At 39.2% G+C, this 116,971-nt stretch overlaps 5 protein-coding genes and 2 pseudogenes across 6 annotated transcripts; 4 read left to right on the forward strand and 3 right to left on the reverse strand.

Moving 5' to 3' along the window:
* The first annotated feature begins 4,259 nt into the window (after positions 1-4,259).
* LOC128740383 (thymus-specific serine protease-like) lies at positions 4,260-11,158 on the forward strand. The gene is made up of 3 exons (XM_053835924.1): positions 4,260-4,402; positions 9,461-9,898; positions 9,961-11,158. Exons 1-3 carry the CDS (start codon positions 4,260-4,262, stop codon positions 11,156-11,158), a joined length of 1,779 nt encoding a protein of 592 aa, XP_053691899.1.
* Positions 11,159-28,000: 16,842 nt separating this feature from the next.
* Positions 28,001-66,371, reverse strand: LOC128741841 (activating transcription factor of chaperone). 2 transcript variants are annotated; one of them, XM_053837932.1, is made up of 4 exons: positions 66,227-66,371; positions 64,418-64,690; positions 64,235-64,357; positions 28,001-29,934 (listed from the first exon to the last, which is right to left on the reverse strand). In XM_053837932.1, exons 2-4 carry the CDS (start codon positions 64,530-64,532, stop codon positions 28,976-28,978), a joined length of 1,197 nt encoding a protein of 398 aa, XP_053693907.1. In that variant the 5' UTR covers positions 64,533-64,690; positions 66,227-66,371; the 3' UTR covers positions 28,001-28,975. The 2 variants fall into 2 exon arrangements, with proteins under 2 accessions (XP_053693907.1, XP_053693908.1); XM_053837933.1 differs by lacking the exons at positions 64,235-64,357; positions 64,418-64,690; positions 66,227-66,371 and adding an exon at positions 45,162-46,281.
* A 6,866-nt stretch (positions 66,372-73,237) lies between these two features.
* LOC128741143 (60S ribosomal protein L7) lies at positions 73,238-76,765 on the forward strand. Its single transcript, XM_053836743.1, has 4 exons — positions 73,238-73,313; positions 73,391-73,728; positions 73,955-74,147; positions 76,449-76,765. The coding sequence occupies exons 2-4, from the start codon at positions 73,391-73,393 to the stop codon at positions 76,713-76,715; spliced, it is 798 nt and encodes a 265-aa protein (XP_053692718.1). The 5' UTR covers positions 73,238-73,313; the 3' UTR covers positions 76,716-76,765.
* An 8,551-nt stretch (positions 76,766-85,316) lies between these two features.
* Positions 85,317-97,452, reverse strand: LOC128744555 (DNA topoisomerase 2). Its single transcript, XM_053841642.1, has 6 exons — positions 97,098-97,452; positions 88,268-90,824; positions 86,761-88,202; positions 86,584-86,697; positions 86,186-86,497; positions 85,317-86,126 (listed from the first exon to the last, which is right to left on the reverse strand). Exons 1-6 carry the CDS (start codon positions 97,110-97,112, stop codon positions 86,046-86,048), a joined length of 4,521 nt encoding a protein of 1,506 aa, XP_053697617.1. The 5' UTR covers positions 97,113-97,452; the 3' UTR covers positions 85,317-86,045.
* A 3,469-nt stretch (positions 97,453-100,921) lies between these two features.
* On the forward strand, positions 100,922-102,832 carry LOC128740384 (uncharacterized; annotated as a pseudogene).
* Positions 102,833-104,400: 1,568 nt separating this feature from the next.
* Positions 104,401-105,771, reverse strand: LOC128740391 (uncharacterized; annotated as a pseudogene).
* Positions 105,772-108,921: 3,150 nt separating this feature from the next.
* LOC128743064 (putative uncharacterized protein DDB_G0291608) lies at positions 108,922-110,959 on the forward strand. Its single transcript, XM_053839581.1, has 3 exons — positions 108,922-109,369; positions 109,535-109,796; positions 110,275-110,959. The coding sequence occupies exons 1-3, from the start codon at positions 109,353-109,355 to the stop codon at positions 110,422-110,424; spliced, it is 429 nt and encodes a 142-aa protein (XP_053695556.1). The 5' UTR covers positions 108,922-109,352; the 3' UTR covers positions 110,425-110,959.
* The last annotated feature ends 6,012 nt before the right edge of the window (positions 110,960-116,971 follow it).

The following is a 116,971-nucleotide window of genomic DNA, read 5'->3' on the forward strand; positions in this document are numbered from 1 at the left end:
ATTTCCGAAGAATTGTCTGAAACTTCATTTGAGAAACATTCAATAATTTTTATATCAACTTTAGTAAAGACTGAAATAGTTAAAAGTTTCCAATAATAAATATGTGCATGTGTACCGCCCAATACATAACAACGGGGTCCCCAGCACGACCAACGGTTCAATGCTATTGATTATCGGAGCCCGACACAGATTACAAAAAGGGGGAAGCCGTTTTTGTAGTTTCCTAACCACACCGCTCCCACGCACTTTACACTTGATTTTGCAACATCTGTGTCAGCCAGCATCGGCCGGTCGGAGCTTTGGATGTAGCACAACAAAAGGCGAGCATCCAGAGACGTTAGCATCGTGTTTCCTCACCCCAATTTATGCTCCTCTCGATGGCAAATCTGTACAAGTGTTCGTTTATATCCGATCGCAACCGTGCGTACACGTTCGGAGCTGTGAACGAGACATTCCCGCCCCCTAGTCGGCCTCGTCGGTGAGGCGCCAAACTGTCGGTTCATTATCTTCAATGATGTTGAATTATAATTTGTAAGCGGCACTTTATACTCTCGCCTATAAAAATAATACAGTGTTGATGTTTTAGATCTTGCATAACAGAGCCAGCGGAACCGGCATGGCATGTATCATGCGCTCAGAGATAAAATAAATAGGATGGCAACCTTGAGCGTCTGGCCACACCATAGACACACTGTGAGAGATTAAGGGACATTGACAATGTTTCTGCCATTGCAGTATCTTCCGTCACTGGAAACCTCAAAAACTCAAACAAAAATATCAGCTGTTTCTAACAGCCAGTTAAATCGAAAAAAGGCAATTCAATTGCAAGCCACAAATGCAGAAGTACCTACTTCATCAAACGGAAAATTGCATCAGGCAGATGCAGCTGGGTGCAGCCATTTCTGTCAATCTAGTTGCATTTACTGACATCGTTCCGATAAACATGCGAATTTAGATTCATCGAAAACAGGTGCCTGTGTGCAAATTGAATCCAGCAGAGGGAAACAATAACTTGATTATAACTTTCTGTTTTTTTTACAATTTAATTCCAATTGCAAGTACAATGCAATATTATCAACAATATTATAACATGTAATAGCTTTAGTCAAAACTAAATATTCACATCACAAATTAAATTGCTTTATCATCTTACAATAAACTGTTCGATTCTATGCTTTCTTGCAAAATGAACTTAAGAAGACAAACAACTTAAGGAAACCATAAAAGGCTTAATTGCCCAAAGGGTAGCTGTTTGTCGATCTTTTCCCGCTGGGCAGGCACAGAAAGTTGAAACGTCACAGCTCCTACTACAGCTTCAGAGACTCCACCAACACCTACCGACCAACCACCTGCTTGCCGGCTTGATGACGGGCCAAGCAAAACAATAGACTAATTTGTATCCACAACAAACTGATAAACTATACATCAACAAACAATCGTTCTTCGATCCGGCGGCAGCAGCAGCAGCACACTCTTGACGGGCTTCCGAGTCTCACATTTATAGGGAAATTAACGAGCTGATAATTAGTTGACTGGGGGAAACTGATAGACAATCGAGAGTGGAAATTGATAATTATGAGCACACTTTTCATCTGTTGGCAGCTGTACCACCGAAACGTGAATTTCCAACACCGGTATTCGGTGTCCAGAGCAATGGTTTGGGGTTATACTATTTAAGCCATTGAAAAGAAGGACTATCGATATCAGATTCGTGACGAAATAAATTGATTTCCATGAGTTCAAGTGGTAAGTTAATTAAGGTCATGGAACACTCGAACAACAAAATTCAATACCTATTGAGTATATTAATCTGTAACCGATACTATTTATGGCTTCGTTGTTTCAATGTGACTTGTTGGTGTTGTCACTGAACTGATTTACAATCACTGATATTTGCTGATGACTCTTGCATCGTTTCTTTATCTTTATCTCGTTTGATTTTAACATTGTTCGAATCCACGAAAAGATGGAAAGATTTTAAGGTTCTACCTCCACTAAACGTCGCGTATTTAGAAGAATATGTTGCACTGAAGACTATACGAGACAGAAAATGTGCAAAAGTCAACTTTCAAACTAAAAGTTTCAAAAATTTGTTGAGCACTTAATTTTTAGTTGGACTTATTCTGCTTGTTCTCCTCCACCTTACAAATAAAATCCACGGTTGAGTTCAATCAATTCTAGGTGATCATAGGCCACTCAAATTTTACTGTGTTTATTGAATAGGGTAGAGGATCCATATTTCGCCAGGAGCAATACTTCGCCAGTTTGATGAATCCAAAGCCTTTTCGCATATTTTTGGTAGACTTAAAAGAAATTATTTGACGAATTGATAAAATTGAGGACATCTTAATTTCTTTTAAGTCTACCAAAACTATGCAAAAAGGCTTTGGATTCATCAAACTGGCGAAATATGGCTCCTGGCGAAATATGGATCCTCTACCCTACTTAATATTTTTTAAAACGGTTTCAAAAAATCTTGATAAATATGTATGAGCGCATTTCAAGGTCAAGACTAAAAACTCGAGGTTGGTATCAAATACTGTTTATGGAAATAATTAATGTGAAAGACGTCAAACAAATTCAGAATAAAATTAATTATTTATATGATTAGTACCACACAACGAGGGCTCAAATGCCCCTGGCAATGATTTACAATCGAATTTCACATGTGTGTCGTCATTCATTATTATGTACTTTGAATACCCACAAACATCGTATCATACAGCTTTCGCATTCTGGGCCTGATCGATGCTTCTCGTTTTGGGGTTTATTATGGCTGCTTCTGTTTCTTATAGATTCGAAGATTCAACCATTTACCAGTGTCGCACTCCAAGCCTAACTGAGAGGCTATGATGGCCAGCTCACTTCTTCATTAGGCAATAAGAAATTAATCATCATCGCATTTTTGAATTTAATACTTTTGTAGACGAATGTATTGTCGGTAGTCAATCGGATTGTAGCACTAGTCCCGCAATTGTCCTGTACTCCAAATTTGTCTGCGAAATCTGTCGATTAAAAACAGAAAGTTAAGTTCCGAAAGCAGAATGTAGCACTATGGCTTTGGTTTGCATTGTTAGTAAATAAAAATAGTCGAAAAAATGTCGATAATTACAGCCCGTTAGAAATGAACGCTAGCTGTAGCCCCAGCTGTAGTTGTATTTCCATTCATGGTGTTGCGCAATACCAAGATATTGAGTCAAAAACTACTCCTAGCTGGCTATAAAACTATAATAAAACTGTTTATAAATCAAATTTATTGCGAATGGTTATATTACCATGATAAAACTACAGGGGTTAGACAAAATTATGGGAATAGGGAAAATTTTGACGACATTCAAATGGTCATAACTTCTAGCTTTCTAAAATATTTTAAGATTCACAGTAGCCAGTGCCTACTGTAGCTATACCGTTTAGCGTCGCTAACTGTTAATCCGCTAACCCGCTAAATGAAAAAGTTAGCTCAATAATCGCTAAACGCTAATCGATAAACTCAGGTTAGCGAAAGTTTCGCTGAACGCTAAATCTAAATTAACCAAAAATCACCACAGTCGTAATTAAACATAAATATATACATATACCATGTAGCACAAATAATTGTCGACAATTGTTAAGTTTTGTAGATAACATAGATGCATAAAAAATGAACTGATTTGTCATGCGGCCAACAGCCAACTGGTGATGTTTACCGCCAACCCTAGTGAACCAATTGTGTACATGAATAATTTGATAGCCCTATTGTGTACAGGAATGATTTGCAGCAGTTATGACGAAAACAGTCAAGCAACTACACTCGATGCTTTGTTCGTACTGCCAGCTGCAGCCCGGAGTGGGGAAGTTGGACATCATGGATATAGTCGATCTGGCACTCACAAAGTCTTCTCCTTTCTGGAAAAAGGTTAAGTGCAGCAGAAACTGAAAAGGGACACCAAGAGCATGATGCCCTCTGTTTTCCCGCCTTGTGAAGGTCGGAGCCAAACGGGAAAGAAGTACATCGCCAAAATGTATATTTTTTGTGGAAGCGCTAGTCGATGTCAGCCATATCTGATCAGCAGGCAATCACAGCTGAAGGTGCTAATTAAAAACAACCAAGCGATGGCGTCAAATATCTCCCACAATAAATTCCCAAAGAAGATCCTTCTGTAACTGATGATCAGTAAGAAAGAAATATCCAAGCCGCTGTTCTTTCCTTTGGGGTTTGCGGTGAACGGGGAGATGTGCAGCATGAAGTGCTTTCTGCAAGTTGCCGCCTTTGTTAAGAAATGTCACGCGAGGAAGGATGTGGGCTTTTGGCCGACCTGGCTTTGGCCTATTATGTCGAAGGATCACTGGAAGAGATGGACCGACTAAAAATAATCGTTGTACTGAACACCGACATCCCTCCCAACGTCTCCCAGCTGCAAAGGTAGAATATTTTTGGGGGAACCTCACACGGAAGATCTCAAATAATTTCGTTGCCAAAACGGTAAAGCAGCTGATCGCCAAGGGCACGAAAGAGCTGAATAACATGCATCGTTTCATCGGTCATGGCTTCGGCCAACTGCAGTAAGTCCGCCCGGCGGGGTGTCGAACCAGTTTTTAAAGAAGGATTAATAGACGTAGCAAATGTTTTGACAACCGAAAGAGTATGGCTTGGTGTCCCATTCAGTAATTGAAAAACACAATATCGTTTTGGCCCCACATCGAAGTTTCGCAATATCATTCAGTCTACCATTCTTCCTCACCAAACGCTCCTCCATCTTTAATAAAAAAATGATTTACGTTGGACCGCGACAGAGTTAAAGACAAGTAAAACCGGAAAAATAATAAATCGTTCAAAAAACGTAACCATACAACACAGAGCTAATGCGTACTTTATTTTTTGGAAAAATCATGTTTATGAACTTTTTGACACAATAATTTGTCTTATATCGAGGTATCCCCGTAATCACCATAGGATCAAAGGTTACAGTACATTCCGAAACCAGAAATTTCAATGGTGTCTACTATGTATCATTATGGTTCAATGTTCAATCATTATCATTACGTTAATCATGTCCTTCCCGAGAGGTAAGATACTTCATAATATTATCATATATTAATATTAGGTAAATATATTGGTATTATTTTATCTTGCCATTATATTAAAGCCCTATAAATGTATATGTTTAAAGGGCTTTGGGTTATATTATGGGGGAACGGTATAAATCAGCGGTTCCCAACCTTTTTTGTGTATATGCGAATCGAGGGGCAAGACACTTCATAATATTATCATATATTAATATATTACGCCCTATTAAAGCCCTATAAATGTATAACTTTATAGGGCTTTAGGTTATATTATGGGTGGGAAAGGCAAATATATTAAGGTTGAAAAAATATTTCCATAGGGATAAAAAATATATTTCAACAGTGTCTTGCCCCTCGATTCTTCCCTTCAAAAATATGTACGGAAAACTACTCGTTTTCGTAATAACAACCATAACTCATATACCTGATATTATATCAGGCAACAGTTTTGATACGGTGCGACACCATTACACAAATGGTTCTAGATTGGAAGATAGGTAACAATATTTATGGTTCCAATTGATGCGGGTGGAAGGCAGTTTTATATCGGTCGTCAGAAGGTTCTAGTAGAGCTCATAGTTTTATTAGCGGTTTTATAAAATTGATTGAGAAAACCGCGACAGAAAAGTAATAAAACTTACGGCGTACGCCCAAGAACAACCCTCCTAATACGAGCAATATTGTACCATCGCCAAGCGGAACATGTAGAAGACAAAAAAACTGTTGGAAGCGAGAAGCAGGCCAACTGGCGTTCTGTGGTGAAAAAAGTGGCCGAGATGGCGGTCCAGAATCTATTGATAGGAGGTAAAAGAAAGGCCCGGCAATCCGGATTTAGTCAACCAAAAGTTGTGCCGATTTTTTTTTAAATTTGAAAACAAAAACAATTTAATTTTTTAATAGAAAATTTAATTAATTTACACGCATTCTTGTTTGACCAATTTAATGCAACGCCTTTTATTCAAATTAAAGAATTAAAGAAAAGTCGAAACATTTTTCACGACGCACGAAAAGTTCCGATTTTTCTTCCCCTTAATTTTCGTATTCTACTGAGCCCCTTATAAAAAAAACTTTAGTTACTTTTTAAATAAAACTTTTTCAAAAGTTTGAGGCCATTATAAAACCCCTTTGTTTTGTTGACGAATATCAATGTTCACCTTGCAACAGACAGATTTCGAAATTCAACTTACAGATTCTCCAACTGTTTATAGACTGGAAGGCAGCGTACGATTCAGTAAATCGAATTGAGTTATGACGTATCATGATTGACATTATTTGCCAACCAAACAGGGACATGAATCGTGCCAAATGAATGAAAATATCGTTTGAGCTGGGCATGTAGTGAGAACACCGGATTAATGACCAATAATGACAATATTCATAAGAAGACTCGAAAGATACTGGCAACTTCGAAGCAGACCTTGCATCCATTGGATGTGTGTTGTCGATGAGGAGTAAAATAAACATATATTGTCAGCAAGACACCCGCGCACAATACTTGTAACACCTACTTGCGAATAACCCCCACAATGTTAAAGTGAACGTCAAAGTTAGCGTTTGAGAAAATATTATACGCCTTGCTATTGAATAAACAAGCACTGCATGTGCAATTTTACAAATGAATCACTCTTAAATAACTCTTAAATACCTTTGGACACTTTACTTTTTGTTCTTACAAAGTTTAAAAAATTACCTTCTCTACAAAGCTTGGTCTGTAAGGTGGCAACACGAGGGATCAGATACATTAAGAATAAATAACATTAAAAAAAAAAATTACCTTCTTGCCGACCGGTTTAGGGTAAGTAGTTACCCATCTACAGGGCCGAGTCCAACTAATTATGTTGATGAGAGCAGCTACAGACTTAACTTTGTTAAGCCGAAGAGCGGCGATACTATTGGAGCATCATCCTCGTTCTTCAGTAGCCGCTCAGCTGTGAGGATGTGTAATGACTCCCACGCAAATCGGGAATTTATCAAATCGAGTGTCAAGATTGCAATATATATTGGCAATATATATTGGCCAAACTCGGGGGGGTTTTAGAAGATACGCCATCTTTAATCAATCTGTCGCTAATATTTAATCGAATGAAATGTCTCACTTGAACGTATGATTTATGATGCGGCGCCAATCGTGATCCTGCTCCTGATATCACAAACCTTCAAGAACATAAATAATAACTGTTGTAGTACATAGTATTCACACGTAGAGGCAATTGCTATTACGATTCAAATACAAACCGCGGGCGGACTCATGTAGTCTAGCGATCAAATCTCTCGATAACCACATCGATCTAGCGTGGGTAAGCAATCTAATTTGAAGGTGGGAAAATCCTGCTGTGAACACTCGCACTTAGTATTGTTCTGCTACTGATCAAGTGCACTTAAAACGTTTATTACCATTTTTTTTAAAGCAAAATGGAAAATCTTACGCCATAAAAAACGACAAGATAATAGAGATAGTACGCTCCATCACAAATGCAAAATACTACTAGTATTACCGCAGCGATTTAAGGGTACTGTCAATCTTCCATCGAATGGTTTGATTTTCATACAAATTAAATCACGGTTTCGTACTCATTGTGTTGGTAACTTTATATCTTTGGAACATCTGTTTATTTTTGTGGACATAATCCAGTATAGACCCAATACTAGTTGCGAATAATTTATGGCGTGCCGCTGATCGTAATACTGATAAAGCGAATCAACGCTAGACTGGCGCTAGACCGGACATTGGCAAACCAAAACAATCACGTTAACCAGCGATACTAGCAAAGCAGAGAAGGTAAATGTCTACAATCGGGAAGTCACATCTCGTGATAGCAGCACATGCGATTACTAGAGTGACGTAATTTCAATTCGAGGAATTTCCCACCATGAATGAGTGTACTCTGAGCTAAGCAGGGCCGAATATCAACTCAACGATATTTCTATACTGCTTACTTTTTTTGTTTAGGAAATTTCAGTTTGTTTGTTAGTTATTTGTAAAAGATCATATTGTGAAGATTATAGAGGAGTTTAACAAGCCGTTTTAGGGACATTATTTCCTGAAAGAAAATATTTAAACTAGAAAGTTTGGAGCCATTTCTGTTTACTTCTACAACAACTTAAAGTGATCTTACAGATACGCGTATTTGACCCATTCCAGCGTTACGGGGCACTATCCCTGCTATGCAGATCGGTTCCTGTCTCATCAAATCCCTGGCATTCTAGTGAAAAATAAAGTACTTTTTAAACAAATATTTTACAATGTATTTGCCAAAAAATTGGTGAAACAGGAGGCGATTCATACAGTAACAATTGATGCTAATTATGTCCCGTAACGCTGGAATGTGTCATTTGGGTTACAACCTGTAATCTGCTACAGTGTGGAAAGTGATGGGCTGAACATAAATGAAAATTGTTCCTAATTTACTAGCTGATTGGGAAATCTTTCCACTAAGACACATAAATAATTTAAAATTATTTCGATTTTGTACATGTTTCTGAATTTGCACATTCTCATTTGCTTACTGATATTTATTCCTGCGTCTTCATCGTTTATTCAAGCGAAAACTGTTCAAGTAAGGAGTGAGCGTATTTTAACCATCATCTGCATCTTGAGCGATTCTGTAGAACTAAATCAGTGATAATTAACCAACTTTATTAACGCCTTTTTCGTATAAACCTTCGGAACAAATTTATAATTCATACATACGTTCAGTTGCCAAAACCGGAATAGGATTCGTGTACGTGTAAATTTTTACTTTTACGAGTGTTATATGTAGTATAATGGCGTGCTCAGACTTTGATAGAAGATGCATTTTTACAACATAACTAATTTTAATTTAATTTTGACGGATTTTGTTTTTTTTAGTTTTGACTAAAATTGGTGATTTTTTTAATTTGCCTCAATTAAAGCTTATTGTTAGTCGAAATTACTTTGCTTCCTTTGGCAATTAAGCTAATCTAACTTTTCTATTCAACTTTTCCAGTTGTTTCGGTTTTACAAATAATAATAAATAATAATAATATTATATTTCATTTTATTCACACTTCTCAATTCTATTGTTTTAATTTGAAGTTCATTTTGATCTTTTAATATCCCACTTTTATGTCAAAACCTCACCTTATTTGACGATACTTTTCTCACATTTATCTTCATCTAATCATATTTTGTCGCATTTTGATGTAAAATTTGTCCAAATATTGCATTAAAAATGACTGGCTTCAATAATTATGTTGGTGAGAAACGTTCCCCAGTATGTTCCATCCTAAACACGCCAGTGAGTATAATACGGACGTGGTGATATGTGGTCATTTCCTACCGATTTACAAGGCCTAATAATCAAACTTATCTACAGCCGCTTAATATGACCGTAATCAATACCTGCTTGATAAGCTTTTCTTTTTGGTAGCATATTTTTATATAAACTCACAGCTTGAGGGCGCTCAGTAAACAGTTGACCGTTACTGGTCCTAACGCAATGTTGACAAAGTTAATAATATTTATCGCGGCTGCGGTAGCTTTGGCTTCCGCTGCGATTCAGTTGAATTCCAACAGGCCACTGCTTTTTGGAACCCAACGAATCATTCCTCAGGCACCTGCTAATGGGGTGGATAGTGTTGCGGAATGGAATGAATTTCCGGCGCGTCAAAGCTATTCGTTTGCGCAAGATCAGGAAGAATTTTCGATTCGATATGTTTCGAATGATCAGTACTACGTGCCGGGTGGGCCTATCTTTATATTCCTTGGAGGACCATGGCCACTAGAGGAACATTTTGTCGAGCAAGGACACTTTGTTGACATAGCTGCAAGTATGAGAGCTTTCCTAGTGGCAAACGAATTGCGCTATTATGGAGAAAGTATTCCAACAGAGTAAGTACAGCAGTTTGGGTCTCTTGACATCATAATGTTAAAAACGTTTTCCCAATATTCAGAGATGCTTCTGGAGAAAATCTGCGCTTCTTGAGCATGGATCAAATTCTGCCAGATATTGCCAGCCTCATCACTCATATAAAATATGACGTTGTTCGAAATCCCGGAGCCAGAGTTATTCTCGCCGGTGTTGGATTTGCCGGTTCTATCGCCATCTGGACGCGCAAGCGTTATCCACATCTAGTGCAGGGCGTCTGGTCCGCCGGTGGCATGGTTGAGGCCAGTGAAAATTTCGGAATTTTTTCCATCGAAGTTGGTGAAAATATACGTCGTTTCGGAGGTGACGACTGTTACAATGCTATTTGGCAAGGTTTCGGCGTTGCCGAGAATCTTATTGACGCTGGTCTTTCGTCCACTGTTGATCGACTATTCAACGTGTGCACTCCGATTGTGGCAGATGATGCACTAGATGTTTCAGCCTTCTTTAATGGAATCTTCAATGAAATCTCGATGCAGGCAGTCAATGTAAATCTTCTTGAAAACATTCAGAATATGTGCCAAACGCTGACGGATCCTGATCAGCCCAACGGAATTACTGCTCTGTCTGAATGGTTGACCAGTAGTTTCCCAGAAGCCGAATGCCTTACCATGGATTTTGAAAGCATCTTGAATGCTTACCAAGCGACTAACTGGGAAGATGAAATGCTTCGTAACGGTGAGCGCCAGTGGCTTTTCCAAAGATGTACAACGCTTGGATGGCCTCTAACCGGTGGCTCTCCATACCAACCGTTCGGCACTCGAATCACGCCCGATTTATTCCTACAGCTCTGTGAGCGTCTATTTGGTGACTGGCTTTCCCCCGAACTGTTTAGGTCACTAATAAGGGACACCAATGTTTTCTTCGGAGGCAGCCGCCCAGAGGTGCAACGCATCGTGAACACGTATGGTTCGTTAGACCCATGGCGTTATGCCGGTGTCAGATACGCTTACGGAGATGCGTACATCAGGGTCATTCAGAATGCAACTCACGGTGAAGAGTTGGCTTCCATTTCAGAGGAGGATTCATACCCGCTGCGAATGGCAAAAGAACGTGTTGCTGATTATATACGTCGGTGGCTGTACTCTGGCCCTCCCGGTCCACCTGGACCACCTGGACCGCCAGGACCACCCGGACCCCCCGAGCCACCTGGACCTCCTGGACCCCCCGGACCTTTGGATCCCTCTGACCAACTTGAACCACAAAATACTTTAGATATTTAAAGTATATTACCGAAATCAACATTAACAGTGTTTAATGCGCTTTCTCATGGTGTTCCGGAATGGAAGAATCAATATACCAGCTCTACTTGAATTTGTGAAGCCTTCAAAAACTGGATTTATAAAATTTTTCTAAATGACATATGACTATTATTACCTATGGCTGATGGCAGACTCGATTTAGAGATAAATTTGACAGTGCGTTTCATATTACATAATACACAAAACATTACAATGGAATCAATAATATCAACAAAATACTTATTGTAAAACGCTGCACAGATGATCATGTCAAAGCACAGCATAAGACGATTACACTCAGCAAAACAGCGAATTGCAGTTGATGTGGTAGGTAGTACCTACCAAGTAATGTGACTCGCTCAATCAATTTCATTCATAGGTGGGCGCGATTAACTTGTACCTACTTCTTATTTAAATCGTTCCTGGTTGCACAAGCTATTTATTCCTCACAGTATGCTCCTCGTGATACGTTTCAAATGACGTCAAACTGTGGGATTCGTAGCTGTTTCCCCGTTACTTGTCACGCAGCTTCTCTCCACCCATCCATGATTGGGGTAGACTTACCTAATGCGCTTTAGTTCACTTGCTTCATACTATTCTTACAACTTTAAAGCTACTGTACTACGCAAAGTAATTGATAGTTTTCATTCGGAGAGGAAGGCTACATGCAATATTTGAATTCCTGTAAATCGATTTCAAGGATTTGTCAAATTCTAACATGATTTTTGCAGAAAATTCGAGCAAATGAACATCAATACACAAATTAATTTTTTAATGCAAAATCGGTGGTATTTAAATTTTTTAAAGAGTACTCCTAAATAATTGCGGACGTGTCCAGATTGGGACATGCTGGTGCACGTTTGAGAGGATTCTATTTATTCAAAATTTTCTATTTTCTAATTAAGGTGTTACAGAATGGAATGGAATCAATGGGTGGAATGGTCAAAAATTGAACAAACATGATTATGTGTACACTGCTTATGTATCATATAAATCAGCATATCAAGAATAAATATACATAGTAGAATTGAATTGGAAAGTTTTCTTTTTAATTTAATTTCAGGTTTCGTATTCTAACGGGTGGCAACTAAAATTTTGTAATTTTTTCGCGGCCCCTATACCCAACAACAAACGAGCTCAGAAAGAAGTGAGAGTATGTATGTGTTAGCTCCCTCTTTCTTCTTTTTGTCGATATTTTTTTATTTGTTTATGCTTACCCAGTTTTGCTTAAAATGCATAGCATAGCATAGCATAGTTTGACCGCTCGTGAGTTGCCCGCGATTGATCTAGATCAGCTGAGATTGCACAAAGAACCATCAGAATGATGCTTGGGAATAGCAGATCATTCTCAGTGTGTATTTTCAGGTGATCTAATTCTATATGATGATCAATAGAAAGCTAGCCACGCCCATGCAGGTCAATTTGGGAGGGAAAGGAATGTTAGTCCGACACTTGCTGCTACTAGAGACCGAGGAATCCTCTGCATCATCCACAACTATCAAAGGAAGGAGTTGTTGTTAGTAGAAAGGAATTGATCTGGATCCACCGAGGTAGGGTGTGCGATCACTATCATTCAAGCTCGCGTAGGATTTGAGGGCGTTTATGTTCACGTGGCCATTGCGAAACAGGTAGTGGAGATCCGACATACTGATATAAGCAAAAACTATGAGCAATCAGTTTACCGCACCGAAAGTGCACAAAGAAAGATAGCACATAATCAACATATTCGATTCGTTCGAAATCACGCGCGGTCAGTTATTAAATACCGATTGACATTTGTTGCTATGCACGAAAGCTGTCCTGAGACAAACGTGTCTATTTGGCAATTCATCAAAAACATTGACTGCACGAAATACTTTTGACTTCCTTTGATCATAGAACTTGCTTAAAAACTCTGACTAAGTGACTACTTTATTAGGGAGCTGTATAAAAGCTATTAAGCTTTTGATATTTGATAAGCATATAATAGAAATAACGTGCGATTTTCCTAGGTAACCGATTTCACGATTAAAATGCACGTTTATAGGATTTCAGTAAAAGTTCCGGTTAGTAAGCACACCATTGCTAAATGTGCTCAAATGAATTCAAAATGGCCGCTGTCGGAAAACTGCATCGAGCGAGACACGAAAGCAAACAATGCTAATTACCATACGAAACGATTCTCAGTATGTAAGCACCGGTTGTATGAGACTAACCGCGATATTCGGAAATTTTCAGTATAATTAGGAAAATTAAGATCAAGAATACACCTTTTTTATAAATAAAATATAATGTTAATGGTACTACGTAATGAACCATAGTTTGAAAAATTTATATCAAGAAATATTATGCACATGCGGGGTTTACGGTGGCTCGAAAACCTCCTGACAAACTTAAATTTATTATTCAGGTAAATTAAAAAATCAGGCACAATAAAGCTAGTGAGCAAGTTTGCACAACAAATTTTTCTCCACTCTATGCGCACATTGACGCTGCATCAGAAAGTGATCCTGCTAAACACGTTCATCACTTCAAAAATCTGGTATGTGTCTGCAATATTATCTCCTTACACTGTACATGTAGGTAAACTGACAGCAACAATGGGCACCTTCCTCTGGCGGGGTTTACCAGCCCGTGTACCGATGCAGCAATTGGCGCACAACTGGGAGAAGGGTGGAATAAAGCTCCAGCTTCCAGCTCTCAAATGCAAATCCCTGCTGAATAATAGACACCTCCAAGAAATTGATAGTATTCCGTTTTACCAATCTTTCTACGAGGGCAGCAGATTAAATCCACCTGGTGACTGCCCATGCCCGAAAGTAGTTATCCAGAATTACAGTCGTTTGTCTGTTGAAATCCAGCAAAACCTAACAGCTGATCAAATTCACCGCTTCTTTGTAAATCAAACAGAGATCCCCAAAGTAGAGCGAAATGATCCCACAGCAAACTGCCCAAAAATATGGAGAAATATCTCGTCGAAAAAAATCAATTCTGTCGCCCGTAGCGGCCTGTTTCGGCTAATCAACAGAAAAACTGAACACAGACAACTAATGGACATCATCGGTAGAGCAGATAACAACAACTGTCTGCACTGTGGGTCGATAGTCGAAACTATTGAACATAAATATGCTGAATGTCCGCGCGTTGCAGCAGCCTGGGCATACTTCCGCCAAAGGAGTGCTCCAATCTTCAACAGATGGCGAAGAATCGAATTCACTGAGATTATGCAGCCAACCTTCCAGCACATAAGGACAAACAGACGCAATATACTACTAATGATGATTATCAGTTACATAAGTTGCATATATTTAAATCAGGGAACAATAAATCTAAATGAACTAGATTTTCATATTACAATTGAAACTAATGGCACCATGTAAATAATTTTTAACACGGACAAATAAAATGATATTAAAAAATATATAGTCCCTAAGTTGATAAGCATTTCCTCCTATCAACACTAATATGCAGAGATATAGCGCCCCGTACGCGTGCTTACCCAGTTTAGCTTAAAATGGTGTCGAATCATGTCGGGAGTGCGTTGTACACTTCTAGGAACTGCCACAGAAATCTTGTCAAAAAGTATACGATACAACATTTAAAAAGCGAATATGTTGCGCCTTTGACTGTTTACCATATCCTAAAACAACTATTCGCAAGCAAGGTAGTGAAAGACCAGCCAAAATTATGGACGCAGAAGGTCATCGTTCTCTTTCGCATTCCTTCAACAACAAGCCCTCTGGTTTAGCTATCTATTAAGTGTGCACCAGACGAATGTTTGAAGTAAATTTTGATCCCGTTTCTACAAAAACATCATGTAGATGAACAATACATCTTTTAGCCGGATAGAGCAACATCGCATGACGCCAAAAAACACAATTGTTCCTGAATACCCATTCGATCCCTTTTGTACCCAAAAACCACGACCCGAAAAATCTGTTTTAGTGCGCCCAATCGGAGATTTCATCGGGATTTTGAGTTCCTTGGTGTACAAAAATAACTGAAGAGCCACGAATTGTAAACAGGTGATTGGTAGGATAAAGAGATGCATTCGCAAAGTTGACATGACGGCCGTACAACGCTCCTGTTCCGACATCAAACGAAAGCTTCGCCGAACAGCCGATTATGGACCGTTTTCAAATGTACACTAATTTTTTTCAACAATGGACAATGTATCTTCAATTTCGGTAAATCAGATCTTCTTCATGTATCTTTGTCTTTTTTTGACAGCTTGAGAAAAAAATTCCAAAATTTTAGTTGCCACCCGTTACTAAAACGCTCCAAAAACTTCAGTCTGATAAAATGGATAGGACTACGTTTAAAGACGCTACTCTTCCTCACTGTAGCATCATTCCAGTAGGTAGCGGTTCCGGTCTCCTTCTGATGCTAATTTTCTGGTGGTCGTCAGATGTTCCTCAAACTTTTTAATAATGTATGTCGTACTACTTTAGCAGCCGAGAACCGGGGTGGCTCTTGCCGTATCAAGAATTCCTCTCCATTGTACTCGGTCGTGAGCTACTCGTCGCCAATTCGTTGCGCGCCTCGGCATACGCAAGTCGGCTTCAACCTGGTCGAGCCATCTAACACGTTGGACCCCTCTATTCCTGGTGCCGGTGGGGTTCTTGAAGAGAACGGATTTCACTGCACAATCGTCCGGCATCCTTGCGACGTGGCTTCCGCTAGGTGAACGATGGGAATCTCTCCAAGCAGTGCCTGTAGCTCGTGATTCACACGCCGTTTGTACTTTGTCAAAAATAGTCCGCAACACCTTTCGTTCAAATACGGCTAGTGCACGTAAGTCCTCCGTAAGCAAAGTTACTGTCTCAAGTCCGTACACACTTAATCGGTTCGGTAAAATTTTACCGAAATTTTACCGAAATTTTACCGAAACATTATTAATGATCTGTAAACGTCGATTGGCACCATCGAAATTTTTACCGAACGTTCAGCTGTTTAGATTTCGGTAAAATTTTACCGAATTCGGTGCTTTTTGTTAAGTGTGTAGAGAACTACCGGTCTGATTAGCGTGTTATACATTGTCAGCTTTGTTCGACGGCGCATGCTCCCAGATCGAAGCATCTTGCGGAGGGAAAAGTAGGCTCGATTTTCGGCTTGAATGCGTCGTTGGATCTCCTTACTCGTATTATTGTCGGCGGTGACCAGAGATCCTAAATATACAAACTTATCATCCACTTTCAACTCATCAATAGTCACTGTCCGTGGGAGGCAAACATTGCTTTCTTTGAAGCCTCTTCCTACCATATTTTTGGTTTTTGATGCATTGATTTGCAACCCAATCCTGCTAGCCTTCGTTTTAAGTCTGGCGTAACGTCCGCCGTTCCAAGGTTTCTAGTAATGATGTCGAGGTCGTCTGCGAAGGCTAGGAGTTGGCTACTCTTGCTGAAGATCGTTCCTCTCGTTTCGATGCCCGCTCGCCGGATCACACCATCAATAGCGATATTGAACAACATACAGGACAGTCCATCCCCTTACTGTAACCCTCTGCGCGATTCGAATGGACTCTAGACTGTCCCCGAAACGCGCACCTAGCACATCACGCGCTCCAAAGTAGCTTTGATCAACCGCGTCATTTTGTCCGGAAAACCGTACTCGTGCATTATCTGTTCTCATTCAACTGTACCGTATGCTGCCCGAAAATCCACGGAAATATGATGCGTGGGCACGTTGTTCCTTCGACATAGCTTAAACTCGAAAAAATCAATAAATACAACGGAAACAACACGTTGTCAAATTACCAAAAAAAAAGTTGACGTAATGCCCAATTGGGCGGGGTCAGTTCCTTGATAAAAATCGACCAATTCATAAACTTTTTAACGCAAATTTCCTTTTTTTTCCCTGGAGTACAACTTATCAGCTACTCACCAATTATTTTTTTGCTTATTTATTCCAAGAAATAAGCAATTTACAACAATTTGAATTTCACTCTGCAAAGCAAAATAATTTTTTCCTCAGTTTTCTGGCATTTTTCAAGTTTCGCACGAAATATCTGTTTCAAATTAACGTAATAAAACAAACAAACCACTCGAATAGTTAGATTAGACTATAATGAGAAGGTATGGGTGGATATCAACATAAAACGAATAAGCATAGTAGATTTATAACGATTTACCTGAAGCCCGCCAATTGGCAGGGTTGGGAACTAGAGGGTTATAGCCCCGATGACGATCTCGATATCCCGTCGTGAGCAGCTGCCGTACGTTGCCTCCTGCTGCGCATAGAACGCTTTCTTCTCGTCTTCGGGTCTACCTTCGTGTGGACAATGCACGTTTATGATGGTGTAGAAACGGCTTTTTATCCTCAATACGCACATCCTTTCATTGGTCGCTTTCCAGTCCATTACGCGATTCTGCATTTTGCCCAACACTAGGAAGCCCGGTCCCAGCTCGTTGATCGCTCCACCACTCTGGAAAAATTGGGCTTTGCCGCCACGGATCCTCCACACCTTCTCACCTTTGCGACAGGTCTCCTGCAGTGCCACGATGCCAAACATTCGGAGTTCCCTGAAGTAATACCGATAAGGTGGTGCCAGGGGGGATTGAGGCTGGAGACTCGAGTAGGGTTTTAGTGGGTCTGGATCCTCACGCCCCAGTAGGGGGGTTGGGATACCAAACCCCACTCCCTGAGTTGTCTTCTCAGGTGTCTGATAGCAGATTTCCCTACTCGTTAAAACATTCGGAGTATCTAACTGATCGAGCAGCATCCTGTCACCACCAACGAAATTTAGCGATCTGCAGTTCCAGGTACCTAGTTTCCATTCCATGTCCTTATTTCGTCGCCTTAGTCCATGCTGAATGTTCTGAGTAAGATTTTCTTGACTCGCTTTACCTTTTAGGGTTTAGGTAGGTAGGCCGTACCAAGGCCTACGCTACCGAGTCTCGTGATGGGGCTGCCATCTTACAGTGTCCTGATCTCCACTAAGGTTGCTCGTATTCCGGCTGGTAGGGGAATTGTGTATAACGTGCCCCCCCTGGCCAATGTGCCCCCCCCCCCTTCGTTTTTCGCCAAACAAGCGAAATCAAAATGCAAAACCACCCAGAAACCATAGTATTTGATGGAACTAGCCTACTGTGCAAGTATGACAGTTGTCACATACTGTAAAAACAAAACAAAAATAAATTTGTTTTTGAGCAGCTTCCGATGTAACTTTTGGCGTCATTTCCATAAGCTATTTTCTTGTCAAAATCTGTAAATAACCGGTTGTTGCGATTCGATTGCGTAAAGTGAACTTCAAAAAGACATCCCTGCCAAAAATAACGGTATGAAACGCTTGATTTGCTTTAGCATTTATTATTTTTTCAAATAAGTAAAAGCAGGCCAATATGCCCCACTTGCGGTGGTGCAATTTGCCCCCCTTGCAAATGTGGCTACAAACATAGGTAAACAGTGGTGGGAATAATTTATTACCAACGTCCAAATTCTAGGTAATTCAACTACCCGGTACAAAACGCCACAGCTGCAGTATAATGTGCCCCATGCAGAAAAGAAAAAGTGCACCAGAAGGCCGAAACTAGGTTTATTTTACATAAAATAATGATATTTTGCAAAACAAAGCAAATAGTTTTACTTTCTACAAAATAGAGTTGGTCTGTCACTGGTAGAAATACTCAAATTACCGCATTGGGCATATTATACCGCAGGTGGGGCATTATACCCCGCGCAGACGAGAAACACAACATTTAGGTGCTTTTATTAAATAATTCCTAGCATGTTTATTCCACAATACTAAATGAAATAAACAATTGCAATTGGTTGTCAGCTTAAATACCAACATATACACGTAGTTGTAACGTTAATTTGGGGAAGTATAATGAAGATATATCCATTTATTCTTAGGGGGGGGGGGGACATTATACACATTTCCCCTACAACGAGCAGGTAGGGGTAAGAGTTGCTAGATAAGAGGGTAAGGGCCACTATGGGGTCTGTTTTATGCATTATCCAACCATTTACCAACCATCAATGGATGTCGTAGTCATATTGGCCATTTTCAGCAATTTCACTAAGTTGGCGTTAATATAAAGGATTTTACGATCAAAGCTTAGTCGACTTAAACTCAATGCATTTCTTTAAAAACTTGGAACACTTCTCTTCTCTATCAAAATGTTGCTCGCGCAACGCAAACATTCGGGTCATAAACAAACTCGGCTTGTTAACGTTTACAATCGTCCATCAAGATCACCACGACTGTTGACTTATATGAACTCAAAATCGCAACGATTCTGGAGGTTGTATACGACCATGCTGACAAAATTCGATTGCATGGTGATGGACGACGAAACCTGCAAGGAGTATTACACGGTAACCAGAAGCAGACAGATAGCAGACATTTTCAAGCATACAAAACTATCGAATTGCATTAACATAGGTATATCTGTTTTGACAGGCAATCTGTACATGTGGCTTGAAAAGTGATATCACCCGATCGTTCCATGCTGTTTCGGCTGTGTGTGGCATTCAGTTATTATGGAACAAAGACTGGAGTGGTATGTCACCAACAATGTGTACATGGTGCCTAAGCACAAGATCCTTCCTAACATAGCCAGTGCCAGAGCGGTTAATTTGATTCCTCCAATTCTTGACCGTTCTTTCAATTGACTCAAGGGAGGCATTATCAGGTTGGAGAAAGTCTTAAAAATAGGTTTTCTGATCAGTAAACTAGCTGTAAGAAGCGTCATCGAGGGAATATAGAATTCAGCACGAAGGAAGAGTATGAGAATAAACCCATGCTTATTGTCACTTGACATTGAAATACCTTGGTTACACTAAGATTCAAACCCACGATCATTCGCTTCCGTTTATCAAACTAGATTCTGCAACCTTGTGGCTACGGAGCACCCAAACCCTTACCGTTGTAATTATGTCTTGCCTATCTATAGCAAAGGGATATTGATCAGACGTTACATTGAGCATAGTTCAATACTCTGCTAATGATTATGAACTCTGGTTAAACTACCAGCTAAAAGCTACGCTAAAATGTGCTTGGTACCTACTGCCATAGTAGACACTTAGAAACTCCTTCGTTGATTCGTGTTATGCCTATCCGTTTCGAACGAAAAATCAGCCAGCGGTAAGCAACAGTTTTTATTCAGTCTTCATAGACGAGACGCAGTTCTGCTAATGAACTTCTCAAAAATATTCGAAAAAAATGCTTGTGCGTAGATCGTCCCGATGGGACAACGGCGACAGTATAGCGACAGTTTCGAATGAACGTGGCCGATATTTTTTTAGTACTCGCGTGCCCCGGTGGGGGTAGCTTACAGCATGAGCAGTCAATGACGAGCATCACATTTCAAATTAGGATAAATTGACTTCTCGCAGCAGGATATCTGGCATGGCTGCAACTGTGCGTCAGATAATGTCGTTGTTTTATTGCAATCGGGCCTCGTTTCGACGCGTAAAATGAAACGCTTTTTTAATAGCTGAAACTTTTTCAGCGCGAGCAGTACTCTCTCGTTCAGTAGTAAAGTTGTTTTATAACGTGTATTAATTAAGTGGGACAAGAATAAAGCGTATTATTTCAAATCTTAAAATTGCGGTTCTCAATTCAATTTAATATGACAACAGAAAATTCAAAAATAATTTGTTCAGGGACCTCTATATTACATTGCATCAACTGTATTGACTAAAGCGAATCACGATAGTTTTACAAAATGTTCCGAATTATCAGGATTGCACTTTAAATGTCTATATTTGTTTGGTTATTCCAAATTGATTTAGAGTTTGTATGTCGTCAGAATGTGACCAAACTGTTTGTTCCTTTACAAACTATGTTAATGGAGTTCTTTTTGGGTCCTTTTGGTTTGTCCTTTTCGGTTTTAAAGCTTTACCGATATAAATATCAAACAATTGAACAGAAAATGTTCGGTAGTATACTTTATTTTTATTAGGTCCCACTCTGTCCCCAGGTGATCTGAAGTGCCGCCTTCATTTCGACCCATATAATTAATGCGGTCTGTCAAATTATTCAACTAGTTTCCGTGTGTAACTTGTTATAATTATGTTTACCTACTGTCAGAAAAACATATAGTTTTATGAAAGCCTGCGACCAATATATCATTTATAGAAAGGGGCCGTGCACTAATTACGTAAGGCATAATGGGGGGAGGGGGAGTTCGGCAAAAACTATCAAAATCTTATTTGCGGGGAGGGGGGTTTAATCATTTCTAACGTAAGATTTTCATACACGAAAAAATTATGAAAAATTTACATTTATTAATAGCAACTCATGATACCTATTACAAATTTTTTTAAATTGATGAGTTAAGTTGTGAAATGTCGAAATCCTTCATGCTGCAAGGTAATGCGTAGCAACCTGTTTAGTATTTTAACCTTGCCCATCATTGGCGTAGCTAAAGGGGGTGCCTGGGGTACCAGGCCCCCTCCAGAAATTTTCCCTATTGTAATTTAAAAACCGGAAAAAATTAATGTATATGTTCCCGCTGCATAGATATTTTATTTTTCACTAGACGTCGCAAATACGTAGTTGTCGTCGTCGTCGTCAGCAGCCTGTTAGTCATCGCGGCTCATGCTGTTTCATGCAGTCGTCTCCATTCAACTGCATCTTGGGCCACTCGTCGCTAATTTGCCGGTCTCAGAAGTAGCAAATCACTTTCGACCTGGTTGAGCCATCTTGCACGTTGAGCTTCCTTATTCCTGATGCTAGTGCAGTCGTTAAAGAGAACTTTTTTCGTCGCACTGTAGCCTACTGACTTTTACCAGATGACGATGGCAATCTCTCCAAACAGTGCTTGTAGCTCATGATTCATAGGTCTCCGTTACTCGCCGCTTTCAGTTTGCACTCCGCCAAATATCGAATGTTTAGCCCACTTCTCCTAGACTATGTCTTCGTCGGATTACACTGTCAAGTGCGATGTTGAATAGCATGCAAAATAAGCCGTAATCTTGTCTCAAACCTCGCCGCGTCCCAAAGGAAGTCGAAAATGTACCCGAGATGCACACGAAACACATCACTCGATCCAATGTAGCTTTGATCAGTGGCATTAGTTTATCCGGAAAACCGTATTCGTGCATTATCTGCCATAGCTGGTCTCGATCGACTGTATCGTATGTTGCTTTGAAATCAAAAAGATGTGGTGCGTGGACACGTACTCCCGACATTTCAGCAAGATCTATCGGATTGTAAACATCTGGTCCGTAGTTGCGTGACGCTCATGACACTCACCTGGTATTTCCCTACAAAACCCTACCCTATCGGTGACAGCCGGAGTAACAAGATCATAATAAAACATTTTTTGGAAGGCACCCCCTAGGCCCCCTCCAGGGAAAATTCGTAGCTATGTCAATGTTGCCAGGGAAATAGCAGTTAGCCTACTTGTTCCAGAGCTATCTGATGTCATCGGTTTACACTCAAGTCTTTTTTACACGGTTTGTTTTTTTCGATTACTCGAAAACGGTGCAGCTAAGGAACTATTTACAATCTACGTGAGGAATGTCGAGCTACTCCCAAATGTATTGAGAAATAAATGAATGGTCTCTAAGTTACCCCGTTCTTAATACTCAAAAAACTAAACCGTGTAAAAAAAGTACTTGAGTGTATGCTATTATTCCAACATATTTCGTTGCAATTGCCTATCTCAATCCCGCTATAGCGCCTATAGGCAGTCGCAAAATCCCTTATAATATCACGAGAAACATTTTTGTTTAAAAGTAACTTATTCACTTAATGTATAGCTGTACCAATGGAACAAGCGCTTGATAAGCTACTGTACAACAAAAATTCTTCTTGAAATGTATTGTGACCAGAGTGAGGTCAGTATTTTGCTTTAAGGGGACATAAGCAACTAAATTTTTTGAAAGAGTCATAAATTTTTTATTCCAGATTTTGATTCTGCAGACTTTTCCGCTTATTTTGATACTAATTTTATAATAATCCAACTACGGGAAGTGGCCGAAAAACGATCATACACATAAGCATTCCAGTGCGACGTGGAACAACGGAATAAAACGTCGCTCCTGAAAAACCACGATTTTCAAACTTTATGTACCTTTTTCTCAGAAACTACACAACGTATTGTAACAAACTTTTTTGTGTTTTGTTGGTAGTAACTTGGCAAAGACTTTTATAAGTTTGAGGTTTGTAAACGAAACACAGCTTGAGAAAAAAGAAAAAGAAGAAAAAAAGATGGATGAAAAAATTAAAATTTGTCTTCTTTTTACTTTTTCTCTGGCTGTGTTTCGTTTACAAACCTCAAACCAACATCTATTGACAACCTCAATGCTGAAATACGTTCTGTTCGTGAGTGGGCTGTGAAAAGATTTACAACAGATAATTGATTATGTTTGTTTTTATGAATTTGTTTGAACTTTGGTTTTTATGGACTGGTTTGAACTTTGTTGACTGTTTCAATATTCTTTCAATGTCTAACTTTTCAAATAAAACTTGAATTTTGATGTTACTAAGATTCTACTAGGGGGAGGGGGATTGGCCAAAATCTTATATAGGGGTGAGGGAGGGTTCAAAAATGAGGAAAAAGACCTTATGTAATTAGTGCCCGGTCTCAAAGGCGCATCCAACCAACGATCCAACTTACAACACAAATTGTAAATGACGTTCAAGTTTAAAGCACAATTTTGGTGTTTGGAGTGCCAATTATAAATAATCTACGATATTATTGTATTCGTTGGAGTTGTATCTTTCATTTTTAGAAAGGTTCAGTTGGAGAACATAAGGTTGAATCGAGTTATGAGCTCCGTTCTAACTTATCCCGTATTCCCACTTGCCCCGGGGTATCTTAATTGAATCGTTTGTTTGAGAACCCCCACATGTCTTTTTACTCAATTGCAGGAAAACAACAAAAAACTGATGTTCTCGAAATATTTTCAAGTTGGTTTGTGGAACTAACCTTTTTCTAGAATTTGAAAGAAAATGTAAGAACCTCCGAGCATTCTACTTACTTACTTGGGAGGCTTGCCGTCCTAAGACAAAGCCTGTTGAACAAAGTTTCTCCATGTAACTCGATTGAGCGCTACCGCTCTCCAATTCCTCGGACACCGAGTACTCTCCGCCAGATCTCACTCCACCAGGTCTAACCATCTTGCTCGCTGCGCCCCTGGTCGTCTTGTTCCTACCGGATTTGAGGCGAACACCATCTTTGCAGGGAAGTTGTCTGGCATTCTTGCAACATGCTCTGCTCATCGTATCCGTCCAGCTTTAGCCACCTTCTGGATACTAGGTTCACCATAGAGCTGTGCGAGTTCATGGTTCATCCTCCGCCTCCATACTCCGTTCTCCTGTACGCCGCCGAAGATCGTTCTCAGCACTCGTCGTTCGAAAACTCCGAGCACTCGCAGGTCCTCCTCGAGCATTGCCCATGTTTCATGCCCGTAGAGAACAACCGGTCTAATAAGCGTCTTGTACAGGGTGCACGTTGTACGGGGACTTAGTCTGCTCGACCGCAATTGCTTGTGGAGCCCATAGTAAGCACGACTTCCGCTGATAATACGCCTCCGAAACTCTCGGCTGGTATCATTGTCCGCCGTTACCAATGAGCCAAGGTAGACAAATTCATCGACTACCGTCGAACTAGCGGGTTTTCAATACGTCGGAGAGCACTCGAGTGCTCCCTTGGAAGTTGAGAGATCGGCAGTTGCACGTCCCGAGTTTCCAATCCATAGTCCTTTTTCGTCGCGTGGGTCTATTCCGATTGTTCCAGTAAGAATTTATTTGTTCTTCGTTCCGTGCTTTAGTATTTTTCGTGGTGACGGCTTGCAAAGCCTGCTACACCAACCCTGTGTTTCCCTCCTTTCCTGTCAGCATACGACCTTGGCTTCCACCGGGGTTGGTTACCCGATCTCCACCAAAGTTGCTCGTATCCCGGCTGGTACCACGAGGAGGTAGGAATAGGAGTTGCTGAATAAGAGGCTATGAACCACTGTAGGGTCTATTTTATGCCTACACGTGCACAAGGCACCGACGATACGCATTATTCAGCCGTTTACCGAGGATTCAAAACTATCAAAAACTCATGAAAATTCACGTCACGTGGCGCTTGTGGGGTTTCTCAAACAAACGATCCAATTGCGTATAAATATTTTAAAGTAGTTGAAATGAACAGAAAAAATCTTGTTTACCCACTATCGTTACTCGAGCGTCATTTTTGTGATAACAACCGTGTAGTAAGCTGAATAAAATTATAAAAATTTAGCCCTTTAAAACAAGAGCTGAATCTTGACGATGTAACAGAACGTCGTTTTTGTTGCGCTACATTCAGCTTGCAACAAAACAACACACAGTAGTCAGTACATCTGCATTCCGATTAAGTGACATAAGCTTAATTTGAAGCTTTTGTATTAGAATGTGTCAGCTAGCCAAGTGGCTATGATAGGCTTCTAGAATGAATTGTGAAAGTGATAAGAAAAAAAAATCGATGCAAAGATTTTGGGATCTTATTTTACACTGCAAAAAGAAATAAATTATTAGAAAGCAAAATAAATAGAAAACATCGGCAGCTTAAATTTAACAACTGGCCAAACATATAGCGATGTGGTAGTTGTTGAAATGATAAGTTGTCCCAACCTATCCGTATCGATAGATTAAAGGGCATAGATGTAGTGTTTTACATTTGTACAAACAGTATTAATTAACATTCTAGTGTGCTGTAAACATTTATTTCAACGTTAAAGTGTTATTATGTTGTTTTTACTGTACTAAGTTAATCCTTGAGAACCTAAGTTTTGTATAGTACGTAATAGAAAAAAATATGATCAATTATCTGAAGTCACCGTCGCAAAAAGATTGCACCGAGCTTCAGTCAGTAGCATCCGCTCCAAACACAATTCTGGATATCCTCGATGAAGATTGTTTACTTGAAGTGGTTTCTTACCTTAGCTTCGAGGAACTTCTGCTGGTGTCACAAGTATGTACAAAGTTCTTAGAGTTAACGAGACGTCGTTTTCGGCGGATACGGCACTTCGAAATGAACTATCGCGCCTTGGTGGAAAGAAGCGACGATCAAGTATTGCACATCAGGGATGTGTTTAATAATTTGGGGCCACATTTGAATGCTTTCAAATTCTCAGGAGGATTTATTATGAATGAAATACTGAAAAGCAGCATTATCAAAAATGCCAGCTTGAACTGTGATAGTTTGCAGCATATATGTTTAAACTATATCGAACTAAATGCCGAACACTTGTCTACCTTGAAACAATTGCTACCACAACTGAAAGGCTTGGATCTAGGGCGTTGCTCGTTGAAGGATGAAACTTTCGGCTCGTTCATCGAAGCAGGTTCCGAGTTGATTTTACTGGCCATCCCTGGAAATGCTGAACTAAGCGGAAGTTTTTTCGACAAATGGTACAACTGCGCTCGCTTGGAACTACTGGATGTAAGCTACTGCTATTCGTTGAATGTCGGCTCAATGAAATCGTTTCTGTCGCGAGCTGTGAACGTACGCGGCGTAGACGTGACGGCTTGTCAATGGCTACAAAAGGACAAAGGAATTTTTAACTCCTGTAGGGGAGGTTTTGAACTATCTGTACAACCACCAGAGTTTAACTACTACAAAAATGCATAAATACTTGTGTAACATAAGCACTTTGAAATTGTATTTACTTGATGTTTAGAAAGATATATTTATTTTATACACAAATAAATTGTTTTCAAAATATATATAAAAATAATTTTTGAAGAAGATTCAAGCGGTCGTTCAGAAATTAAACTTCGAAAAGCTATTTCAGATATAAAAATTCTTGTACCAATATATTCAGTTAAAATTCAAATTTCCAAAAAAAATATAGGGTGGCTCGCACGCTGAAACAAGAAAAATCAAAATATGTCTGCCAATAAAGGACATCGACCGCCTCAAATAGAAAAAAGGAAACAATTCAGTATCCGAAATCGTTTTACGTAACTTTTGTTCATATTTACTTAATGTCCAAAATTCTAGCTCGCGTATTACCTTTCTATTACAAAGTTTTTTGTCATTATCGGACAAATCGGGAAGGGGGGGAGGGGGTGCTCCAGCTACAGCAGCGTCCAAAACAATACTCTTTTTAACTGTATAAACTTTTTGGCAATTAACTTGAAATTTTTGAGGGAGACTTTCTCTTACAAGGCGGAGGAAGGTTCGAATGGGTAAAGATAAAGAAGTGCGATTCTCTTGCATTTGGAACGATAGCAGTTGTACAAGTGGCTGCATTTTTGAAAGGGGGAATAGGGTGGTCATTAACAAGGGAGAGGTTCAAAAACGTAAAAAGTCTGTGTCGATTCATAAAGATTACCGAGAAGAAGACAAATTTACAAGTGACTGGAGGAAAACAGGAGGGGAACTGATAAAGAGACGAGATACATTGAAATGAAGAAAAAGCGTTTTGTTTCTTACATTATGAGAGTTTTCGTTACCAATACATATTTTGTGACTTTCAATTTAATGATTTAATGGAACTTAATAGAGCAGTCGGTGAGAAGGGAAGAAGGGTGTTTTCATATGAAAACACAAGGTTTATGTTCATCTAAAATGATGTTCAGATAAAACCTTAATCAATTCATCATCGCGTTGTCGAACAAATTGAAATGAGTCAAAAACATATTAAATTTTTTAAAAAGAACTTATGAGTTACAGTATAGTTTTAGAGTTGGATCTCGGCTGGAAAAACTGCCAATGGATGTAGCCCTAGCCGTCATATACCAAGAATAAACCATTAATTCTATCCATATGAGAAACCGTGCTAAGAAAGATTTTACTTTTGCTGCAACTGCAGGTTAAATTTTTAAATTTTCCGATGCTGAGCTTTTCGGAATAATACCTCAATTCAATCTCAAGGATACGTTCGGATAAATATAAATGAAATATCAAATCTTCTTAACCCTTTTAATTAGACGATAAAAACGCATGGATCCAAGCTGTGGACCGCTTAAACATGCCGAATCGCTTGGCGATGGGTTCATTTGTACAGCATTATTGAAACATGTCTTCACTTTTTATCCAGTAAATCTATATCGCGTAATTCTGATTACATCTTTATGATCTTATAGATGGTAAATTTTCTTAACTTCGGATGTAGCAGTATCGAAATTTGAAAAAATACCAAACCACCAAACATTCTTTGTTGAATCGTGTCCGAGTCACTGTGATTGGCAGGGCAAGTCAATGAAATAAAACGGTTTTGAAAAGAAGTGTAAATTTATCAATTGTTTGCAAGTTAAGAAAATTATTTTCGAAAGTTAAGAAGAATAACTTTTCTAAAAAAAACAAACTTGTCAAAGAATTTGGTATTCCTTTCATAACAGAAAGAATTCAAAATTGAAGATCGATATTATTATCCCGATACCTGCCAACACAGTTTCGCGAGAGCCAGGGCGAAACCGGAAACGACAGCAAACCTTCGGTCACGTCGAAAAACGGACGTCATACGCTGTAATCTCAACTTTCGAAAGGACTCTCAGTGAAGAACAAAGAATAGTTTCACGGTAAGTCTGATTGGTATGTTTAAAAAAGCACATTCGTCGTCTTTCAATATGGTTTTAATGAAAATAAACTGCATGCGATCGAACGATAGTTCACTAAAGTCTACGAATATCTGCAATGTTTACCTTTAGTGTTGCGTCTGAATTATCTATCAACTATGACATATATGCTAAGGGCTAATAAGATTCTTAAACAAACGACACTGCTTAAGTTAATAGATTTTGAATGAAGAATCAAAGCAACAAATCTTACCATCTAAGAGTTCACTTAAGAATCTACTTGTTTTACAATGGAGTGGTTTATTTAAAAAAATGTATCAATAAAATTTAAGGTACAATAAGTATCTGAAAACAAAGTTTCTGAAAAACAATTAAATGAGGCCTTTTGCTTTGCAAACCTCCCGCATTAAACTTTTGAGATAGCGAATTTCTCGCGCAATGTCGGCAGATTTGTCCTTTAATTCTTCATTCTTATCTCTCAGTTTGCGCTCTTCAATAAGGATCTCTTCGATTTCGGCTTTTTTCTTCTGGCGATAGCGAGTAGCAGCATTCTTGTTTTGCTCCTTCTTACGTGATTTTTTGTCTTCAATACCACGTCCATATGGGCGGGTGCGCTTTTTACTCACGCCTGCATTGTCCGAAATTTTGCTGATGGATTTCTTCTTACCATTGATCGACGGGCTCCACTCGTCATCCTGATCGCGTGAGTAAGCAGAACCGCAATAGGATGAGCTAGAGTCGCTCATTGGGCACGAGCTGGACACAGAGCCATCTTCGGAAAAGGAGCACGAATCGTCGTCATCGTTACAATCAGGAAGATCTTTCGAACGAGAGCGAACAATCTCATCGACCAGTTCCAGATTACGAGCAATATCTGCAACTTCATCCACTGGTTGAAAACCAAAACTATCTGCCAACTGATATTCGGCAGCAACCTGCTGAGACGGCTGGTTGATAGTTTGTACTGAGTGTACTAGTAGACCCTCCATGGGGGTATCAAATCCGTAGTACTCATTAGATGTTGGTAGATCCGGTTGAAGTTGCTGCCCCGAAGGAGACGACGACAGCGGCAGAAAGAGCTGCTGCTGCTGTTCGATCAGCGCACTACATTTCACCTCCTGAGGGGGAGTTTGCGGTGGTGTTAAATGAGTTAACTCGACATTCTCGTACACGTAATCGAATTCCATGAGCAGTTGTTCGGTGTTCTGAACTTTCTCCGGCTTTTGCTGATGGGATAACGGGCCGATTTCAGGAATGATTGCCACTGTCGGCGAGACATAGCTTCCGGCCGTTAGATAGGGCAATTTAAGCTTCTCATCAAGCCATTGATCTGGAAAAGTGAAAAAAAGAAAGTTTTATTTTGGTTGCTGTTTTCGAAACGTGGTAAATTATGTTTAATAAATTTGTATCTTAAATCAAATTTCACGTCAAGATATTCTTTACAATATATCGTCTATTAACGTGAAGGACAGCCCTCACGTTTTTTAAAAGTACACCGCCTTGATTTTCCCTAATTTTTTTCATATTTCGTTTTAAATCTGAATGGTCGATTATACAGCGAAAAATGTATTTAAATTCGAATAAAGATTTTTTTACATAACGTATCTAACATTCAATGCTTTTTTGTCTTTTTAGTTATTTTCCAAAAAAAGTTTCGATGAGTAATTCTCGGTGAAACGGGGCCACTACTACTGACACGAGGTTTTCAAATATTGGAATTGGACTGGCTTATTAGACCAGCGTCGTACCTCGAGGCCAACTGGGAGGGAGATTTTCGCTTTAAACCACCTGGCTGAGAAAAAATGCTACAAGAAACATTCATAAAATTAGGTGTGCAATGACACTAACTGACAGGCTTCATGTTCGGTTTTTTGCTCAGTAGATGCTCAATGGACTACAGCGTCAGTGAAACATAATTCGAAAACGTAGTGTAAAAGACAATTGTAGAGTTAATTATCATCTACAATATTGTTGAAGAAAGTATAGTTTTAACTTTTGTATTTTCGGCGTTATGGGACTGCTACCCCGTTGGTAGCAAAAAGAGCGCTCATTTGGTTACCAACGATGTAGCAGCCCCATACATAGCGCAGTAATTACAAAAGATAAAACTATGCTTTGTTCAACAATATCTACATTATTGTTAATGTAATGTAATGTTAACTCTACGATTGCCCTTTAAACTACTTTCTCGAATTCTGTTTCGCTGAGGCACTGTAGTCAATTGAGTATCTACTGAGCAAAAAACCGAATGAAGCCTGACCTGACTGAATAAAACAATCAGTTATCTGCAGCAAGGTTCACAATTTTTATATAATTACTGTGATAGCTCCAAAATTTGCTATGAAACAAACTACAAACGACACAGTTTTGTAAAAAGGAGAGATATGCTTATAAAAGAAGTGAAATAAAATTGGCGGCCATCTTGGATTTGACCGCCATGTTGGAGCCGTTTTCGCCATGATCCCCCCCAAACCGATTTTAATTTTAGGACCACCATCGCAAAGCTAAGAAAAATACTACAAAAACATTCATCAAATTAGATATGTAGTGGCATTAACTAAACGAAACAATTAATTATCTGTATCAAGGTTGACAATTCTCATATAATGGTATATCTGGCTATAAACGCTGTCCGTTTTTGCGAAAATTGGACAAATTGGCGTCATTCGAAAAGCAACGTCGCGATCATTCTGCGCAAGCACCTGGAAAATCCTCAACTCTCTCATCGCGATATCAGATAACAACTCGGAATCGTGCAATCAATGGTGAGTCGTGTGATTAAAATCTGAGCATCGAACGAAAGGAGAAATGCGGTCAGAATGGATGTTCTATGAGTGATCAGGATCACAAGCGTGTCGTGAAAGCGTTTAAGTGGAATCCCAATGCTTCGGTCAGAGATGTGGCCAAAAAATTGAATCTGTCCAAGCTTTTCGTTCAGAGCATCAAGGACCGGGAGGGACTCCTATGTAGAAAGTGCAGAAGGCCCCAAACCGTGACGAACGGTAAAATACGGTGGAAAAGTCACGGGTCCGGAAACTGTACACCCAAATGCTGATGAAGCCTTGTTGTCTCATCATGAAAGATGAGACTTACGTCAAGGTGGACTTCCGGCAGCTTACGAGAATAGTATTCTTCACCGCCTAGCACACAAGTCTGATGCTCGCGATGAAGTGAGGAAGGAAAAGCTTTTAAAGTTTGCCAAGAAATACATGATTTGGCAAGCGATCTGCTCATGTGGCAAATGGAGTGCGCCGTTCGTGATTACCGGGACTGCAAACGGGCAGATCTACCTCAAGGAGTGTCTACAGAAGTGTCTGCTTCTTCTGTTGAAACAACACGAGGACCCTATGATCTTCTGGCCGGATCTAACTATGTGCCACTATTCGAAGGGTGTCCTGGAGTGATACGAAGCCAACGGGGTCACTTTTGTACCCAAGGACATGAGCACCCCCATGAGAGTGCTTTGACATGAGCAAAGTTATAACAATATTTTTTTTTCGAGCTTTAGGCGCTTTTATTAACTGTACGCTACAAACTTAATTGCCTGGTATTTTCGTTAGGAAGCATGAATCGATTTCATGATGATATTAGTTGTCTTTTGCTTGCCGTCAATATTTTCTCCCGCGTTCATCGACTGATATTCCGCAAGTTTTCGAGCAAAAGATTCAGAAGTTTACATCGAGATTTATGCCCACTTGGTTTCGACGAACCGAAAATGAGTTACTTGTCATTTCTTTAGTCAGTTTCTTTAGTATTAACATTCTGTTGCTTCTCAATGAGTAGCACAATGTGCGGTTGCTCATACAACCGCCTTCAGCAAGAAAGAGAAAATTCAAAACGAAACGGAGAAGACTAAATCGCATTGAAGACTGAGCATAGTTTGAATTTTTTTCTTCTGTTTTTTCCCCTGAGGGGAGGAATCATCCCTGCATATTGGTATGGTTTTGGGCATGTTTTAAATCATTTACAGGGCTGATTCCACTGAAATGGCCGTATCTCGACGGATCTACATTCTCTTTTTACCAATCGACTGGAAATGATAGCTAGTTCTGGGACAAAATACGAGCATTATTAAAATTCCATGTTAGAAAAAGATACAAGCGATGAAAAAAATGAGTTTTTGGCATACTCCCGGACTAAAATGCCGCGGAATATCTCCGGTATCCACTGATCACTGAGAATCTTGAAATATTTTAGAAAAACTAGAAAAATTTCCCCGTAGAATGCAATTGGTTTCAGCTAAAAATTACTTATTTGTAGAAGTTTGGCTTTTGTCAAAATTTTGTCTGTCTCGATCATTTTGTCTAACCCCTGTATGTCCTGTGATCATGGGTTCGTTACAACTGTCTCTGTCAAAAGTACGTGTGTTCAATAAATTCAACACGAAGTGTTTTACCACGCTTCTACTGCTGTTTTGAAAATTGACTCGATCAGACAGTTTTATAATGTCAGTGGAGTATTTTGAGTAAAAACGAAATATTTTTTTTTAATTGTATGAATTCGAAAACTCGGGTATAAGCTTTAGCAGCTGGAATGAAATAGTATGAAACTAATTGAATGATTCAGAAAACTATGCTGTGATTAGGCGGGATTTAAAAAATCTAAGTTATACGCTCAGGTTAAACGGTCCATTGTGAAACAGGTTTTAAATTGTACCATCTGCCGAAGATCAAGGCCAATTTGTAAAAAAAAGGAACGGAATCTACCAGTTTGTAAGGAATTATTTCGTAACATTTTGCATACCAACTCCAATATTACTGGAACTAAAATGAACAAAGCTTTGAATCAATCTCCCATGGGCAAACTAAAATTATTGAAATTCAACATGACATACTAATGGGACATGACAAAATCATTGTGAATTTGAAGTTTTTTGCAAAATACTGGTGGAAATCCGGAAAATTGAGCTATAAATATGGTGGCTAATACGCAGTCCAGATCTAGACTCAGTGGGAACATCTGAGAATCATTATACGATGGATCTATACCAAGAAGAAGCAATATAACAGCATTGATGTGCTGAAAGTGGCAATTTCGTAAACGTGGGAGGATCTTGAAATGCAAATTTTAAAGATCTTGTTTGGAAATATGCCTGAAACGATTTTTCAGGATGGCTAACCGATTATTAAAATGCATGTAGTGCAAATGATATTTGAAGTAATATTTATCACAATTTCTACAATCTTATACCTGGTTCACAAGTCAGGTCAGAAATGTGTCACAATAGTCATTTGCAAATAAAACAAAGCGTGTTCGGCCCTTTCAGATTTGTCCTAAAAATCTCAAAAAATAACTTTCATACATCCGTTAAAAATTGCTCCGTGAAAACACTGCTTAGAAAAAAAATAACTCAGCCTCCAGACACCATTATGTAATTTCGTCTTAGCTATACTGCATAAGTATTAGTGAGGGAATTGAAATCCACCTAAGCCAACTTTAAACAGCAGTGGCACGTGTGGCACGCGGGCATCTTGTTTTATTTTGCTACAAGTTTCCTGCTGAAGGTAACTCGAAAATTACGCAACTCAACACATCTAGAGCAGACTGAATATAAACAAACTCGATTCAGTTTCAGAAACTTTCTCTTAGATTTCTGGTGTCAACCCAAGGCAGGCAGGTGCATTGAATTTTTTTACGCGATCCTTTACTGTTTGGGATGTTCGCATCATGTTTACCTAAATCCATAAATTCCTCATCACACATTTCCGCTAGTGACGTGAAGGGTCAAACTTTTCCGCTGCTGACGCGATCGGGCACGCGAGTGATTTCGCTTCTCCTGCACGGCACCACCTCTTCTGCTGCTTAGCAACCGGTTGATTCGTATCTTCATTGACACCAATCTTATCGCTGCTCGAAGACTAGTCCCGATATATAAGGGTAAATTGAAACCAATAAACTGAGTTGATTTTTTTTACACTAGACCGCACAGTAGAATAACTCTCCCCACAACGGCCATCGGTTCATGACTACTGCAAACACGGTGGACCAATGGTCTTCGGGAGCTACCGCAGCAAGCGATAAGCCATGTATGATCTTGAACCTTTTTGCACAAACATGACCATTTCAAAAAACCTTCAATTTTGCCCATCGTGTTCTGCAAACAGGCACAATGTGTTTTCCATTCGTTCCATGGTAGCGCACTCTCCGGGTTCGACTGTATCGCCTTATCAGTGAGATTGGCGCCGATAATTTCGCGGCTCTCGCGAGTCAAATCGTGTTCGCTTTTCGAAATAGCACTGCTATAATCAAAGTAACAAGGCCAAAGTTACTTTCATATGATGTGCAATGATCTGTACACTGACCCGTACGCCAAACGACAGTCAAAGGATGATAGACAGCGAACGACATCGGCAATGTAAGGCGGATTTAACTGCAGGCCAGCTACTCTGAATGCCCAGAGCTCGGTTTACCTTGAGCCAGAATCATTCACATCTACCGTGTGGTGGTGCAGGAACAACACTGGCGGCCGCGATATTGCCTTGAAATGATTGACTGTAATGGTTCTTTATTTGGCGAATTTCCTAACCTGTTGGCAATGAATTAAAATTAAATTTGTCAATTCCGCACTACGGCATATCAAATTTTGGCTTATGCCTCCAAAATGAGTTTGATTTTTAGTGCCAGAAGGAGACATTGTTGGATTTTATATTTGCAGTAGATAGTTTTGCTGACCTCTCCAAACATCGGAACTTTTTGCCTGATAGACGCATTATCACGCGTGGAAGAGAATGGAGTATTATCAGCAAACATTCATTGTACCAGTATGGCTTCCAAAGTAGGACGACCTCGCCACACAAAAACGCCTGCGCACATCCACTGCCGCGGTGCGGTGGTGCGGTTGCCTACCCGTAATAGGTATTGGTCTGAACTTTGCCCGGTTCGGGCCGTAAACACCGGCTAGCTAGAATAGACTTGCACCAGTTTTTCGGTCTAATCTCGACCGCATTGCGTTAGCATGCACAATTATCGATGGCCCCGATTTCCGTTGATCCTTAGGTCGCTCCCTTCAAGAACTAGGCTAGTTTCAAGTAAACAATCGCTGAGCAGGCGCAAAAGTGCAACTATTCGCCCTTCGACATAAAACTGTCTATTCAATCTTTACATAATAATCAAAACATAATAAAAATCTACCCATGATGAGCCTATGAAATGGTTTGCAGGGTTCTGGTTGAGATGTTTAAGTAATGAAAAATTGGTTGTACTCCCCAGCAAAATTTGGAACTCTGGACGATGTATAGTTGTATTTCATTTTTAACTTAAATAGGATAAACGTGCTGCCATGGCCGAACAAACAAGAAGAATTGAAAACTTTTCCCTTGTCGACTAAATGAGAAACGAAGGATCTCGTTTGTGATAAAAATATTTGCATAAACAAAGGCACAACCGCCTTTGCATTCCAGCAACACCTGCGCTTTCAGGTAAATTTACACTATCATTAGATCGATCAGTGCAGTTCGATCATTTAAATAATTTAGCAAAATTTCACAATTAAAAATATAGAAGACAGCTGTGTAAAGCTTCGCCTTCACTTCAACACCGTTCATCCGGACGTCATCGGATCGTGTGAATGCTGAATGTTTGCGGATAAACGATTGAATAACAGCTTGTTCCGATCTCACGCCATCATCGATAAGATTAGATTTGCTGAACGACTCTGGACTCTGATTTCATTCACTTTATAAAACTCAACAATGCAAGCTCCGCCGGTTAACCCTTGATCGCATTTCTTCGTAAATGCTGTACAAAAACATTTGTCGTTCGATAGCATCAAATTAGAGATAGAGGACCAATTATTTCGTTCGAAATGGTCGATAGTTCTTTTTAAATTGTTGTACAAGAATGTAAAACCTATGACAATTGTCAGATACGAACAGTATATTTATTCTATAGCTACTTTTTTCCCGCAAAACAATATAATCGTACTATAGAAGTCTTGACAACTTTCAAGTATAAAAACAAAAAATTGCCGATTTTTGATATTTTTGGCGCCTGTTTAGGTATTTTATAAATTTTCGGCAATTCTTGTACAAATTTCTTTTTATCGGTTTATCACGAGTAAAGAGAAATCATAACCTAAACTGCTTCTAAACCATTGAACTGCTTCATAACTTTTTTACAATTGTATAAATCAGCAGCGATTAAATTTAATTAAATTAAATTCAATCATTCTGAAAAATTCCTGTCGTTCAGATAGGTAAATTCAATCCGATTGGGGCATTCCAGAGATAAATTCCACCACTGTCCCAAGGTGACTGGATCTACCAGCAGAGTGTTACGCGTGCAGTTAAGAAATCAGCCTAGTTTCCGCACAAGGTGTTTCCGAGTTAACACGCCTCGCAGTAGTCTGACTTCGTAGGAATAATTAATTCCAAAAAGCCGAGCACGCGGTATGGACGGTATACATATCTCCAATCAAAGTGCGCAACACTAACAGCATTTAATATCCATAATTGATTTGATTTGTATTTATATAGTGTCCAAGCATTCCAACGTACTCAAGTTCGCCTCAACTTGTTTCACTGTAAATGGCTGTCTGAGTCGAAGAATTTGCTTCGAAGTATTTACCAGCAACCAATTTTGCAGCGTAAGCCAAACATTTTGGAAAACAAAATTTCAAGCATGCATTTGAAGTAAACCGGGAAGGTGGATCAATTTCTCATATCTCACTCTATATTGGGGGAATATTTATTGCATTAAATTTAAACAGCGAAAAATGCACAATCTTTTTTGAATTCACGTTTCACGAAAGCGTGACTGGCGCAAAGATGTGCTCTCCTCCAGTGACAGCACCTTTCAGAAACTTTACAATGGTGCAACCACAAGAAAATTCTGTTTCCATGTATTATTGCCATCTCTTTTGACGTTTAAGCACTCCACAAGAAAGACGAACTCCTGTTGATAACCAATTGGGAAAGAGGTCGCTGCCGAGGCGTCTGTTTCTGACGGTGGAAACGCGTAAGCAAACAGAGTAACAGCAAAAGGATTCTACTACGACTCCGCGATCCGCGAAATAATTGGATTTCAAAAGTGAAGCTACCCTACGAGCAGAACGTGTGCAATTGACAGGCGTGCCATTTGCAACAGCACTTTCTGAATACGCTGATTTTGTTTGAATATGAATGCAAGCAGGTAAGTACTCCCCTTATGGTTGTATGGCTTTATTTAAAATGCAAGTACTTCTATTCGTTATAAATACCAGCTTCATTTAGAAATACCTAAAATATAAAATTTTAAAAATATCATTCATAAAAAGTATTGCACTTCACTATTCGTTACCGAGGGGCATTTGAACATGAACTATACATATTGGCAAAACAAATTAAAAACATAAAAGCAAAAATCGCACGTCTAAAATAAACAGGAGTCGCCAGCAACATCAATGATGAGATTAAGATTTGTACCCTTAAAAATAATCAGTAATCAATAGCTAGCATCCACTACTTGTTGAAATCCGCTCGTTATAAATGAAGAAAATATATTTGATTTTGGAAATCGACCTTCTTGACTGTCATGACTGTCATATGTCACTTGACAAAATGTCAAGTCCGAATTCTAATCCAAAATCTTGAGTTCAATTTGATTTCAAATCCAAGTTTCACGGTTGGGTCCAGACTCGAACATATTCCATCTCTTCTATAAAATTTAATGTAAAAAAATCCTAACAGTGGAACTCTGTAGTTGTAACCATAATCGACCGGAATATTTGCCATAACAAAATTAATTACGTAGAAAACATCCGCTATTCTACGATTGTTTGGTAATTTTCTGTCCAAAACTTGCTGTTGAAAGGTCGGTGCACCACCTTCTTTTTAGGTCTGGGAACATCAGTATGGAATGGAGAGGTATTGTACATTGCCACAACTGAGGTCATATAATTATTTTTGACCAATATCCCCTTAATAACAACAACTAAAAGTTTTGAAAAACTGGAAAGAAATGGATTGAAAGTGATAATACACATAAATATTCCAGTGCCGCATGGAACAAATTCGTCGTAATCAAACGCCGCTCTTTTAAAAACAGGATTTTCAAACTGTGTTCTCGGAAACTAATTAACGTATTGGAACAACCTTTTTTTGTTTTGTTGGTAGACGCATGGAAAAGACTTATAACTTTTAAGCTTTTGCAAACGAAACACAGATTGAGAAAAAAGAAAAAGAAGAAAAAAGATTGTTGTATTTTTTTTTGTTTTCTATGGCTGGTAAATAGCTGGATGACGCGTACACATGAAATACACCACGCAGTGGTCTTCAATCCTACTTCCTTGTGCCTACCAGTCCTTACTTCCTTGTGGTACGAACCGGAATACGAGCGCCTGTCCTCAGGTTGGGGGCGGCGCTTGACGGTGATTCCACTGCACGGTGAATCGTCGTTCCCTTACCAGGTACCCGGCTGTATCCTAGGTTAGGGGCGGCGTACAACAGCGACTAATCTGTAGCAGGCGGCTGACTTATGAAACACTATGCCTCGTCAACTATACCCAAGACGGCAGACCTGTCTGCGAAATTAGGCATCGCAACTTATACTGTTGAGCAGGGATGGTTAGATCACTTTGGCTCAATTTTGATTAATTTGACAGTACCGTCTCAGCATTTACCGAGGTATTACTCTCCTCAGGTAACCTCCCAAATTCTGGGCAGACTTCAACTTGGGCAGACTTCAAGGCGGCGTATCATTCAGTTAAACGAAATGGGCTGTGGCGAACTATGCTTGAACATGGTTTTCCAACAAAGCTGATTAGGCTACCCTTGATGGTTCAAAATCAAGCGTCAGAATACCGGGTGTCATTAGATGAATAGAACGTTGTCACCCTTCGAATGTTGGAACTGCGGTGGTGATAGACGGAGATACTTTTGAAGTGGTCGACGAATTTGTTTACCTTGGTACGGTAGTTACATGTGACAACGATGTGAACCGTGAAGTAAAAAGGTGGATAGCGAGCCAACTGAGGTCCCATAGCTTGCAACTCTGTACGAAACACGCACTCTATAAGATACTAATTCTCCCAGTAGTACTCTACGGCCACGAAGCACGGACGTTGAAAGTAAGCGACCGACGAGCTCTTGGTGTTTTTGAGTGTAAGATTCTGCGATCCATACTTGTCGGCATATTATGAATGTGGCGCAGGTGCATGAACCACGAAATTTACCAAATATTGTACTGCCCAAAAAAGCATAACTGTTCCATATGCAAAAACGTGTAGTGTGCGAAAATGAGATTGAAAGTGACTGATTTATATGTCGTGTGTCATTATACAAGAATTATTTTCACACAATTACAATCGTGATTAACCCCTCTAATGTCTACATCATTTTTAGCACCGCAAAATTTACTAAAATGGCAATAACTTTTTTATTTTTCACTATTTTTTCACCACATTTGGGAATTTTGCCGAAAATATTTTCTATTTTCATAATATCTATAGATAATGGCCTTATGTCATCTGGTCCCGGAGTTATTCCGGAGTTCCTTGGGGGACCGAGATATGGCCGGGACATTTCAGCGTCAGTAAAGCATGTCGTTTCGCATATCAAAAAACATCAGCATTCGACAAAATAGCGATTGGTGATCATCTCATGTCTGTCAGAGGTCGTATGACCGGTTCCGGGTCCGGGGAGGGTATCTTTTCTGATTCAAGCACGGAACGGATTTCAGAGGAACTTGTCCGGGACCTGGAATCGGTCATATGGCCTCTGAGAAACATGAGATGATCACCAATCGCTATTTTGTCGAATGCTGATGTTTTTTGATATGCGACACGACATGCTTTACTGATGCTGAAATGTTCCGTTACGGGAACCGGTTCCGGATTTATAGTGTCCCCCCGGATCCGGATGGCGCGCACCAGTGCTCCTAACTGCGGCAAAGTAACTGATATGTCCACAGTCGATGATATGTTTACAAAAAACAACAGATTTCAAACAAATTTTAGATATTTGGCAACTTTATCTAAAAAAGCCATATCTCGGTCCCCGAAGGAACTCCGGAATAACTCCGGGACCATATGACATATGCCCATTATCTATAGATATTATGAAAATTGAAAATATTTTCGGCAAAATTCCCAAATTTGGTGAAAAAATATTGAAAGATAAAAAAGTTACGGCCCTTTTAGTGAATTTTGCGGTGCTAAAAATGATGTAGACCTTAGAGGGGTTAAAGAAGGCAAGAAAGCCGTCGCAGTCTGGGACATAGAGTCGTCGGTATTTTTCGAACCAGTGTTGCTGGCTTCGTAATATACAATTTATAATTCCAAACCAAGGCTATATCTCGAAGATATTCGAAAGATAATATTCAAAAAGGGTAGTTTCGCTGCTTTTATGGGCTGGTTTTTGTTAGTGACGGCATGTCGTGTTCTATTTCCGCTGCTGTCTACTCACTTGTGTCATTGGATAACCACCATCCAACCAGATCTTAATTGTTATATCGAAAATAATGTGCATCCCGCTTCATTCAACTATAAGAAGATCGACTCTTCTGCGTTGACACAGAGCCTGGCAGTATTTGATTGATCTTTTGAGTGCACTGATGTTGACGACTCAGTCTGTCGATTCAACTTGATTCTAAACAATTTACAGGCTGCTTGCACCTCTGCCAAAGTCAAGTGGCAAGCTACGTAATTTGGAAGCGTTCTTTTGCGCTTCGAAGATATTCGCGGTCACGGTGTCGTTAATTGAAGCTACAATACGGTATTGCATACTACGCTTTTCGTACATACAATCGTCAAAGATACGTTGCCTATGTTAGGAAAACATAGGAACATGGCTAGCGTATCTTTTTGCGGTGCAATCTAAAAATATTCTGGTGGTTTGTAAAATCAAAACATAAGCAGAATGGATAGCCATCGACTGTTTTACTCCAAAATTCAACAGACTCGACTAATACACTCAAGTCGCTTTTTACGCGCAGGATACGTCCCGCGTAAATCAAAACCGCGTAAAAAAACCGCGTAAATTCCGAAAACCGCGTAAAAAACAAAATTTCGCGTAAAAAAATTATGTGGATTTCAACACTACGCGATAAAATAGACGTTTTGAGCGCATCCGCGAAAATTCTGAAAACCGCGTAAATTCCGAAAACCGCGTAAAAATAGTCGCGTAAAAAGCGACTTCAGTGTACTGCTATGCGGTATTTTTTGCGCATCATTTCGGATCAGTTTTCGGCGTTGCTTATCCTAACAACCCTCCCAGGGACTTTCTCTACGCTATTCCATCCGATCTGGTGGATATCGACTGTTTCTCTTTTACCAAAGGATAAGTTGCTTAGGGCAGCACGCAGGTTCAAACAGTGTTGCGATATTTCGACAACGTTAAATATCGCATATGTAATTGGCAGTTTTTTGTACTTTTCGAATGTGTAATCTTTCTTTTTGAAGATGCAAACCACATGGAAATATTTCTGTCGAAATTTTACACTTATTTTTACACTACAGTAATGACCCGATTTTGTCACCCCCATGATGAATTTAGGGGTGACAAAAACGGAACAGTGACAAAATCGGGTATTTTTTCAATTTCTATTTTTTTGCAGATAACTTAGAACGAACTACATATATTTCATTCTGATCACTTTTAGGACATTTCGCACTTCCATCTACCTCTCTGTGGACATTTGTCACCTGTTCACAGTAGTCCCTCAGGTATGAAAACACGCGTTTTTTAATTGCGCCGAAATGGTTGATTATAGTGGTTAACTATGCTCATAGAAATTTCATAGCGTAAAAAACTCTTTCTTTTAGTATGAACGATTCTTTGATTAACCCCCCTAAAAGTAAGATAGAAAATTTATTTTTCAAGCAGTAAGAGATAGAGCAAAACAATGTTCTACAAAATTTTTGAGAAGATGATTATAAAGAACTTTGTCAAAGAAAGTGACCTTCTAGCTATTATAGTTGTGGAGATAAGAAACAACTTTTGTGAAAACTCCACGATAATCAACACAGTTCTTTTCACAGTGTTTCAACACATTTGACATGTTTCAAAATGATTTTCAAACTAAGCTTTTGATAAATCAAAAACGTGACAAAATCGGGTAAAAAACGTGACAAAATCGGGTCAAAAACGTGACAAAATCGGGGAGACAAAATCGGGGAGTGATAAAATCGGGGAGTGATAAAATCGGGGAGTGACAAAATCGGGTTACCACTGTATTCCTTTCAACTACATTGGTAAGAATGTACGTCATTTGCAGAAGTGAAACGCTTTTGTTCATAAAAATCACTTTCATTTGGTGAAAATTTAGAATTTGTGTTAAATATTCTACCTTTTACGATCATTACCAATACAGTAGGGTTGGGCATAAGTGCGACGTTTGAAGTTGTCATCAATTTTCATGTGATATAAAGAAGCACAACAGTAAAATATATTTCATATTGATGCAATAACTCAATATCTTCACATTCAACTATAAATCATCTGGGGTAATAGTGTTATGCAAAATAAATTCTTCATTTTTCTGATCAAGTGCCGAATCGCACTTTTACGGCACTAGCGGGGCAAAAGGGCGAAGCTTAAATCTACGAAATTGGCACAACAGTAGCTTACAAAATCATAATATCTCCAATCTGCGACAAGTTTCAAAAAGGAATATTCTCAATTTGCACCTTTTTTATTTTCCGCTGGTGTACTGCAGCCTCCGCCAGATCGAAACTTTACCAAACGTTTATTTTTTGTATCACCAGCGGATGACACTGTTTTGCTTCGGCCAGCATCTGAAGAGCACACAGTATCCTGCAGATCTTCCATTTCTAGTATCTATAATAGTTCCTACGCCGGTATATAATTACCTATGCATTTTGGCTTCGTCCATGAATCGCACTTTTGCCCCGCCCGTGAATCGCACTTTTGCCCCGTTAGACGCTTGGCGGGATTTGAGCAAATTATGGACAAAACGAAAGATATTTTGTACAATGTTCTCACAACATTTTAAAAAGAAATATGTGAGCGATGTAAAACGCTGCTACAATTTTTCGACAAGTTATATCCTCTTGTTGATATCGTATTTGCCGTATAAGGAAATATTACATCAAAACCGCTCTAAAATAACATTTACCCATAACTCAGAAACTATGCTTCTTAAACAACAAATGTTGACGATCGATTCAAGCTATCAAAGTGGGGGGCTCCGTAGCCGCAAGGTTATCGAGTCTGCTTTGACAAGCGAGCGGTCGTGGGTTCGAATCTTAGTAAAATCAAGCCATTCCTTGTCAAGTGACTTTAGCATTGGTTCATTCTCAGGCCCCTCATTTACCCTTCCTTCATGCTGAATGCTATATTTACCCTCTGAAGCCTCTTGACAGTGCAAATGTCTCTTCTATAGTCAAGTGTACTGGTCAGAGGTACGAATGAGTCCTCGCCAGGGACGGCTATAATATGGGATAGTACTGGCAGCGAGTAATAAATGGATAAAGTAGATCAAGCTTTGAAGGAAGGGTAAACCCCAATACACACAAGCACGCATAAAATTTAATAATAGCGATTATAGCAAAAAGATATGCAGTGCAGGTTATACAGCAAACACCCGGGCGATATCAAAATAGATCAACTATACTGGTCGCAGTGATGAGTCCACACATGAAAAAAAGCTATCAAAGTAGTCACTCATCCTTGCCAATGTAGTCAATTTAAGTGGAATCTGCACCGATAAATTATTGAATCCCACTTTTACCCCTTCTTACTCTAATGGAAGTAGAAGCCAACTGAGAAATAGAAAGTAAAGGGACGAAAAATAACTAGCAAACAAAAGAAACATACCAAAACTGCGACTTAAACTAAATTGATTACCGCAATTGTAGTAAGGTGGTCGGTCAAATTGCTATGGTGGCTGTAAACATTATTCGATGTTGGCAATTTCATACACCATTTTCCCACTCTAACGTAGCTCTCTAGAGATTTTTCAAATTCTGATAGTTTCCAAAAAATATTTAACAAAAAAATCTATTAATAATACGCCTCTTTTATGTTTCGAATAGGTAGCAATGAAATTTTTGTTAAACCCAATTGAAGTAACAAATAAATAAATAAATAAAACAGCAGATTACAGTAGGCTTGTAACGTAGCAAGGATGCCGGATGAGAGATAAACGCAAACAATATTCAGCAGAGAACCCGACAGAGACCGCCGACTTCGGGGCAGACCTGTTGGATGAGCGCTGTTGACGAGGGTGCTAGAACAGCGGGTGTTAGGAGCGATTGGAGAGTGGCAGCCTAAGACCGACAAGTGTTGCCAAAAAAGTAAAGTAAGTAAGTAATTTTCATCCAATTCCGCTTTCTTCATTTAATGCAAGCAACTCGCTGTTATCAACAACCGTAGATCTGCTGTGCTATGCCATTGAACTCAAATTAATATTCTCCGTAATCCTTGAGGCATCGATCAACAAGTTGACATTTTAAATTGTTCAATGACAAATGAATAGAGTTTGCGACGCATGACTGTCTTTAGAATGTATGAAGTAAAAAAATGTTAACGTAGTCCAAATTTGTTTAAGAAAGGTTTTCAACTTCCCCAAAAAGTAAACCCCGAAGCTACGGCACACCTGAAACATAATACATATACTAACCGTAAGCATTCATTGTGCAGGTTACGACAGTTGTTGCTCTTGCGCTGGGAGTATTTTCTGTTGCGAGCTCGGTTTTCTGCTGCGTAGTGCTTGTTACTTATTCGTTAAATTATTTATTAGCTTGAGCTCACCGATACACGAACAGAAGTCTGTTTCAGCTATACAAGAGTTTGCTTTTAGTGTATTGGCTGTGAATCTACTGCTATTACTCGCGCGGTTACAGTCGCCTAGCACATTAAAGCCTTATTGTTGTATAAAAATTTTTAGGCCTGACGTCAGGGAAATGAAATAACACTTATAATAATATGATAGTCTGTAAAAATTCGAATTATGGCAATCGACAGTCGATTTTCCTAAACCACTATTAGCATGAGCGACTCCAACATTCACTAATATTTGTTATTTTTTCAGAAGTCCTTTCGATACGTGTAGTAATATAGTTCGTAGAATGTAATATTTGCAATAAAAATATAACAATATATAAAGAGAGAGAGAGTATCGACAGGCTGAAACTATTCGCGCGCAATGCTATTTCGAGTTACTTTTTAAAAACATTACGCATTAAAATTTACTGAATAACAGAACTCTTCTTGGTATAACACAGCAATTTCAAATCACAGATTAAATTTAAATTCTCTCAGATTTTATCTGAAGCCAAAATGGAATTCAGTGTTGCTTAATCCTCTCTCTGGTACGTCAAGCAGTAAATCAATTCCGTATGGATTTTTCTTATCCAACGATGTCCTTACTCCCAACTTTGCCGAAGTATCCACAGCTGCAATATTCTCCTGAAGAAAATACTCCACAGCTATCAAGCAGCAACTTTTGGCCGTCTTTTAACCAGCTTTTGTGAGTTGAAGACAATCTCGCGATTCCAGGTGTAACGATAAGCAAATGCGACGATCATGCTCACAGGTAGCATTCACACCAATTGAATGAAATTCACATCAAGAGTCCTACGATGAGACCTTGACAGGGCCCAAATATCATAACACTCCTTCGATAGCGCTTCGCAGTTGTACGCTTCAGCAACAGGCACTATCACACAAGTCAACACTGCGTTGCTAGCTTAACCGAAAAGACACGTTTGCCACGACACGAAGTTGTAGACTGAGGAAACCTTTTTCACAAGCCCGGTTTCAAGCTCTTCGTAAGACGAAAAAGCTACAACTTATTCACCAAGACAAGTTCCGCCAGCGAACGCGGTTTACTAGTCGACCGTCACTAATTCATAGCTTATTAATAATAAATATCAAGAGCAGTCTAGCAGCCAGACCACTTGTTTGCGCAGACAAAAACCATTAAGCTCTACGTTCATCACTAACACTGGCAGGTCCAGTTCGACAGTCGCGAGCCGGTTTAATCATTTGCTTATCATCGATTGTATGCGTGTATGCCCGTTCCCAATCGCAGGGGGATGTTCAAAAAGAATACTTCATCAGAGGCAGGGCAGGGACCCACGGATGAATCAGCGTAGTGAACTTAGCGGACAGTTAAATGGTGACGAGTTTCCTTAGAGCGAAATCCTAATAGTTTTTACGTATTCTAATTTCTATGTGCAAATTAGATATTGAAATTAGACGAATTTTTTTCAATTAGCTTAGCCTAGCTTAGGTAGACAATCCGTATTTGCACTTCGGTTCGACTATTTTTTTTTTCAATTAAACTATAAATAGCACTCATTTCATCTATTTGCTCTAGTCGAGCTAACTTTTATCGTGTCATCAACGAGCAACAACAAGCAAAATTTCCGTCGATTCATAAACGATCAATTATGTTTCCGGGTTTTAAGAAAAGGCGACCGAGGCAGTATAACCAGTCTCTAAGCAATCGGATATTGCAGTCAACACAGCACTGTGCGGGTTCAAATTAAATATTAGCGTGATACTTGCTCATGCCCAGTTGATCCTTTAACACCAGTCTGCTCTATTTCGCATGTAAAATGGTCTTGTCGTTCTTTACATATATTTACGAGCGGTTCTCGTTCGAACAGAGCATTGCAGAATCTACAGAAATTTTTCTGTATTCCAATAAATTTTCAAAATTGTTGAGATAAATATCCATTTTAAATTACCTGTTATTCGATTTCATAATACTAAAAGAAAATTTGATAAATTCAATCCAGTAGCTACATATGTACTACAAACTCCACATTTGGTTTAGAATCATTAGAAAAAGGCGGGTCATATAGCTACGGGTAACCATTAGTTGACTGGTGTTTTTTATTCTAAAATTTTAGCTGCTTTGTTAGCCATCCCACTACTAGGACTAAGCCGGGATTTGGAACATAGGCTAGTTTGCCAAGTCACATTTGACGCTTTGTCGTCACATTAGTGCGACCGGAGTGTATTATATGTACCTACTCGACACATGCTGTGCTACAACTGGAAAGTGAAACGAGGTCGAGTCACTAAGAAAAACATTTCCATTGCGGTCAACTATTAATCAATGAGCTACGGTCATATTCTGATAGCGACCGCTACAAACAGGCAGCTTCGCTCATACAGGATTTTTCGCTAGTGAACTACGGAAATTTCTTCATGCTTTGTTTTGCATACTTAGGCTCATACGACGCAAGTTAGCTGTTATACCTAGCTTGTTGGAATTAACCACCGGGCATACCCGAAGAACCGGTTTTAAAGAAAACTAACAGTTTTGTTATCATTTATTTATTTAACGCAAATAGGTTTATTTACAGTTGATTAACATTCGCGTTCTTTGTTGTGCGAAAAGCTTGTAACGAGAACGGAAAATTTCAGTATCGATACGGTTGTCAACCTTGACCTTACTGAATTTTTAAGCTTGGGTATACAATCACTCGGAAGTGAATGGCCGCATTTTCCTCATAGAACAGTTAATTTTTAACAACCCATTGCAGAGGCGGTATCGTGACCATCAAAAATCGATTAAAAATGAAATTATTATCTGCCAGTGATTTATTATAGAAATAGATTTAGTAAAGGATGGATAAAATTTAAAAATTGGAACTTTTTTTTTTGTAATATTCAGAAATAATATTTCAGAAGCTTTTTTTGTATTTTCTTGAAGAATAAGTAAAATTTTAAAATTCATAACTATCAAAAACTTACGTCACACCTCCAAATGAGGCATTTTCTACTCGATCTCACTTTATCGTTATCTCTTATCAATATCACGCACTCTGATTGGCTTAGCGGAAAAATACAGTTGCGTCGAATCTGGTCAAAACCGGTCAGAGGTATGATATTGACCATCAATCATTCAGATTTATGGACGGTTTCCTCCCTAGCTCAAACTATACATGACACTAGATCCTGTAAATCCAAATCCAAGCGTCCCAGCTTAAAATACTGACTATATTTGATTGGAATAAAATTCTGCTGATATGTTGAATACCACACAAGTATTCATTTTTCTATATACATAATTTTTTTCGTCAAGAGTAGCTTTTTGAAAGTGCGTATTTAAAAATGACACCTGTTTTTCAAAAAGTCTTAAAAACCACTTATTTGATCAAAATAATGGTAAACGGCTTGGTAATGCGTACCATCGGTGCCTTGTGCACTGGGCATAAAATTGACCCCACAGCCTCTTACCTAGCAACTCCTACCCCTAGCTCCTCGTGGTACCAGCCGGGATACGAGCAATCTCGGTGGAGATCGGGTAACCAACCCCGGTGGAAACCAAGGTCGTATGCTGACAGGGGAGAAGGGCTCCTTCGAGCTACGTTGACCCTCCGGCGATACTGTGGGGTTGGTTGCGGGCTTTGCAAGCCTGAACCACTAAAAAATCAAAGCAATGGACTCCGTAAGTAATAATAATAACTCTAATCGGAACAATCGGCAAAGACCCAGGCGACGAAAACGGACTAACGATTGGAAATTACGAACATGGAACTGTCGGTCTCTAAATTTCCTCGGAAGTACCCACGTGGTTTCTAAAGAAATGAGGAGCCGCAAGTTCGACATCGTAGCGCTGCAGGAGGTATGCTGGAACGATGGTACGTACGTATAGAGATGGTCATACCATCTACCAGAGCTGCGGCAATACACACGAGCTGGGCACAGCTTTTATAGTGATGGGCGAGATGCAGAAGCGGGGGATCGGATGGTGGCCGATCAACCCCCGAATGTGCAGATTAAGAATCAAGGGCCGATTCTTCAATATAAGCATAATTAACGTGCACACCCAAGAAACAAACCAATAGCAAATTGGTCTTATTCATTTCTTATAGTAGTTTTATCAGAGCATTGCGAAATCTATCAGATTTTATGATGTTTTTCCTCAAGTGAATGTTATCTTATTTGATTACCATTCCTGAAGTATGATTGAAGGAGACTTGAAGAAACACCCATAAAACTGAAATATCAAAAAGTGTAATTCATCTCATAAACGGTTTTAAAGGATACTTGATTCCTGCTCAAAAACGACGCTCCTTAAAACTTAGCAATAGTTTTGACAAAAATTTATAACCTTCTTAGGCAAGATTGGTTTATCTTACCAATACTGCCATAAAGCCCTCTTAAAATCGTATATTCTTGAAAGAGAAATCATACTCTTAAGAAAGAACATTCTGGCGTAAACAACTAATCTGTCAAAATGGGCGTCTGAACTTGGATAAAATTGAACAAATATGGATCTTTTACACGAAAATTAAGCAAAAATCTGTCCAGTATTTTGAAAACTCTTTTATATAAACAATCTGCGAAGTTACGAAACAATGAAGATTTCCAATTGAACAGGGGAAGGGCAGTGCCGGTGATGATACATCAATGGTAGATTTGCATGTAATTAGAAAAATTTGGTTCGATTGTGTTTTGCCGGAGGCGGTACGGGTTTCCTCTAGAGTTGTTCGTATTTTTTAAACTGAATATAGAGGTCATTAGGTCGGTATCTTTGTTTGGAAAATGTTCGAAAGGGTTGAAGCAGTTGAAGCATATTTTTTTAAAAACGGCAATAACGACAAAGTATATAAAAATTTTATAGATTAAACTTTACGCATGGAACTGTCGTGCAGTCCTCTTTAAATTTTTAAAATCAATTTATATTGGTAATCAACATGACTGCTGTACTTTGAAAATATTAAACTGGAAGTATGGTAGCATATGAACCTCCAGCACAAACAACATCTTACATCGACACTTACACTTTGTTGACGTTTTCTTTGTTTATACTAGAATGATAATCTTGCAAAAAATTTGGTGCCCTTAAATAATTCAAACAATTCTTATTCAAGCACAACTTGTCTGCTTCAAGAATACAATAAGTATAGATGAACTTATCGACCTCTTGGAAAAATTTTCTTAGTCTTGTGCAAAAAATGTTAGTCTAATCGGTGCTTTCTGGTTGATTTAGATAAAACCATTGAAAAATGGCGAACAAGACTGTTTTATTAACTTTGGAAATTGTAACCAAATCCATAAGGGCGTTTCGAAATATGTTGTTATGCAATACCATAAGTGATTTTATCTTTTCAAATAAATGTTCGGACATATAAAAGACTTCTTTCCGCAATTTGTTATAAATCTGGTGTTTATCAGCTTCTTCAAGAAATTATTGAATATTTTTTATTAATTAAATTTTTCAATAATCTAACGAAAATAACCAGCGCGTTAAAATTTTCTAACTGTCATGTCAAAAAACATCGACAAACTGAGCGTGACATGAAAAATTTCTAATTTATGGGCAACAAAGTAGCTGCTTTTATTACCATTATCCTTTTATTATCCATTTTGGAAAAGCAATATCTGTGAATGCTTTTTTCTCTAACAGCTTTTAGTCGATTTAACCCTTTATAAGGCCGTGGCAATTATTTTGCCACCAACGAAAAATATTTGTTTTGTGTCTATAATGACACCAATATAATTATAGAAGCAAAATAAAAACCTGAATTAATCCACCTAGCGGCGTGCTAGCCTTTCTACTGCCACAATAATCATTATTTAATTTCTCAGGAACTTAATTGTAGATGTATAGATGTTATATTAGACTATATTTTTAATTATCCGTTCCGTATTCCTCAAAATCCTTATTTGCCAGTAAAATTCACAACGTATTGTGTAGAATAATTATATTTTCTTTCCTTGGGTGCGTAAATACATGTAAGCGTCATTTATGTTACTTGATGAACACCTTATTTAGTTTTATAATATTTATAGAAAAATAATGTAAACACAAAAGATAATTTTTACAGACTTGAATGAATATGTATAGAAAATTAGAAATTAACCCGCTAACGGGTCTACAGACGGCCTTAACTTTCGGGCTTCAGAGCCCCATACGAAACTTGTTTTGAATTGACAATATGAAGTATTTGTTCATAGCAGATTTTTTGATATTAATACCATGCATTCAAAAGTTAGCATCTTTGAAAAACAAGAGTTCAGAAAAATTATTATTATATTTCGCTTTTGAAGAAAAAGGATATCTACAACAAAATGATTGATCTCAAAATTTTACTATCGGTTTGCTTGGCTTCAATTTTGCAATATATCTGAATTAGAAAAAAATTACTGAATAGAGCATTAGATATGAAAACGAGAAATGGAACTATTTCTTAGCTAGCGCTCCTTCAGATAATTATTTTTGCATGAAAATCAAAACTTAAGCTTCTTTGTAATGTACTTTCATGAAAAGATAGCCATTAGCTTGATCGCATCGTTTTTACAATGTTAGAGGGTTAGGAAAACAAGATGAGGTCGAAAAATAGTGCCAAAGCTGCGCCATAAACATGCTTGAGAATGGGAAATACGATCGATATGATTCCCAGTGCTTGTCTTTTTTTGATTTATTTATTAAAACATGATACATGACATAAGACATCTGTCCTTTAAAATATCACTAACGAAAACAAATCTTACAAAATTTCTACCGTGCAACGTTTACTTCCTATTTTTCATATAACATTTCTAAGCTCTAGTATCTATTGATTGAAAAGAGCATCTATTGATGCGCAGAATTTGTTTGGAATTTGTACAAATTTATTTGGAAAAATCAACTCACTAGTATTTTTGATTCTATACACCACTATACCTACATGCTTAAATTAACTGCTATTCTTCGCTTTTTGCTTTTCTTGTACAATTGTGAGTAACAGCAAGTGAAGAAAATGACAATTGAAATCTGAAATCAAAGAAAAGAAAAAACTTTTCGATTGAATCCCACTATTTAATATTTATTTGCAACAGATACATAGTTCACCTACGACGTGCAGGCTTCATCAGTGTCTTATTTCAAAGCGTATACGTATCTGTCGCGAATAAATATTAAATACCGCCATCCGGGGTGACATTGGGCCACGGGGGTGAGATTGTGCCAAAAACCAAAAATGTTTATTTGTGAAAATTTATTATATCTGTAGAAACTGGTGACTTAAATTCAAAATGATGATGAACATAACATATTTATTCATAACTTAGAAGGGAACACAGATAATATTAGCAAACTATTTAGCCTAAACAGGGTTTCAAAATTCGCGATCAAAAATACGTGGAAATAACGCTTGTAAAAAATGTCCCGCATAAACCAACCCAAACAAGAAATCGCATCAACTTGCTATCTTGAAGGTATATAAACTAATCATTTACAATGTTTTGAAAGGTTATTATGCGTTGGATAAGTTTTGATTACGAAAATAATATTTTTCGAAACTTTGTACTTTTCGAGCTTCACGGGGGTGAGATTGTGCCAAGCCATAATGATCGATCCAATTTGTGGATTTCACATACACAACAAAAATACGTCAGTATACACCAGCACACTCACATTCTTTACTATTGAGCACAATATTTTGACAGATTAGATGGCATCATCCATTTTGGAGCAAACTGCATCATATGTCTGCTGAATAATTTAAACTAATTTTTACTTTTTCTCTAGAAATTTCAGATACTTTGAATAAACACTCTAATATAAGACGAATATATTATACCGTGTATAAACTGCAAGTTTTAAGGAGGGGGAAGGGGGGTAGGATAGGCCACAAGTTCTGCGGCCGCGGGTTCTTGAACGAAGTAATGGTTACTTTTGTTAAATAATCAAATAGGTATGCTTCCTTAGGATACATCCCTTCATATATCTCCCCCTTGTTAACCCTAGAAACGCTACTGGCTATATAAAGGCTCTCCATTGACTACGAACTCATTTTTAGTTATTTCAGACCACTCCGGGTTATTTTCGTTCATATTTTTTGTATGATGCATTGTTTTTGGCCGGCCCCCTGCCCCTAATAGTCCACTTAGTTCATGGACGACCCCATGTGAACTACTTTATACTGATCTTCATGTGTATTGTTTATAAACATGCTAATGTTCACTGTTTAGGTTTTTAGCCTAACTTTATGTTTTTGGCACAATGTCACCCCCTAGAAGGGGTGAGATTGTGCCAAAGTTGATGCACTTCCAGTAAAATTAGGTTTCATTGTAACTAGACCATATCTACGGTAGTTGTTAATTGAACAATTTAGTATATATTGACAGCTTCGAAATCAACTTAGTTCCTAAATTGTGTGTATACTGAGCTAAAGAACAAAAATATATACTTTTTTGGCACAATCTCGCCCCGGATGACGGTAGTGGAATTTAGTCGGTAAAAGTTTTTTCTTTTCTTTAATTTCAGAGTTCGTATTCCACTAAGAGGCTTCAAAAACTTCAGACAATTGACATGTTTCTCACTTTTCTTGAATTTCATTGCAAATTTTAAAATTGCAAATTGTCATCACATACATACATACATACATACACACATACATACATACATACATACATACATACATACATACATACATACATACATACATATATACATACATACATACATACATACATACATACATACATACATACATACATACATACATACATACATACATACATACATACATACATACATACATACATACATACATACATACATACATACATACATACATACATACATACATACATACATACATACATACATACATACACACATACATCACACACATCTCATACATTGAATACAATCAACATTTGATTGATATGTTTTGATTTCACACGTTTTAACGGTTTAATATACGGTGCTTAAGTGTTAAAGTTTGAATAACTTTTGAATGAAGCGTCCGATTTTAAATAACTCGGTTTCGTTTGATAGATCTCAGCAGTAATTTTCAAATAATCATAAAATGTGTGATGTTTTTCATTAAATTAATGCTTATATGTTACATAAATATGTTTTAAATACTATTTTTTCACATTTCTTTATGTAACTTTCAAACTTCAAGTCCAATCGTCATGAAATTTGGAAGTTAAGGGTTTGCAAGGCTCCTCTTTCATATGCAATCAATTTTGTTCAAATCGGTTAAGGGACCTATGAGATAATGAAGTCCCATATTTTTCGTATTTTTATACATAACTTTTGAACTAAAAGTCCGATCAGTATGAAATTCAATAGCGACCAATGGGACACCTAGACCTTTCATTTGACACTAAGAACATTAAAATCGGTCCAGCCATCTCCGAGAAAAGTGAGTGAGATTAAAAGCGTCACATACACACACACACACATACACACACACACACACACACACACACACACACACACACACACACACACACACACATACATACACACACACAGAAAATGCTCAGTTTTCGAAACTGAGTCGAATGGTATATAACATTCGGCCCGCAGGACCTTCTTTCCATTTCCGGTTTTCCAAGTGATTTCTATACCTTTATACTATATATTTATATAGTAGAAAGGCAAAAATGTTTGTTGGTGGCAATATAGTTGCCACTGCCTTATAAAGGGTTAAAAAATTAAAGCTGTAAAAAGCGGTTGTCTTGCAAGTGTTCTTTGAGAAGACAACCATAAAATTATCAACATTTGTGGTGGTTTTCTTTTAGTTTCAACCGACTCTTGGAAGTCACTATAAATACACATCGATAAGAAATACAAGTTTTAACAAAGTCTTTGGAAATATTCTTGCGAACCGTCTTTAGTGTGGGCCTCCCCAGTTTTAAAAGGGTTTTATGACTGTTTTATCGCAGATTTGTAGAATTACAAGTTTTATGTTCGGTTTTAAGAGGCAAATGCTGGAAACCTCTTCAAGTGCACCTTAAAATTGAATTTGTTACTTGGGCAGCCCTCACCTCGGAAGTACCGATGATGACAAAGGCGAATTCTACGCGCAGTTGGAGCCTGAATACGACCGCTGCCCAAGACATGATGCCAAATTATCATCGGGGACTGTAATGCTCAGGTTGGTCAAGAGGAGGAATTCAAATCGGTGATTGGACGGTTCAGCGCTCACCCGCAAACGAACGAAAACGGCCTAAGACTTGTCAACTTCGCCGCCTCCAAGAACATGGCCATACGTAGTCCCTTCTTCCAGCATAACCTCTACCATCGGTACACCTGGAGATCACCCAACCAGACAGAATCACAAATCGACCTGATAGATGGTCGGCACTTTTCAGACATTATCGACATCAGAACCTATCCAGGCGTTAACATTGATTCGGATCACTACCTAGTGATGGTAAGGATACGTCAAAAACTATCTGTTGTAAACAACATACGATACCGGCGTCCGCCACGGTATAATCTAGCGCGACTGAAGCAACCGAAGGTCGCCGAATACAACGCGTTATCTCTCGAAACCGCGCTGCCGCAAGTGGGTGAGCTGGATGAAACCCCTCTTGAGGACTGTTGGAATGCCGTGAAAACAGCCATTATCAGCGTAGCGGAGGACGTCGTAACGAATGGTTTGACGAGGAATGCCAGCAGATATTGGCTGAGAAGAACGCAGCGCGTGTACAAATGCTACGTAGAGTCACCCGTCAGAATGTGGAACGATACAAACAGAAGCGGAGGCAGCAAACCCGACTCTGCAAGGAGAAGAAGCACCGCCAAGAGGAGAAGGAGTGCGAAGAACTCGAACAGCTGTACCGCTTTCACGACACACGAAAGTTCTATCAGAGACTCAACGGATCTCGCAACAGCTTCGTGCCGCGGGCCGAAATGTGCAGAGATAAAGATGGAGGTATCTTGACTGACGACCGTGCGGTGATCGAAAGGAAGAAGCAGCACTACGATGAACTCCTGAATGGCGTGCAGGCGGAAGACCATAATAGCGGAGGAAGTGACCACGTTGGTGTAGCAAGCAACGAAGATGTGCCACCCTCATCGATAAGGGAAGTTAAAGAAGCCATCCAGCGACTGAAGTACAACAAAGCAACGGGAAAGGATGGCATTGGAGCGGAACTTATTAAAATGGGCCCGGACAAGTTGGCCGGCTGTCTGCATCAACTGATTGTCAAGATTTGGGATACGGAACTACTACCGGAGGAGTGGAAAGACGGGGTTATCTGCCCTATCTACAAGAAAGGTACTAAGCTAGATTACGAGAACTACCGAGCAATCACTATCCTGAATGCCGCCTACAAAGTGCTGTCCCAAGTTATCTTTCATCGCCTATCGCCAATAGCCAATAGATTTGTGGGAAGTTACCAGGCCGGCTTCATGGAGGGTCGGTCTACAACGGACCAAATCTTCACCCTGCGACAGATTCTCCAGAAGTGCCGCGAATTCCAAGTCCCCACGCACCACCTGTTCATCGATTTCAAAGCCGCATATGATAGCGTAAACCAACAAGAGCTATGAAAAATTTTGGACGAAAACGGCTTTCCGGGTAAGCTTACTAGACTTATCATGGCTACGATGGATGGGATCCAGTGCTGTGTGAAGAATGAATCACGAGCTCGCGCGTCTCTGCGGCGAACCCAGTATTCAGAAAGTGGTAAAATTTGGACGGATTCGTTGGGCAGGACATGTCGGACGCGAACGAGCGAAGTGGCAAAAGTGGCGAGCACTGGGTGCCCGCGGAACTGGAGACCAACTGCCATCGTTCCGTGGCAGATCAGGATAGAGAATTTATGCTACGCAGGCCTTGTCATAAGACGTTAGGGTTAGTCATACTGATCGGGACAGGCAAAATTTTGAATAAATTCAAACGACCATAACTTCTACAAAATAGGACATGTTTAGATGAAATCAATTGCACTCGACGGGGAATTTTACCAGTTTTATTCAAAATATTTCGCGATTCGCAGTAGCCAGTGTACACCGGAGATATTCCTGGTTGCCCGGGGGTATATCAAAAACTGATTTTTTCATCGCTTGTATCTTTTTCTGTCATGAAAATTTAATAATATTCATATTTGCTTCTATGGTGGTTCGAGTACATAATATAAATTATTTATTTTTAAAACCGTTTCCAAATGCGATTTGGAATTATATTCATTAGCTTTTAAATCTGATTATTTCGACTAATACATTTTTAAATAGGCCCTCAACACATGTTGCTCGAATTGACGAATTTGAATGATATATTTGTATTAGACAGAACTTTCTAAAAAATATGTACAGCAAAGATTCGCTAATTGGTGGTTTTGTTTACTTACTCCAATTTTAAACTTAACCTGGTTTTCAATATTCCGATTTCCGAGTAACGAAAGTTTTCAAAATCAGAGACAAAAATAATTGGCGTACCCCTCAGGAAACTGTCAGTCAGCCCAATTAACCAACACGACTCGATAGTCGTGCCCCAGTTAACGAGTTCTGGCTGTATTTGCCAAATATATACAACTCAATGTAACCTCTAGAGGGTATGCTATAGAAAGATTTTTGCACAGATATTTTTCCTCGCTGTACAGATGGCCAGATTTTTCCAACAAAAACACAGAATTATATGTGGCATCCCTGACTATGGGATATAACTCTTGGTGAATAATAGATTTAAGGAAAGGTGGACCAAAAACTCACCTATTAATACAGGGTGTCGATTATCTAGCGAAAATAAAATTCCCTGACTTTTCCAGGTTTTTCCAGGTGTATTTCGAAAAATTCCAGACGCAAAATATCTCCTTAATTTCACGTATCAAAGGGTTTGTTTGGTTTAATTGGTTGTTTACTCTTGAATTATCATTTCCTAATGAATTCAATTTTTCTTTTTAATTCAAATTCACCTTTTTTGCAAAATTTCTATGTGCAAAATTAAAATTGATTCGAATTCGAATTGATTGATTGATTGATTGAACGCACATCGAAATTAAAGAATCAAGCTAAATAACATTTGCAAGATATCTTTTCGAAAAAAAAGAAATAGTCTGCTGGTTTATCTGGTTTGGCTGGTTGCCAAAGGGATGTGGGAGAGCCGTCTTGCCTGTTAGATTACATGTAATGAATGGGTATATATCCGCTTCAAACATTTAAATATGCAAAACAATAAACATAAAGGTTGGTCTTTAGTTTAGAAAATAATTTGAAGATATTTTCTGACACAAAGTCCGATTTGTCTGAGCAGCTATTTCGATTTGTTATCAAAATTTGAGGAACAGGAAACACTTCGTCATAAATATAAAAACTTTCGAGGCCAAACGACTCATCGAACATCGCAGCATCATCGTATTATTTAGAACCTGACCTTCGATCTTTTATTCGACCTACTTCCAGCCAGCTTCTGATATTCAGGAAAACTTCGGGTTTGCGACTCTATCGATCCTCTGCTCGCAGTGGAATTTCGAAGATATGACTGATTTGTTAGACTAAATCAGAATTTTGAAGCTGATATGGTCTTTCATTCGAATACGCATTAAGCGTAGGTTTTCACTAATGATCGACATGAGAATAAAAACTAAAGGCCGGGTTCTGACCCGTTCAGGTTGAACAACGTAGTAAATTTTCAAAAGCTGATCTTGGTTCAGTTTGATTAGTCCTCGTTCCAGTAACAGTCCGATCTCGGTGCGGAAGTCTTGAATTATCTAGACGCAAAATTTGCTGGTATGGCCTTTTTATGCCACTTTCCGTACAAAATAAGCAAATTTTCTATCCAGAATTTTTCACGCAGAATAATCCACACGTCCTTTCCATATGAAAAATCACGTAAATTTCTCTACAGGGAGTTACGTGACTTTCAGTTGAACATTATAGGAAAATACAATAACATCTATCTGATTTCCACGTAAATGCACGCATACTAATGCAAACTAAATTAAATTCACGTAAATAGTACGGGAAAAGTAGGGTGGAAAAAATTCACATAACTTTTCCCGTAATTTCAACGTGAAAATTATTTTGAGTGTTGATCTAAATATCCAATTACAGGGCTAGAAGCGACCTGGCCAACTAAAAATAGTGACTTTAGTGACCAAAATTTGAATAATAATGACCAAAAAGTGACTTAAAAATTTAGAAAAAATAACTTATATTAGGTTATTCACGAAATATACAATGATAAAAACAACTGAAAATAGTCAGTTTGCGCTTTATAAATTTTATTAGCTCTTTTTTTTTAACAAATTTGCGCCCAGTTAGCTTTAAGATATGATGCTGGTTTAACAAGCAAGTCGTCGAATGTTCGAATCTCAGCTAGGCAGTGCTGCTAGATAGTTAGCAGGAATTTTGCACTAGCTCCGTAACTGTCCTGTACTCTAACAGCTGGCCGCGAACAACAGTCTAACAGCTGTTCATAGCGGTCAAATCGGTGCAGCCACCTTCGAAAAACAGGCGATAGAAAATTAGCTGCACACACACACATACACATATACACACATACATACACACACAGACATTGCTCAGTTCGTCGAACTCTATCGATTGGTATATGTGATTCGGCCCTCCGGGCCTCGGATCGATTTCGTGTTTTTCGACCAATTTCTAAACCTTTGTTATATAGTATAACAAAGGTAAAAAAAATAATGATTTAAAAAAAATTTAGCCCCCTTAATACAGCAAATACTGCTATTTTTAAAACTTTCGAGTTAAAAAAATGTTGGTGTTCTCTTGTAAATGCAAGACTTTATTTTTCAAGTTATAACTTTCAGATTGCAGCTTAGCAAAGCTGAATTCAAACTATGCTTCCAGAACGGATTTTATTGGAAAAACTTCCAGCAATTGATAAAGTTCTTTTCGCTTCCATCGAAATTTGATGAATGGTTCCAAGTTGGTTAAACATTATGGTCAAGCATTTTTCTTCTATCCCTTCTTAAAAAGAAAAATTCACTTTTGATTGTTTTCAAAGTTCCTGGTGTTTTCACTGAATTCAATGTTAGGAGAATGAGTACATGAGTATGAGTACGCAGTCTTCTCGAGTTCTTCGATCATCGGCAGGCTGAATCAATAATACCGTCATCTTCTTCGTCATTCGCAGGTACCGGAACTTTTCAGTTATCAATCCCACTAGTGTAAGGCGCATTTCGTCAACTTGTTTGTTTTTAAAGTAACTCTCGAAGAGTTGAAAAATATTTCAAAGTCCTTACTTACAGATCCTTTGAAGGCACAATTGATGCAGAAAACCAAAAGGTCCTCGTATTTCGATTGTTTCCCCACAATTCGTTCATTGACAGCTTTGAATAATTCGACAACGATAATTGAATATCAAGTTGTTCCAACATGGATTGAAGCATTATGTCCACCTCATACAATGAGGCAAATTTCCAGCGAAGATGCTTCAGAGCAGCCTAAACAAATTCAAATGCTACAATTATTTGATTGACCGCTTCAAACTTTTCATCGCTCAATTCAATTTTAAAAATCTTTTCAGCACTAATTGCAAACTGTTTTTCAATGTCAGTTATTTTCTGACATTGGAGCCGACATATTTTTGAAGCGAATTTTTAATGAAATACCCGAAAGAAGAAAAATACAAATTTTTTGCCCTTTTACAACCGGTATATTGGTATTCAAAAAAAATTGGCCAGTATTACCGGTTTCGGTACTTGCGGTTAGACCGCACTAGTCCATATCCATTTTGGGAAATTTTTAACATGCGCTACGCGTACGAGATACAGATTTATTTATGCAAAATTCAGTATGTTTTGTTCAAACATGCGTCATTGATTTTTGATATTTCAAAAATAATTTTTATGCTCAAAATAAAAGATTTATTGACAACAAATTGTTAATTTCTTAGCACCGCAGATGACTTCAATATTATAGCCAGAAACTGCGCAACGGCGGATTATTTCTACGTAAAGCTAAAAGTGGAGGCAATGAGGATTGGGCTGGAAATAAATGCGCCAAAGACCAAATACATAAATGGTAGAGACTCAAAGAAGATGAACGTGCGCTTTTCACGGACCTCCACCAGACCTCCAAGTGGTAGATGAGTTCGTGTATCTAGGATCGCTTCTGGTCGCGGATAATAACATTAGTAAGCAGATCCAGCGCATTCAAGCAGGAAATCGAGCCTTCGCAAAACGCTGCGATCAACAGGCACAAGCCGCGTACGAAGCTAACAACGTACAAAACCCTCATTAGACCGGTAGATTTTATGGATTTGGGATACAACAACCCCACCGGCACCCAGAACAGAGGAGTCCTACGTGTGATATAGCTCGACCAGGTCTAAATTCACTTGCGACATCTCTGAGACGCCTGGCGACCTGAGAAATTGGGGACGAGTAACTCAAGATCGAGTTGAACGATGACGACTGTTTGAAACAGCACGAACCACCCCGGCTCTATGCTGTTGACGACGACGATCGCCCCGTAAATTTACTCTTGCTATAATCAGCTGGCTGTGAAATTTCGAGCATGTAAGTGTAGACCAAATTTTCTTCTGCTGGGGGGTTGGATTAAGAATAGGTTTTCTGCTGGATGGAATTATGCATTGGCGGTACTTGAGTGGTACATTCAGAAATATTATGTTGGCGTGATTAAAGAAAAAAGTCGATTTTATCGATTTTTTCTAGCTTGTAAAGCTGGATTACAACGTGATCTTCAATCTTCATATTTTCAAATCCAAACATTTTTAGCAGTTTTATTTAGCAGTAGTGAAAATGGGATTATTCGCCCTATTCCATAAGTTACATCCAGCAACTAGACTCGTTTCTGTCGAGTGTCGAGTATAGGAGAACGGACAGCATAGCGATGCGATAAACAACCTAAGCGAAGCAAGCTCAGCGGTTATTAGTTTTGTAGCGATCGACTCGGTTGAGTTACTCCACAAAATGGTGTCGCGTGAGATTTACAAGATACCAAAAGTGAATTATTCAAGCAGTGACACTCGACGTGACTTTAATAGTGACTTTAGTGACTTTTTGATGGCAAAAAGTGACTTTAGTGACTTTTTGATGGCAAAAAGTGACTTTAGTGACTTTTTGGTCAAAAAAGTGACTTTTAAGAGACCAGCTTGAAAAAAGTGACCAAGTCACTAAAAAGTGACCAACTTCCAGCCCTGCAATTAATATCAAAGAATCCTAAAGATATTGATAATGATCGATTAGGTTGTGAGCACTTCCCTTTGAAACCAGAATCGATCAAATCGGTTCAACCGTTGTTGAGGTTTAAACCAGGTCGCACATTCATGAAATTCGAAATTTCGAAACTCGCAAATTTGAACACAGCACGTGAGTAGAAATAACGTCTCGTATTATATTTGATTAAGATATACGCGAAGGCCTTGAGTGAAAAGGTGCCAGATATTTAGTACCTAAATGTTATTCTTGCGAAGTCTTAACTTTTCCGGTATATTTTCTTCCCATGTCAAAAATCCCTGACTTCAAATGAAATTCCCTGACATTCCCTGACTTTTCCAGGTTGAAACGAATTTCCCTGACATTTCCAGGTTTTCCCTGATTTTCCAGGTAATCGACACCCTGTAATATCAAATTATAATTACTGAAGCAGACTGATAAAATATAGTCCTGCGTTACCCCGCTGTTGTTTGCGATTTGTTTGAAATTTTTGAGATATTCATATCAATCGATAAAAAATTTCTTTATGAACCACCCCATCGACATCTCTATATCGAGCTGCAGTAAACGTCAGCGACAGTATGTCCGGGGCTCAAAATTTGACAGCGGGCCCAAATCAGACTACTGGCAGTTGAGTGAAACGCAGTGCTGACATGCTATCTCATTTTCGCACACACGAGATGTTGGCGGCGAAAACATGGTTGCCTGCCGATGGGCTGTTATGAACTGATCAATAATACACTGAAGTCGCTTTTTACGCGGTGTTTTTACGCGACTATTTTTACGCGGTTTTCAGAATTTACGTGGTTTTCGGAATTTACGCGGTTTTCAGAATTTACGCGGTTTTTTTACGCAGTTTTCGGAATTTGCGCGGTTTTTTACGCAGTTTTCGGAATTTACGCAGTTTTTTTTTACGCGGTTTTCGAAATTTACGGGGTTTTTTTACGCGGTTTTCGGAATTTACGCGGTTTTTTTACGTGGTTTTCGGAATTTACGCGGATGTGCTCAAAACGTCCATTTTTTCGCGTAGTGTTGAAATCCACAAAGTTTTTTTTACGAGAAATTTTGGTTTTTTTACGCGGTTTTCGGAATTTACGCGGTTTTCAGAATTTACCCGTTTTTTTACGCGCTTTTCGGAATTTACGCGGTTTTCGGAATTTACGCGGTTTGGATTTACGCGGGACGTATCCTCCGCGTAAAAAGCAACTTGAGTGTATATGAAAAAAACACATGTTTGGGAAATGAGCCATATTTCAAAACAAATGTGTAATTTGGTCAATAAACTTGCATCCACATGACGTCCTGAAAGTAAACCGTTTGAGAACCATGCTCCTGACTGACCGATAATATCGACATGCTATTCTTACCGTCAGATTGGTAATGGGACCTCAGCCAAAAAATTAGTGTGGTCCAAACTAAATGGAATAAAGCTATTTGATTCTATGAACTTTACACAAAAAAGACGCATTACAAAAATTTTATAAAGTATTCTTTTATGTATATTGTCCATTTTCGCATGTTATTTTCATGCTATACCCGGGTAACCAATAAGCATTAGTATAGGCAGTAAATCAATCGTTTATTAGCATCCCTGGCGTTTTATACTGAAGGTTGCTGTTTATCAGCCTTTTTTTTGACTGCATAACTGTAGTAAATTGGCATCCACAATCCTATTTAAATTCTTCTTGTCGGTAACTAGCTGCAAATAACAGCGGGGTGGTGTGGCTGTCAAACTACATACATTGTACATGTCCCACTCATTGGTTTTGGTACTTTTGGTTTTGGTGCAATAATAGTACCGTATAATGATAGTAAAATGTGAATAAAACGTTAGAGAAAAATTTTCGCACTAACCTTTTTTGACTTTCTCTACCGGGGGCTTAGAAATAATTAAGGATGAATCCACCATTAAGTCCGATGTTATGACAGGTTTAGTATCCATAATAATATCGAAGAGAGCGTTACTGAAGAGGCCTTCTATAAAGGTAGAAAAAATATTACTATGGAGGCTTCTTAGTTCCCTGCGTTCAATCCTACCATTGCAGAAATCGTAGTCTTCAGAGATTAGCTCCTCAACGCAGGAGGAGTCCTGGGAGAATGGAGATGTTGGCTCCATTTTGCCCTCCCAGTCCAGAAATTGACAGGACTCCATCGCAGTTTTCGATCGATGTCACGGTTTTGGAATCAAAAAACGACGATGGTAAAGATTGTGTAAATTTAAATGTAGGAGACAATGATGATGTTTGGAATTTAAAACTCGGGTCTGTCGCTGGGGACGCCATTTTGCTTGTGTAAGATGCCATTTCGGCTCTGCGAATAAATAAAATAATATAATGAATATTCTAATTGCTATTTGTAACAGATATATTATATCAGAAAGCATTCTAAGAGAAAATAATATTGAACGACATGACCCACGTTACATTACATTGAAAACTTTCTTTCTGTTAAAAATTATAATACCGCGCGTTTTAACCCATGGGTTTGTTACGGTCACGGTCAATTAAACATAAGCATTACAAAACACTTCGAAAACGTCCAGTTCGAAAAATACTTGGCTTGATCAGGAATGAAATCTGATGATCCGTGAGAGCTAAACAACCGGTAACGGTAACCACAGAGCCAGAAGAGCCCGGTAGCTACACGGTTACCGAGTCTGCTTTGACAAGCGGGGGGTCGTCGATCCGAATCTTAGTAGAACCGGGCCATTTGATGGCAAGTGACTTTTAGCGCAGGTTTTTTTAGGAAAATTATAAAACTAGTCTTCGCACGCATTCAAATTAAGCAAAAATTTCCTCATAACTTTAGAACCAATCAAGCAAATGAACCTAAAAATCAAAAAAAAAAAAAATAAGAAAACTTATCCAATTTAATTCTACTATGTGTCTATTGGATAAGTTTTCTTATTTTTACCTTTGTTATACTATAACAAAGGTTTTTTTTTATTTTTAGGTTTCGTATTCTACTAAGACGCTCCAAAAACTTCAGTCAAGCAAATGAAACCAAATTTTGGCATGTGAGGAATTTTGTAGGCAGGATTTCTTTCTATGGCGTTTTATCACCTCTCCTACCCCTCTAAGGGGAGGGTGGGGTGGCTTCCAATTTTTGTAAACACACAAGGAGTATGCATTCAGTTTAAAAAATATTTTTTTGATTCTAAAATTGAATTTAACAGAAGCTGTTTCTAACAAAAAACAAAAAACGAAGAAAAATATTGAATTTCATACACAATGAATAAAAAAATGCTGAAGCATATTTATACCGAGATGAATTGTCAAAAAGAACTTAAAATAGCAAAAAACCAAATAACTTGATTCGGGACAAAAGTTGAAAATCCAGTAAAAAAGTAAATAAATAAATAGCTCAATGCATAATTTGAGCACACGCAAATGCTAACAAGAACTTATTTCTCTGGTATTCTCAAAATACCCAGGGTAAACGCAAGGCGTATATTGAAAACAACAGAATCAGGTTTTTATCCTTCTCCCATTTTTAGAGCAGGTAGGTGCCTATTTTGATATTTTAGCCACATCCGCTATATTGCTGACGTCGAAAGGTGAGTTCTGCAACAGAAAACACCGATTACGTCATTTTTTAATTGAACCCTAATTTCTCCACCGAATATGTTGAATTCAATTGCAAATTAGATAAACCTAAATTTTTATTTTGTTTACAGCTAAATCAACACAAAGAATAAATTATTGATATCCTCGAACGCAGCGTTGACATTATCATATTGTCAATATGCCTAAAAGCTTTCTCCTTTCTGTAAATGGCGTCGCATTGATCATTGGAGCTGTATTATTTTTACATTTTTACGCCTGATAGACGCAAATTATTACTCACATCATGTTAATCCACTAAATTTCGTTCGGTTGTACTTGGGCACCGCAGTGCGCTGCTAGCTGCTTTCAACTAGTACTCCATTTTCACCTTTTAATAAAATCGAATAAAACTTTCAACACACTATTTTCAAGTAACATTGGGAAATGAGAATGAATCATATTATTTGACATTCGTGTTCAAAGTAAATTGATATATACCAGGTATATGACAATGCGAGCTGTCATATACACTTTGCACTAACACATCTACACTAGTTCTGAGATTTCGAGCATTTTGTATGGAAAATTAGTTAATTTTTTAAAAAAATCGTTGGATACGCAAGATTTGTCTTTTTTTTTCTTACAGCTTTTATGTTTATGCTTAGAACATTATTTCTAGTATGTATTTTCATGAATACAATGAAGTACAACATTCCAAATTGCAAGCGGAAATTTTTTCGTCAAAGCGGTATCAAGATATCTCAAAGAAATGTCCTTATATCGCTTTCCTACAAGTAGTAAAACAAAAAAGAAATTCTTTAAAATGCTCGGACATGATTGTTCAATAAGCAGCATGAGCAACATTGTAATCCGCCCGCGATATTTTTCGTCTGATTTCTGGTAAGCTTTTAAAGTGTTAATTATCATCTAAGACTGTTTTGTAGCAATCTAAGATTGCTTTTTATGGTTTTCTACGTAGTGTTGAGACAAGAGCATATATATCAAACAACGTGAGCGGGCAAATTTATGATAAAAAGGTATCATCTTGGAATAGTGACTTCAACTTAAGGATTTTCAAGCAGTAGCACAAGCATCTATTCGAATAAAACTATTTTTTAAAAGAAGACATCAGAGGCAGATATTCAAGAGCATCATGCAAGCAAAATGTTGGACGGAACGTGTTTTAATTTAAGCAACCGTATACCGTATTGATCGTGAAGTATTAGAAACATTAATTCATTTTTCAATTGTACATCGAAATAGTTAGTCACCTATGTTCTCAAATTTTTTACGCATAATTAGAGAAGGCTACAAGTGCAAATGACTTAAAAATATATTCCTTACATTTCATTGTAAATGTTCAAATATTTCTCTGGAATAATATAGCTGCATTCATTAATTACAATTAATTTAGTTTTAATTTTCATGCAAGTTCCACCATATTTCAGAACTATTTCTTCTTCTTTCTACACACACTAATGCAACCCTCGATGGTCACATACCTGGTATATATCAATTTACTTTGGACACACAGTTCGTTACACGATTTTGTATGAGTGCGAGCAGACCATAAAATCTTTTTTATCCATATCCCTTTTGTAATTTTGTCGATAAACTCTACACAACACAGAATTGCCAGCATTTCGCGACCAAAATGTCGACCAACATTTCAAAAGGGCGGATAAAGTTGGAATCACACGGACCATCAGCGAACATCATCGGCAACGTACACTGAGAAAACTTTTCGTATAGTTTCTATGTGTCCCACATATAGATTTTTGCAATGTGCCCAGTAAATGATCTTTATGTGCCAAACAGTTATCATTTATGTGCAAGCGAAAAATTGACACATACTATTCATATGCGTATAATTTTTATGTGTATAATTGCACATACTGTTCATACGCGTATAATTTTTATGTGTATTTCTGGGAGGATTGTGTTTATATGCGGCTCATGATAATCATATGGGATTTCATATGGAAATTTACTATTAGTTATGTGCAGAATATTCTGAGTGTATCGTAACGGAACGTCAGTGATGGTCGCTTGCATATTTTCAATTCGCAATGACGGCACCGCACGACCTCTTTTCAACTTACAGAACTGCCCATAGCTGAATGCGTGAAAATTATTTCCGACATGTTTCTGTCCTTTGCACTCTTTAACAAATCGCTATTCTGCTTCACGCATACTCGAAACTAATGTAGGTGTCTCCACTGCGGCGCCGTCATAGCGAATGAGTCCAGAACGTCACATCACGGAACGTCAAGGCCCTCGTGTGAATGCGCAGTATAATCAATATATATAGAATGCCAGTGTCGCTGGTGTTTCATGGATATTTTGGTGGCAAATATGTTGCTGGTTCGTGTCTTGGATACGGGAACTACATTGTCAAATTGCAAAATAGAAAATTTTCCTGCCGACAAAATACCCCAAAACGACCAAATCGGGTGATTTATCCTACGGAAAAGCAGAAGGATTTTTTATTGGGTTGCCTTTTTAGTTTGACAATCAGATTCCCGTTTCGAATCGATCACTCACACATAAGCGCATACAGTGTAAATACGTAATTTTCAAATGTGTGATGTTTACCACGAGCACTGCAGCGACACTGGTATTCTATATATATTGATTCTACTGAATGCGCTCATTGAAAATGCATGCAACCATCACTGACGTTCCGTTACGATAGTAGAATCAATATATATACACTCAAAATAATCCGCACATAACTAATGGAAAATTTCCATATGAAAATCCTTATGATTATTATGTACCACATATAAACACAATCCGCCCAGAAGTAAACATGAAAATTATATGCATATGAATAGTATGTGCAAATTTTAAAGGTAAATTTTAAAAACACATAAATGGTAACTGTTTGGCACATAAAGTTCATTTACTGGGCACATGGAAAAAATCTATGTGTGAAACACATAGAAACTATACGAAAAGTTTTCTCAGTGTAGAATGCCAGTGTCGCTGTTTTTCTACAGGACTCATTGTGGTAAACATGATGCTAACAATCTGTATCAAGTCCACAGAGAACAGACATCCAAGCGAAAGGTCCCCACTTGGATAAAACTTATGTCAAATTAGTTGGGAAACTATATACCCAAGTAACCAGTGAGCACTTAAAGAAGCAGAAATCTAGCTTTTTATTAGCCTATGGTGCACACCATATCGTGCAGCATAGTTCAATATGCCTATAAAAAGCAGCTAGAAAGCCGGTTTTGGCGAAATATCCGGCTACATTAGTGCTTGTAGCTTTACAAAAGTCATAAAACGTAACGCCTGTTGCGTAACGGTAAAACGTCAAACATAAAAAAATGCGAAAAATATATTGTACATCCTTTTTTATCTTCCCTCTCTGTTATGCTTAATTGCTTATATGGCGTACTTTGTTGACGTTTCAAGATTGCTTTTTGTTATTTTCTTTTTCGGTTAGAATTGAACCGCCAGCCAATCTGTCGATAGGAATAGGAATAGAGGAGTAGGGCAACGCCTTTACCAGTTGATCTGTAAACGGTAGTTGCGAGTCAGCTGCCAATAGCTCTACTTAAATTACCGAAATTCTTAACTCGGATGTTTGATTTGCTTATCAAGGCGGAATGGAGGGAAAGATTTTGTTTTTCACATATCTTCCATAAGTTGCGCTTTGGGAGAATTACCTACCTTTTATTTTCTTTTTATGTGATGGCATACATGTATCCAGCTTTTTACGCGCTATAATGGAGGACGCTATAAATTGTGTTCGTAATACGCGAACAATCTTTTTGACAACTCTGCATGCATCAAAACTGGGCACTCTTCTCCTGTAAGGCAATGTTGCTCTTTCTTTCGTTTACGCAAAAGAAGGAGAGCAATAGTTTTGTTTACATTTCGCACATTTTTGCTCTCCTTCTTTGGCGTAAACGAAAGAAAGAGCACGGTAGTGTTGCAAGAGAAAAGTGCCAGATTTGATGTATGCAGAGTTGTCAAAAAGATTGTTCGCATATCACGAACACAATTTATAGCGGCCACCATTATAGCGCGTAAAAAGCTGGATAGAAATATTTCTTGCATATTATCCGTATGCATATGCCCTATAGATTCGTGTTGATGTTTATTCAATCGGCGGTGCAGGATTTTGCGTAAGACAAAAAGAGAGGGAAGCATTTTTTCTGTTATCACGCGTACGTTCGCAAGGAGATTTCCTGCAAGTGTGAGCAGTGTTCAAAATCTCTTTTGATGCCGGTAACGGCAATAAAGCTTGCTTAGAGCATCTAATCAGCTTTTCATAGTGCTTCAAGTAAATATTAATTCAGCATTGAGAATGCCATTTTAAAGCTGCTATGCTTTGACAATGCTGAATTATATCTGGCAGCATGTAACTTGCAAATTTAGAGCAGCTTTCAAGCTTAATTCAGTGCTTAGCGGTTACCTGGGTGATAATACTAACGGGGTAGCAGCCTCATAGTAAGTACGAAGCATCTACTGAGCAAAAAACCTAGAATGAAGCCTGACTGCGACAAACTGAAATCACTGAAAGAAAGAGAAAGAGCAACAACAACAATGTTGCTGCTTCGTTTCGTCATATCCAGGTTTCTACGAGCGAAAATGGCGGCTATTGAGCACAAGTGGGCTCAATTTTTTGACATTCATTGCAGGAGCGTTGAGTTCACCCTGACGGAGTTACTATGGAAACATCCATAATTGTTTGTTGTTCGAATGTAAAAATATAAACATTGTTTAATTTTGCAGATCAGCTGAAGAGGAACATATTTAATTAAACAGATAATGAGTTGTATTACTTTTGGCTTCGCAGTTTTCGCAAACTTCTGGGAGAATGTTCATCCATATACGCAACGGAAAGTTTCTTATCAAGTCGAGACGCTGTTCGAGAGCAAACTTGGCAAGGCCTCGACCAATATGAAATTAATGTTTGCCTCTGAGTGCACTCGAATGTTTAATTCGGACGATTGTAAAAAGTATTCTGAGCCGGTGCTTTCAGGAAATTATGGCCGCAAACCGTTACAAAAGATTGAATCCGTTCAATCATGTTCCACTACAGCTGATCTGTAAAATTAAACAATGTTTTCATTTTTACACTCGAACAACAAACAATCATGGATGTTTCCATAGTAACTCCGGCAGGGCGAATTCGACGCTCCTGCAATGAATGTCAAAAGATTGTGCTCAATAGCCGCCATTATCGCTCGTGGAAAGCTGGATACATTCCTACACGGAGAATAAAAATGTAGTTTCAACCATATTTATGGTTGTTTTACGCACAAACAAAAATTTCGTTTTGTTTCAAACTGAAATGTATGATTGAAATGAAAATATTTATTGTTACATCAATGTCAACTTCAAATTTGAAAATACTTTACTTTTAATTCAAAACTGTTATCCCGCATTTTGCACCTTACTGGACACCGCAGTCTAAAAGTGCGACTGGCACAAAAAGTGCGAAAATGCGAATGCTGTGAGTGAGAACGAGAAAGAGTGACAACTGCAATGTTGCTGTTTTCTTTTGTCATATACATTGGCATTAGAGAAAATAATCTGGATTAATCCAGGTACAGCTGCAAAACACAATATTTACTTGATTCAAACAGAATCTCGTTTGGAAACAACAATATTTCCAATACAACAATATAGGTTGTTATAAAAATATTTTATTGAGGCTTAAAACAACAATCGTTTTGTTTGAAATAAACTGGAGCTTTTTCGCTCCGTGTAATAGGGCAAATACTGCAGATTTGGCTGCCAGCCAAAATATTTAAACAATAAATATTTATTTCCAAGCCCATGGCAGACAACCATGTTCTCGCCGCCAACATCTCGTGTGTGCGAAAATGAGATAGCAATTCAGCACTGCGTTTCACTCAACTGCCAGCAGTCTGATTTGGGCCCGCTGTCAAATTTTGAGCCCCGGACATGCTGTCGCTGACGTTTACTGCAGCTCGATATAGAGATGTCGATGGGGTGTTTATTTCACTGAACTGCCCTCGGAATCCAACGATCAGAGTATAGACATCCATTCAGGAACAAATTTTTCGGGAGTTCTTTGATAAAAGTTTAAATTAAAATCACCTAATATGCTAGCGTCACCACCACTATAGCACAGACAAACAGACATAACTCTTGGAAGAAAAATCAACAAAAATTATCGTACCTCACCTTTAGCTTGAACACTAGCACAATCTATGATATATATTCCCAAATACAGTGGACCCCCGTTCGTTTTAACGATTCCTCATGCAAACTAACGGGGTTAGCTTTTAATTTGAACAACTGGTAACCCTAAATATGCTGGAGCTTGTGTGAGTTGGCTACCCTGTTCTTTGTTATTGTTTTGGTGGTTTGATTCAGTTGGCAAATGCAAGCACCGAATATTTCATTCTCCAGTCAGATTTCTACCATAATCGTTGGGAAAACGCATTTTGAAACAGATTAAACACGCTAGATCAGTACAAACAAATCGTGTTTATGTGCATTGTCTGCACGAGCAAGTGATGTCACATTGAGAATGACATTTGAACCATTTTTAATTTGCACGTCGTGCAAACCAACGGGGTTCAAATCAAAAAGTGTTCAGATTAAAAACGGTCAAACAAACGGGGGTCCACGGTACCAAATAGCAACATGCGTATCCCTCGAAGTAGCAATTATGCTTTATGGGGAAGTTCCCTTCTTTTGTCAAAAAGCGCCACTTTGACCAAAACGGAGACATTCCCAACTAAGCCTAAATTTGAAATGACGGTTTAATCGGTACGAAGAATGGAAAACGAGTGTTATGTCTGTTTGTCTGTGACTATAGTTTCCCAACGAAATGATTCTTTTGACTTGCACACTGACAACCTTTGGCTCCTCTGGCGCTAGTATATGTGGACTATAAGCGTTATGCTAGTGCTAGAAGCTAGCTGTTGTGAGTTTAGTGTAGAATTTTATGCGCCTTCAGCGACATCATCACTATATAGTTTCCCAACTAATTGGACATAAGTTTTATTCAAGTGGGGACCTTTCGCTTGGATGTCTGTTCCCTGTGGTGCGCATTCACACGCGTCCGGAACGTCACATCACGGAACGTCAACGCACTCGTGTGAATGCGCTCATTGAAAATGCAACCATCACTGACTTTCCGTTACGACACGTTGTCGTTGATGGTTGGTGATGGTTAGTGTTTTTCCAAGGAAAAAATTGAGAAAAGCGATTATCGAGTTCGTAATTTGTTAACAGTTCTCAAAATTTTTTGATGCGCAGAAATTGTGTGTAGACTTCTGGTTTTTTGACAATTCGTGCTTTGTGCTGAATTGTCAAAATGCAATGCTACCAACCTATGACAACTTCCTTCTTTTTCGGTCTTTTCGACGTACAACGTGCGGATCAATAGGAAGGTGATTTGTTTTGTTCTACAAAATAGCTTAAATTGTAGTCAAAATTGAACTAATTCCATCTAATAATACAATTTTAGATGCCTGCTGAAGTGAAAACAGCCCCGGCACCGAAGGCGCCGGTCGCCAAGAAGGAAAAAGTGGTTAAAACTAAGAAACTGCCTGCGGTTCCGGAATCGAAGTTGAAGGCAACTAAAGCCAAGACCATTGGTCGTCCGGGAGCTGTACGTCGGCGCCGACAGCTGCACGCTGTTAAGCTGCTTCGCCGGCGTCAGAACCTCCTGAGGGCGGCTAAGTATACTAAGAAGTATCTGAAAATGGATCGTGAAGTCGTGGAGAAAGCGAAGGAGGCTAAGAAGGCCGGCAATATTTATATTCCGGCAGAGCCGAAGGTAGCCTTCGTTGTTCGAATTCGCGGGTGAGTGAAAGTTTTGTGTTACTCGAAACGATTATCGGCATAAAATTGCATATGTGCACAATGCGAATTGTGTAATTTGGCAAATATTAAGTGAATCTAATCGAGATGTAATTTTTGTTACCGTCGCTTAGAACAAACTTGTAATTATGTACTCGAAAAAGTGCGAAGTGTAAATCGATAGAATGTGGTTTTGTTCGATACGTAATACGTTTCTTGTGATTTTCAGTATCAACAAAGTTGCTCCGAAGGTACGCAAGGTGCTGCAGTTGTTCCGTCTTCGTCAGATCAACAACGCTACTTTCATCAAGCTGAATAAAGCCACGAAGAATATGCTTCGTATTGCTGAGCCGTACATTACCTACGGATACCCTACGCTGAAATCGGTTCGCAGTTTGATCTACAAACGTGGGTTCGTCAAGGTAAGTGTGCTATCTTATTCAAAAAATGTGAAATACTTGCGAATAGCGAAGCGAGTTTCACTTGTTAGCAACAAAAAGAAGTGTTATTACCCCACATTAAAAAATGCATATAATCGGGTTTAATTTTACATGTGTTTTCGTATCAGGTATGTTTATAAACATATACCTAAACAATTCGAAACAGATACTTAAATTAACTTGTTAAAAAAACTTAAATGCACTAAATCGCTATTTTTATAATTTTGACATGTGTTAACCACGTTTAGTTTTTTTTGCCGAAGCATGGTGTTGAAAATTTTCAAAAATTAAAAAATGAGTACAGAACAACTGAATAAAACAGTCTCCATTTTCTGACGGTTCATTACAGTAGGTTGTATCTGTAAAGTTTTTTTGGATTATTTCGCGTAATTGTAAAATTTCATTAGACTTGTAGCGTTTTTGTTTTTTAACCTGGCTTAGTTCCAGACCACTGAATAAAAAAAATATTTTCGGGAGAATAAACAAATGTTTTCAGGTTGTCGGGTTCTCCCGAAAATGTTTGTTTACTCAGTGCTTTTGTTGGAACTAACCTAATAGCGTTCTTGTTTTTACCTAGGTCCAACCTAGGTTTGCTCTAGTTCCAATCGAACGGCTGTCAAAACGTTTGTTTTTTTTTTCACTCAGGTTGAACTTAGTTTCGCTCTGGGTTGAACTTTTTAGACGACGGGTTCGCTCTGGGTATTTTTTCAGTTTCAACCCCGCCATGAGCCATACACTGGCAACCTGAAAACGTTTGTTTATTCTCCCGAAAATGTTTGTTTATTTAGTGGTCGGTTTGGAACCAACCCAAAAACGAAAACGCTATAAGTTAAAAAAACAAGGCTATAACTACAACCTGAGTGAAAAAACAAACGTTTTGACAGTTGTTCGATTGGAACTACGGCGAACGAAGTTTGAACCTAAGCAAAAACAAAAACGTTATAAAAATCTTTAATTTGGAAAACGTTTGATTTGAAAATCGAAATGACAGTATTGATAGGAGATAGGGGCTGAAACACAAATAGACGAAATCCAAATGGCCGAATTTCAGCAACAGTCAAGACCGAAAACCGAAATTATATTTGACCGAATCTCAATTTGGTCGGATCAGGAAATGCCGAACCGCTAACCCCCTCGAAAGGCTTGGCATGAAAAGACGAATTTTATCGGAATGCCTAATATAACTATTCAAATAAAAAAAAGCATTTATCAATTGGAAAGCAGTTAACATATACCGTTTTTGTTTTTCAACCTGGGTTAGTTCCAACTTGACCACTGAATAAACATTTTTGATTTGTCCGTGTATTGCTTACAGCGGGGTTGAAACTGTGAAAAAAAACCCAGAGCGAACCCGACGACTAAAAAGTTCAATACAGAGTGAAACTAAGTTCAACCTGAGTAAAAAACAAACGTTTTGACAGCCGTTCGATTGGAACTAGGGCGAACCTAGGTTGAAAAACGCTATTAATTGAATCCGAACGAGCGGCAGCGAGTAAGTACAGCATATACCCAACAGTTGTGCAGGTTGAAGGCGGGAAGAATATGTCATTCGATCATTAGATCTTTTATGCCATTTGTTATTTCGGCCTCTCATGATTCTGCCATGTGTGTTTCGGCCATTCGTGGGTATTCCGCATTGTAGTACGGTAGCGTATATCTTTTTGCCAGGATGTTAGGCGTCCGTCTTCCATTAGGCCAATTCGAAATTATTATAAATTTTAGAAAACTAAAAGTTGAAGATTATTTTTTCTTCCGTACTAAATGTATGGGAAACTCTGCACCAGTATTCTATGTTCAACAACCTATTTTGGAAACTAGAAAACTACTACGTTATGTTTATACTTTTGCGCTTATCTACTGAAAAACTACTTTAATTGAGTTCAAAGCTAACCACGGGTGCGGAAGGTCGAACAGATGAAGAAGAAGAGGCTTACACTAAATTTTTGATTAAAAATTAATTCACATTTGAATATGTTTCATTTGAACAATTATGAATTTACCAGGATTATCAACGTTTCCCAAATGGGGGTTCGTGAACCCGCAGGGGTTTAACAAAAATTTAGCTCACAGTAAAATAACATACGGAAATCTCGAACCAAAAAACTTTGGGAACCACTACTCTATATATCGCAACAATCTAACAGGAGTATTTAAACATAAAATTATTTAAATGGTTTAATAAGATTATTCAGACATACTTTCAGGAATGCTAAATATAGAATTACGCATTCTTCAAATGTTCACATAAATATAGTCAAATGATTTGTATCGTTTCATTTCTAGCACCGACATAGCCGCATTCCGATCACCGACAACTTTGTAATTGAACGCAAACTGCGTGCCGGCTACAAACTGCAGTGCGTCGAAGACATGGTGTACCAGATCTACACGGCCGGTTCCCTGTTCCGCAAGGTCAACAATTTCCTGTGGCCGTTTAAACTGAACACACCAACCGGTGGCTGGCGCAAGAAGAACAACCACTACGTGGAAGGTGGTGACTTCGGCAACCGCGAGGATAAGATCAATGAACTTATCAAACGTATGATTTAAGTGAACGTTCAGGATTGACTGCGAGCGAGTTATGAATAAAATTTAAACAAAAGTCACCTGTGCGTTATGATTTATTTGCCTTATTTCACTCAATTCCATCTAGCTAACGGTATTTTTTTTTTGTTTTTAGTTCGATATTTATCTAGCCTCTCATCTCAGTTCGACATCATTTAGCTAACTTATACTAGCGGTACATTTATTTCTGTAGAAAAAGAAAAGTTCATTGCAGTGTCGTTTGGCCTATCAACGTGTTGTCCTGCCTCCTATCTACTCCGATTTTCACCGGTATAAAAAAAAAATCCTGAACGGTGCTGGTAACTCGTGATTTCTGCGTATCTATACCGTTTCTGTCGGTAACAGCTGCTACTTCAAAACAACTAGTCTTCAGCGAATGACCCAGTAGTTTCACATCCGTAGTCCCTAGGGGAGCGCTTGTCTAGTATGTGTTTTATGCAGTTTCGGCATCCAGTAACGGTATACCTATATTCCTTAATCGTGGTAGGTACCTGAAATCAACGGAGTGGCCGGCACGGTAGGATTTCAGCGTAACGAACACCTATTTTCATTCTGCTTTCACTCTACTATAAACTCCTGTCGTATTTTCATTCATGCTACAGAAAAATATACCTATTTTGTAACTATAATACCTAAATCACAAAAATGCAAAAATTATCGATAAATTGCATTAAACAGTCTAAATTATCTCAAACTGCATAAGGTACAGCTAATATCAAGTTTTGTTCCCCGAATTAACAATGCTTTAGGGTGAACAGGTTATTTTTCGGGTGCCAGTTACGGTTATGCAGTTTATGTAACTGTAGAAACTCAATGAAGTATTCCACCACGCACACATATAAGGATTTTTTGACATTAGCTGAGGCCCTCGCTGAGGCTGTTTGCAGTAGGAATAATATCAAAAACATCAAATATCAAACTCCCGGATCCTCTCCTCCACTCTTCGCTCCCCTCTCACTCCTATACATATCCGATCCTCAGCTAATGTCATTCTGGTTAGTGACGAAACCGCAAATTACTTCATTGGAACATACATCTAGAGCAAGCAGTAACTTTAGTTACTATATATATAGTTCGGCGGATAGAAAACCAGGCGAATTGGCATCCCTGATTTATGAAATTAAATTTGAAATTGTGGTGAAATGTGCAGGTTTTTACGAGAAATAATCACTGGCGGGTGTTGAAAATGACTAGTTCTATGAAAATAAAATGTGTATTTTTAACATTACTCCTGCATTTTGGATTTTGAAAAGCTTTTGACGTTTATTTGGTTCCCAATTTTCTATCCGCCGAACTATATATATAGTAACTATAGCAGTAACCAAAGCAACAAATGCTCTATGGATATGTAAAAGAACTTTTGGTAAGCAATGGGGACTGACACCGAAGATGATCCATTGGATCTATTCGGCCATCGTGAGACCCAGGATTACCTATGCTTCGTTGGTCTGGTGGCCAAAAACGAAAGAGAAAACTACCCGAATAAAGCTGGAAAAACTTCAAAGGCTAGCCACTCTCTCAATAACAGGTGCAATGAGAAGTATACCTTCGAAGGCATTGGATGTTTCACTCTATATACTTCCATTGCATCAGTCGATACAATTAGAAACTGAAAAAAGTGCTCTGAGGATCAAAAGGTCAATAAACCTTTTTGAAGGGGACTTAACCGGTCATCTCAGTATTCTAAAAACTTTTAGTATTAATCCTCTTGTAACCAGTAATGAAGATTGGATGGAGAAAAAATACAACTTCAACCGAATATTTCGTGTATTTGAACCTAGACGTGATTCCTGGAAAGATGGTGGTCCCGATATTCGTCCAGGCTCGACAGTTTTCTATACAGATGGTTCAAAAATAGACAATCAAGTAGGAGCAGGAGTAACTGGCCCAGGAATAGACATGTCAATTTCTATGGACAGATGGTCAACTGTATTCCAAGCTGAAATACAAGCAATTCTAGAATGTACGACTGCGTGCTTGCGCAGGAACTATAGACATTCAAATATATGCATCATGTCCGACAGCCAAGCAGCTCTAAACGCGCTAAAGTCGGCGACATGTACATCAAAACTTGTCTGGGAATGTATTCAATCACTCCAAAAATTGTCTTGTCGTAACCAAGACAAGTCAACCAAGTTAACTCCGCCAGTGACGGACCTTCGCTGATGAACCGCCACGGGTGGCTCCCTAAAAAGCGTGAACAAGTGATGGGGAAATTGGATCGGGACCCGAGCTGTCTGTCACAAGCCAGAATAAAGGAGGAGTGTTGAGATTTGTCGCTCGGCGTGCAGCTCTGGATGGCTCCATGGTAAATTTATGGTGGATCCATCCGGAACTGCACATCGAGTCTCTTCCGCGGCAAATCTTGTAAAAATCTTTTGCTCTCAATGTAGCAAGTAGTCTAGGAGCATGCTACATTCTGAGCAGAGTGCGGAGGAGGACCCCAATCCTCGGTGTAACGCGACCCGTGCCTAGGGATGAATGCTTGGGGGGGTCTAATAAAGTTTCCCAAGGCCGAACGGAGCCTGCATGGTACCAGAGCACCCTGTGCAGTAATTGCTCCCTCTGTTCCAAGCTGGTAAACAACCGTTGGTTTTCTCCCCAGCAGAGTACAACCATCGCCATGGATAACCTTGAAAAAATAATTGATGGGGCAACCAACGATCTCCAAGAGTTGGTGATAAACCTACTCCGGTATGTGTAGAGGTGGCGACCGACGGTAGACCGGAAGTGCGCAGTCCGATCGTCACGGACGATACTGGCGAAGTGATGGACACAGGGATGGAAGAGGACTTTAACCTCGACAGCATATCGCTGGAAAAAGGACTCTCGGATTCATCCCTGATCCTGAATTCACCAGCGCAATCTTGGCTGTAATTTCGGTAATCGAAAAGTTTTTCTTCAGTGCATGAAAGCTTGGAAAGCTATGTTTATGGAAGACGTTTGCACTTCTAAGCAAAATATAGTTTCGCACTAACAAATCTATATCTGTGAACAGGGCTAGTGTTTAAGTAATACTTAAGCCTTTTTTGCCATTCTCAGCTGTAACGGAAAAGTAAATAATAATTTTCCGTGGCATAATTTGAGACAAAGTCTGTAGCTCGGCGTTCTGTTTTTGTTGGGAAATTTTTGAAAACCTTCTAATTACATCCGCGAAACAAATTTCCAGCAGGAAAACCGTTATCATCGATTATATGTCATTATTATCAACCCGAGAAACGGGAAAAATTGGCAATACTTAATACCGATTAAGTTTATTAATTTTTTTAAAGAAATATTTACTCGCTATATGAAATAAAATCGCTTTGAGTTTAATTTTGAACAGTAATAGCACAAAGCTTCATAGACAGTGGTTTCTTCTAACAGGGATAACATAATAACGGAAATCTGACGGTTTATCAGTGCTTGACGTTGATCTACAAATATTGAAATATCTTGCATAGTTGCAGCTAAAACCTGTTCGATCTTGTAGAGGGCACTTTGAACAATTATTCTGTGTATATTTTAGCTTGGAAGTCGGTGGAACATTTTTTAAATCAGTAATCAAAGTTGGAGTTCTGTTTTTTTGAAGGACAATATCTATGTCGTTTCTATGGGGCGATTTCTTAGGAGTGAGGTCAAAATGAATTCCTTCTATAACCAAAATTTATTCTACTAATCTTGATTGTTATTCTCCATTTTAAAGATTTTGATTACACAAACTATGAAACTTTTACGAGCGTGAAGAATAACCTTCAAAAATGAAAGCAAAATTTGTAAGTAAAATCTACTCTGCAACTTGACAGTTTGAACGCTTGTAATAGTAGTTGTGACGCTTTCCCAAGCAAACTAATACTTGTTTATATAGCAGAAGGCATCTATAAACAATTTTAAATACTTAGTATACCCGATTAAAAAAAGTGAAAAATGATTTTTATCTATGGCTCAACGCACTGTGCGTCGTTGCCATTACGGTGGTAGTCCCGACGACTAGAGGGAAGCAGGAGAAAGTCGTTGCGTCCGCCTACTTTCCAGGGGACAAGGACGAATTACCACCGGCTGAGGTTGCTGAACTTGTGCGGTACTTCAGGGCAGTCAACAAACCGTACGTGATAGGCTGCGACGCAAATGCGCACCACACGATATGGGGCAGCTCGGACACAAATAAACAGGGATGAGTACCTACTTCAATATCTTACTTCTAATGTCAATGTAATCAATACAGGGAATGACCCCACCTTTATAAACGCTATCAGACAAGAGGTCCTAGACCTTACTCTATGTAGCGCCTCTATAGCTGAAAAAGTCAAAAATTGGCATGTCTCTGATGAACCAAGTTTATCAGACCACTGACATATCATTTTCGACATCGAGGCTAATCCTCTAAAGAGAGAACAATTCAGGAATCCGAGGAATACCAATTGGAGTTCCTTTAGGGATCATCGGATTGCCTCACGTAGTTCCTGTCACAATAATACACGAACTCCAGTTGAGCTGGATATCGCCGCTAGTGACATGCAATGTAGGATCACAGACGCGTATAACACAAACTGTCCCGAAAACACGCGAACAGTTTGCCGTGATGTGCCCTGGTGGAATGAGACGCTTAGCAATCTCCGTCGGAAGGCAAGGCGTCGGTTCAACAGGCCCAAAATTACGTCTAACTGGGAAGACTACAGAGCTTCCTTCACCAAATACAACGCTGAGCTACGCAGAGCCAAAAGGAAATCACGAGTTAAATTTTGCGCAAGCATTCAAACTCTGCCAGAGGCTACGTGTCTGCAGAAAGTGATGTCCAAGGACCATTGCAATCAGAGATGCCAGAAGTGAAGACATGTCTTCATTTTGAAGACATTTTTGTTACAAAAAAGTGAAATGTCTTCGCTTGAAGACATGTCTTCACCATGCAATTTAAATGGGCGGAAAGACGAAGGAAGACAAATGAAGACATTTTTGCTTGATTCGTGAAGACTTTTCAAAAAATCACCTGGCATCCCTGATTGCAATGGCCTTGGGCAATTGAAAAAAGAGGATGGGAGTCTCACTGTTACCACCAGGGAAACTCTGGAAGCTCTGATGAACACGCACTTCCCTGGTTCGACAGTGACCACTGGACAAAACATAGGCGGGCAACAGTGGAATGGGTCCATTACACAATGTGCCAAATGATTCGGTTCTACTTGCACGCCGATTGTTTACGGAGGCGGTCCGGGCGGTTCAGGTCCGGATGGTATTCTACCGATTTTCTTACAAAAAACGGACGGTGTTATAATGTCCGAGCTCATCAACCTCTTTCGAGCCAGTTTCACTTTGGGGTATATCCCAGAGAATTGGCGGAAAGTAAGGGTGGTGCTCATACCTAAGGCTGGCAAAAAAGACAAAACCATGCCTAAGGCTTTCAGACCGATAAGTCTGACTTCAACGCTTCTTAAGCTGATGAAGAAAATCTCGGATAACTATATCCGCAATGAGTTTCTGAAAAACTCTCCGTTACATGTAAATCAACATGCATACCAACACGGTAAATCTACGGTCCTGGGGATTGGGGATTGAAACCTGGGGATTGAAAACTCAACTAGCCTTCTGGTCATATACTACTATTGCACGGCCTAGGATAATCTATGCTGCAGTCGTATGTTGGCCAAAGGTGAATGAGGTGACAGCCCAAGCCAAACTTCAGCGCCTGGCCTGTCTTACAGTTACCAGTGCCATGCGTACAACACCTACTGCAGTCATGGAGGCAACGCTATGCTTATTGCCTTTGCATCTTCATGTGAAGAAGGAAGCAGAGCTCGGCGCACTACGGTTGCAAAGGAGTAAAACCATACTCGAAGGTGACCAAATCGGTCATCTTCGTATACTTCGGGAATTCAATCTGACACCCTTAGTAACTTCAGTCTCTGACTGCATGGAAGCCAGGTCCAATATGGACGTTCCATATGAGGTGATTGAAACAGATCGCTTATTGTGGAATGAATGAATGAAGGGCCAGATCTTCCATCTGGAACTATCTGTTTTTTTACAGATGGTTAAAAAATGGGGGCCTGCACAGGCTCCGGAGTCTACGGACCCGGCATCAGGGAAACTATCTCATTAGGAAAGTGGCATACCGTTTTTCAAGCAGAAGTATATGCGATATACATCTATGCAACAATATGCTTGAAACGAAAGTACAGGCATGCGAAAATCGGTATCTTGACGGACAGCCAAGAAGCACTACTCAAGTCCGCCAAATGCGTGTCCAAATTAGTTTGGGAGTGCAGCACAGCATTGAGGGAACTCTCCCGCCAAAACAAAGTTTTATTACTTTGGGTGCCCAGTCACTGCGGAATCGAGGGCAATGAATTTGCTGACAACCTGGCAAGACAAGGATCAGCTCAGCAATTTATTGGTCCTGAACCGTTTCTGGGTACCTCCACATCCGCCGTTAAAGGCATGGAAAAAGCTAGAAATAGTATCCCGTTGGAATCAAACACAGGGTTGTAAACAAGCTAAACAGCTCATCTACCCAAACCCTGCAGTAGCTAAAAAACTACTCCATTTAACTCGTAGTGAACTACGCACGATCACGGGACTCCTAACAGGACGCAGCCCCGCTCTTTATCATTTAAAGAATATCGGCAAGGTATCATCCGACACCTGCCGCTTTTGTAACTCTGAACCTGAAAGTTCAGCGCATCTGCTCTGCTATTGCGGAGCTCTTGCATTATCAAGGCACAACTTCTTAGAAAGTTTCCTTCTTACTTCATATCAGTTATGGAGCCTAAATCCCAGCACGGTCATTGGCTTTATAAACCATGTAGTACCGAATTGGGGCACAGGATTTCAACTATTCCGCTCAACTCCATCAATGGGTATGAACGATCCGTAAACTGTGTACAGCAAACGGGGTCTGCCACAAAAGACGATCATTAAGACTGTTGCAGTGGCCTTTTAACCCATTGCCCTTCTGGCATACAAACATAATGCAAGCGGCGATGTTTAAGATGCTTTTGACATCGATTGTGACAATGGCACGATACATACCTCACTTGCCCCCTGCCTCTACTGTCTCATAGGCTTCTCGGCCCTCTCTATAACGGACTTCATGGCATTGACAGTGGACTTTCCCTTAAAAATCCAAACTGCGTCCACACCCCTGCCAGCCAAGTAACACCTTTCACAACAGGCGTTAGCCTGTTTAGGATTACTCGCTCTAGTAACTTGCGTAATTTGTCAAGTAGGCAAATCGATCTGTACGATGAGGGATCCCCTGGTGGTTTCCCGGCTTCGGTAGCAGTCACAGTCGTTGAATTTTCAATCTGTCTGGAGTGTCTTTCTAAACATATCAGGGAATGGATGGCCGGCTTGCACAGGCTGAGCTCCTCATTCGTGACCAGAATGAGGGTGTCATTCGCTTGACTATACGGGGTCGGAGGCCACCTCGCTGAATTGTGTTGCGGGAATAGCACTTCCACGATGAGTTTCAGTTTTTGTGGGCAGGTTTTCAGCAGAATAGATGCACCAATCATCTTTTTCATCACAACCTGATAAGCACCACCCCAGGCATCTGGATCGAATTCTACTTAGCATTCGGTGCATTTCTCGATATTGAAGGGGTCTTAGGTGAAGCTTCTTATCAGTGGTTCGAAGCCCATACTGGTGCGGTCTAATTTTCCCACACGCGTGCTCGTTCTAACGATCATGCTGGCATAAGCATCACTTTCGAATTCTCGCTCTTATTCATTCATGTACTGCGACTTTCCAAGTGGTCGCTTAGTTGATTTCGAGGTACGATGCTGGTCTAACAAGCCAGTCATCGTATGTTCGAATCTCGACTAGGCGATGCTGCTATAGTCAGTAGGATCGTTGCACTAGCCCCGTAACTGGCCATGTAGCCTGTCCTAACAGTACTCTAATAGCCGGCTGCGAAGTGTGTCGATAAAGAAGGGTCATGTTCTCAACAGAACGTTTATACCCATGGCTTTGTCTTTCCAAGTGTATATTTAGCTAGCAGCCACGGTCGTCGCTCTCGCTCGTCATTGTAGCCCGAACATCTGATTCCGATCACTCGCGAGGGCTCGGACTCGCACCCGCGTGTAGAATCGTGGACGTAAGATTAAGAAGAAAAAGGAAAATTAATGCGAAATTTGTATCCCAGTGCGCCACTAGCTCTCACTGGCAGCCGGCTGCTCACGAGTTGTTCGCCTCGTCAGCGAGCTATGTAAAAAGACGCTACGAAGCTGCGTTCGCGAGTCTGTAGGTAGTACGGAATGTTTGCGCACGGCAGTGGCGTATGCGTTGGGTGCTGTGCTTCTTATACTCGCTCGCGTGAATAGACATCGCTCGATTTGCATCATTGGTTTGGGTTTCTATGGGCTAACTAAGGGAATGCTCTATAAACGAAAACAGTAAGTCAACATTGAACCGCCCAACTCAATGTTTTGCTTTTTTTCTTTTTTTTTCACGCTATGGTACTGCATTGGAATTTGACAGCTTGGAAGCACGATATTATCTTCTGTCAAATATAATGCAAGGGATAGCAGAGCGCATCCCCTCGGCTAAGAGTAAGTTTAGAGATGTGATATAATAGAGTGAATAAAAATACAATTGTAGTGATATCTACAGATTTTAATTGAAAAATGTTAAAAAAAATTTCCTTTTCATGCAAAATGAAACGGTACAGCAGAAATACAATAATTTTAACATACATTCTTTTTTGGTCAAACACACTCGATGCGCATATGTCAGTGCAACTAGAAATGATGTCTCTTTTTTAAATTGAAAAATAGGCATAATTTTGTCGATTTATCAATTTCGTAACCAATGTTTCCTTCGTTTCATACAACAATAAATGCTTGTACAGAACATTTTTGTCAAAACCTTTCGCACACGCATACATCTACACAAAAAAGTTCACATAATTTCTAATTTTCAGACAGCAGATAGTTTCTTGATTGAAAAACAAATTGTACAAGTGAATGTATAAATTACTTATCTTTAATGCGTGGGTGAATACATCTACAATCTAGTGTTTCATATTAATAAGTTACATGTCTACTGTCATAAAAACTTGTTTGTTTCTGTTTAAAGATAGAGTTACCGATAATGTTAAACAATAACATCAGATTTTACAGCAATTGTGTTTTCGATGTCAAAGCAAATGGTTTCGATTTCACATTCCGACATTTTTTTGCTGTTTTCTTACGGAAACAAATACGACAGATTTCATAAAATTAGCTCTCTAAACATTTTTTTACACACGAACTTCGGTTGCTGTAATCCGAAGTTTGTGCGAAACCTGCCATTTAGTAGGTGTTTAGAAAATGTTACACAGTGATACGCTTATAACTACAATTACGCAAAATCGGAGTCTGAATCGATCTGATAGTCCGATTCACTCTGCTCGGATTCAACAATAGCCTTCTTTTTGGGTTTCTGCAAAATAACCGAGTTAGTAATTTCTAATAATCAGTTAAGTATAGATTTAAGCTTACCTTCTTCGGTTTATCTTCGTCGCTACTGCCCGTACTGTCTTTCTTGCGTCCGCGTTTCGCAGCTGGTACCTTGGCGGCAGCGTCACTCTTCGGACCAAGTTTTCGCTTTGCAGCGGGTTTTTTGGGCTTCGCCGGAGTAGCATCCAAGTTAATCACATCCTCTTCTGGCTCACAAAAGCTGTCATCCTCTAGACCACCGGTAGTGACCGGCTGTTCATTAGCATATCGTTTCTCCGGATTGTTATCGAACATTTCATCGTCCGATTTATCAAAATTATCATCTTCGTCGTCGTTGAATGAATAATTTATTTTCTGGTAAAATGAGAAAAATATTGTTGTCATTTCAGCCGAGTTCTGGGTCACCAGTGATACATAATTTATTATTAGCAGTTGCTTACCTTAGAAGCTGCTCGCCTTTCAGTTTTTTCGCGAGTGGGAACATTAACGGCCGCTCCGAAGTCATCACTGTTATCCGAAAGACCCGTATCCTCATCATCAGAGTTCTTCTTTTTCTGTCGAACAAAATAAAATAGCTCAAAAGTTAGGCTAAGAGTGACAACAACCCATTAACTTACCCTTCCTTTACCAGCTCCTTTTCCAGCAAAGTTCAACTTTGGCTGTTTCAGGCCGTCTTTCTCTTTCTTTTCTTTTTTAACCTTTGGTTCTTTGGGTGCCTTCGGTTCTTTCTTCACTTTTGGTTTTTTGCCCTCAACCAATGCATCAAACTCGTCTTCTGCTCCACCCTCGCCAGGTTCTTTTTTCTCTTTTTTCACCCTTGGTGCTCCCGTGCTAATAGCGGCGGCTTTTTCGTACTTTTTAATCAGCTCATCCGTAAGCTTGAACTTCACTTCCTCGCCAATTTCGCTAGGTTTCGTTTCATCGATTGCTGCCTTCTTTCCGGAAGACTTGATTCGACCACCACCTGCTTTGGGCGCTCCGCTCTTCAGTTTCTTTTCGGTGTTGATGGCATCTAACCTTTCCTTTTCCTCTACCTCGTCCAGTTTCTTCGAAAGTGCATCCAAATCATCTATCCACAAAACCTCTTTGGTTTTGTGTTTCAAGGCAGCCAACTCGGCAAGCTTAGTATCGCGCTGCTTCAATAACTCGTTCTTCCTTTCATCTGTCAGCATCCACATAGACATTCCGAGCAGATAGTCATATTTCTTAACATCTGTTAGCTTCTGGAAAGCTTTCTCCGGATCAACAGGCTTTTTGGAAGACTTTCCAGGTTTAACGTCTTCAGCTTCTTCTTCGTCTTCAGCAGGCTCCTCTGCTTCTTCCTCCTCTTTGGCAACATTGCGTTTCCACTCCTTGACCGGATCTGGCCGGTAACCTCGCTTGATCAGCTCATCAATCATCACTTTACGTTTCTTGTTCTCCACCACCAATGTGCGGTCGCATTTCTCTACAATGAAACGTGCCTGATCGGTAAGTCGGTCAGCTTCGGCCTGTAACATTCCCTCTAAATATGCTTTACGCTTGCCATAGTATTCCAAACGCAGTTTGTAATATTCATTGAAAATATCGTTGGCATGGTCGTACCGTTTCAAATAGTTTTTATCGTCGAACGCGTGCATACTAGACGTTGGAATAGAACTGGTGAGTTTAAACACTCTATGGAAACCGCCGTCCTCCGCGTAAAGCTTATCGTATTCTCCAGGAAGGAATGAAATCACAAACCGGATAGTTGTATCGGTATTGTACTCCTTATAATCAGTGATGACAGCCTTTTGCTTGTCTGAACCATGCAACAACGGTTCCAATACATTTTCTTTGTACGTCTGAGTCCAGGTACCGATGGGCAGTTCAGATATTTCAATCTTCTGATTATCCAGAAGAGACACATTACCAACAGCTAGATACCGCTGGTGTCCAACAGCTTCTATGGTTCCTCGGAAATTCTTGTACCAAGGGTGTACAATTTTCGGCTCATCACCGTTGAGCACACGGCGAATGTTGGCGATCAGATCACGCGGATTGTGGTTCGGAATTTTGGTTGACCAACCGGTGCCAATACCTGTAAGATAAAACATATTAACTTTAAAACAATCACCACCAAGAGAATATAAGTGTCTTCTTCACCTTCACTTCCATTTACCAGCACCATAGGAATAATCGGTAGGTACCAAAGCGGTTCAATTTTCTGATTATCTTCGTACTGTACCTCAAGCAGTGGGTCATCCAACGGGTGGAAAATAAGTCTCGTTAGTTGTGACATCATTGTGAAAATATAACGCGGACTAGCGCTATCTTTGCCACCGCACAGACGAGTACCAAATTGACCACCGGGGTATAGCAGATTGATATTATTGCTGCCCACAAAGTTCTGTGCCAAATTTACAATGGTCGAGCACAGCGACTGTTCACCGTGATGGTAAGCGGACTGTTCGGCAACGGATCCAGCCAACTGGGCTACCTTTACTTCACGTTTGTCATTTCGTTTGAAGCAGGTAAACATAACTTTGCGTTGACCTGGTTTCAATCCATCCACCATACAAGGGATAGAACGAACATTGTCCGAGTTGGAGAACAGTACCAATTCCAGATTGACAAATTCCTTGTAGGTGATAGCTTTGGTGGTTTTAGTGTACAGATAGCGTTCAGGGAGGCCAACTTGCTTACGATGGCGGTTCTCTTCCATATGGGTCGTAAGCCATTCCTTACGCTGGTCAACGCACTTCTTGGAGAACGCCATAGTAATTGCATCATCGTCGGAGCTGTTATCATACTTAAAAAGAATCCGATGGCGTTCCATATTCTGGAAGTATTCCTTCGCCTCCTTAGAGGTTGAAGTACCCAAACCCTTATAGTATTTGATATTATAAGTATGAGCATTGGCCGTTTCGCTTTTCCATTCTTCAAATTCCGGCAGCGAGAAGAATGATAGTTCTTCACCGTTTTTCTTGCTGGCTTTTACGATTGGCGTGATAAACTCCTCAAGGAATGGCAGACGCAGCAATTCCGGCCAGTTTGTATGGATGAAATTGATTAGCAGACCTTTGATATGGGAACCATCCTGATCTTGATCTGTCATGATCATCACCTTACCGTAGCGAAGAGTTTTTAAATCGTCAATCGTAAGGTACTTCTTTTTGTACTGCAGACCTATGATCTTGATGAGATTGTTAATTTCAGCATTCTCCAGAATCTGCTTATGAGTAGCTTCTCGTACGTTGAGCAATTTACCACGAAGTGGGAATACTCCATAGGTATCACGACCGACCACGCCCAGACCCGAAACAGCCAAAGTTTTAGCTGAATCTCCCTCGGTAAGAATAAGTGTACAATTAAGTGAATTTTTCGAACCAGCATCGTTAGCATCTTCCAGCTTGGGAACACCCTTAATTTTAGACTTTTTAGAACCAGAAGTCTTACTCAGTTCCGTTTGCGCTTTGAATTTGGCCCATTGCAGGACAGATTCGACGATTCCGCTCTTGGAAATAGTAGTGATAAACTTCTCCGATAGAGCACATTTGGAACCAAAACTCTTACTTTGCAACGTCATATTTTCCTTCGTCTGTGAATCGAAGGTCGGATTGACAATCAGACAATTGATAAAGACCCACATATGATTCTTAACTTGGAATGGCTTGATGTTGATACCTCCTTTGTTCTTTTTCTTCAGTACCTCAATCAGCTGCTTGACAATCATATCCGTTACATAGTCAACGTGACGACCACCTTTGGTTGTGGCGATCGAATTTACGAATGAAACTTGCTGGAAGCCTTTATCCGACAGAGTTACTGCGACTTCCCATCTTTCATTCACATTTTCGTAGCAAATCTTTACAGCGCCACCGATCTCGTCCTGTTGATCCTTAATATACAGATCGATGTAGTCTTTGAAAGATTTCACCGGAAGTTTCTTTCCGTTCAAGAAAACACTGACACCACGCGTTGATGCTGCCACATCGAACGCACGACGCGACAGCAAACCCACAATATCGTCATCCAATTTTTCCATTTTAAACTTTTTCAAATCCGGACTGAATGTAATCTTGGTGTAGTCTTCTCCAGTATAATCTTCCTTGATCTTCGGTTCGGTAGCCTTGCTCATGTTGTCACCCCAGCTTTGTCTGAAACATTTTTTGTATTGCCTGGTCGCCGTTTCTACCGTAAACTTAGTACTGAAGATGTTACACAACTTTGCTCCATAGCCGTTTCTGCCACCAGTGACTTTCTCCTCCTCATCGTTGTAGTTAGAGGATGTTAGGAGATGACCAAAAATCATGGTAGGCACATACATTTTTTCCTCCTTGTGCATCACCACCGGAATACCCTGACCATTGTTCCAAATCGAGATCGTATTGGTCTCCTGATTGATCTCCACCTTGATCGCATTCATTTTTGCATCCCGCTGCTTGTTATCGGCTGCATTGACCAAGATTTCGTCAAAAATCTTGTACAGACCCGGGACAAAAGTGATTTCTCGCTGAACCATCTTATTAGCTTCCGCATCGTACACCCACATGGTTTCCTTCAGCTGTTCCACTGAACCGATGTAGGTATCCGGACGTAGCAGGATATGCTCCAGTTGCGATTTCTTCTGGTAAATCTTCTCGATCGATTTGCCACCGATCTTCGGGCTTTGAGTAACGGCTCCTGCCCCGCCGCCATTCTGTTGAGCAGCGAACGCTGCCTGTAGATAAATAAAAAAACAAAAATAAAGTCAGTGAAATACGAGGTACATAATAGGAAAATCATGTAATTGCATTAAAGGTGACTTCTTTTTGAAAATCGTAAAATTTGTTTATTTGTTTGTAGACAAAATATTAACAGGCCTTGTGGCCCAATTTACAGACTTAACCTACAAATTCCGTACTATGGCTAAAAAGCGCTTTTCGGTTGACGTCAAAGTCGAAGCTGGAACGAAAACAGTTAGAATGGCGGTTGTAGACCAGTAACCGTACCAAAAGTACTGTAGTCATTCCGTCGATGCAGCACGGGATAGAAAGGGGCTATTGCGTAAGGTACGACTCCAAACGTATATGTCAAGGCTTTCCAGTATAGACGGGCAATCCGCTCGCCAGGTCAACAAATCGGAGACAATTATCGCTCTATTCACATCAGGATGAATATGCAGTGAGTCTAGGTCAATGAGTGTATAGCGTTGCTCGTTGCTTGGTAGTTACAAAAGATTATTCCACAAAGGTCTCCGAAGAGCAAAACGAATGAATCTCCGCTGCACTGACTCGATTCGGCTAACTCCATTTTGATAGTATGGACTCCAAACTGGAGCTTAATATTCTAGATTGGACTAATGCACAATAGCTATCAAGCAGTCAACATAATTGAAGTTCTTGCCGATGCGCATAATGAACCCAAGTTTTCTGCAAGCTTTGTACACGATAAACGAGATGCGCTGTTTGAAACTAAGCTTAGAGTCGACTAGTGTACCTAGATCCGCAGTTTTCGCGACATAGTGGCATATTTGACAGTCTGTAGTCGTAAATGGGCTGTCTTCACACTTGTTGGGGTTTGCAGCATATTGTTGTCGCCACATCATTTCGCAAAGCGGCTATTTTACAGGCTCCCGAATTATCCCGGGCAGTAATGAGTAGATTCCTGGAAAATGGCCATTTTCCGGACAGATGGAAGCGACAGAACCAGGTCCTATTACCGATGCCGGGAAAACCTTCGGGTATCCCCTCGTCATATAGGCTAATCTGTCTGCTCAATACTGCCGGCAAGGTTCTGAAAAGGGTTATCCTTAACAGGCTCGTACAGTACACTGAGGGCACAAACAGTACAAACGGTCTGTCAAGGAACCAATTCGGCTTTCGAAAAGGCAAATCTACGGTGGATGCCACTAAGACAGCCGAGGTGGCAATCTAGCGTAAGAGGACGGGTATCTGCTATTGCGCAGTTGTCGCGCTCGACGTTGAGTTTTTATACTTTTGAGTCCAACTTGAGGTCGTCTGTAAACAAGAGTCGTCGACCTTTAGGCGGGTGGTTGACATCATTGGAGTAGATACGAAATATTAAAGGGCCGAGATGACTGTCTTGTGGGATTCCTGAATAAGCAGTGAACGATCCTGAGACTCACCTCACCTAGTATTCACTTTTAGGTGGCGATCTAATAGGCGTGAACGAAACCAACGCAGCAACGGACAACATATTCCAAGGTTATTCAGTTTGGTAATGGTATTTTGATGGTTCAATTTATAGTAAGCTGCGGAAAGATCAGTGTAAATAACATCTGTTTGCGACTATCGAAGAGGTCATCGAAGCTATTTATCACGTAGGATGTGTGAGTCAAAAGATTGGTAGTCGTGGAACGTTTAGGCGTAAAGCTCGAAAAAATTTAAAATCGAATTCAGAGCAGATTCCTCTATAATTATTTACGTTTTTCCTGTTTCCCTTTTTATGCACGGGAAACATGTACATATGCCGATTTCTATGGTAAAGGAAAGACACCTGAGTTGATGGATAAGTTGAAAAGATGGCTCGTTGAAGTAGCAAGAATGAGGATGCATTTTTTAGGAAACCAGGTGGTGGGGTATACCGATTGGTCCATCGAATCGAGAAGGCATCCACTTCACGGCGGCCAAGGAATCAATTTTATCACCCAGGAACAGGGATGGAAAAAAATCGCTCCTTGCGATCAAGATCATAGAAGCGATCAGATTCAGATTCATTGACATCACTACTTGTAAGCGACAAACACTTTGTGGCGATCCGAATAGATTATGACAAACCTCATGTCAGATCAAGTTCATTGCATGATTGCGTTGAGAAATATAACAGATACAGACGATTGGCTGTGTGCATCGTATGAATCACAATACATACAACATGTGTGACCTTTTTTCTCGCAGCTAGGTAAGATGTAACACTGTGATCGACTGCTGTGACTGGAGAACAAAATCTTGTGATCAACGCTAAAGATTCACTGTTTGTCATGATCTGTACGGATCGTGATCTGTGCGTGTGGCGATAACTCAGATTTTATCAAAATCACTAATCTTCCATCCCTGCCCAGGAACATAACCGAGGATACAGCGTCATCTCTCCTCCGTTACTCGTTGACATATGTCCGAAAAGATTCAGGATTCCGTTTCAATCTTCACTCGACATTTCACAGGTAGCTTCGAAAACAAGAACGACTCAAGCATACGAACGAATAGTGGATGAGGACTCCTGATGTTGGATGGATTTATGCAAGGGGATACGCTCTCAAATTTACTACTCAAAATTGTTTATTATTATTGTTTACATCAATGAAGTATGCCTCGAAATCAAACAAAGAATTACAACTACGAATAGGAATTTCATGCTGAAAGAAAGTGATCGACAAGCGTCTGGAGTTTTTGAGCATGAGGTGCTGCGTTTAATACCTTGAAATATCTAGATAACCAGGAATAGGTCCTCGAATTCGTGGTAGACTCTGTTTCTGCTTATGACCAAGCCAGCGCACTAAAGAGAGCAAAAGACGATGCAAAATTTTCAATGCGAGTGCACTTTTACTAGATGGTTTTGGATACTCAACTGTAGGGACATGTCATATCAGGTACGGGTTTTACACACAATAATGTATTCGAAAAACTATGTTGTAATGTTATTTAAGAAATATTTAAGATTTTCAAAATGCCATCTTTCTCGATCACACCAACGCTGTTTGATGCTTGCGCTGCTTCGGAGGAGCACAAACTGAATAAATAATAAATGATAAGTAGGTTTTCCTATATATCTCAGTTTAGTTGGCAGAATATTTGTTTATTATATTACTATAAATTCAGTTCGTGCTGCCTTACTGGAGCTGCGAGATAATTTGATAATTAATCAGTTATATATTTCTACAAAACTCGAGGCCTTTGCCACTTGGTGCGGCGTGAACTGTATGATAGTGAAAAGTTCTCAGCAACCACATTTTCCCGAAAGAAAAATCTGTTTCTGTTTTGTTGAGTTATGAAGGCACAGTAATTGAACGTTTTACGTATATCATAGACCTGGGTGTTATCTTAGATTCGCTATTAACGTACAAGCATCATATCTCGTATATTGTCGCCAAAATCTTAAGGTCTTTAGGCTTTATCGCGAAACATTTTTCTGAAATATACCTACTGCCTCAAATCGCTGTGCAACAGTCTTAGTGATCGTCTTTTGTGGCAAGCCCCGATTACTACTGTACACAGTTTACGAACCGGTCATACCCAATGATGGAGTTGAACGAGAATTGGAATCCTGACTACAACAGCGCTGAGAGAATTGAATTGTCCGTTCAGCGTCGATTTCTTAGATTCGTTTTGTGAAAGCTGCGATGGAGGCACCCGTTCCGTCTTCCTAGCTATCAAAACCGCTGTCAACTGATCGATCTGGAACCTCTGCGTGTTCGTTGGGCTACCTCCAGAGCACTGTTTATTGCGGATAGCAAACAGTAGAGAATTGCTTCTCCTGGATGCTGTTGGGACATACTAACAACTGTTCAACCATGGGCGCTGCGGAACAATGCAATGTTGAGATTGCTACCTCGTCGCACTAATTACAGCATGAACGATAGCGCATATCACGTATACTACTCGGAAGATTCGCTTGTTTTTTTTCGAGAAATGCTTATACAGAAAAATATAGATTTACTAGCTGTATCCCGCCTGCGTCGCCTCGCGTCCAATTGAGACCGAATCGGATGTACGCCATGTAACTCAATGAGATGCAACTATGTTACTTTTGCTTAGCTTAAATGCAATCTGGTATAATAAGCCTTTGCAACGCGCCTAACCTCAACTCGGGTTTGAAGTTTTTGTGTGGTTTGTTTTGATTCCCTTTGTAACCTAAATTTATTGCTAGTGGGTTTATTACGTAATAATGTTTTTGTATATTTGTGCGACAAAAGGTAGGTGGGTATGAAATGGGGAAGGCAAATGAGGAGCGTCCAATATAGCTCTAGCTATCCCAAGCCCCTACCTAGCGCCTCCACGTGGCCATAAGCTAGGAGGTGCGATACTGTGTGGTTCCCGGCTGCCTGATCTCATAATCGAGGTTTTGGGCAGACGGTGGAGCCACACGATCTGGTAAGCATAATATAAGTTATTTTAATTATTTTTGTCGTTTTAGCTTATGAAGCATTTACTGCTTTATAGTGAAAACTTTGGCCAATACGAGTGTTAATACTGCACATGGATATTGGATACCAGAAGAAAAATTAAATTAATTGTCAGAAGCATTTATGGAAACTAAAAGGACGCAACTCTATTCCTTTCGAAGGACTGCTGGTGAGATTGTTCTATTTTTACCCATATATACCACATTTCATAAATAAACTAGAATCGGGAAGAGGGAGGGACCATCAGAGCACTTGTTTGAAGCGGTGGGCCTAGGGAGAGTGAAACAGTCAACTTTCTAGGGTTAATCTTGGCCCGATTAACAACACATCATGGATAATGAGCGGGCTTTTCTCCCCACCTGCTGGAGTCATTCTGCATTAAGACGGTTTATTCAACGATTGACTCAGGTGACTTAGCCCTTGGAAGGAGATTCTCTAAATCCCTGGTACGTGTAAGTGATGTTGCTTATCGACCAATTTCCTTTTGGCCCTTCATACAAGAGTTGGGAAGCATGACCAATCGTTGAATATGTTCAACTCTTTTTGACATGATAGGCTCATTGCTATGAACGGATGTTCTGCTAAGGCAGGTGGTAGTACCATATATTCATATTCATTTGTGCGACAAAAGGTAGGTTACATATTACGTTAAATTATAAAAATCGACGTGTTCAAGTGGTAAAACTTTTTTTTGTGAAATGAATAGAAATCAGGCTATTGCAAGCAAGATACAGGATAACCTAAAAGAGCATTCATGTTTTCATGTAGTGCCGGAGCAACATGGTTCGCTAAGACTGAAAGATGTTCGAATCTCTAGATACCTGAACCGATACAAAACAAGCATGAGGATTTTGCAAAGTAGAAAAACATTCCAATAATATGCAAAAACCGATTTAGGACCACTGCTGTGTGCGATTAGCTAAGTCGCCACACCAACTTTTACAGTATTCTTCAAATTTATGCTCTTTCAATTGACTAATTGAGTGTTTATAGCAATTTCTTACAAAACCTGATAAAAATTTAGAAAAGTTTTCAATCGAAAACTAGTTAAAAATTAAATTTACTGAAATTTACTTTTTATGAAATGTACCGCATCTGTCATTTGTTCTCGTTTTTTCACCATCACAGCAGGTAGCGACACGCCGGCAGTTTTTACTCAAAATCGTAAAAGACACGTTTTTCTAAATAAAATTTAAACAAATTTTAACTACGATGTGACTGAATTCCGAAAGCAAAGTTGGCAGCACGGCTGTCGCACCGAAACAAAGAAAGAAGCATAAGCCCACGCTCCAAGAAGCTTCGATCAGCATCAAGTAGGGTAGGCAAAAGGGCAAGAAACTACCCAACTATCCAGTGAGCAAGGCAATCGGCGAGTGTTGATCTCGGGGTGGGAATTGGGCGAAGGAAGCAAATGGAACAAAAATGGCGGCATTTGAAAAATTCCGCCGCAGACGGAAAAGTTTAGCTGGGAGGTTGCATTTTTACTCTTGACCGCTGCAAAACATAATGGCTAAGTGCGAATTTTTACTGACTAGGTATAGAAAACAAAGCTAATTTTTCATGTTATGAATTACACCATTCATTCAAACCGAACATAATATCACGATACAAGCGCTAGCGTTCGGAAAATTGAACTCTGCAAAACCGATGCATATTTTTGAGCCAGGTTAAGGTATAGCAGCTGGGCGTTCAGAGGTAAGGTGAGCTGCATCGTTAGTGCAGTGCAACACATAAAGATGCAATTTTCTCTTTCCTCTCCCACCATCCGCCGGCTCGTTGTCTGTTCCGGTCGCTTGTTAGTAAGCTTTTATTTTCAACCCTTCTAATCAAATGAAGGAATATAACGGGAAAACATTCGTTTGTACTTACCCTAATGTCGCTCATGTTGTTATTTAACAGTTTGCGATATCGAATTAGAGCTCGGAAAATTCTACTTCAAGGCGATTCTGAATTCCCTTTTCGCAATACCGCTGTTCCACTTGCAGATTGATTGCTAGCACTAAAAATCTTCCACCAATTGGTTAAGAGGATTTTGCACTATCAAAAAACTGTAAAAAGACGCTTAATACGCACCAACTTTCACAAGAAAAATGTTCTTATTTTCACTGCATAGACGAGACAAACGCGACAGTGGCTGAACAGCCCAGTAGTAAGCAAAAATCCAAAGAGAGCGTCCGGTTTCCACTCAAAAGACCGCCATTAAAAGATACGAGAGCAAAACTCGCGCACTGTTTGCAGTTGTCCGTCTCCAAGCAAAATGAGTTGATTCGAGAAGCGGCGATCAATCGTCAGGCGAGCGGCTAACGGAATCACCGGCGGCTGGAATGCCATTCAAATTTTCTCAACAGCCCATGCAGCAACTAATCTGTCATAACGTTGCCGGTTTAAATAAATATTATCAACCACTCGTGAAATTTCTTTGTATGTAGTTCTTTATGCAAAAATAAAGCTTTGTGACGATAAATCTTTACGTTTAATTTTCAATAATATCGTTACGAATATTTGAACTCCTTCATAGATCAATACTCGCATTTAAAACATTTTCTTTGTCAGTAATTTGATAAAAATCTTTAAAGATATCCAGCTTTTTACGAGCCATAATGGCGGAAGGCATAATTAGATAGCCTTAGAGAGTCACCATCTTAAACCGAAAATTCCAATCGAACAGAATCAGTTGTCAAAAGTAAGTCCAATCGAACAGGAGACTTGTCAAAACACCGATTAGAAAGCCTTGAAAAGAGAAACGACTAGAGAGCCTGTTAAACATAGAGAGACGCCATCTCAAATCAAGAACATTTTTTGAGTAGACTTTTCTAAACTTTTAGCAGCTTTTTATGAATTATCAAAGATAAACGCTTCAGAGGAAGGTTCCTTGAGGATGTTATTATTATATGTAGCATCGAGAAACTCGAAATCTTTAATTTAAATCGCTGGTTCTCAAAAGAATTGGCAATAACAGACAACAGCAGCATAACTATTTACGGTACGACCATTAACTGTGGTAAAATTATCATGAAAAGGAATTACATATCCAGATTTTATAAAAGTTTTTTATTCCAAATGCCTGTTGATCACAGAATAATCTGCGCGTGCGGCAACACTGACATACGCAGCTGCATTGTTGCTAGATTATTTCACAGAGAACAGACATTCATCTTAGTCTCGCGCGATGTGTAAAATCTGAAACCGCCATTTTGTAAGTAAGTGGTAATCCACCTGTTAAGAGGCGCTCACATCACTAAGAGGGAAAGTGTTTTGCTTAGTTACCGTCGTCAATGTATGTTAAAGCAATCAACGCATTTTCACTAAAACATTTTACAGTTGCCACAGTAACCTGCATATTGTTTACGCAATTTGCTTCTATCAAACTTAAAACAAAAACAATCGAATATCTGCAAGAGGACGATTAGAATTCTCGAAGCCAAAATAGTTAGTTCTGGTGCCGTCACTATTGATCTGCCGATGTTTAACTAAATAATAGATCGATCGAGGGTGGAATGCAAAAAGGATGGTTGCACAAAAAGAAAAACTCGAAATACCGCACTCTTTGAGACTTTTACATTTATCAGTAAAACTTGGGAAGCTTTCACTCAACTTCGATACCGTTTTCATTAATAAACGGTCTGTTATACTTGTTGGTCCGATGAAATTGTGGAATTTGGCTATCCTCGGCATGCGGTTGACAAAGAAGCATCAATCCGCCGTATGTAGTGCCTGTATGTTTGTAGAAAGAGACCTGCTTGATAGATTTTTCTATTTTCTTTTTCAAAATATAATTCATTACATACCTCGACAGAATTACCATATAACACGAGACTCCTTGCCAAGAAATTTTTAGGATTTAGGATCAAACGTTTTCAACCGTCGTTGAATATTATTTATTAAAATTCAATAAACAAAATCAAGTCGTTGTTACGGTAACTGGCATTGCAGTTGCCAGTAACTCGAATATGTAGAATATAGCAGAAAAATATATTGATCATGGCAACATGGATGTCGTTTATTTGGTGCACCCTAAGAGAGATGTCGCTAGTGTATTGTTAAAAGTTTTACACATCATTTGAAAGAAATTTTATATGAACATAAATGTCTGTTCTCTGTGATTATTTGTTTCAGATGGCGACTCTCTAAGGTTCTCTAGGCATAATCCGTGTTCGTAATATTTGCACATCCCTTTTGACAAGTCATGCGTACGTCAAACGTAACGTCAGATACTTTCAGTCTAGCAGTCTAGCTCTAGCAGCAAAACAAAAACACTTGTTAAGCATCAGTGATTTTGTTGAAATTTCGCATATATTTAAAGATATGCCTGTTAAGTGCTGTGTTAAAACATGTGGTGCAAGGTACGGTGAAGTGAAAACTAGTTTTCATCGTTTTCCGGCAATTGCCACGTATCGCGATTCATTGCGACGAGAGCTGTGGAGGACAGCTGTTTCGATCAACGTGAAATGTATTAACCGTAGTTTTGTGTGCGGACGTCGTTTTGTAACAGGTATTTGCTGTTTCTCTTAGATAAAAAATAAAACACTTTGCTTATTTTATAAATGTTGAACTTCAAAGGAAAACCAGCTCCACCTTGCGCTATCCGTGAGATAAACTGGATACCTACATTGTTTTTGAACCACGCAGATGATCCAAGTATTTCAGCGACTCAAGCACGCCGAACTGCATTGGGAAATGAGCATTCATCTTCAGCAAAAAACGTTGGCCGTGGGTAAGTATAGTTTATTAGATTATTAAACTGTAATAATTAAATTTTCTATTTCTTGGTCGATTAAAATTCCAGATCGTGTGTAAAACAAAAACCTGACTTGCCCGGTATTACCGAACACCCAAACCAATCACCTTTGGAGCACGATAGCAACACGAAAAACTTGGAAAACATCGATTTTGATACAGTAAAGGCATTTTCATTGATGTAAAACCACAGAGAACAGACATCCATTCAGGAACAAATTTTTTGGGAATTCTTGGATAAAATTTCAAATTAAAATCACCTAATATGCTAGCGTCACCACCACTATAGTTTCCCAACTAAATGATTCTTTTGATTTGCACACTGACAACCTTTGGCTCTTCTGGCGCTAGTATATATGGACAATAAGCGTTATGCTAGCGCCAGAAGCTAGCTGTTGTGAGTTTAGTGTAGAATTTTATGCGCCTTCAGCGACATCATCACTATAGTTTCCCAACTAATTTGACATAAGTTTTATCCAAGTAGGGACATTTCGCTTGGATGTCTGTTCTCTGTGGTAAAACTGCCCAGGTAACCAATAAGCATTAAAATAAGCAGTAAATCAGTCGTTTATTAGCATCCTTGGCGTTTTATACTGCAGGTTGTTGTTTATCAGCTTTTTGACTGCATAACTGTTGTAAATTGGGTCCTAAAGCCCTATCTCGTTTTTGGTTTGTATCCATACAGTTAGGGCTAGAAACACATATTTCTATATTAAATTTTATATTTTTGGCTTATTTTCGTTAAAAATTGATTTTTTTTGTTTTCTGAAATTTTACACAAAAATATTATTTTAGGCAACTTTATATAAGTCAACTATAATAATGTGTATTTGTGCCAATACAACACGCATTATAAGGAGAAACCATAGTTTACCCTCAAATGTCACGGAATTCGTTTTGCTTATCTACGTTCTACGTTCATGTGATGGTGTGTTGTCGGAAAAAAGTGTACGGAAATGGCATGCATTGTAAAAGAATGCAATCGGCATCAAAAACATTCCCCTACCCAGGTAACCAATAAGCATTTCCAATGCAATTTAAAAGCAAGCCAATAAGCATTTAAGTTGCCTTAAATGCTACTTAAATGCTATTTTGGCAAAATATGCGGCTACTTTACTGCTAGCCCTCTTATAGTGCTGACAATGCTTATTTGCAGCTAGTTACCAACAAGAAGAGTTTAGATAGAATTGTGGATGCCAATTTACAACAGTTATGCAGTCAAAAAGCTGATAAACAACAACCTGCAGTATAAAACGCCAGGGATGCTAATAAACGACTGATTTACTGCTTATTTTAATGCTTATTGGTTACCTGGGTAGTTTACATTTTTTTTTTGGTTCCTAAAGATTTAGATGCTCGAAGATTATGGTTACATCGGTGCGGCATTTACGTGGAAAATCCAATGCCAAAATTGTTTGAAACCAAAAGTCTTTTCGTTTGTGAAAATCATTTCGAGGTAAGTGTTTGCTATTTGTTTGAAGCTGTGACAAATACAGAAAAATACCGCTCTTCTTAATTTCAGCCAAGTGATTATCGAATAATTAATGTAAAATATGAGAATCCTCGCCAACCAAGTCGCCAACGCTTTTTGTTATATCCAGACATTCTGCCACATAAAAACTTACCACTGGAATTTCCCAATGGCCGGTATTCATTTCTTCGTAGCGAGGAGGATCCATTGAAGATTTTTAAAAGCTCAACAGGGTCAAGATCCATGCCGTGTTGCACCAACCCCGTTATATCAGACGAAAACGTGAAACAATTAGGGTACACGCAGTATCATAAAAGTACGGAAGCCAATTACTACATCGTACTATGAGTTTATTTAATGTTTGAAATTACAGGATCCAAGTTGGTGGACATCAGTTCGAGAGACAACGTTCAAAAAAGTTCAAAGCAGATTATGACAGACCGAAGTGTTATAACCGATTCATTGGTTCAATCATCCGCATCGGTAGTGTTTCAATGGAAAATAGGGGAACTCAGACCCTGCACACAATGATATCGTACAAAGCTGTTTCGTCTACACCGAATTCATGGGTCCAAAGTTCAGCTGGATCTACGCTTCAATCAAGAGCTGGTTCTGCGGGGAGCGTGTATTTGCCAAGCACAGAAAGCATGAATGAGCTCAAAGTGGAGTGTCATTCCAACGAATTCTACTCTCAGATTCAAATGTCAATTAAAACGAAGTCTATGAACTATCTAGGTATTTCTCAGGATAACTATTTCGTAATAGATGCATTAACTGAAACTACTGGTATAAGGGAAAGAGATTTGATTATAGTATTTCGAAAAATAAGGTTAAATGAAAGTTTTGAAATCTTAAGCGACGCGATAGGATTGACTGCTGCTCGCGTCGGTCAAATATTTAGCACATGTGTTCCTATAGTTGCCAGGGAAATGAAGGAGTTAATTTTTTGGCCCGCAGACAACGAGATTAAAATTTTTTGCCTGTTTCGTTTCTTAACAAATATTCGACCATACAAAGCATCATTGACTGCTTTGAAGTACAAATTACTAAACCGTCTAGTCCTATCTTACAATCAGTGACATACTCGCAATATAAATCGTGCAATACTTTGAAGTATTTAATATCTTGTGCTCCTTGTGGATTAGTTACGTTTATTTCAAAAGCGTTTCCTGGACGTGCCAGTGATCAAAAAATTGTGCGACGATCTGGTTATTTGAAAATGATAAAGGCAGGTGCAGGAGTGTTAGCTGATCGCGGTTTTAAAAACATAGCAACAGATATAGCTAATGCTGGGGGAGTACTAATTAGACCGCCAAGCGTGTCTGGTGATGAACCATTATCTAAGGAAGATTCAATATTAGCCAAGGAGATAGCTAGCGTTAGGATTCACATTTAACGTTTAATAAGACGATTCAGAGAGTACAAAATATGTGCACCACACGCTGGATTACCATCCACCTTATTTGATAAATATGATGATATTGTTATTATTGTAGCTGGTTTAGTCAATCTCCAAGCTAAATTAATTAAGTAGCTTAAGAGTGTCTCAATAAATAATCAATGCTAGCTGATTGCCTGATCTCACTCGGGGCCTATGTCACTCAGTCACTTGTACATCTGTTTTTGTAACGAAAACTCATAATGCAAAAAAGAAAAGCATCTTTTTCATTTGAATAAGTCTAGTCCCTTTGTCAGTTCCTCTCACGTTGTCCCCCAACTACTTGTAAATCTATCTTCTTCTTCTCGGTAATCCCTAATCGACACAAAGCCTTTTTTACGTTTTTATTCCCCCTTTCAGAAATAAAACAACTTGTACAACTGCTATTGTTCCAAATGCAAGAGAAACGCACCCCTTTATCCATTTGAACCTTTTTCTCCCCTTGTAAGAGACCGTCTCCCTTGTTTGTCAACCCCCGGTATTGATTCTTTTATGCCATAAAACATGTGTTTAATAAACGACGTTTGATGAAGAATAGTCCAGAAGTTCCGGAGCTATGGCGGAACATACATTCATACTCACGTTCCTCGTCCCCCTACATGTCAGTTCCTTCTCAGTCAGCTCCCCCTTCTGTCACGTAGCTAATTCTGCATCAGTTTGCTCAATGAAAATCGCTATAATGGAAACGAAACAAAGGTTTATTTAACATATATTGCTCCTCTGTGAAACCCCCCTCTTTTCTCAAAAGCAGTTGCACAACTACAATTGGTTTAAATGCAAGAGAAACGCAATCCCTTTTATTTATTTTTGTGGATCACTCTTCCCCTTGTTAGGGCTTCCCTCTTTTGTCAACTTCCCAGTGCTGATTCCCTTACGCCAAGGAACATGTGTGCCAAGTTTGATAAAGAACCGTCCAGGCGTTTTACAGTTATGGGTTTCCCAGTAAACCATTTGGTTTGTATATCTCGATTGCAACTGAGGTATACGAAATCATATCTGAACGAAAAAGTTATATTTCACGCCATATAAGAACATATATGTACCAAAGTGGAGGCAATATACGTGCGAAAATTTTGACAACTATTTGTAATTCTATTTTGCGCAGTTTTTATAACACGCAATTAAATACTCCTGAATATACGATAAAGATATAATCAAATATTGCAATTGTCTATCCTGCTTTATAATTCACAGTCATGAATTGTATATGAAGACACGCACGACTGCAAAACAACTTATTGTTCACTTCGATTTGACATACTCTAATCATTATACAATTCCAATGTGAAATTGACATGAAAACAATTTAATGTGAACTTTCTATTACGATTTTGTGTTATCTGGGTTCTCCCCTGTTATAAATCTCTCCCCCCTCTTTTTTGGAATATGTGTACCAAGTTTGGTGAAGATCGGTCTTGGCGTTCCGGAGTTATGGTCGAACATACAAACACAGTCACGCTCACTTTTATATATATATATAGATAGAAGATGTTACTTATTTATTCTCATTTCTTATTGCTCAACTATCAAAAATTTTCATATAATTTAGGATATATATTCTTACACCAAAACATAAAACTAGATTTCATTATTTCTGTTATGTAAGTTTCATCAAAAGAAATTTCGTAAAACTCTACAAGTTTCTCTGGATTTCGGCTAGAACTCCTAGAACTAGAACTCCATTTTCTCTTTGCGTCATAACCATTTGCAGCTGGATTTGAGAATATACTTTATCTTTAAGTTTACCGTCATCTTCCACATAGTATTTTTTGTTTTCTTTCTTAAAAAGGGCACTTAATTTCGAAAACAGTTGTCGCATTGATTGCGTCGGGAGAAGCTCCAAACGCGGGATATCGAGGATGTAGAAAAAGCCCACATCTTTTCACATTTGGATAGTATTTTTTAATAATATTGACTACCTTATTCTCAAGCCACAGGCCCCTTTCCATAGCTTCTGTAGTTTTGTTGCTGCGTCCCAGAACAGCATGAACTAGAGACCCATCGGGAGTTGCACAGCGTGACAACTCATATAGCTTGGACGCAGTAATTCGGCCAAATTTTAAATGGTACCACAACGACGAATCCTGTCCTCTAGTGTTTATCTCATTAAAATTACAAGCTTTTTCGGTCATTAAACTTTTACAAAAAGAAATGAAGTTTTTGAAACTATAAGTTGCCGAATTTCTAGATTTCAACTCCAGCGTTAAATTATGCATACTGCATACATCACCTTCATAGGTGGGTTTGAAGTACTTCAAGGCAGTGTTTGTGTGTGACTTAGGGCACTTTTCAAGTAATGTTTGAAGAAATCTCCCACTTCCGCTTTCTGGATCCGTTTTTCTTTTCACACCAGTTACAGCACAGTTGCTTATATCAAAGTTGTCGATATTTTCATCGACACGCGCCAGTTGTGGAACTTTCCATAGACAGCTAGTGTCAGTTGGTGAAGGTGATGCAAACTTCTCGTACAGGAAGAACAAAATGTAACTGCGTGTTTACAGCCACCAGCTGCCGCTTTGCAACCATCGCTTTCACTTTCACAGTAGACGTCTTCTATCTTCTCTAGCTTAGTATCGACGATTGCCACTACGCTGTATTGCTTGCTGGTCACCTTGTGTTCCGGAACGACTTTGGCTTTGATAGTATAAATACCATTTTCAATTTTGTATTGAACTCTGCCAATAGCTGACTTCAAATAATCGGGATTATTAGATCTAAGTACAGATAACTATTAGATCAATATTAATAACTTGAATACAAGTGTCGGTTTACCTTTCAATTTTTCCACGCTTGTTGGCATCTCGAAACTTATCATTAGTAGAGAGGAAATGCTGGACCATAAAAAAATCCACTTTAGGGAGAGTATTTATGTCAGCTTTTGAATATCTTGTTTCCATTTCTCGTTATTGACAATAAGTGTCGAGGAGTAAGCTGCAACAGCGGAGGATAACCAGCAGCAGAAGATCGTCAGCAGCAGCGGGAACAATTAGCAGCGTGGAGCTTTATCGTTCTTTCGAATAAAATATTATTTTTATTTCAAATTTTAGGACCCAATTATTGCGTACAACTGGCACTTGAAATATAACGTTTAAGTACGTTATTTTTAGTGATCAAAATTAACGATATTTTCGATACAAGGGCGATATTTTTCGAAACCTTTCGAACCAACACGATCCCGCGAACACAACGCATATTCGCCGTGAGTCAGGTAACACAGTAGACTGAAAGTATTGTCAATTGCAAGGAAAATTGTGCCATCCAAAGTGCGATATCGCTCATAAAAGTGCTATTTTAGCTTAAATCGTTTCGGTATCTTCGGCGCACTTTTTCGTTATCTTCCAAGCAATAAGTGCGCCGAAGAGACCGAAACGATTTAAGCTAAAATAGCACTTTTATGAGCGATATCGCACTTTGGATGGTACAATTTTCTTTGCAATTGACAATATCTGACGTTACGTTTGACGTACGCATGACTTGTCAAAAGGCCCAGATAACACAAAATCGTAATAGAAAGTTCACATTAAATCGTTTTCATGTCAATTTCACATTGGAATTGTATAATGATTAGAGTATGTCAAATCGAACTGAACAATAAGTTGTTTTGCAGTCGTGCGTGTCTTCATATACAATTAATGACTGTGAATTATAAAGCAGTATAGACGATTGCAATATTTGATTATATCTCAATCATACATTCAGGAGTATTTAGTTGCGTGTTATAAAAACTACGCAAAATAGAATTACAAATAATTGTCAAAATTTTCGCACGTATATCGCCTCCACTTTGGTACATATATGTTCTTATATGGCGTGAAATATAACTTTTTCGTTGAGATATGATTTCGTATATCTCAGTTGCAAACGAGATATACAAACCAAATGGTTTACTGGGGGGATGTGCAAATATTACGAACACGGATTATGCCTTCCGCCATTATGGCTCGTAAAAAGCTGGATACGTTTATATTTTTTTGAGTGTGGGCTCAAAATTTGACAGCGGGCCCAAATCCAGATTGCTGGCACCCGCTTACGAAAAAGTCGGATGCCTGGCAGAAATCGAACAGAACTAGTCTTCATTTTTCGCTCGATTCTCTTTATGTCAAATGTGACACTTTGAGGCAGGAGAAAAGTGGTTCATCAGTTTTGCAGTTTCAGGCAAAAGGTAAGAGAATAATATGGAACATGACAAAGCAGGTATGATTTAATTGTTAACCTGTTGATTGCACGCTTCTTGCTGTTACAATTTGCTGCTGCTACCCTCCAAAAAAGGAGGGAAAGCAGAAGTGGTATAAAACCGTTTTTTATTCGAAACCTCTGGCATAAATCGAACAGAAATCCGGCAGAAAACTGTAAGGCGAAATTTCTGCCCGAATCGAATGTATCATTTCTGCTAGTTTTCACCACGGGAATGACACTTCCAATACCAACCTGTACAAAAAAACGTAGCCAACATAGAGCGGGCCCAAGCTGACAGCTTCATAGATGGGCTCAAGCTGACAACCGAGTCGGATGTGTAAATTGTTAAATTTTCTTAGTTTTAGTTTGATTTTAGCCAAGGTTTTAGCATCACATAGCTAATGTTAGGCAGGCAATTGATGCGAAATACATGTAACTGTGAAAATGGTTAGTTAAATTCGTTTTGTGAGATCGCTTTGCGTTTGCCGCCTTTTTCATGTGAGCAACGAAAATGTGACGTCATATCAGCCCCCTGGTTTTCACGGGTGACGGCGGCCAGAAATCTGGCAGAATGTCTGGCAGAAAAAGTTTTTCGCTGCCAGATTTTTGCTCGATTTCTGCCGGACGCGCCTAAGCGGGCAGTTGAGTGAAACGCAGTGCTGATATGCTATACACTCTTAAATGATTCTACCTGTAAATATGTCGGATTTAGTTAAAGCTAGGTTGAAACTACTCAAAATGCTCTTAAAGTGTACAAACTCAAACTTTGGGTAAAAATTTCAACCAATTTTGGCTACTTGCTACCGATAATTGAATTATTCTCCATGACAAATAACGCAATTTTAAGTTCCTACTACCAATTTTTTGGTTGAAAAACTACTCAAAATCTGAGTTTGTACACTTTAAGGGCATTTTGAATAGTTTCAACCTTACTTTAACTAAATCCGACTAATTTACAGGTAGAATAATTTAAGAGTGTAGATCATTACACGGGAGCTCCTAACCGCATTTTTTTGACAGCACTTGGTGGTTTGTTTACATGGTGTTAAAGTTTGAATTGAGTTTTCTATCTTTGTTCGGCAGATAATGATAAAAAATTATAGTTTTTATTTAAGAGAAAGTACCTTACATGCATTTTACAGCTCCTGATGCAGTAATCCTTCACGAAATTTCAAATCGAAACCGCTGGATGTGACAAAAACATGTAAACAAACCACCAAGTGGTGTCATTTGACGGCAAAATGACGTCATCGCAAAATGATCTATCCTAGGATCTATCTCATTTTCGCACACACGAGATGTTGGCGGCGAAAACATGGTTGCCTGTTGCTGGGGTGATTCTGAACGAAGTGTCATCCATATCCAGCTTTTCACGAGCCATAATGGCGGACCTGTTCGTAATATTTGTACGGCATTTTTGACATTTCCCTAAAACACCGCACATTTTCTTTCCGCGCGTTCATGGTAAAACTAAAGGAATGTGCGGAAAAAATACGTGCGATGTATTAGGGAAATGTCAAAAATGCCGTTCAAATATTACGAACACGTCCGCCATTATGGCTCGTAAAAAGCTGGATACGAGCGAGGGTTTTTTATAGAATGTTGCCCGTTTAGAGGGTTAATGTTTTTTCACTTTTGGCCTGCTGCATGGGTCCGTGCGCTGTTGCCATGCTAATTTCGCCTTCAACGCGGTTTTTTCGGATTTTTAATCAACGGGCGGCTGTTTACTGTTGACTTTGACAGCTGATTATAGCAATTTGATGTTTGCTGTGCTGTTTTCGTAATTTCCCCCTCCTCCTTTATCACTTTTCCCATTCTACCAGCGTACATACACACCAGTGCAAACAAAACACTCAATATATGGCATACTGTTTGGGCTAGTGGAGTGGCTACGGTATATGTGACAGTGTTCGAAAAAAATCTTTCTCATAGGTAGTTCTATTAACAAAAGGACACTTTTTTCAACTATCGACACGATTGCCTGCCTGCGCTAGTGTGAAGCAAGCCATCATTCATTAAAAATCAGTGATAAACGACAAGTTTTTCGATTGGCTGTCATAACAAAGAGAAAAGTAATTCGGAAAGGCCACCACCACCAGTCAAAGCGCTAGCAGTGGGGGCTTTATTTTCATTTTTGCACTCAAAAAAGTGAACTTTTTGCTACTGGATTTGAGTTGTTTTCGAAAAACGGAGACTGGATTGTGATTCCGTGAAACGAATCCTGGATAGCATCTGCATTTCGTGGTAATATTTGCGTTTGCGATAGTGCATTTATTTGTGTTGTCCGCTGCTAGGAAAAAATATGGAACGAAGCATTGGGTAAGTGGTTTTTCTCTAATGTATTCAAACCAATGCCCCCATTTCCGCATATGTGTAGCTCGATTGTTTGTTGAAGTTAGAGGGAAGATATGATTTTACTTTCGTGATTGTTTGTTTATGAATGAAACAACAAAATGGTTATGTTTTTTGTTTTTGTACATGCAGACGACAGGGACCGATGATGTCCCCGGGAATGTCGAGGCGGCCTGGAGGAATGCCACCACGGGATAGTTATCAAACACATTCGTATCATCAACAACAGCAGCAAACTAGCCCACATCAGCATCATCAACAACAGCAACAACAACAACAACTGCAGCAGCAGCAGCAGCAGTCCTCACAGCAGCTGCTGCAGCAGTCCCCTGGTCAATTCCAGCATTCTCAGCACGATGAGCTGATACGATACATCAATGAGGCATGGAATAGCGTAAGTTCTCCTAAAGAACCAATACTATAGACTTGTTCAAATAAGGACCTGTTTTCTAAGGTTTTTCTCTAATGTATTCAAACCAATGCTCCAAGTACTTGCGATAGTTGCGAGAATCCACATGTTTATCGCGGCCAAGAATGGCTCGCTTAGTAGATATTGGCGAATATTTGAAAAAACTTTGGTTATTTCAATTTTAGTCCAATGGTTTGTGTGGTAATAGCTAACTTGACATCTAATATACCAATTTCTAATACTTTTAGTAGATAGTGTTTCATAGATTGACTGCATTTATGCGCCAATGGTATAACCAAAATAAGTTTCACACTGATAACATTTAAGAGAATGCTGTACTTGCGCTTAATTCATTATTAGAATTTTGGTTTTGAATAAGACCTTTACGGAAATTGGTCTTACGACATGGACCAATAACTCCAGTATACAAATAACAATGCTACGTTTCTTCTCTTTTCCACAGATTATGCAAGACAAAAGTCAAACCCCGCCAGTATTCTACAAGGGTGTACCTGAGCCACGGTTGGCCGGATTCACTCCGTTTGATTTGGAAGCATGGTGGGGTCGACGGTTGGTACACAAAATCAACATCTCTACCCACGGTCATCAGTGAAGTGGAGACACGTTAGTGCATGTCAATAAACCGGAGGCAAAAAAAAAGTCGAACAGCATCTGTCTCAATCCATAAAGGAGAGAATTAAACATGGTAAAGATTTATCAGAAAAAGTAACAACACAGAAACGAAAACCCGCGATACTTCACCGGGTTTGAACAACATACTACAACCGACACAAAGTTTCATTTCTTTCGCCAAAACGGCTTTCAATCATTGTGGTATTATTCTTGCGGGAAACGGGGAACAAAATGGCTACATTATGTTGGTAATCAACAACAGGTTATCTCTAGATCAAAAAATTATCGTTAAAAGAAATAGTGGGAATCTTTATTTGCAAGATACCCCGTACAACAGATGATATGGTAAAGCAAACAAATGTCTTTTTATTGCAAAAAATGAGTAATTGTGAATACTGCAAAACAATAAAATAGATGTTTTTTTTAAGTTTTTTCAACTCCCAGCGCCTCTTTGTAACATAAAACTACGGATGAATTGAAAATGTAATAAACAGCATGGGTCAAACAGAAAACTTCAGAATGACAAGGCAGCTATCTTATTAATGGAAACGAAAGAAAATATGAATACTGTCTAGCAATTTCTGAGAATCTTCTCAATCATTTGAATGATTAAAACAAGCAAGTGTCAGTGTACAGCAGACTGCCGCACTGGCTTTTTGAACCCAGTGCCTATGCGACAAACAAAAATGTGGCAGCCAAGCAATGCTATATAATTGCCTATTTCACGATGTAAGGAAGGGGATAGCCTCATTTGTCCAATTTTCAAAAACGGACATCGACTGGAGTGTAAAAACTATCGAGGAATTACATTGCTCAATTCTGCCTACAAGGTGCTTTCCCGTATCCTGCTCTGCAGACTGAGACCGTTAGCGGAGTCCTTCCTCGGCGAGTACCAAGCTGGTTTTCGTGAGGGTCGCTCCACGACGGATCAGATGTTTACCCTGCGTCAGTTGCTAGACAAGTTCCGGGAGTACAACTTTCAGACACACCATCTGTTTGTGGACTTTAAAGCGGGGTACGATTCAGTTAAACGAAATGAGCTGTGGCAGATAATGTTAGAACATGGTTTTCCGACGAAATTAGTAACGCTGATTCGTGCGACGCTGGACGGATCCAAATCATGCGTTAGAATAGCGGGTGAGACCTCAGCTGCTTTCGTGACGTTGGATGGACCGAAGCAAGGGGATGCACTCTCTAACCTGCTATTCAGCATTGCCTTGGAAGGTGCATTGCCTTGGAAATCTCACATGCTGCTTGGTTTTGCGAATGACGTCGATATCATCTTTACGGACACGAATAATGGACGCTAAACGAAGCTGATCGGCGAGTGTTTGGGGTTTTTGAGCGTAAAATTCTGCGATCTATACTTGGTGGCAAAATGGAAAATGGAGTGTGGCGCAGGCGCATGAATCTCGAGCTGTATACAAAGTGAAGGTAGTGCAATAGTGGCAGACTGCGGTGGGCTGGACACGTAGCCAGAATGCCCGACGAAAGAGTAGCCAAAACTATTTTTAGCAGAGAACCAGGAAGAGGCCGTAAAATCCGAGGCAGACCCTGCATCCAGTGGGTGTGTGCTGTTGAAGACGATGCACGTTCAGCTGGTGTTCGTGGGGATTGGAGAACGGCAGCCCAGGACCGACGGTATTGGAGGACCATAATTCGTTCGGCGCAGGATCGGTAACGGACCGTTGCCACTAAAGTAAAGTAAGTAAACCGCACTTTACTACAAATTTTTTCTATAAAACTTTTTATGATAAATCAATATAAAATACGTCCTGGAAATTAAATAAAAAGAAAACTTATCCAATTTAATTCTACTATGTATATTTTATTCTTTGCAGATACGTATTTTGCCTACGACTTGCAGACTTCCTCAGTTTCTGTTTTCGAACTAAATTAGTCAAAGCAATTTTACAGTTTTTATAGGAGTTTAAGGTTCCGTGAGCTATGTACGGGTATTGAAAATTAGTGTAGGTAAAGGGATACAATGTTTGTTTAAGACTACTTGTGTAGGTATACACAGTTGTTGTAGGTAAACTAATAATATTGTAAACTGCATTCTATTGGTGAACTAATTCTATTGCAGGAGTCTGGAAATTATGGAAAACCTGAAAAAGTCTAATGAGATTATGCGAAAATGTGAAATCGGGAGCCGAGAAAGGAGAGAGAGCGAAGTTTTTTTAACCAGAAGTTGTTACGTCTGTGTGTGTTCCTGTACGTCTGTGTTTTGGCTCATATACAAAAAGCCAGGAGTAACAGTTTCCAGGGTCTTTGTTTAGTAAAGTGGAGGAGCACCTCTTAGTAAATCATTAACTTTCCGCTACGTTCATCTTCCACGCAGAGCAGTTGTTTACTACTTTTGCGTTGTCAATGGTCAGCGGATGGTTGTCGTTGAAGATATGCTCAGCCACTTTTGATCTAAAATGGTGTGTTAGACCCTACTCGGCATTTCTTGATGCTTTTGTTACCTCTGCCAAGTGTTCTCTAGTACGTGTTTCCAGATTCCTTCTAGTCTGGCCGATGTAAACCTTTTCGCAATGTGGGTAACTGATTTCATAAACCCCGGATTTCCTGTGTTCTTCTATCGGGTCTTTAGTTGATCCCAACTTATTTTTGAGCCGGTTGTTTCGGCTGGTGTAGACTAGGTCAATTCCAAATTTCCTCATTTTTCTACGGAGAGGACGTGTTATATTTTCGTCATATTCTACTGCCAGTCTCTTAAGTTCTGGTGTTATTGGTGTTAGTGTTGTGAGTGATTTTTTGTATGCGTCTCTTCTTTTCTTGGAAATAATGTTTTGGATTGTCGTTTCTTTATATCCGTTCAATTTTGCAATTTCAAGAATGTGTGTTAATTCTTTTCGTTTTCCTAGCCCACTTAACGGTAATGTTTCCATCCTATGTATCATGTGATGGAAAGCTGCCATTTTGTGTTGGTGGGAGTGGTTAGATGAGCTAGGTATAACTCGTTTGGTGTTTGTTGGTTTTCTGTAAATTTCAATTTCTGTTTCTGTGCATTCGATTTGTCTTATTACCTATGTGTATTTGTGTATGTTCCTATGTGTATCATTCATGGCTGCTAGAATAGTTTCCAGTTCTCCCTTTTTGACTATGCTGAAAACGTCGTCGACGTATCACCACCATCTTGTTGGGAGCACCTTGTTTTGTTCCAGCTTACTTTCAAAGTTAGCCATGAACAGCTCACACAGGAACGGTGATAATAGGTTACCCATCGGTGCACCTTTTAACTGTTTGTAATAGTTGTTTCTGAATGTCAAGTAATTATCCTCCATACACAACCGTGTCAGCTCTAAATAACCTCCCACCTTTTTTCTCCATGCGTTGTCTCATGTTGTTTCAATAGCCAGTCTTCCAAGAGGCTTATCGATTCTTTCACGGGGACGCTTGGGAATAAGGCTGTAACATCGAAAGAGACCATTATTGCAATAGTGAACCTTGGGTTTTTCTTCTCTTGTGTTGTTGCGTTGGCCCAGTAAACCATTTGGCTTGTATATCTCGTTTGCAACTGAGATATACGAAATCATATCTCAACGAAAAAGTTATATTTCACGCCATATAAGAACATATATGTACCAAAGTGGAGGCGATATACGTGCGAAAATTTTGACAATTATTTGTAATTCTATTTTGCGTAGTTTTTATAACACGCAACTAAATACTCCTGAATGTATGATTGAGATATAATCAAATATTGCAATCGTCTATACTGCTTTATAATTCACAGCCATTAATTGTATATGAAGACACGCACGACTGCAAAACAACTTATTGTTCAGTTCGATTTGACATACTCTAATCATTATACAATTCCAATGTGAAATTGACATGAAAACGATTTAATGTGAACTTTCTATTACGATTTTGTGTTATCTGGGGGAGTAGTTGTTGAAATTTCCTCTCGCCTATCTTCCTCTTCCTCTCGGATTCACATTACGCGGCGATTAGTACTTTTGTTAGAAACAGTGGGAAGCGGTGGGGGTATTTATTCGGCAGTTTTTGATGGAGGTGATAGCATTCCAAAGTGTTAATGTTCAGCTTCCTATAAAAGGACTTAATGCTCTCCTTCATTCACTATTCCACGGCGACTCGATGCGTTTAATAAGGTGTGAAGGGGTTGATTTGCTGGCTTCAAATCTATGACTAACTGGAGTAAGGTGATGTTTCAGACATTGTATCCCTTTACCTACACTAATTATGTATACCCGCACATAGCTCACGGAACCTTAAGCTCTCATAAAAACTGTAAAATTGTTTTGGCTAATTTAGTTCGAAAACAGACACTGAGAAAGTCTGCAAGTCGTAGGCAAAATACGTATCTGTCAAGAATAAAATATACATAGTAGAATTAAATTGGATAAGTTTTCTTTTTATTTAATTTCCAGGTTTCGTATTCTACTCGGACGCTCCAAAAACTTTAGTCGATAAAATACGTCCTGACCGGCAGAACCGATGCCGAGGCAGTAATGTAACAATCGATAGCGATGAGCTTGCGGTAGTTGACGAATTTATCTAGCTTGGCTCAATGCTAACGGCAAACAATGATATCAGTCGTGAGATTTATGGTATTATGTAAGTCATACGCCACACAATTTTGTCGAAGAACTCGACTGAGTCGAGCGTTAAAAAGCTGGTGACTCGGCTGTCAGTGAATGACGACTAAGTTTGTTTTGTTTTGGCCGCTAATTGAATCGCTATGCCTATATAGAATCATCGAGATATTACTAAACCGAAATTGGCAATCAACATGTTAACTAAAATTCTCCGTTTTCTTTTTGTTTTCTCTATTTTGTTGTTTCTCACAGCGACTCTGATGTTGTGGGGGGCGGCGAGAGTTCAATCATAGGTGATGGCGACGACAACGATAAGTCGTCGTGTAGGCCGGATTTGGGAACGAACAAGACAGATACTGGCAGGGCAGCGGATCAACAAGAACAAGAATAAGATTAATTATAAGTATAAAAATTCATATAATTATTACTATTATTTATTAAAAAAATTCGACGAAAGCTTGAGTCTACATGAATGACTTAAAACCACATAAATTGTCATAAATTACTTAAATTCAGGCGATTTCTAAATACATTTATACTGACATTAAAGTCGAATTCGTCAAACACTCGATTAAATACTGAACACATTCCTCTTATCTTATCATTTATTTCTTGTTCAAAAGGCGACGTTTTCTGTTAGTTGAAAGTAAATTATTTTTATCGATGAATTGTTATTAAGATTCATGTAAAATGTTTTGTTGGCTTGATCGCATCACTTCACTGCCGTGTGAATGCTGCGTATTAAAAGCAAAACGCCTGTAGCGCCACCTCATTCTGTGGTGGTATCAGGAAACATAGTAGATGCACGGGGGTTGTTCTGCGCGTATTCGGTTCTATAATAATATACATCCGTATTCTGTATTTCTAACGGATTGGTATTTCGAACGAAAGTTTTTTCGAACGACATTTCCGCCAGCAAAATCATACAAACCGAGTGAGGGTTGATTTTCCTATGCTGGTCCAGCAAAAAGTAACTCTCACCCGTTTTGTTTACATTTGCGACATTCGCCCTTTTGTTAATTCGATCTAGAAATGGGCGAAGCATCTCGTTCGAAACAAGTCGAACGAAATAAAGATTCGTTCGAAATGCAGAATAGGGGTGATCTAAGAAACTAAGTCTAAGTAAGAAACGGCCGAAGTCGAAGATTTCTTGGGGAAATGCTAACGTTAATCTAAGTCAAGATTTGAGCAGCGTCTATTTCAGCTAGCAGTAGTTTTCCAACGAAAACAGCACTGGCAATGTCACGTCTTTTCGACAGAGTGTTCATGCCAAGCAGCGCGCATCGATTCACGTAGGGTGGCAAGTCGCTTGGGGTATTCCCAGGCAGAAATCCTAGAGCATAGCGAATAAATTTCTTCTGAACAGCTTCAATTCTTTTAATTCAAACATCCACACTACGACTGCCGTTTCAAGTGTTGACCGCACAAGTGAGAAGTACAGTGCTCTCAGACAGTATATAATGTATAGTGGGGTCTAGCGTGTGCTCTGTCATTTATTCTATCCCATTACCTCGCAAATGTCGACTCATTATGACACACGACGAACTCTTTCACTCACTCACTCCTTTGCTCGGCCTTGGACAGACTTGGCTCTAACTGCTCCACTTCGTGCTGCAAACGGAAACGGAATTGAGCTGCTATGCTACCCGGGGCCCTATTCTCACAGTCACCTCACTCACCTCGCTTACTCTCTCATGTGACCTATTCTGGCAGTTACCCTCACCTCACCTAACAGCCCAGATAACACAAAATCGTAATAGAAAGTTCATAATAAATCGTTTTCATGTCAATTTCACATTGGAATTGTATAATAATTAGAGTATGTCAAATCGAAGTGAATAATAAGTTGTTTTGCAGTCGTGCGTGCCTTCATATACAATTCATGACTGTGAATTATAAAGCAGTATAGACGATTGCAATATTTGATTTGATCTTAATCATATATTCAGGAGTATTTAG

This window comes from Sabethes cyaneus, chromosome 3 (genome assembly GCF_943734655.1).
Source record: "Sabethes cyaneus chromosome 3, idSabCyanKW18_F2, whole genome shotgun sequence".
NCBI classification, from domain to species: Eukaryota; Metazoa; Arthropoda; class Insecta; order Diptera; family Culicidae; genus Sabethes; species Sabethes cyaneus.

Bases quoted from the DNA above. Each gene is read 5' to 3' on its own strand.
- LOC128740383 (XM_053835924.1), top strand. From the start codon at position 4,260: ATGTCACGCGAGGAAGGATGTGGGCTTTTGGCCGACCTGGCTTTGGCC. The intron at 4,403-9,460 runs GTAGAATATTTT...ATAAACTCACAG, and splicing joins AACGTCTCCCAGCTGCAAAG to CTTGAGGGCGCTCAGTAAAC. The intron at 9,899-9,960 runs GTAAGTACAGCA...CCCAATATTCAG, and splicing joins GGAGAAAGTATTCCAACAGA to AGATGCTTCTGGAGAAAATC.
- LOC128741841 (XM_053837932.1), bottom strand. From the start codon at position 64,532: ATGGAGTCCTGTCAATTTCTGGACTGGGAGGGCAAAATGGAGCCAACA. The intron at 64,358-64,417 runs GTAGGATTGAAC...CTACCTTTATAG, and splicing joins AGACTACGATTTCTGCAATG to AAGGCCTCTTCAGTAACGCT. The intron at 29,935-64,234 runs GTTAGTGCGAAA...TCACTTTTCCAG, and splicing joins GGTAGAGAAAGTCAAAAAAG to ATCAATGGCTTGATGAGAAG.
- LOC128741143 (XM_053836743.1), top strand. From the start codon at position 73,391: ATGCCTGCTGAAGTGAAAACAGCCCCGGCACCGAAGGCGCCGGTCGCC. The intron at 73,729-73,954 runs GTGAGTGAAAGT...TGTGATTTTCAG, and splicing joins TTCGTTGTTCGAATTCGCGG to TATCAACAAAGTTGCTCCGA. The intron at 74,148-76,448 runs GTAAGTGTGCTA...TTTCATTTCTAG, and splicing joins ACAAACGTGGGTTCGTCAAG to CACCGACATAGCCGCATTCC.
- LOC128744555 (XM_053841642.1), bottom strand. The intron at 86,698-86,760 runs GTAAGTTAATGG...TTTGTTCGACAG, and splicing joins AAGGAGCTGGTAAAGGAAGG to AAAAAGAAGAACTCTGATGA. The intron at 86,498-86,583 runs GTAAGCAACTGC...TCATTTTACCAG, and splicing joins AAAGGCGAGCAGCTTCTAAG to AAAATAAATTATTCATTCAA.
- LOC128743064 (XM_053839581.1), top strand. The intron at 109,797-110,274 runs GTAAGTTCTCCT...TCTTTTCCACAG, and splicing joins TCAATGAGGCATGGAATAGC to ATTATGCAAGACAAAAGTCA.